Genomic DNA, 111,501 nt, shown 5'->3' on the forward strand with positions numbered 1-111,501 from the left:
AAAACGGGGGTACGATATTTTGGACTCGGGCTATCTGATCCCACGGACACTTTTTCTAAGAAATGAGTTGCATAAGCTGCCAAAGAGTGAGTGTGGAATGGATCGAAGGGGTTATGGGGGTCTAAAGGGTGGGACGGAAGATTGGGGTGAGGGGTTTAGGTGTCTATCTGTCTGTGCGTTTACCTAAAATCATCTAGATTGTAAGCAAGTCCTGGAATTCTTTCAAACTGTGAAGTCTGAGGATCATTTTCCACCAAAATGTCTGTTAAAATACAACAATATTTGACCTAACTGCTTTAAATATCCAGTCTGTATGAGACAGAATAAGTTTGCATTGCTAAAAAATTGCTTGTATAGCATAAGTATAACTAATATTTAACTGACAAAATCTGTTGAAACGCCAATCGGTTAAAAGTGTCTTTGTATTTTAAATTAAATTCATTATCACAACTAATCAAATATGATACTGACAGTCTGTCTACCCTGCAAATGGCAAGATGGACTTGCTGTTGGAGACGTAAAAAACAATATGCAGATTTCTATAAATCTGTCTAGAAATAGAAACACTGGTCACTTGCAAAAAAATATCATTGCGAACACAGATGCTCATTCTCATATGTATTTCTCAGATGGAAAACCATATTTCTCTCCCAGAATGCTCAATGAAACTGAAAACTTAAAAGAGCCTTTTTTGCTTGTCACAAAATGTCTTTGGTTTTGAGCAAGGCATGAAAACTCATTTTATAATCCAAGTTGACACGCAGTACAGGAAAATTACATATTTTAATGAAACCAAAAACAATTTTATTGAGTTTTTAGTTTTCTTACTGCAAAAATTCAGGACAATCAAATGAATGTTATTGGTTGGGGGAACAATTCTTTTTTCTTCAATTCTTTCGTTTTAATTTCACTTTATAGATTTCAACCACAATAAAACCTTTAGCAATGCAGAGATCATAAAGGATCTCATTTTTTATGTGGTGGAAACTTGCTGAAGAAAGTGTTGCTCATGAATGCATTGCAATTACAAAAAAAAAAGCTGGCAAAATAAAAGCGTTTAATCTCCTTTCAATGTCTAATAAAGTTATTAAAATATAGTCTTGTGGCAAGTTCATAGTTTATAATTTCAGAATCATTTTTTGCAACTCTTATCCATGATTAGCTGTACATTTAATTAAAAATAAAAGCCCTTGGAATTCTTCAGTCGATAAAAAAATATTATTTTTATCCCAGGTTTATTGAATCCAGAACTCACTTCGACTGGTAATTTAGCACTTTTATTATTGGTGCAGCTCAGCTGGTGTAAAAATATAAGAATAAATCAAATAAAGCGTAATTGTAGACTTTCCACCGAGCTGCAAATGCCAAACTAATTTTACACAACAGTATTTTACACAATTAGCACCCCGAGCTTTGCGATTCAATGTGCATTTCAGAAATATTGACTGCTGTCGGTCTTGTCCAGACGTCCTTAACATTCAGCACTATCTCTGCATTTAGATGACTGTGGTGAACCAAACACGCACATGAGCCTAAACCCAGAGAGGAAATTAGGTTCATTTTGAGGGGAAATGACTTTAGCAGACCACCAAAATCCGATGTGGGTGTTGCTGCTCGGTTCAGAGTGACTGCTATGTCCAGTGGTCCTGTATTAAGCTTCAAAAGAAAATATAGTGTTTATTTAACAAATTAGGCCAATTAGTCGTTATGTAAAGTAATCTCCGAGAACGGCCCCCGGGTGCGTATTAATGTTCATATGGTTTCGGTTTTGCCTCAGACCCTGCGCCATGTCATTGCCCCCAGGCCTCTGAGCGGTTATGCGAGTCTCCTTCCTCATTCTCTCCCTCTCTACGGGTCTAAGGCTTAAGCCTCAGTAATAGCTAACTGCTAATTTGACAGGTCCCTGTGGAGAAGGGATTTTCTGCAGGTGAGTCCTCTCACCTGGTGGCCAATTTTTGAATGTGTGTGTGACACAAGGTAGAGCTTGTCTGACAGGCTAATGCTTATTAGATTTTGTTGGATTTTGAAGAGCTTGTCGGAGTCAATCAAACATGTATGAGAGTAAAACCAGATAGATGATGGTTAAAATAGAGCGCCGATGCTTTCCGGGATTTTATTTTTGCTGTTTTGGAAGATAATTAGGAGTTTGAGTGATATTATATGAAACTTTTAGTGATTTAGTGTCATGCATTTCATTTCGTTACTTGTAGTTTTTTAAGATTGTTTCAATTTGTCATTCTATACATTGTAATTTTAGTGTCACTCTGTTTCGGTTCATATTAAAACACATTCTATTTTTAAAAGGCCTCGTGACGTTCATTAGCTGAGTGGAAAAGAAGCTCAGAGACGAAACCACTAACTCTGGTATCTGTTAATGCCAGACCTCAGACAGACATTTCCAATAGGATATCTAAGCGGGTTTAGTGTAATGTGCGCTGCTTTGTAATGAGAGGATGAAAGGAGTCGAAGGAGAAGGAAGTGATGCGTTTCATATTAACACACAAAGACTGAGAAAATATAGAGTCCTTAGAAATCTCTGCTATGCTTGAGTCAATTTATAGGAGACTATGCGTAGGAACTATAAAGTCCATTCTTGAACACTTTGATGCTCTTTCAAGTTATTGTTGTACTTAATCAACATTTTTGAATGACAATCATTTAATATCTAAATTAAATGCATAATATACACTGTTTCTACACACTTTTTCTTTAGTCAAATCAACTTTACAAATTTAATGTGGTTCAGATAACATAATATCTTGAGTTTCTGTTGATCAAACCAATCGCCTTCATTTTATTAACTCAAATGTTTAATTTTAACAAACTCAAAAGTTTAAGGCAACCAGGTAACTTATTTTTTTAAGTTAAACCTACAATTATTTTTTACAGTGTAGAAAGATCATTCAAATCAAATACACAAACCTTCCATTCGCAGACGCAGAATTGATCAATTGCCAAAAAATTATGAAGTATTCTCAGATATCAAATACACATGTAACTGAAAATTATTTTCAAAAACGCACACATTAATTGAATACTTTAAATAAATAAAAATTGTATTTATCTGTATTTATATGATTTTTTTTAATAAGAAATCTATTGAAATTGCTACATTTTCCAGTGGGAAAGACAAACTTGGGAAGAAAAAATATTTTTTCATGCACCCTTATATAATATTTTGACATTTTTTTATACTTTTAAAATATCAGTAAGATTCACTTTTGTGCAAGATTTTTTCCCCCTGACATTTATGCTATGTATCAGTTTTTTTATTTACTATTCCATCTAATACTTCCACCGACTCATTTATTAAATCATTAGTTGTGATGTACAGTTTAGTTTCCAAACTTGTTGCTGATCCATTTGCAATGCACTACAAAAATTGCGATCTGAAATGAAACTGAAACATGGAAAACTCCTTTTCACAAAGTAAGTAATCAGAGTTGATCTTAAACACGGTGTTATAAAGATCCTGAAATGCACATAACAACTTAGAGTATGTGTTTTCCTCAGCCAGAGTATCTGATTGAGCCTGTAGAGTAAATCCGTCTGCGCTCATGACATGAGCTGAGACTAATGTATTCCATGCAGAGCCTACACTTCGTCAATGCCTTTTAAAACCGAATTTGTTTCTGGTGGCTGCAAAAAAAAAAAAGGAATACTGGCATATGTTAGAGACTGAAAATGAAAAAATGTTCCCAGGCTATTCCAACTTTGCTCTCTACCTCCAGTGCGACATGTTGTTCTAATATTAGAAATAATTCTGAAAAGTAAAGATGACATCTTATGATTTAATGGCTTCCCTTCTCCTATTAAATTCTTCATGCAATGGCCCAGATCTTAAACTAGATTTAACTTTGCCTATGGGTTTTGTATTACTACAACATTTTTTTTTTCTTTTTCATCTCCAAACGTTTTAGCCACAGAACTGATGCTAATGATTTTCATTCATATGATTTTAACAGACAATCATAGAATATGCTGTGATTCAGCTGCCACGGCATCAATCTCAATTCAAGGTTATTTGCCTTGATCATTCTTGTTCATTACTAAAATATAGCCACCAGGACTCGCATACCAAACCATGAAGGACACATTACCTCACTGCCTGTCTATGGAGGAGTTTTCCTTAGAGGTTACAGATTTAGGATTTGCTGGTAAAATATACTGCTAACTGTGAAGGACTAACACTGTCAAATGGCTGCACACTGTCAAAAATTAAAAGATATTTTAAGGGACCTTTTTAGGTTCCTCAGACCACCAGAGTGGAGAACTTCTAGGCAGCCTTTAAAGGTGCTTCAAAAATCCTATTATGAAAAGAACTTCACGCTACCAGTCAAGAGTTTGAGGTTGATAAGATTTTCTGTTTTTGAAAGAAGTTTCTTATGCTCACTAAGGCTGTATTTATTTGATCAAAAATACAGTAAAACAGCAATATTGTGAAATATTATTACAATTTAAAATAACTGTTTTCTATTTATATTTTAACATTTTATTTATTTTCGTAATGTCAAAAGTGAATTTTCAGCAGTCATTTCAGTCTTGATTAATAATTTTACATTTTTCAGAATTCTTTAATGAATAGAAAGTAAAAAAAAAAATGAAATAATAATCTTCTGTAACAATGTAAAAGTCTTAACTGTCACTTTTGAGCAATTAATGCATCCTTGCTGAATTTTTTTTATTTCTTCTTCTGACCACAAACATTTGAATGATAATGTATTACACTAAGGGTTATTTCACCCAAAAATGAAAATTATCCCATGATTTACTCACCCTCAAGCCAGCATCCTAGGTGTATATGACTGTCTTCTTTCAAACGAACACAATCTGAGATATATTTAAAAATATTCTGGCTCTCCCAAGCATTATAATGGCAGTGAATGGGGGGCCCGATTTTGAAGCCAAAAAAAAGTGCATCCATCCATCTTAAAAGTACTCCACATGGCTCTGGGGGGTTAATAAAAGCCTTCTGAAGCAAAGCATTGGGATTTTGTAAAAAAATAAAAAATAAAATAAAAAAATATTTAAATATTAAATATAAAACATATTTAAAACTTTATTAACTATAATAACTAGCTTCTGACAAAGGTCATACGCATCGATTTCTGGTGGAAGAGTAACCTCTGACCCAATGCATGACGTAATGACGAACATGGAAGCACAGAGGAACAAAACAAAACACTAGTCATGAATTAGAAGTCTAAAACTGGAATTTTTAAAGAGAAATGTCAGAGGATTTCGATATAAGAGGACCTTGAATTTGTTGCACAGCCCTATATTGTTTAAATCACAAGAGGCATCTAAGCTTAAGATACTCCTACATCCTACATCATACATCACGTCTTGGGTTACTCTTGTGCTGCAAGTTGACTTTCACAGTCTTTTGCCGGAAGCTAGTTATTTTAGATTATAAAGTTTTAAATATGGATATTTTTCTTACAAAAACCCATTGTTTCGCTCCAGAAGGCCTTTATTAACCCCCCGAAGCCGTGTGGAGTACTTTTACGATGGATGGATGCACTTTTTTTGGCTTCAAAATCGGGCCCCCCATTCACTGCCATTATAAAGGTTGGAAGAGCCAGGATATATATCTTTGATTGTATTCGTCTGAAAGAAAAAGGTAATATACACCTTGTTTGGCTTGAGGGTGGGTAAATCATTGGGTAATTTTCATTTTTGGGTGAACTAAAACTTTAATGGGGTTCCAAATGGAAAAAAAAAAACTTTTACAGGAACTTATGGGTTCCTCAGAGAACCTCCTTTTTTGAGTAAGAGGAAGCTCAAATGGTGCCTCTACTGTAGTATCTTTTAATTATTTACAGTGTGGACCATGTAAATTAATGGGAAATTATTTTGACCTTTTACAGCCTTAGAAAATCCTTCAGTCTAAAACAAATTTCTAGTCAAACTATGATTTGTAAATATTTAACAAAAACAAACTGTGTTTAAATGTTTAAAACCAGAACAAAATATCTTTCATGGAAATTGCTAATCTATTTGACACATCAACAAAACTGAACATGTATTGCTAGTGAAAGAAAACTAGCAGAAGATAATGACAGATGCTTTCCTCATCCAGCAACAAGTGTTTACACGTTAAAATTTCGCAAATCATGCTTTTTCAAACAGCGCACCAACTTAGGCTGAACGCTTCATTCGTCCAGTTAATGACTGCTTGCATTTTGTTACCACATGTTCAGTTGTTCTGTAATCATGCCGTAATTTACTATTTTAGCCCTCTGAGCACTAATTCTGGTCGAAGATTAAGTGTAAACATTATTTGCGGCTGGCACCATCCTGCTGTACCGATGCAGGGGCCTGTAAATATGTGAGCTCTTAACAGAAAGCCACAATCACATTGCTCTGAATACACCATTTTCTTTGCTAATGAGCCGTGTCACACCACCATGCCATGTTTACGTGGAAAAGGGTTCACCTCTTCTGGGTGCTGATTAATCTGGAAGAAGAAAAAAAAGAGGAAAGAGCAAACCACAAGTGTAACACACACTCTATCTCTGTCTGTTTTAGACTGTATACAAACAGTCTCTATCTGCCAATGCCTTCTCCATACACTCTTTGTAAGAGTCTGTCAACTCAAATACAATCAGTTACAGACACAAACACACATACTTACACAGGATAAAGCTGATGATGTTTACATGGCATAAATCTCAATCATTCAACATGACAAAATTTACATAAGGTTACCTAATATGCTACATCATGCATGTTTTTTTTCTTTTCATTTTTTTTTTACGTCTGTTGTTTTAAAACTTTCATAAACGCTGCACGCAGGTTTCATATGTGAATTGCTGTTTTAGAACAAATCCTAAATAAATTAATCAATGAAAAAAATGTTATATTTGTTATTATTTTCAGAAAGAGCATTTAATCTTCCTGCAGTCTCTTGTTTGATTTTTAACACACACATTTTAATAAGGATATTTATTAAAATAAATAGATATCATGACTTCTTTCAGTCATTAACAAATCAAGTTTTTTTTTTTTTTTTTTTTTTTTTTTTTTTTTACTTAATGGTTGACTGAATGATTCAATGACTTTTGTTTTGTTTTGTTTTCCTGGACTCTTATGCTGCATCCGAAATATAATACTTCCCTAATATACTAGGCAAAAAACAGTATGGCAACATAGTGGTATTTCTGAATACTAGTATTCGAAAAAAGTAGGCAAAAAGTACCTGGATGACCTACTACTTCTGCACAAATTCTGAGTTACACATCTACTGGACACTTTACTATCCCATGAGGCCACGGGAGAGGATTTATGAATGGCAGTGAAGTGTTGCAACGGAGGCTGGTAGGTCACATGACAATGACAACATGGCGGATGTAGTACATCTGAAATTCATTCATGCCACACACATTCATACTATACAGTACCATTTTTTTAATAGTTGCAAAATAAGTTTCAAACCAAATGCTACTATACTATACATTATGAGATTTCGGACAAAGTCATTGTTTGACTGATTTGATTCACCCGTTTCTTGTTTAGCCGTTCAATTACTCTGTAGTTGTTTCCCAAATGATGCACTATCTAACACTATGTACTTATGCACTTTGCACTCAACTGTGTATTGTTTGAATTTAATAAGGTTACTTTGTCATTCAACTTCGGAGTCTGATAGCCCCTCCCCCTCCGATACCTAATTAAAGCTGCGACAGCGAAGTGCATAAAGTGTCCAACGTTCCACATTTTTTTAATTTTATATCATTTTTTTTCATTTATTGAGTGCATCATTCAGGTATTTAAAGATGTAATAAAGTCTAAGGTGTCCCCTGAATGTGTCTGTGAAGTTTCAGCACAAAATGCCCCATAGATTTTTTTTTTAATTAATTTTTTTAACTGCCTATTTTGGGGCATCATTAACTATGCACCGATTCAGGCTGCGGCCCCTTTAAATCGCGCGCTCACTGCCCCCCCGCTACTCACACTATTTATACTAAAAAGACACTTTTTTTCCCAGGAACTTTTTCTCCCCCAGACCTGTTGCTATCTGCGTTTCCATTGCTATCTAAAGTACTGTGAAGATCAAGTCAGGTGACGTAGGACTGTGTGAAACTTTCCAGTTCCAGCTGGATTTCATTCTCTGCATATAAGCTTATTAAAGCCTGAACCTCGCCGTCAGTCATCGGTCATATTTTTAAACTCCATTGTTGATTTGAATAGCAAACAACTCTTACTACACGCACCGCAACAGACTTTTAAAAATGGTGGTTGAAATAAAATGCTGCGTGGAGTCAACCAATAAAAATGCTGCATGAACTCAACCAATCAGCATGTTCAGCGCCCAAGTCCCACCCCCGAAAGTTCTGGAACTTTGGAAAAAGTATTACCTAGCAAGCAGGTATTTTTCTAATTCGATTTACTAATTCGTTCCCTCGATTAACTTATTCGTGAGCATGATTTACTATTTCGTTCCCTCGATTTACTTATTCGTGAGCACGATTTACTATTTCGTTCCCTCGATTTACTTATTCGTGAGCACGATTTACTAATTCGTTCCCTCGATTAACTTATTCGTGAGCATGATTTACTATTTCGTTCCCTCGATTTACTTATTCGTGAGCACGATTTACTAATTCGTTCCCTCGATTAACTTATTCGTGAGCATGATTTACTATTTCGTTCCCTCGATTTACTTATTCGTGAGCACGATTTACTATTTCGTTCCTTCAATTTACTTATTCGTGAGCACGATTTACTATTTCATTCCCTCGATTTACTTATTCGTGAGCACGATTTACTATTTCGTTCCCTCGATTTACTAATTTGTGCACACGATTTACTATTTCGTTCCCTCGATTTACTTATTTGTGAGCACGATTTACTATTTCATTCTCTCGATTTACTTATTCGTGAGCACGGTTTACTATTTCGTTCCTTCAATTTACTTATTCGTGAGCACGATTTACTATTTCATTCCCTCGATTTACTTATTCGTGAGCACGATTTACTATTTCGTTCCCTCGATTTACTAATTCGTGCACACGATTTACTAATTCGTTCCCACAATTTACTAATTCATTCCAACGATTTACTAAAACGTGCGCGCAATTCACTAATTCGTTCCCTCAATTTATAAATCAAGTGCATGTGCATAGCCTACTATTTTTTTCCTGCATGTCATGTCCGGGGCTCCGTCCCTACGGTATGAAATGCAAGAAAAAAATAATAAATCGTGCGAACTATTTACTAATTAGTTCCCACGATTTACTAAATTGTGCGCAAGGTTTACTAAAACGTGCACACAATTTACTGCAAAGTGCGCACAATTTACTATTTCGTGCACACATTTTAGTAAATCGATGGAACAAAATAGTAAATCGTGCGCACGCTTTAGTAAATCGAGGGAACAAATGAATAACTACTATTTTTTTCCTGCATGTCATGTCCAGGGCTCCGTACTTTCTGAGGGGAGAATTTTTACCCGGAAATTCATTTAGACCCTGGTTCCTGCTCGAAACACACCGAGTACCACTCCCCTAGGTCCTGGGGAAAGTTCCTGTGGTGGAAACATGGCTCAGAATTTCACAGAGTAGTGTATAAGTACGCAAATTGGATGTTTATAGGCCTTAGTTGAGTCATTCTTTGTCTGTTCTCATCTTTAAGTTGGTTGTAATTCTGCTTGCTTTCCTGTATCCGCCTGTGCTCCTATTATTTTATATACAATAGCTTTATTTTACATAGTCTGTGAAGAAAAAGAAAAAATAAAGAATTTTATAAATAATTTAAGCATGGAAATTGAATAGAGTTAGCTCTAAAAAAAGGGGGCAGTTTTTTCCATATTATTTTTACACATCCAGTTTAAGCCCTTCTAGATAATTTTGCCAATTGCAACGAAGATACATACAGAAATTGACTTTGGGATAAGCAAATATCATGTTTGATATATGTTTGAACAGTGAAAACGAAACAGCCCAAGCATCTAAATGGAAAATACAGAAATCGTAATTCAGAAAAGAATATCTCAATGATTCAGAAACCCCTCGCTGGCCCCTCCATGTCAGAACATGTTTTTCATGCAGAGACTGAGGGCTAGATTTTATTACACATTTAATGAGACATTTGATTCATGTGCAATGAGGGAAGTACATTTGTCTTGAGCCTTTCTGTCTCAAATATTCCAAAAAATGTGTTTATAATTATGAATAAGGTTTCCTTTAATATAATAATCCAAAACATCATAAATGGTCTGAATTGCTTGAGCTCTAGAATTGCACCCAGACTGCAGCTCTAACTTGCACAGCACCACCAAGGCCATTCATTTTCCCAGAGTGCAATTAAATTCATGAATGACATGATGCCTTAAAAACACAGAACAACAAATCGATTTTGTCATTGATAATGTGTGAGGAGAGCAGGAACAAGGCAATGTGATTTTCCCCATAATTAAGTCTATTTCTACACCTAAATCTGTGTCTGGCTGTATTGTTGAGCAGTTACAAACCGTTTGTAAACCGTTAAATGCAGGACCAACATATAATTTGTTGAACAATTATATACAATTGACCCTTCGCAAAGACTCGTCCCCCTTAGTTACTGTTGCTTTGTCCGACGAGCCGTGGCACTGTCACGCCACACACAGGGATAAATACATTGCGGCACAAAAAGGACATTGACAACACATCAACAGACAAGACAGAGCAGGTTACTTATGAGATTAAACAAAGTCCCAGCTTTCAAATCGTGTAATTTTTTAAGAAATCCGAACAATTAAAACATTTTGTGGCTCTTTAATGTGTCGTGACCATGACCGTGAGAGATCGCTGTTGCTCAAGCGGCTCGTGACCCGATCATCTCTTCCTACTGCTTAATTAATAGCATCAAATAAACATGAGAAGGAATGTTGTTTCAAACGCGGAAAGACATCAGTACACACCATTTTTCAAGTTCAAGTCCACCGAAGTTAATCTTCTAACTCCTGACTGCTTTGTCGGACAAAATGGCAGATTCGGCGTTATGATTGGTTAGATCACTTGTCAATCAAACTCAGGCGAAGGGTCAATTCGCACTGAATTTCATTCCATAGAGATATAATTAAACCCATGAACGATGTGATGAAAAACACTCAAAGCTACAGGATGTGGGTTTAGTCTAACAATCAGCACTGCTTATTTTTTGACATTTACAGCTAGAGCAAATATCACAACACATCAACCTCAGCAGGCCCAATGATATATCCACAGTTCAATCTTACTCCATCTCTCAAACCCTCTTTCTGCTCCATGAAAGCAGTTAAAAAAGACTATACAGCTCTTGCTAAATACTAGTGCTGTTTTTTGCCTCCTAGAAACCTCATATTCAGTACACTTGTCTAAGATAAAACAATGGACTGTCATGATTGAACAACATGTTTAATCATTTAAGATGAATAAACACTACAAAAGAATACTTGAACACTTAATCTGAAGCCTTAAACAAGTGATACTACACAACAACAACAAAAAAACCTTTGAAAACTGACAGCTTTTTTTGAGGAGATGCGTGGGTTTTATTCTGTGAAAGATAAACAGTACAGTGAAACAAATGACACCAAATTTAATGTTGACAATAATGTCAAAGCAATGAATTCTGGCTGCTGAGCGGCATTCATTTGCATGTGCTGTCTTATCAGTCTTTGCACCTGATTCACTGAAGGAATTAAGCAAATCAGACAACAATGCATTCAACACGCAAAATATATGTACTATAAAAGTAACTTTCCTCATAATTCCTCAGTATAGGCACATGATCAGCTCTTTAAAATGTTGAGAGTGCACTCGACTAAATCACATGCTAGATATTTGTCTACTTTTAACCTTGTGCATCATATGATAATCTCTTAAAGAATTAAGAATCGCTAAAAAATGGTACACAAACACTAAGCATTTGTTACCGCATGCTTCTTTTAGTATTGTACACACTTCTTAATTGCCATCAATAATTCCATGAAGAACCTTAAAGGAATAGTTCATCCAAAAATTTTAATTCAGTCATTATTTACTCACCCTCAAGTTGTTCCAATCATGTATGAGTTTCTTTCTTCTGTTGAACACAAAAGAGAATATTCTGAAGAATATTGGTAACCAAACAGTTGACGGTATAGCCATTGACTTCCTACTATGGAAGTCAATGGGGTCCCATCAACTGTTTGGTTGCGCATATTCTTCAAAATATCTTCTTTTGTGTTCAGCAGAAAAAATGAACTCATACAGGTTTGGAACAACACAAAAAAAGATATTTTGAAGAATGTTACTAACCAAATGGTAGCCATTGACTTCCATAGTATTTTTAAAAATGGAAATAAATGGCTACGTCACCTGTTTGGTTACCAACATTCTTCAAAATATGTTCTTACATGTTCAACCGAAGAAATAAACTCATACAGGTTTGAGGGTGAGTAAATAATGACTGAATTTTAATTTTTGGGTGAACTATCCCTTTAAACTTCCATGGAACCTTTCTATTCCATAAAAGGTTCTTTATAGAAGGTTCTTTAGATTATAAAATGTTCTTCACACTAAGAAAAGAAATGAACTAATCACTGAAAAGTTCTTTAGGGAACAAAAACAGGTTCTTCTATGGCATCACTGCTAAAATCTAACTTTGTAAAGGTCAAAAATAATCATTTGCACAGAAAGGAATTGTGTTTGCACTTTGCATTGAAAAGAATTACAGCTTAACCAATACAGACAAGCATCTGGTTAAACTAGGTTTTGGATAGTTAGTGAATAAGATCCAGGTTGTGTACTGAAACACTATCCTGTAAAATTGCACAAATGTTTAGTGAATTTGTCCCTCTATGATTTAAATGCAATTTGCTTTTATATACTCATATTTAAACCATTTGGTTTAGTGGCAGACGTGTTGATTCGATGGTGCTGAATACTGTGACACGATCAGAATAGACACGCACACACTGATACACTCCTTTCCGCCTACATGTCCTTAATTTTCTCCACAGCTTTCCTTCTTGGCTCCCCTCTCTCTCTCTCTCTGTCTATTTCTCACTTTTCTTGCTGTGGTAAATCTGGGAGACCTTAGGCCTACTAGAAGCTTACTTATGTCCCTCAACGGGCCTCTTCACCCAGTCTGTAATTAGAACTGGCCATACACACACACACACACACACACACACACACACACACACACACACACACACACACACACACACACACCACACAGTGAAGCCAACTTCATATATCCAAATGTACCTCAAACCAGGATATGACATCAGTGTCGGTTAGAAAAAAATGCTCCAACCAAACAAAGCATAGGCTGGCATTTCTGTGATGTAGATGAGAACTAATTTTGAGCCTATAGATTTATTGCACACTTCCCATCCCAGACATCTGTGGTAGAGCACACAGCCTTGACCAGTTGCCCATTGGCACCACAAGGTCAACCTACCATTAGTCAACACTGCGGACCAGCAGTTACACATCCGTTACCTATACTGTGGATCAAAATCGAGTAGCTTGGTCAAGGTCAGGTTTGCGGGTATAATTAGTAGTATGATTAATTGTAAATTTGGTTAGAAAGGTGAACATGGACAGCTGAAATTATATAACATGTAATAAAGGTGTTTTACAGCAGATCTATCTAAATTATAACATACAGTGAAATATCTAAGAAACACTGTAATCTGCTGCTGGAATGCCATTTATTTTACTATAGTTGCACCAAAGCCATAAGGATGATGCTTGGATTCACACCATATTTTTATTAAGTGATAAATTACAGTTGTTATGATTATGTTATGATAAAATTCAGTAAATGCCAAATTAAATATAGTTGTCCCATACACCAAACTATATTGTTTAACACATTAATAGTGTTTTAAAGAGTTTTGAATTAATTGAAATGAAACAATTTATTCTGAATTGACAATATGAACTATACACCATTTTAAACATTGGAATTTTACAATTTCATACAATCTTGAGATCTTGAAACTGAAATATGTGTCGTCATAAATAAATAAATATGAATTACCTGGACATTAGATCACTCTGAGCTGGAAAAGACTCTATTGTGTATGTTTAGATTGCCATCTGCTGTTTAAACGGTGCACTGCACAAGGCTGGAATTCATTGCAATAACCAAGTATTACGCCAGGTGTCACCGTTACTATATGTCTGAAATACTTGGGCCACCTTTGCAGACTTGAACTAAAAACACAGTAGAGGAAATTTAAAAATTATACTGAAGATATAAAAAAAAAAACATGGGGACTGACGTTATTAGTTGAAGCTGTGGCAGTGGATCATACAACATGTTAGAACTGTGTCCTCATGGATCTGAATCTGACTTGTGAATGAGCTGATTCCATAAAGATCTAAAAGCCAGTAAATAAAATAAAACATGAGATTAGTCTGCACAATAATACACTATATCTTCCTCAAATCAGTTTAGTAACTATTTTAATATCAAAGTAATTTCCTCTGCGCAAACTGACCTAATAAAAGTCTAAATGGTTAGTTCAACTCAAATACATAATTTTTTCCACAAAGTTTCCCATTTTTAAAAATATGAATTCTTTGAAAACAACATTAATGTGTTAAACAATACAGGTTGGTAAATGGAACAAGAACTATATTTGCTTTGGCATTCACTGAACTCAAGCATATAGTTAAACTTATTTAGCATTAATCTAATGTCTAATTTATTACACTTGTTTTAATATAATTTTTGTCAGGTTTTTTTTTAAATTTTATTTTATTTTTTTATTTAAATTTTATTTTTTCTTGTTTTAAATTGTAAATTAAATTTAGCATATAAGAATTCAATTCCTGACAGTAAAGATATTGACAGTCTTATTTATTCTTATATTTGCCTCCATCAATAAGCCGAGGACTATGAAAAAAATGGATCAAAACATCTCTGATTATACAAGAAACGATTCCCAACTAGGACTTGGGCCCTTACGCAGTTTCCAGAGAGGTTTTTATTTGCTTAAAGGTACAATATGTAAGATTTCTGCCCACTAGAGGCCTATTTAAAACAAAGGCGTAGCTTGATGATGCTAGTTTGAGCGCGAAATCTTGTGAGATGTATCTTCACATCACAGCCGGTGGAAACAATTGGGATAGGATCCAGGAAGAAATCCTGTTCATGGATGCGATTATTAACATTACTGTAGCATGAAGCAGAGCAGGACCGAGTATTGTGGGAGCTGAACGAGGCCGCTGGAGCGATTGATCAACACACACCTCACGAGCAGCTGAACTTTTATTATGCCACAGTCGCTGGCGCCGCTTCCGCTTTTCCGGTCATGAGTATGAGGTAACACAGCTCTGTTTATCATATTAGATACATTTGAGTGTGTTGAAAATGATGTTATAACATTACTCTGTGCACTGACTTGGCGGCTGCTGTGAGACGCTTGTTTGAGACACACTGCAGTAAGCTAGATCGATTTTAGAATATCATATTAAATGCTGGATGGCTTGTGTTGATCAATTTTAAAACGTATTGTATGATGGAGAAAATGCTGTACTGTTACTAAAAATAAAGCTGCATCTGATTATGTTATGTTAGCTACTTGACAAAATAGTGTTTTTCTCTGAGGCACGGTAAAGCACGGTACTCGCAAAAAAATCAAGAAAATTAGATTTAAACAATAAGGCTAAACGTGTTGAGCTATAACAACAATTAGTTTTATGTCTATAAACGTAACCAAAAAGTTGTTCCCTTGTCTATTAAAACTTGCAATATGGGGTTTCCATGGTTTCTACAAAATAAAACCGGAAACGGAGGGTAACGAAGGTATGACACAATTGACAGGGGACTCCTCACACGTCCCGGAGCCTTGGTTAAAATTGCAATTTTCTCACGATTTATAAATAGTTGCAAACATTTGGGATATTGTAAGTACTTAAGTGAACAAAATATATAACACTGGTCTAGTGGTTTTTGGATATTTTACTGCAGAAATCTTACATATTGCACCTTTAATTAAAAAATAAACAACATATTAAAATAATTTCAGTCAGGACAACTCTTGAGATAGTTTCTAAATAAATGTTATTAATGTAAATGGAATGTACATAGGTTTGGTCTTGGTGGACTAGATCCGCTACGGTGCTGCTGGAGCTATGGTTGCTGCTACTGCAGAGCAAGTACAACTTCTACTATAATGCTAAGAAAATAAAATTAAAGCAGAACCAAGAAACTTTTTTTACCTTCATAAATAGTTTTTTTTAAGTTCTTACGATGGTTAATTGACTTGTAGTGGTGTGTTTGAGGTGTGCAATAACCCCCTCTGGCACGTCTACACCAGAAAACAGCACTTGCAAGTTGAGCTGCGCCAACCTGACACAATCTCGCCTCACGTTCACGCGAGAGTGACAAAATGCTTTACGGTAATTCAAAAACAATGTAGTCCAGAGCTGCGCTTGGAGTATTTACGACAGTGTGATTCACTGAAGAACCCTGTAGGGGGAGCTTTGCAAATCTTACCGAGTTCCGGCTTAAAGGTAGTGATCGACCGATGTATCGGTTTACCGATATTTTTCCCGATATTTAAGCATTTTTCTAAACAATTGAGACGAACTCATTGAGTCACGTAGTGTAATTCGTCATGTCCTGCCCCAATAAAGACGTAACTTTACATAATTTAAATAAAACAGACGTGAATGAGTGCATGTTGAAAATAAAAGCGCTGAATTTAATTGTCTATCTGTTGTATTTGCTCACCGTTAGTCTAGAAGAAAAAGTTTGTTCATATTGCTTAGCAACTGACGGATGATCAGGAGGCTTAAGCACGGCCACTGAATGAAACTTTTGACAAGATTATCTTGTTTAAACACCCTAGATTATATTATCATTTACTACATAACAATTATTTCGCTAATACACATATAAATATAGCCTACCGCTTTGTGGAAATTAATTATTTATTATCTCCATACGCGATCGCGGTTGATTAAGTTATAGTCAAACAGCACTTTGTCAGTTGGCATTTCATGATTTAACGTTAGATTAAATTTAGATAATAAAATGCCAACTGGCAAGTGCTGTTTAACTTTATTAGATTATATAATCATTTGATTTACTACATAACCATTATTTAGTTAATACAAATCTAAATAAATGCAGCTCTGTGGAAATTATTTAATATCTCCACACGCGATCGCGGTTGAGTAGCCCAATTTATAGTTTTGTGTAAATGCATATGTTACAGCACTTTGTCAGAAAGCATTTCATGATCTAGACCGACAAAACATAATAATTAATAACACTAGTTGGAAAATGCAATGATGTATGCCGTTTTGTTTGTTACTTTCCTGACAATGTTATATATTCCAGCTAACATTACATTTAACATTATATTTACATTACTTTACTGAATACATATTCAGTAAAGTTTTTTTTTTTTTTTTTTTGTATGCAAGGAGGGAGTGATTGTTATAAATAAAATGGTTTGTTCAGCTCATTTGTGTTGTAATAATTGTCAAAAACAGAAGTATAACAGTTAATAAATATCGGTTCTGCATATTGGTTATCGGGTACATAAACATGCAAATAATCGGTATCGGTTATAAAAAATCAATATCGGTCGATCACTACTTAAAGGTGCCCTAGAATTAAAAATTGAATTTATATTGGCATAGTTAAATAACAAGAGTTCAGTACATGGAAATGACATACAGTGAGTCTCAAACTCCATTGTTTCCTCCTCCTTATATACTTATTTTTTTTAAAAGACCTCCGGAGAACAGGCGAATCTCTACATAACACTGACTGTTACGTAACAGTATGCCCCCAATATATGCATATGCCAGCCCAATGAGCCCATGTTCAAGGCATTACACAAGGGCAGCCAGTAACGTCTGGATCTGTGCACAGCTGAATCATCAGACTAGGTAAGCAAGCAAGGACAACAGCGAAAAATGGCAGATGGAGCAATAATAACTGATCCATGATATCATGATATTTTTAGTGATATTTAGTGATATTTATAAATTGTCTTTCTAAATGTTTCGTTAGCATGTTGATAATGTACTGTGAAATGTGGTTAAAGTTACCATCATTTCTTACTATACTCACGGAGACAAAAGCTGTCGCTATTTTAATTTTTAAACACTTGCAGTCTGTATAATTCATAAACAACTTCATTCTAGTGTTGTCACGATACCAAAATTTTGACTTCGATACGATACCAAACTTCAGTATCACGATACCAATACTTAAACGATACTATGGCAAAAACCTAAAACAGTAGGAAAAGTAAATAAATAACATATGACAGAACTTCTTTCTTCACCAGTGTGCAGGCTGATAATTCTGGATTTGAGCTTCATTGCCATGAAGTTACAGAGTTAGATTTAATATAATTTTTAAAGTTTATTATTTTCATGCTCAATAAAATTGTAAATTATTTGCTATTATGCTTTTTTCCTGTTTTTTTTTTTTTATTTTTTATTTTATACAGGTCTTGACATTAACTTTTTTCACTCACCAGCCACTGTGGCTAGTGGTTTTCCAAAGTAACTAGCCACTCAGCATTTTTATTGGCCACAATTTTGATGTTGGTAAATTACATTTTATATGATTAAAGTTGACTTTCTTATGCTTAAATTACTTTGAGTCATTTTACTTGATTTATAAGATTTAAAACCCTTTCAAACTTTTAAATGTAGACTGACCACCCAAATCAAGATTACATTGTATATCAGCTGGTATGTACAGGTCGGAAAGAGGTGGACAATATGAGCATGAGCTAGTATGAGAACAAGTTATTTGTGTTAGGCTATATAAAAGAACAAAGAAGCAAGTTACAAAAACAATAGTACATTAAAAATAATCTTTTTTTCAGATACACTAGGTTTATTTAACATATAGCCTACATTTATTTAACATCTTTTGTTGTTTGATTAACATTAATGATGGACAGGCCTATTTAATTGGGCTGCTGAATGCATGGACATAATGACGCATATCCAGTTATTACCCACCTTTTTACGTCCACTTAAGCCATAACCGACTGTATTCACGCGAGATACTCTACACGATGGACATTTAGACATCTGTGTGCACGTGTATTTGACTATTCAGGTGCGAGGAGAACTGATCGCGCGCGCGACAGAGAGAGAGAGAGAGAGGGCACGCGAGAGAGCGCTTCTGTTGTGTGTCATTCAGCGCAATTCCGCCTATCCTTCCTTCACTAACTGCACGTAAATAAATTGTGTGATCGTATATATATATATATATATATATATATATATATATATATATATATATATATATATATATATATAATTTTGTGCTACGACGATCTTCGACGACCATTTGGCTGTAAACTTAAATTACATATTCAACCCGCCAAGTGGCTAGTGGGAGTGGCTGTCGTCAAGCCCTGCATATGTGTTTTGACAGTGAGAATATTGTGTAAATTTGATTACTGTAAATAATTAGAGCAATGTTATTAAACCATAAATTGGTTTAATATAACTGTATATTCCCTTCATGTTTTTTTTTATTTATTTTATTTTAGCAACCAGATATCACTTAGACTCAATAATACACCTCTTTGCTGATGTCTACTTGCATGAGTAATATAAATAACACTCATTTAATTTTTGAGAGCATAAACATAACGCTGGTATCACATTCACTAACCTGTCGCTCTTTAAATTATTTGTACAAATCGGGATGTTTGTCGGCAAGATGCTTTGCCAAGTTGGATGCTCCCTTCGCTTGCGTTATTTTGTAACATATTTTGCAGACGGACTTTGTGGTGTCCGTGGGCTTGCCCTGACTGTCGGCAATGTAAGCAAAATAATGCCATATTTTGCTTTGTGCATCTGCCGTTGCGCAGTTGACAGGAATAAACGCATTCAATGTGCCTCATACGGTGGCCGAGAGAGCTCAACGCGCTGCAAATAAAGAAAACATCTTCATCAGTTTGACAACACACGCGCTGCAAACTCCACAACACTTACAAATAGTGAAACGCGCTGCAATTAAAGAAAACATGTGGAGTTTGCAGCACGTGTGTTGTCAAACTGATGAAGATGTTTTCTTTATTTGCAAGGTACCTCTTCAAGGTAGTTAAATAACAAGAGTTCAGTACATGAAAAAGACATACAGTGAGTCTCAAACTCCTTTATTTCCTCCTCCTTATATAAATCTCATTTGTGTAAAAGACCTTCGAAGAACAGGCGAATCTCAACATAACACCGACTGTGATGTAACAGTCGGGGTGTACGCCCCCAATATTTGCATAATGCCAGCCCATGATGTTCTCAATATTATAAAAGGCATTAGACAAGGGCAGCCAGTTAACATCTGGAGCTGCACACAGCCGAATCATCAGACTAGGTAAGCAAGAACAACAGCGAAAAATGGCAGATGGAGCAATAATAACTGACATAATCCATGATATCATGATATTTTTAGTGATATTTGTAAATTGTCTTTCTAAAAGTTTCGTTAGCATGTTGCTAATGTACTGTTAAATGAGGTTAAAGTTACCATCGTTTCTTACTGTATTCACGGAGACAAGAGCCGTTGTTATTTTCATTTAACACTTGCAGTCTGTATAATTCATAAACACAACTTCATTCTTTATAAATCTCTCCAACAGTGTAGCAATAGCCGTTAGCCACGGAGGACAGCCTCAAATTCACACAGAATAAAACTTTTAACATCCAAATAAATACTTTACTCACATAATTCGAAGCATACATGCAGCATGCATGACGACCATCTTGTAAAGATCCATTTGAGGGTTATATTAGCTGTGTGAACTTTGTAAATGCGCTGTAATATAGTCGACAGCTCGTGTGGCAGAAAGCACGCGTCTTAAAGGGGCGGCGCCGAGTGTAAATCAGTGCATTACAGTTTTTTTCAATTGCTAACAAGCGTTTACCAATACTTAAAGTACTTTTTCTAATCTCTTAACACAGCAACGCACCTACATCACACAATTAGCCAAATAGTTAATTTTCTGCTCAGAATCATATTTTGTTATATAAACACAAACTCTACATTTCAAAATGCTAAAAACCTTTTTCTACACATACAAACTCTATCAAAACACAGCAAACCTGATTCAAAATCGAGTCGTTCTGTCAAACACTAGCACTAGTTTTCTATCCAACATGAACATATTGTCAATCAAAGTTCAATGACTGTCAAAATACTAACAGCTGATGGCATTATGAAAACTGCATTACTGTCATGTTTCAGTTCTACCTGCAGAAAATATGAAATTCATAGTTTTTAAAATTCAGTTTCCTTTTACTGCAGTAAAAGTATAATGCATGTAAGCCGTTCTACATGTTTGGTTGAGTGTTGAATGTGTGCATTCTTGGCAACAGAAGAGAGTCATTATTTTATTGAATGTGCAGTAGAAAAAGAGAAGAAGAAGAAGAAGAAGAAAGTAACAGAATTGCTCAGGGCAACTACTGGTCAATTGAGTCCCTTATGCAGAACTATAGTGTCCCTGTTGGTTGAAATCTCTTTCTGGGGGTGGGTGTGTGGTGTTGATGGTGCACTCATGAGGGTAGGATTAGGGCTGTACTAGAATAATCGAATATTCGAATATTCGTTCGGTGGGGTGGCATTCGATTTTCAGTTTTGAGATTCGAATATTCTTTTTTTTTTTTCAACACGTGACTTCCGTCTCGGACTCATTCTCACTCATGCTTGAACCGCCCGTTGGCGAACGTAGTGATTTAGTTCATCTCATACTGAATAGGTACAAAATGCCCAAGACCTCAGCTGTTTGGGAGCACTTTAAATTAAGTGAGGATGACAAGACAAAGGCAGTGTGTCAAATATGCGATTTGAAACTGGCCTACCACAACAGCACCACAAGTTTGAAAAATCACCTGAGTTCTGTAAGTAGCACGCGGCAAAAAAAAAAAAAAAAAAAAACTGCTTTTATGCGCTCAATTTGCTATGATAAATAGGCTAATTGCAAATACGACACTATTTAAAAACATACAGCAGCACAGGCTAATAATAATTTGTTTATAGGTACATCCACAGGTATCGCAGCCATCAACATGCTCAACAAAACCCAAAACTTCACAGCAGATCCTTTATATCTCAGGAGTGGGAACTCTGCCTTCGTTTTGGAAACCAAAGCATTTGAGTCGAGCTGTCTAGCTAGGCTAACATTACCTTGTTCTATTTAACCTATTACAGTTTATTCTATATAAGGGAGTGAATAAAATTTATTACAATTACTTTAAATTTAAATAGCCAACCCGTTACGGTGTCAGTAATTATTACATTTACGAATAATAAATGAATGTAGTTCAACAAACTGCAGGCTAATAATAATAAATTAAAAAAACACCGCAACATGCTTTCAATAAAAGCATCGCGCATTTTAAAGATTTAAATTAACAAAAAGTCAGAATAAGAATAAATCCCTTATATAGAATAAAACTAATTGTAATAGATATTACATTTTGTGTCATTTTAAAAACAATTCATTTATTATTCAACTGTTATAAGCGTATAAGCATGCTACCGTGTTCTTTATTTATTACAGTTCGTTGTAATCACTGTGTTACTAATTTAATTTCTGTTTTGGGATTCATTTGTTTTAAAGAAATGTTCGTTATTAATACCTTATTAAAGTTCATGCTCTCAACAGACTTTGTGTTTTGTATCACTTGTGCACTGTCCGTTTTCGGAGCATAAACCTGCCCGTGTAATGCGTACCGGAAACTGTTCTATTTAAAAGATTATTAAATGTTTATTAATATTTAAAGAATGTGTGCCACCTAATCATATTGCACCAAATACAACACTGCACTCCACTGGGTCTGCCGCAACACATTTACGATGCCGAAGAGTGAAACGTGAAGTCGTGAAAGATGATACAAATGCAAACCGACACTATTATTATATATTTAGCCCAACCCACCGAAGCTTCGAATATTCGATATTGATTGCCACCTAAGCTTCGAAGCTCAAAAAATGGCATTCGAAACAGCCCTAGGTAGGATGGTGTCCACTTGGTAGCTAGGGCCCTGTGCAGACCACATATTGTGTAAATATGAAACAATGGTTGTGGAATCATTGTAGTATAAAGCTTTTACTGAAATGAAAACATGAAATTGCTGCCATTGATCAACAACAAATCCAACATACATGGTCTTTGGTTATTATGGAAGCTTTTTTTCCACCACAGAATAAAAAAGCATAAAAGGTAATTGTGACTTTTTATCAAAAATATTTTTTATTTTGCAATTCTGAGTTAATGTCTCACAATTATGACTTTTATTATTCTCAGAATTGTGAAAAAAGTCACAATTACCTTTTTTTTATTTTCTATTTATGGCAGAAATAAGCTTTCCTAGGTTCATCATGTGTAAGGGGGAAAACCATAGAGATGCACAATCCAGCACACATTCTTCCTCCTCTCCTCTACCTCTTCTTCCCACTTGTCCTGATCAAACTTCTCCTCTCCTCCTTCATCAATTCCTCTCCCTCACCCAGATATTATTTTCTCTCTGCTCGTCTGTGTTGTTCTTCATACACACTGAACAAATCCAATTCAAAGAGTCCTATTTTACTGAGACTGGAATCTGCCAAATATTTAAGTGATATGCTAATTAAAAATATTTATCAATTGTTTCAGTATGTGTTATATGTATATTTTCAATACTTATGAGCTGCTGTTGTTGCAGAAGTATAGGTTTTATCCTATATTTAATGATTGGAACATTAGGTCTTCATTTCTGACTTGCTGTGTTTAAGCATTGGCAAATAAGATGAGAAAGATCCATGATTTTGGTATGAGGTGTGCTTATATGAAAAGAAAATTTAAGCATTTTAGAAAAGTGTTAATTGACTGCATTTTGTATGAAAACGACAAGAATTGTGTTAATGGTATGGCCACAACAGACAGATGTTCTGCTAAATGTGTTTAGAGTTTTGAAAATGTGACTACAGATTGGACAAAAGTATGTTAGCAATTGAAAAAAACTGTAATAGAGTGCCCCAGGGATGACGCGTTTTTGTAGGCCAACCCGGAAGTTAGCGTCGCACGGGTTCCCTCGACTGAAAGCCTATTCATTTTTCCCATAGACTTTTGGAAAATCGCAGAAAATAAGCTCTTTGTTTAACAAAGGGTTATGACACTTACACGTTTTGTCTATCAAGATAATCTTTACAAGTTAACACAACATTTATAGATTTTGAAGCCTAAATAAAGTCGTCAGATATAAAAGGCTAACAGTAGGCTATAAACGGACTACAGCACACCATGGTCGCGGATCAACGTCGTCACCACCAAGCTTCCTCAAACTTTATTTAGAAAACAACTCTATTTAAAAACATGCTCACTGATTATGATCTGCGCTGTCTGTGTATGAATACTTATCCACGTTTTCATGAGAAATGCTGTCCAAATGTCTCGTTTTTAATGATGACGTCTAAAGTCCCCGCCAAAGGAAGTAGTCCCTTTTAGCAATTAGTTGGCAACCGCTGATTTGAAGACACAGTAAAAGTTTAAAAAATCACAAGTGGGTTATAACTGGTGTGTTTTATGTCATAGATCAAAACGTGAAAGTATTTAGAGGCTTTGTTAACCACAGACCATATTTCAGGCGATTTACCAAAAACCCATAAAAAAAACCCATAGACTTTACGGCGTTGGAACCGGAAGTCCTAAAATGCTAACTCGCTTCCGGGTTTTGCCTGCAAAAACGCGTCATCCCTGGGGCACTCTATGGTGCCCCAAAATAGGCAGTTAAAAAAATTAATTTAAAAAAATCTATGGGGTATTTTGAGCTGAAACTTCACAGACACGTTCAGGGGACCTTAGACTTATATTACATCTTTTAAAAAAAAGTTGTAGGGCACCTTTAAATATGGATATTTTTCTCACACAAAGGCTTCACTTTGCTTCAGAATTCCTTGTGGTTATCGTTTATGATGGATGGATGCACTTTTTTGGGGCTACAAAATCTCATCCTCTATTCACTACCATTATAAAGCTTGGAAGAGCCAGGATATTATTTATATAACTCTGATTGTATTTGCCTGAGAGAAGAAAGTCATATACATCTAGGATGGCTTGAGGGTGAGTAAATCATGGGGTATTTTTAATTTTTTTGTGAACAATATCCTACTTTGTCAGTCTGTTTTGCATCTGTATTGTTTTTTTGTTTTGTTTTAATTGTTTTTTCCCCCTAATAACATTAGTGACTTTAATAACATTGATGATAATGTAGAATAATATCCAGAATTATATTAATTAAAATGAACACATTTCTGGTTCGGTGTTTATGATCACTTGATCCTTATTGATGGGACTGTGAGGAAACACAGCACTAATGGATTGTATTATTCAGTTATTATCACAGATCATCACCTGTTTGGCTCATTAAACAAACCCACTGTTCCAGGGAATTTAAATAGCCCTGGTAAACAACACTAAAACACATCCAATGTCTGCAGAAACACCCAGTGCGCTCACCTGTTATTGCTCGCGCTAGTGAAATTATTCCAAATGTTTGTGCAAAATGGTCTTTAGTTGCTAGGAAACATGTATACCTAATTACATTAATTACATAGCAACGAAGAATCTTTCCGCAGTTCTGCTTTGATATGACGGATGGCACATATGAACATATCAGCACGGAGCAGAGATATCAAACATATCATTTGTATGGCAATTAGATATGGCTTCCATTTATGTGCAAATTTCAAATGGATGGGAAACTTGCATGTATTTATATGCTTTTCATCCATCTTTGACCTTTCAGAAAACTTAAAAACTCGCCAGGGCCTAAGTACAATCTAGTATAATACAATTAGTATTATTAATACAACTAATAAGGATTAAATAGTGATATAATCATTGGCTTCAGGGAGCAGTTAGGGCCGTGCAACATGTTCATGCTGCTGGAAATGTACAGGAATGTTTATTAAATTGCTACATCACACTTGAGGTGTTGACAGTAACCATGACGGTGTTAATGGCATGAAATATACAGTCTGTCTGGCAATGATAACATTGCCTTCTCATTTTATATAGCCTAACATATAAGGATTGGAAGTGGATCTGCGTCTGACACGACCTTTGATATTAGTCACTGAGGTTGGTCTGAGTTGGCATACTTTGTGTCTTTACACAGAATTTGGAGAAGGCGCAGCCTTAACCCGACTGTTTAAAGATGCCTTGAGGAATAAACAAAGTGGGACAACCACACACAAATATGCTTGGGTACATAGGCACAGTGCAATACGAGTATGTGTATTAACTTTGCTAGAATATTTTACCTATTTATTTTGGAAAGAGAGTGTATGCATTTCTTTTCAGCAAAACAATGGAAAACACAATCAACAACAATCAGCTGATTGGATTAGATAAACAGAATTTAGCAATACATACACAAAATGTTTCACGCTATGAATACAGAAATGGACCTCACAAAACAGCAACAAGCTCTGACCAAGTCTAGCAATTAATAAACAACACACATCACTATCTTTATTCTGGCATCAGGACTGAGCATGCTCAGAAAGCACTGGTGTAATCAATGGCTTTGAACTTTAAGCACACCATGAAGATCTAAAAGACAGATAATTATAATGCTCTGAAAGGTAGGTTCTTAAATGTCAGAGATTTATTTCTTTTCCACTAACTGTATCCGAAAAGACACATACATGCTTGTTTTGATTATGAGGTGTTTTTATAGTCAATTTGATTGGTTGCTCTGAGCAATAAAAAAAATCATTTGAAAAAGGCTGGTTTGTAAAGGACTACCCTAATTCTTGTATTAAATAGAAAATCTGACCTTAGCCTTGTGAAAAAGAAAACACTTTAGCATACTTTTTAAAAGAAATAATAATAATATACTATAAAATAATATACTTCTGTTTTCTTTTTACTTTGTCTCTCTAATGGTCTCCACATCAATAGCTTGTAAATATGAGATAAAAAAAAAAAAAAAATTACATAACGCCTTTTTGAGTAGCTAACAGCATGGTTGGCAAACTTTATTAAGCACTTCTGGAATTAATGCTTTTTTGACATTTGAAAATGATCAATATGATTTACATTTTTTTTAGCGCAAAGTGATTTAATGTTCTCAAAGAGACAGAGAAAAGAGATCATTGACACATCATGAAAATAAAATGAAAAAAGATCAGCCAACGTGTCCTCGCCAATCTCTTCTCATCTGCTTCCAGGAGAGCAGTGGACCAAGACACAGAAATCCTATCCATGACCTCTGTGGGTGGCCTCAGCGCTTGACAAGACGAGATACAGCCAGGTGATCACATGGTGGTCACAAAGTGTGTACCAAACACACACAAACACAATCCCCACAAAATCAAACACATATTTACAGACCTTTCAGTTAAAGATTTGTTTTCAAAATTATCCAAAATGCTTTCCCATGATTTCCCAATTGTAAAGTTTGGAAATCATTCACCTCCCAGCCCATGACATGTGCTGAGAAAATGTAAAAAAAAAAAAAAAAAAAAAAAAGTTATATATAAAAACATATATATAGTACTGTGACAATTAAATTATTTTATGTTTAATTAATTCAAATAATGTACAGGACAGATCTGATTATAGGCCAATATCAGGTTTGGCTTTGAAAAAGCTAAATGAAAAACATACTGTGAATCTTTAAATCCATTCCCACAAAACACTCTAATGAAGTGTTAGGGTTCACAACCACAGTAGAGGTCACTGGGGGCAGCTTTAGTCTCTTTTCATGAATATCACTATGGATAGCAAGGTTGGGTGAGTTGACCTCAGATCCATCTGTAACCAGAGACTCTTCTAACAGATCAGGTTTGAGGTGTTTTATCTTAACCGTTTGACCAGCTGGAAGTGTCGGGCATGTAAACATCACAGCTTTTCTCTTCATGGTTCAACAAGTTCAATAACTCTTCAAAAAGGCTTTGTTTACACCTGGTATATAGATTTGTGGTCAGCCAAGACACATCACTGTTTACACCTGGTAGTAACATGCATTTTAAATGCGTGTCCTGTTACCACTTGTGATCAGATTTCTAGAGGACTGTCTCTGGTTTAGACTACATCACTCACTGTCTCACTCGCTATATCACTATACCTTGCACTTTAAAGTAAAGAAAGCAAGCATGAAAAAAATCAATGCAGAATTTGTGCCATATACTTGAAGCAAGGTGTTCTAGCTTAATTGTTGAGTATTTCAATGGAGTATCTAACAGAAATTTAACAGAAACCCCCTCTTAGGACCAAAAGCTCTACTTTTCAAGAAATTGAAAACTGTACTTTTTTATTTTAAATAATTAAACACTGTTGTCAAAGTTGATATTGTAGCTTTTTATATGATCATATACTTGCATGTGCCATTATATTATTAACATTTGACCAAAATCAAGGTCAATGGAGTTAAGAAGTTTTTGACCTGCGAATGTGGGACATACATGTTTTATACATCATTGATCTGAGGCAGTAAGTGCATCACATTACATTTCAATCAACTTACAGGTTATAAAGCTTATTGTAGCTATGTGGGCGATCAGGTTTTTCTGTCATTTGTTTTTCACACCTGGATTTGGGGATCCTCTGCCATTCCTCCTTGCAGATCCTTTTCAGTTCTGTCAGGTTGGATGGTAAACGTTGGTGGACAGCCATTTTTAGGTCTCTCCAGAGATGCTCAATTGGGTTTAAGTCAGGGCTCTGGCTGGGCCATTCAAGAACAGTCATGGAGTTGTTGTGAAGCCAGTCTGAGGTCCTGAGCACTCTGGGGAAGGTTTTCGTCCAGGATATCCCTGTACTTGGCCACATTCATCTTTCCCTTGATTGCAACCAGTCGTCCTGTCCCTGCAGCTGAAAAACACCCCCACAGCATGATGCTGCCACCACCATGCTTCACTGTTGGGACTGTATTGGACAGGTGATGAGCAGTGCCTGGTTTTCTCCACATAAACCGCTTAGAATTAAGGCCAAAAAGTTCTATCTTGGTCTCATCAGACCAGAGAATCTCATTTCTCACCATCTTGGAGTCCTTCAGGCGGGCTTTCATGTGTCTTGCACTGAGGAGAGACTTCCGTTGGGCCACTCTGCCATAAAGCCCCCACTGGTGGAGGGCTGCAGTGATGGTTGACTTTCTTCAACTTTCTCCCATCTTCCGACTGCATCTCTGGAGCTCAGCCACAGTGATCTTTGGGTTCCACCCCTGGAAGTCAGCCGACATTGGCTTAATGTAGCACCATCTTGTATATGTTACATATTACCACGCTTGTTTGTACAGTTTTAACCACTTCCCTTTTTTTTTCTGTGCTTCTAATATGTAAAGCTGCTTTGAAACAATTACCAATTGTAAAAGCGCTATATAAATAAATTTGACTTGACTTGACTTGACTTCTTCTTTACCTCTCTCACCAAGGCTCTTCTCCCCCAATAGCTCAGTTTGTCCAGATGGTCAGCTCTAGGAAGGGTTCTGTTCATCCCAAACGTCTTCCATTTAAGGATTATGGAGGCCACTGTGCTCTTAAGAACCTTAAGTGCAGCAGATTTTTTTTGTAGCCTTGGCCAGATCTGTGCCTTACCACAATTCTGTCTCTGAGCTCTTCAAGCAGTTCCTTTGACCTCATGATTCTCATTTGCTCTGACATGCACTGTGAGCTGTAAGGTCTTATATAGATAGGTGTGTGGCTTTCCTAATCAAGTCCAATCAGTATAATCAAACACAGCTGAACTCAAATGAAGGTGTAGAAGCATCTCAAGGATGATCAAAAGAAATGGACAGCACCTGAGTTAAATATATGAGTGTCACAGCAAAGGGTCTGAATACTTAGGACCATGTGATATTTCAGTTTTTCTTTTTTAATAAATCTGCAAAAATATCAACAATTCTGTTTTTTTCTGTCAATATGGGGTGCTGTGTGTACATTAATGAGGGGGAAAAATGAACTTGGAATGGCTGCAATATAACAAAGAGTGAAACATTTAAGGGGGGCTGAATATTTTCCGTACCCACTGTATATAGGCCTAGGGCCTATTGTGTTTCTTTAGTAAAGAAAATGCTATACTTATTCAAACAAACAAAGTTTTTTTTTTTTATTTACCCTTGTATTGCAAAGAGGCAGAGATACTCCAAACTGCAAGCAGCACTTCATTCATAATAGAAGCGGAAGTTATTAGGTTTGACTGACAGTTTGAGAATCCAATGGAAATACAAGGTTTAGTCACAAGCTCTTTTTAATACTTCTCATTAGTTAAATATTTGCAAAACCCACAGACAATTATTATATGGAGATAAGATGGTCTGTATCTCTTACCATTGGAGAAAGCGTAACGGCTAACTTAATCACGTGCGGCACCTCTCAGCCTATCATGTAATGGCAGTGACATTCCCTAGTCTGCCTTCTCTTAAAAAAATACATTTTTATCAAGCTAAAATCTACATATAGTTCCCAACGAAAGTATTGTTTAGTGTAAAACATGCTGAAGATTAGCAAACAGGCTGTCGATTAATTAAATGATTAGCTATTTCCCCACAAAAGCTGTTTAATCAGCATAGTGAAGCCTCTCATCCATTGACATCCATTCAAAAAACAGCCTCTGGTCTCCTTCCCTGCGTACCGCCAGGGGCAGGGCTTTAGCATTAGCCGTTACGCTTTTTTGGCTAAAGGTTGAAGGCTTGCCTTCCAGTATCTTTGGTAATTGGGTCCCCCTGGACCTGCATGTATAGGCACGTGCATACAATGCCTATGCATAAATCCGGCCCTGCCTTTGTCAGTTTAGAGCATATGATATTTAAAAATAGAAAATTGTTTAGAAAAACAATGAAATAGTTGTGCAGGGGAATGTAAAAAAAAAAACACTGTATGCGTGGACAGGCTCTAAGTCAGACTTGTTTAAACTGAAGTAATCCCACTATAAGCAATCAGCAAACAACAAGACTCACAGAAAAGCCATCTTTTCTGTGTTTAATACATTCACCTAAACACAGTCATGAAGAAAATCTCTTGTGCTGTTCATGCTCCAATTGCTGTATGTGTTTACGCATTTATATTATGCAACGCGAGAAGGCTTCGGCAAAGATTTCACCCTCTAGGTACAAAATTCTGATTAATCTGACATTTTATCTTAATCATTCACCAAGGAATACATTTTGATTGGATAAACTTTTCTCCAATACTAACTTGTAAACAGATAAAGTGTGCTAATTTAAGATACATTCTAAAACATAAGAAAGAGAAGAATTTATTGATTTAATCTGTGACCTGTAACACCAGGCATTGAGAATTCATCACTGAAATGGTAATTTACATTTTATTATTTTGCAAAAACAATTCCTTACATTCAAGGAATGTTTCAGTTTTATTTAATATAGCTAACTTTCACAGAAATTCCCCCAAGTAGCTGAAAGATAACAATAAAAAAAGATAGAACTTCAAAATAAATCATATAATTTAATAACACTTTAAATAGTGAATATGTAAAAGAAAGAAAGAAATAATTATCCAATACTTTCTGATCTCTCCCCAGTCTCATTTGCGTATATTAAAACTGAATCTGCTTTGGGGGTTCGTAGCCTATAAAGACAACAGTAGCCTATAGTAGATTCAAAAGATGTGTGTAAAAGGATATTCAACTTCCAGTGACTCTGTTGCCAAAACCCCAGGATGGATTAGCATGTACAATACAAATGCAATGTGGTCGTGTGCATTTTTAACCTTTTCCAACTGTAGGCTAGTTAGTGTGAGATCAGATAAAACAAAACATTTTGGACCATGTAAACATTTCTTAATGTCAGGTGTTAAAGGGGTGACTGACCGCCTGCCAAAATCCTGTCACCATTACTACCAAAGACTAAAATCACAACTGTCAAGCCCCAATATGTCTACTTTACTAACAGGAGGATGTTAGTTTTTATCATTTTTACCAAAAAAGAAGAAAGTGAGAAAGGATCCACAGTCTCATTGTGCAGTGATCCCATTCAGGCAGGTTTCAGAGTGTGATGCAATACAGATAACTAAAGAAAGGCATTGCTCCAAACATGAGGTCACAGGGCGAGGAACAGTGGTATCATGTGGTTCCATACACAGCGCTGACACATAATACTGAGGAACAAATAGTGCTGTTTTTTTTAACTGCATTTCCTCTCTTTCTGGATCAAATGTCCCCACCAACAAAAACAGTCTCGTGTATTTGCCGTGATGAGTAGTCTCATCATTACCCAAGATACAGAGGATCAGTGGATTCGCAGCACTTAAAAGCGCTCCCACAAAGCAGCCTATATACTTCAGCAATGACTGTGGGGCACTGTGACTTTACTATGGGAAGAGTGCAGATGTGCTACATAATGCCTATGTTTTAGCTTTCCTTTTCCACTATATCTTTTTTGATTTTGTGTAAAAATGAATGAATATTAACTCAATGTGTCTTAAATTACAGGATTATCATTAGAGGGGTTTCAGGATTCAGGATTTTTTTTTTTTTTTTTACACGTTTTTAATTTTGTGACATCATTACATCACATCTGTGCTCATATTTGATATGAGAGCTGCAATGGAGGTAAAAAACTTATGCATCAATATTTCCTCACAGATTTGAAGTACAATAAGGGTCAATAATTGTGAAGGGTCAATAAATTAAATTATTTATTTTTGGGTAAACTATATTCCTACGGAAGAGGATTAGGGCCAAGCAATAATAAAAAAAATAAAACCATCTCGAGACTAAAGTCATTAAATTTCGAGAAAAAGCTCGTTAAATTTCGAGAAAAAAGTCTAAATAAAATGTTGAGAATAAATTCATTAGATTACAAGAAAAAAACCATTAAATTTCAAGAAAAAAGTTGAGACAAAATGTTGAGAATAAAGTCATTAATTTATGAGAAAAAACTCGTTAAATTACAAGAAAAAAGTCGGGATAAAATGTTGAGAATAAACTCATTAAATTATGAGAATAAAGTCATTAAATTACGAGAAAAAAGTCGAGATAAAATGTTGAGAATAAAGTCATTAAATTATGAGAATAAAGTCATTAAATTACGAGAAAAAAAGTCGTTAAATTATGAGAACAAATTCGTAATTTAACGACTTTTCTATATGAATTCATGTTAAGTTACAGTGAATATTCTGAATGAGGTGGATAAGGTGGGAAATTTGGATTAATACAGTCATATGCCATGTCTTTAGATTTCTAGAAAATATTTCCTTATGGCAAGGTTAATCTGTTTTACATGATGCTTACTTGTATTAAAACATGTTAATGCATGTTTTATAACATAACATGGGCATGTTACTGCAGTCATTGTCACAAGAAGCTTTAAAGGTGCCATCGAATGTTTTTTTACAAGATGTAATATAAGTCTAAGGTGTCCCCTGAATGTGTCTGTGAAGTTTCAGCTCAAAATACCCCATAGATTTTTTTTAATTAATTTTTTTAACTGCCTATTTTGGGGCATAATTAGAAATGCGCCGATTCAGGTTGTGGTCCCTTTAATTCGTGCGCTCTCCACCCCCGGAGCTCGCGCTTGCCTTAAACAGTGCATAAACAAAGTTAACACTGCTAAAAACCCTCAAAATGGATCTTTACAAAGTGTTCGTCATGCATACTGCATGCATGCATCAGATTATGTGAGTTTTGTATACTGTTATATTGTTTACATTTGATTCTGAATGAATTTGAGGCTATGCTCCGTGGCTAACGGCTAATGCTACACTGTTGGAGAGATTTATAAAGAATGAAGTTGTGTTTATGAATTATACAGACCGCAGGTGTTTAAAAATGAAAATAGCGACGGCTCTTGTCTCCGTGAATACAGTAAGAAACGATAATAACTTTAACCACATTTAACAGTACATTAGCAACATGCTAATGAAACATTTAGAAGGACAGTTTACAAATATCACTAAAAATATCATGATATCATGGATCATGTCAGTTATTATTGCTCCATCTGCCATTTTTCGCTGTTTTCCTTGCTTGCTTACCTAGTCTGATGATTCAGCTGTGCACAGATCCAGACGTTCTGCCCTTGTGTAATGCCTCTATCATGGGCTGGCATTTGCAAATATTGGGGGCGTACACCCTGACTGTTACGTAATACTCGGTGTTATGTTGAGATTTGCCTGTTCGGAGGTCTTTTAAACAAATGAGATTTATATAAGAAGGAGGAAACAATGGAGTTTGAGACTCACTGTATGTCATTTCCACGTACTGAACTCTTGTTATTTGACTATGCCAAGATAAATTCAGTTTTTAATTCTAGGGCACCTTTAAATAGATCTTATTTGCCTTTTAATGGAATCTGTTTTCAATTGATTACACCAACCGATTACACAAAACCAAGTAAACAAATTGTAACCGAGGAAACCATCAGACATTTTCATGCCATATATGAAATGCTGAGGACATAAAAAAGATATGAACATTAGATTTTAAGGAAAGGAAACTATATAGAACAAGTAAGAGTGAAAATTAAGAGAAATAGACAGAAAGAGGGAATAGGACAGAGAAGAAAGATGAAAAGAGTCCTGGAAGCTCTCAGTCTGCAGATGTTGGCCTTGTCCGGCCCACCCACGTTGGCCCCAGTGATCTCTGATGGTGATGAATGATGATGTCACAAGAGCTCAGGCCAGAAGACAAGAAAAGGAAAAAGCTTATCATCACTGATACAACAAAGCGTAAAGTGAACACACACTCATACTGTATATGTGTGCATTTACACAAACAAACATGTGCCCACACTCATCACCAACCAATAAAGCTTTTTGGGCAAAACTAGGAAATCCATGAATTTTAAATTAAGAGAGCATTACATTTTAAGATGAAGGTCTCCAATGAAACTGTTATCTGAAGCAGTATGAGGATGGAATAATTATGCAAATATAAAAATTAACATCAAATGCATAGTATACAAAAGGTAAATGTATATCCTAAATATACAATACAAATATAATAAAAACAAACTATGTTACTAGTATACAATGAAACTCTAAAAAATGCTGGGTTAAAAACAACCCAAGTTGGGTTGAAAATGGACAAACCCAGCGATTGGGTTGTTTTAACCCAGCAGTTGGGTTAAATGTTTGCCTAACCTGCTGGGTAGTTTTACTTAACTCAACTATTGTTTAAAAATTACAGTATTGCTTGCTTAAAATGAACCCAAAATATCTTGAAAATTAACATTAATATGTTTAATAAATGAACATTTTAATTTCATTTTAGATTAATTTTAAGTCAGCCATATAGTCATTTTCAAACAATAGTTGGGTTAAATGAAACTACCCAGCAGGTTGGGCAAACATTAACCCAACTGCTGGGTTAAAACATCCCAACCGCTGGGTTTGTCCATTTTCAACCCAACTTGGGTTTTTTTTAACCCAGCATTTTTTAGAGTGTAATAATAACGAAAAAGCTTCAATATGAGGATCTCACTGCTTAAGGAGAAATGCTGAAACCGTATTGCATTCTTAGCAAAATAATCTTTTCCAGACTGTTTTCCATATTTACATGGGTGGTCAAGTTTACCAGTTTATTTATCCATTTTCTCTGTCTCAACCAAAATGTTTGCTGTATGTTGTTGTATTTAAAAAAATAAAAAAATAAAAATGTCTGGATATCCTGTTTTGTCATTCTATCCCAAATTTGTCATTTCCAAAATATAACAATATTTGAATTTTACTCTCTGGTGGAAATTACCACTGGAATGATTACACAATCAAAGCTATATACAAACAAATATGGCACATATCTAATAATAGAGTTGTCCTCACCGGACGATTTGCGTTGTTTACTTCTTCAGTGATATTTGAAAATAATAATAATAATTTTAACAACAATAAATAAATAATTATCTGATCTATGATGCAGGGTTATTTTGTCCAACAAACCCAACAACCACAGCAGAGTCTGATATTCATTTATTAACAGCTTTGAGCAGCTTATAAACCCTTCTCTGGTGCCTTGCTTGGATTTTCCCAAATGTTCCAAGGACTGCTTTTCACTGCCAGTTGAAAGAAATACACAGCACCACCTCAAAATAGTCTCAAAGGAAAGCAATATATTAATGTGTCATATCTTTTCCCTCAAAATTACTGCCAACTGCCATACAACATTGCATTCTGTGTGTCCCTCAATACTACTGCCAGCTGCCATACCAAACTCCAAGTCATATTTCTCAAATGAAGTGACAGAACCAACACGTCTTTTAATGATGGAAAAATACACCATTGTGCCAGAAGACCCTAAATCTAGGCATCGAAGGGACTGATCATCAACTCTGCATTAATAACAAGGATTAAGTATGTGCACAGTCTCTGCTGTCACGAAGCTGATGAATGAAAAAGAAATAGCAGTTAGGCAGACAGTACAGTGATTATAGTGCCAGGTAGTACTAATATAAGAATTAAAAGGCTTAAGACATAAGAAACCTTCATTGCAGGTACAGAAATTATAAAGGATTTCTCTTAGTGCATGTGTCAACACAGAAGAAGAAATTAGGCCTACACCTGGAGCATCTTGTCCTAGGAGACTGTAACATCAAATAATACACAATATGCTTTTTAACTGTTGTATTATTTGATATATATGATGTGGTTTTCATAATTAGCAGACTAAACTATTATATATTTTCATTTGGCTTGCTTGTTGATGGTTGAATTGAGGTAAAATGGTGTTTTACAAGTCTTTAACCCAAAAGCTGTGTAAAGAGTACCTGCAAAACATACCTTACAGCGAAAATGACTCCCAATTCCAATATCATTTGAGTAAAAGTAGTTAGCCTAAGTACTGAATGTAAAGCCTCAAATGACTAGTGCAAAGATGCACTAGTCCTCAACACTTAAGAGGCATGCCAGTGAAAAACAAGACTTCTAAAAAAAATTTTGAAAGCAAAATAAAACTGTACAACTATCCAATATTGAAATAAATCAAGGTCAACACAACATCCTATTAAAAGTCAACAAACAAGTCTCAGTTAAGCTCAAGTGCCTTAAAAGGGCATAAGTGAACCAATATCCTTCAAAAAGGTCTTTTCCATAATAAAGGAAAAATAACATAATTTTAAGTAAAACTAAATCATCAAATACATGCACCAGATGTGCAGGTTTCGGCCTCATTACCGGCTGCAGGCAGCCATGTCCTCATCTCAAATTTACGTAAAGTAGCCTCGTTGACAAGTTTGGGTGAGTAACGGAAAAACTCACAGGATATACACCTTACCGTATGAAATGTAATGAGTAATAGCATTACAAATGTATTGGAGTAAAGAGTACATACTCAAAAAAATGTAGTCGAGCAGAGTGTAAAAGTTGCTAATATCTTTGACTCTGCCAAACTACAAAAAGATAATCAAGTAGCAAATTACATTAGCTACTCCTACTTTACACCAATGCCGTGTAAACATTAAAGGTAACATGAATCTCACTAAAAGAATCCAAAACCAGAAAGGGAACTTTGCCTCCACATGTTCACCACTTGCCTAAATGAAGAGAGTGAAAGAAGTGCCCTTTTGGCTACTCAACAAACAAATAGTTCACGTGAAACATTGGTTGAAATAATTGTGCAGTCTTAACTTACCTGTATATTATATTAAAGCTTCTGTTTAGAAAATGTCCACTATACGGAAGAGGATTAGGGCCAAGCAATAATAAAAAATGAAACCATCTCGAGATTAAAGTTGTTAAATTTCGAGAAAAAACTAATTAAATTTCGAGAAAAAAGTCGAAATAAAATGTTGAGAATAAACTCATTAAATTATGAGAAAAAAACTTGTTAAATTTCAAGAAAAAAGTCGAAATAAAAATGTTGAGAATAAACTCGTTAAATTACGAGAAAAAAGTTGTTAGATTACGAGAATAAAGTCGTTAAATTATGAGAAAAATGTAATTAATTTCGAGAAAAAAGTCGAGATAAAATGTTGACAAACTCAGAATTTAATGAGTTTATTCTCAACATTTTATCTTGACTTTTTTCTCAAAATTTAACACGTTTTTTTCTCGTAATTTAACGACTTTTTTCTCGTAATTTAATGACTTTATTCTCAACATTTTATCTCAGCTTTTTTCTCGAAATGTAACAACTTTAATCTCGAGATGGTTTTATTTTTTTATTATTGCTTGGCCGTAATCCTCTTCCGTACTACTACAACGTATAAATGAAACAAACAAAAAAACTAAATATTACAGTATTCCTCTGAGTGGAGTTCCACTGAGGTCAATTTCACTATAATCGATAAATGAGACACAAGATGGCGCCAGTTTGCGCCGGTTTCTGTTACCCGGATGGAGCGGCCTCCTCTAGAATAACACAATACGTGTCACTTGAATTGTTTTGAATGGGAGAAAGTGCAATAGAGTACCTCAGGGATGATGTGTTTTTGTAGGACAACCCGGAAGTTAGCGGCGCACGGGTTCCCTCGCTCAAAAGCCTTTTTCCCATAGACTTTTGGAAAATCGCAAAAAATAAGCTCTGTGTTTAACAAAGGGTTATGACACTTACACGTTTTGTCTGTCAAGATAATCTTTACAAGTGAACACAACATTTATAGATTTTGAAGCCTAAATAAAGCCATCAGATATGAAAAGCTAACAGTAGGCTATACCATGGTCGCGGATCAATGCCACCACCGCCAAGCTTCCTCAAACATTATTTAAAAACATGCTCGCTGATTATGATCTGCGCTGTGTATGAATACTTATCCACTTTTTCATGAGAAATGCTGTCCAAATGTCCTGTTTGTCATGATGATGTCTAAAGTCCCCGCCAAAGGAAGTAGTCCCTTTTAGCAACTTGTTAGCAACCGCCGTTTTTAAGACACAATAAAGGTTTAAAAAGTCAAAGTGGGTTATAACTGTTGTGTTTTATGTCATAGATCAAAACGTGAAAATATTAAGAGGCTTTGTTAAAGCGGAACTCAGTAAGATTTGCGAAGCTCCCCCTACAGGTTCCTTCAGTGAATCACACTGTCGTAAATACTCCAAGCGCAGCTCTGGACTACAACGACTACAACGCTCACCAGCGCAGTAGTTTTGCAAATACAGTAATTTTCGAAATTGTCTTATAAATTGAGGTCGCTATGTGTATACTGAATTTCCGTAAAGCATTTTGTCACTCTCGCGTGAACGTAAATATGAGGCGCCATTGTGTCGGGTCGGCGCAGCTCAACTTGCAAGTGCTGTTTTATGGCGTAGACGTGCCAGAGGGGGTTATTGCACGCCTCAAACACACCACTACAAGTCAATTAACCATCGTAAGAACTTAGAAAACTATTTATGAAGGTAAAAAAGTTACTTAGTTCTGCTTTAATCACAGACTTTATTTCAGGCGGTTTAGCAAAAACCCATTCAAAAAACCCATAGACTTTAGGGCGATGGAACCGGAAGTCCTAAAATGCTAACTCGCTTCCGGCTTTTGCATACAAAAACACGTCATCTCTGAGGTACTCTATATGGCGTAATAAGTCCCGCCTTCTAAATAAGAGCCAATCGCATGTGCATTAGCTTGATCCAGCCTGAAAGATGCAGGGTTTTTTTGTCATGATTCGAGCGTTTAGAAACAAAATTTATGAGACAGTTGTCAGATTTCATTGGTGATTTCAAATATGAAATTTAATCAAAAGCTTGGCAAACAGCTTTGGAAAATTTTATGTTTCCCCATTCAAAGAGATAGGAGCTGCACTTGAATGCCCGAGAGGCGTTTCAAAGGTGGCCGCAGAGTGAAATGACTTGTCTTAAAAGGGACTTTGAAATACAGTGTTGCTAAGAGCGACAGCAAATATTAGGAAATATCAGACCACCGAATGGCGCGAATGACCAATCAGAATCAAATATTCCAGAGCGCTGTAATAAAGTTGATTAGTCCCGTCTGAAAATAGGCACAAGCCAGTTACAGCAGGTTTTCCAAGAGCCATTTAATTCATCTTAACTAATTGTGATTAATCTGATTAATCAGTATATCTGTAATTAATTTGATTAAAATGTTTAAGCTTAATTGATTTATAGGCCTATAAATTACTAAATAATCAGAAAATTTGAGTATTGGTCTGGTCTGTTGTATGAAGAGGCTGTTTCAAAAAGCCATATCAAGCACAACCTTAAAGATTAATTGTTTATTTAACATGTCACACAGATAAGACATTAGCGCTCAGCAGGTTTGTGCCTATCCTCTTGCTGCACTTGGCTGAGACATGCCTGAAATAATATAAACAGATCAATGTCAATAACATCATGAAAAGGGCAGAAACACATTGTGGAATGTGGCATCGTTGCTTGCCAAATGAAACAAAATCACTGTACTAAACTAAATCTTTAGTTCATGTTGTTCTTTCCTTAACAAGCTTACCTGCCTTGGCCATCTTCATGCACGACATTCATTACAAACTGCATGCCTATATCTAAGACCATTTCAGTTTCCAGCTCATTGTTTACTCAGATTTCGCATCTTGGTGCTTAACATTCCAACTGTCATTTTTACTTTATTCTGTTTCTGTTTCCTACGAAGCCCGAACTCAAATAACAGTAACAGTTTCATAATTAGATGTATTAACATAGGAATGGGGGCCCCAGAAACACTGAGGGTCTTTGTTTTACACAAGATGAGCTGTAGCTGGAGGATGAAACCATCTCTCCAGAGCATCTTGGTTGAATGAGAAACAGGTGTGATGACAATTGGACGCATTTTCTCTCATGTCTGTGAGTGGATGGGTTAAGCTGCATCAGCTGGATAAGTACTGGATTCTACTTTAACCGCCATATGAAAAGCTTCGCCGAGAAGTGTGATGTTACGTGGTTGCTATGGTAACAATAAAGTGGGAAGCATCCGTATTAAACACTTATAAGAACAAATTCCTGACAATGGCCTTGAGGCATCTCAGAAATCTTTGTTTTGTGCTCTATGAGGCAAAATCATCAAAATGCGCCAACAGGTGCAAAGACCTCAGGGTTGCCAGGTCTGCACAAGAAAACCAGCTTAATTGCTTATCAAAACCTGCCCAATCAAGGCCAAAATAAGCCCATTCGTGTTCACTTCAACCCACAGACTAGAAAAACAACCTGCGGCAACAGTGTAGTAGCCCAATTCTGGGGGAAAACTGCAGACTTGGCAACACTGAAAGACCTGTCATTGCAATGCATAGTCGGAGGTTATGCTGTAGCTTTGTGTATTGTTATGTTAAATGAAGCAAATGTGTTTGTCTTAGTCAGTCCATTTCTAATCTTTCTCACATTCACACACAGTACAATCGACACTTTATTGGACCTCTTGTCTGGATCTTACTGGGCTTGTTAAAGGAAGGATTACTATCATAGATGAACTTTCCTAGCCTGACATCCTGGCTCTCTTCCTGGTTATAACTAGAGACTATATCATGATTAATTGTGCATCATTACTGTGAGAATTGTTACCACATGCATAGAGCCGGCAGACTCTAACCCACACTTTCAGAGCTGAGAAGAAGAGTCAAAAATACCCTCATTAGCCATTTCACAGGTGCTCTGTGAGTTTTGTAATCTCACCAACTATTTTGAAGAATGTGACATTATGTCACATTATGTCATGTCGTTCCAAACCTGTCAGACTTTTGTTCATCATCGGAACACAAATGAAGATGTTTTTGATGAAATCTGAGAGCTTTCTGACCCTCCCTACGCAACTGAAACTTTGATGCTTCAGAAAGTTCATAAAGAGATCATAAAACGGATCCATTATATGTGAATAAAATTTGAAAATGGCCAATTGTTTTACTAGATAAGATCCCTTTGTAGCTGCATCGAAACTGCAATTTGGACCTTCAAAGCATTGGTACCCATTGAAATCAACTATATGGAGAAAAATCCTGGAATGTTTTCCTCAAAAAATTTTTTATTCTTTTCGACTGAAGAAGAAATTAAGGTGACGTAATACGGAAGAGGATTAGGGCCAAGCAAAAAAAATAAATAAAACCATCTCGAGATTAAAGTTGTTAAATTTCGAGAAAAAACTCGTTAAATTTAGAGAAAAAAGTCGAGATAAAATGTTGAGAATAAACTCGTTAAATTACGAGAAAAAACTCGTTAAATTTCGAGAGAAAAGTCGAGATAAAATGTTGAGAATAAACTCGTTAAATTACGAGAAAAAACTCGTTAAATTTCAAGAAAAAAGTCGAGATAAAATGTTGAGAATAAACTCGTTAAATTACAAGAAAAAACTCGTTAAATTTCGAGAAAAAAGTCGAGATAAAATGTTGAGAATAAAGTCATTAAATTACAAGAGAAAACTCGTTAAATTTCGAGAAAAAAGTCGAGATAAAATGTTGAGAAAAAAGTCGAGATAAAATGTTGAGAATAAACTCGTTAAATTACGAGAAAAAACGTGTTAAATTTCAAGAAAAAAGTCGAGATAAAATGTTGAGAATAAAGTCATTAAATTACGAGGAAAAAGTCGTTAAATTATGAGAACAAATTTGTTAAATTATGAGTAAAATGTTGGTAAATTTCGCGAAAAAAGTCGAGAAAAAAATTTGGAGAATAAAGTCATTAAATTACTGTCACGATCACCTGTGAGAGTGCCCTTCAGCCTCTAGAGGGCACTCCTTCCCGGACTCTCTGTTTCACCCATTTCATGAACTACATTTCCCATACATACTCCTCGGACTAATCACCATTCGTCATTGCACTCAGCTGTTTGTTATTTTGTCATTAGTGTCTGTGTATTTAATCTGAGTTGTTTCTGTCTGTTCTTGTGGTTCATTGTTGAATGTCACCCTGGAGTCTGTTCCCTGATTTTCATGTTTCCCAGTTTTGGTTTGTAGTTTCGTGTTTCTTGTTTTATGTTTGGACTGTTATTTTGGATTATGACCCCTGCCTGTACTCTGGATTACGCCTTATGGAATTGCCCTCAATAAACACCTTTGCTGCACTTGGATCTTCCCTTTGCCTTTCCGTTCCGTGACAGAATGAACCATCACTTAAGATCCAGCAGCACAAGGACTATTTTATCAGGCACATGCAGGGAGCGTGTGGCTCTGCTTGGGGCAGTGATGGCTTTACGCCAGGAGGGTGAAGAGGTAGGATGCTTTGCCAAGGTCTTTTGGACGATGGCGGTGGGGCTGAGGTACAACGATGCGGCGCTGAAGGATATCTTTAATGGCTGCATTGATGATCCTCTACCTCGGTGTGAGATGGAGGGATTACAGAACTTGGATTTCTGGAGATTCGCCGCCTATCTTCGCTACCGGGTAGATGGGGCCGCACCAAGTCAACCAGGTAGTGTGCATGCCCCTGACCATGAATCCGTCCCTGAAGTCACCGGGGAGGTGGGCACTGAACCTCAGCGTCACCCCGGTAAAGCGAGGAGGAGGAGAAGGAAGAAGGTTTCCTTTGGACGTCAGGGTCCAGAGCCCGCTCCAGTCAGTGAGTCCACTCCAGAGCCCGCTCCAGTTAGTGAGTCCACTCCAGAGCCCGCTTCAGTCAGTGAGTCCGCTCCAGTCAGTGAGTCCACTCCAGAGCACGCTCCAGTCAGTGAGTCCAATCCAGAGCCTGCTCCAGTCAGTGAGTCCACTCCAGAGTCTGCTCCAGTCAGTAAGTCCGCTCCAGCCAGTGAGGCCATTTTGGGTAAGCCACCGCCTCACCCTCATAAGTGGAGGAGAAGGAGTAAGAGGGCTTCCTCCATCCTACAAGACCTGGAGACCACTCTAGTGGTTGATCGTGGGTTCTCCAAGCGCCTTGCCCTGCCGGCGCCAACGAAGCGCCTTGCCCTGCCGGCGCCAACGAAGCGCCTTGCCCTGCCGGCGCCAACGAAGCGCCTTGCCCTGCCGGCGTTGCCAGAGCAGCCCGAGCCCGCTGCCGCCCCGGAGCAGCCCGAGCCCGCTGCCGCCCCGGAGCAGCCCGAGCCCGCTGCCGCCCCGGAGCAGCCCGAGCCCGCTGCCGCCCCGGAGCAGCCCGAGCCCGCTGCCGCCCCGGAGCAGCCCGAGCCCGCAGCCGCACCGGAGCAGCCCGAGCCCGCTGCCGCCCCGGGAGCAGCCCGAGCCCGCTGCCGCCCCGGAGCAGCCCGCGCCCGCTGCCGCCCCCGAGCAGCCCGAGCCCGCTGCCGCCCCGGAGCAGCCCGAGCCCGCTGCCGCCCCGGAGCAGCCCGAGCCCGCTGCCGCCCCGGAGCAGCCCGAGCCCGCTGCCGCCCCGGAGCAGCCCGAGCCCGCTGCCGCCCCGAGCTGCCCGCTCTCCCTGATACGACCACGGAGCAACCTTGGTCTGACCTGCCGCCGCCGCCCAGACCCTCTGCCCTGCCGCCGCCGCCCAGACCCTCTGCCCTGCCGCCGCCGCCCAGACCTTCTGCCCTGCCGCCGCCCAGACCCTCAGCCCTGCCGCCGTCATCCAAGCCTTCTGTCTTGCCGCCACTGCCCGGGCCATCCGAGCCGCTGGAGCCAGTATCCCCCTGGTCAGTTCCTCCGGCACCACCCTGGCAATCAGCCAGGACTCCAGACCCACTGGAACCAGCCTGGTCAGTTCCTCCAGCACCACCCTGACAATCAGCCAGGACTCCAAGCCTGCCAGCGCCCGCCTGGTCAGTTCCTCCAGCACCGCCCTGGTGTTCAGTGAGGTACCCGGGATCTGGCCCACCATCCCTTCCCCTGATCCTCCTCCGGTCCACCTCCCTCCTGAGTTTTTTTGTGTTTTTGTTTGTTGTCTGGTGGAGCGTCTGGTAGCCGCTCCTTTGAGGGGGGGTAATGTCACGATCACCTGTGAGAGTGCCCTTCAGCCTCTAGAGGGCACTCCTTCCCGGACTCTCTGTTTCACCCATTTCATGAACTACATTTCCCATACATACTCCTCGGACTAATCACCATTCGTCATTGCACTCAGCTGTTTGTTATTTTGTCATTAGTGTCTGTATTTAATCTGAGTTGTTTCTGTCTGTTCTTGTGGTTCATTGTTGAATGTCACCCTGGAGTCTGTTCCCTGATTTTCATGTTTCCCAGTTTTGGTTTGTAGTTTCTTGTTTCGTGTTTCTTGTTTTATGTTTGGACTGTTATTTTGGATTATGACCCCTGCCTGTACTCTGGATTACGCCTTATGGAATTGCCCTCAATAAACACCTTTGCTGCACTTGGATCTTCCCTTTGCCTTTCCGTTCCGTGACAATTACGAGAAAACTTGTTAAATTTCGAGAAAAAAAAGTTTTTTTTCTCGAAATTTAACAACTTTAATCTCGAGATGGTTTTATTTTTTTATTATTGCTTGGCCCTGATCCTCTTCCGTAGACATAGGGGTGAGTAAATTGTCAGGAAATTTTAATTCTGGAGTGAACTAATCCTTTAAAGAGTGTGGATTGTAGGGTGATAGAAGATCGGTTAAATACACAAATCGTTACTGAACTTAATTGGTAACTAGTGTAGAGATGATAAAATTGGTGTTATATGATCAAATTTTCTTGACCTGGTAAGAACTCTAGCAACTGCATTTTTGGACTAATTGTAGCTTGTTTATTGAGGAATGAGGATACATAATGATGTGCAAGGGATAAATCATTTCTAATAACTTAAAAAAAAAGAAGAAGAAGAAGGAGAATTGTCAATTTTGATTTCATTGTGACTTAAAGTCAAACTGTATGTTCGGTTAAACAACTTACATCTCAAGTTGATCTCAACAAAATTTTAAGATGTCACTGACACTTTTTTTTTTTTTTTTTAAAGCTTTTTTGCACCAGCTGTGTTGTTTATGGTAATGGTCCAAACCATAGGTGAGTTGGAGTTACGGTACAGCAGTCTATTTTGGCACAATGTACTGTGTTGACAGAGTGAGTTATACATCACTTGCTGCAGGAATTAACTGGAGTTAAGCGCTGCCTGGGGCTGTATGGTATATGATTATAAATGTATGGTTTAAACAATGACAGTTTGTTGAGAATTGACAGTTGTTGTGAAATGATGCACAGCAACATAAAACTGTATGGAGTGATGAAAACATGTGAGGAGAAATAAATGAAATGGTGAGTAAATTACCATAAGAGGATTTAATGTTTTTTTTCTTACTTTGAGTAAAGTAAACTGTTGAATTTCATGAACCAATGAGACATAAGAACAATGTGTACGTCAGTATGTCATTCATCATGTATGGGATTTCCGTGGTCCACTGCTCACAGCATAAGGTTAAATGTTAATGTGAAATAACGTAGTGTTATCTGAAACACCAGGGTTTCTTAAACTGGGGTTTGTGAGTTGATGAAAAACTACTATTTAATTAATTATTTAATTCAATCAATCAGTCAATCAATCAATCAATCACACAACCATTTAAAATAAAACACTTACTAAAAATGAAATATTTTGTTTGTTTACCTTCATGTCACATGACCATTAAGAGAGAACCATGAACAAGAAAATGTGCTGTTAAAGGCACAATATGTAATTCTTCGCCACTAGAGGTCGCCTATTCAAAACAAAGGCGTAGCTTGATGATGCTGAGATTGAGCATGGAATTATGGGAGATTCCACCTCACAGCCGGTGGAAAAGAATCAGGATGGGGCTCGTGCAGAAATCATGTTCATGGATGAGATTACTAACATTAATCTGAAGTAGAGCAGGGCCGAGTGTGCAAGCTGAACGAGGCCGCTGGAGCAATTGCTAATGAGAGACGAGCGCGACACACGCCTGGAGAGCAGCGGAACTTTTATTATGCCACAGATGAATGCTTCCACGGTGTGTTGAAAATGATTGGTTACTCCGTGTGTTCGCTGGGCGGCTTCTATGAGACACTAGTAAGCTAGATTCATATTAGAATATCATATTAATAAATGCTAGATGGCTTGTGTTGGCATGCAATTAATTTTTAAAACATATTGTACGACGGAGAGAATCCTGTATTACTGTTATTAAAAATAAAGCTGCATCTGATTATGCTTTGTTAGCCACTTGACAAAATAGTGTTGTTTCCGACTCAACATGGTACTCGCGGAAAATCAAGAAAACGAGATTTAAACAATATTACTATATTGAACTATATAACAATTAGTTTTCTGTCTATATATGTATCCAGACAGTTGTTCCCTTGTCTAATAAACAATCCCCCAGTTTCACAGACAAGGCTTAAGCTTAAAATAAGTCATTGTCATTGTTTTGTCTCGAGATGCACAGCAGTAATGTTTTTTTTTTCTAATGAAAAAGACTAAAAAGAATTTATAAAAGCTACTTAAATGCCCTAATTAAACTAAGGCCTAATCCTGGCTTTGGCTAAGCCCTGAAACCAGGCCTACATTTTAAAGCATCTTTGGTGTTTGTCATTGATTGACGACACACGGACCTGGTCCATGTCCTGGTTAAAATTGCTTATTTCTCTGGATTTAAAGGGTTAGTTCACCCCTCATGCCGTTTCACACCCGTAAGACCTTCCTTAATCTTCGGAACGCAAATTGATATATTTTTGTTGAAATCTGATGGCTCAGTGAGGCCTGCATAGGGAGCAATGACATTTTCTCAATTCTCAAGATCCATAAAAGGTACTAAAAACATATTTAAATCAGTTCATTTGAGTACAGTGGTTCAATATTAATATTATAAAGTGACGAGAATATTTTTGTTGCGCCAAAAAAACAAAATAACGACTTATTTAGTGATGGCCGATTTCAAAACACTGCTTCAGGAAGCTTCGGAGCATATAATGAATAAATGTGTCAAATCCGCAGTTCGGAGAGCCAAAGTCACGTGATTTCAGCAGTTTGGCTGTTTGACACGCGATCCGAATCATGATTCGATACACCGATTCATTTGTGCTCCGAAGCAGTGTTTTGAAATCGGCCATCACTAAATAACTCGTTATTTTGTTTTTTGTCACTTTATAATATTAATATTGAACCACTGTACTCACATGAACTGATTTAAATATGTTTTTAGTAGCTTTATGGATCTTGAGAGAGGAAATGTCATTGTTGGCTATGGAGGCCTCACTGAGTCATCGGATTTCAACAAAAATATCTTAATTTGTGTTCCGAAGATCAACGAAGGTCTTACGGGTGTAAAACAGCACAAGGGTGAGTAATTACTGACAGAATTTTCACTTTTGGGTGAACTAACCCTTTAAACATTCTTGGAAACATCTGGGATAATGTAAGTACACAAGTAAACAAAAGATATAACACTGTTCTAGTGGTTTTGGATATTTTAATCCAAAAATATTACATATTGTGCTTTTAAATTATTGAAATATTAAATGAAACCTCACAGGGTACTTCACAGGTACCCCCCCCCCCCCCCCCCAAGACCCTGCTTAAGATTATTAAAATGTTCTTCACACAAAGAGAAATTTTTTTTAAGAACTGTTCACAGAATGAGTTACTTGTGGAACCGAAAATGGTTCTATGGCATCACTGCACAAACTCCCTTTTGGAACTTTTATTTGTGTAGAACCAAATCCCCAACACTAATTTTTTTCTTACATCACAATACAGAAGAAAAGATCTATCGCTACTTCAGTTTCATCGCAATTTGATGCCGCTAACCTTATAAACTTTGGGAAAACCAATGACGTGTTCTCAGTTCAGAATCTTGAGTCAACAAATAAAACATTACCAAGGAAAAGCCTGTGTTTGATGCCATAGTAAGTGGGAGTATGCCGAGTTTTGTAGATCAGAGCAACCCGTTCTTTAGGGAATGTATTTGGTAATTGAGCTTATAAATAACAGCAGGTGGTCCTTGCATCTCAAACTCTCTAGAGGCAAATCTGTTGTCAGGGATAATTATAGAGATGGAGAATCAGTACTTGCTGTGACAAAAGCACCCGTTACTGACTGCACCTGTCAACACTCTAGAGACACCAGACATCCTTTAAAGACGTCTTCCGTTAGACTCATGATATTACCTGCCTTTAGTCTCGGCACACCCATGGACCGCACAGTCTGTTCGCTGACGTTCTGATGCATCTTACATCCAAAACTGAAAAGCATTATCTTGATTTGGAGAGCTGACATTACATAAAGTTTGCTTTATGCTTCTTTATTATTGTTTTCACAGGACCCACAAAGTTTCTCATCCTCCAGTGACTTGCAGTGTTACCTGTGCAGTGTCACCTTCCTCTGGATTCACAACACAAGGAATCCGATTCACAACTTGGGAATATAACCTCAGGCACGGCAACATGACTTTCAGAATGGCAGAGTGAAAGGATACGGAATACAATGAAGCAGCTTTAACATGTTGCCGCCAAAAAGTAGCTGATGTGCCTGCAGGTGAGGGCAGCCCTTCACAACAATGCAGCGTAGAGTTACGAACACAGTGAGAAAGAACTCGCTTCTTGAACTAATTCCTCATTTGTTAGAGTTTCTGACTGTCCGTGTAATTCTACAACCTTGCCTTGAGCTACAATCAGTGGTCTCCACTTATAAATGATACAAACCAGCATATGTAAGCTACTTAATTTATTGTATTAATGTGAATTTAACTGTGTAAATGTCAACTTGAAATATTCATAAAACAGGTATTATATAAAAATAGATGTAATTCTATTCAAAAACTACTACATACATGAAATGCAAATATTTACATAGCTATAGTTATCATTTTTCCCCCTCAACTTTTGTCTGTCAAATGTAGTCGTATACATAATTGCTTCATGTAATCAAGTTATTTGTACAAAACATTAACGATATTACACTCAAAAAGTGCATATACACACACATATGCATACATTTATGCATGGTCATCAAAGAATCTGTAAGAAAAACAGCTGTACATCATTGCGATCCAAGTCAGTGTCATAGTAGTTCATACTATAGTCCCATTCCTTCCATGAGCAGGGTTGTGTTGGTCAAATCTGCATCAGTATGGCTCATTCTCAATCAATGAGAAGCTCTATTCATTTTTAGAATTAACCCTTAAATTTTTATTTTTGCTTTTTTTCTTCTTGGGGTTCTGCAGTGGATGTTCCTTTGAAGGACTCTGAGGTGCATGAGAGGACTCGTTGTGTTGGCGCGTGTATTTTTTGCACGTGCAGGATGTGACAGCGGTGATCTTGTATGTGCGCGTGCTGCCGTCCTGGCACTGGAGTTTAATGCGCTGGGTGCGTGTGCGGTCAGTGACGCAGCGCCACTCCTGGGCATCCCGTCTGCTCCAGTAGTGACCTCCACCGATCCAATTGGGCAGCAAGTGGGTGGGTAGGCATTCTCCGGCACACACTAACTCCTTTACGGGATTGAGGCTTGTGCACTGGCCATCAGATATGTATTTAGTGGACCTCAGCTCTCTGCAACCGACCTGGTGCTGTTCTGCAAAGGACATTTCGTGCTTTAAAAATCAGTGGATGGATAAGGAATTATGATAACATTGTACATACATAATACTTTAAATGCATAGTTCACCCAAAAATGAAAATTCTCAAATTCCTCATCCTCATGTCATTTCAAAAGACTTTTTTTGTTCATCTTTGGAACACAAATGAAGACATTTTTGATGAAATCTGAGAGCTTTCTGTCCTTCCATAGACAGCTACGCAACTAACACTTTGATGTTTCAGAACGTTCATAAAGAGATCATAAAACTAATCCGTATGAATTGAGACTTGATCGCTTTATCTGATGAACATATTTAATTTAAGATTTTATCCACATATAAACATTGATCGGCGAACAAAAACAGAAGCTCACTTAACCGAACCTGCTTGATGCGCGAGAACAAACCTTGTGGAAGTTCAAGGTGCTTCGTGCTTATATGTGAATAAAAGCCTAAATTAGTTCATCATATAAAGCGATCTTGTTTCTTCAGAAAATTTGGAGTAAACCACTCACTTCATATGGATTAGTTTTATGATCTCTTTATGAAAGTGTCAAAAAGTGTCAGTTGCGAAGCTGTCAGAAAGCTCTCAGATTTCATCAAAAAGATCTTCATTTGTGCTCTGATAACAAACGAAAGTCTTACGGGTTTGGAACGACATGAGGGTAAGTAATTAATGACAGCATTTTCATTTTTGGGTGAACTATCCCTTTAAATATCTACTACAGTAATATAATAGCCTTATCTGAAAGTTTAAAATAGTTTTAAAAGCTTTAAGTTTTAAGGTTAAACAGACAGACAGAGAGACAGACAGACAGACAGACAGACAGACAGACAGACAGACAGATAGACAGACAGATAGACAGACAGATAGATAGATAGATAGATAGATAGATAGATAGATAGATAGATAGATAGATAGATAGATAGATAGATAGATAGATAGATAGATAGATAGATAGATAGATAGATAGATAGATAGATAGATAGATATGGATTCTACAAGAGGAAACACTTAATGGTAAATACGTACCGTTTTGGTCTCGGCTCTCCGTTCGTCTTCCTCCGTTGCGTGCTCGATTTAAAGAGGCGTTGTTCGGAGTCTCGTGAGGTGATGCGACCGTGTGCCCATAAAACTCTTCAGTGGCATCATTTTTGAAAGCATGACAGCTTTTCATCAGAAAACAGAGCAGAAACAGCAGCTGGTATTCGCATGTGTTCAGGGACATTGCAAAGGAGTTCGGTTCTGTCTCTTTGAAAATTCAAGGAATGATAATACCTACCTGTTTACTCGTGCATGTTTATATACCCGCCCATTCTTTGAACAGCAGCAGAGAGTGGAATATTGAAGTGTGCTGAAAATAGGCGTGTCCTCGCGCTGCAGGCAGCACGCCCACCTACAGCAACATTATTCTTCATTATCCACATGAAAAAATAGCTTAATGTGAGCCAATTGTCGTGGAAACCTGACACGAAATAATTTTATTAAATAAATCTAGAAAAGGGAGAACATTTTAGAACAATCCAGACGATTTTATTTATGTTATTTTCTGTTTATTTATTAATACTTAAATGAATGGTTAAGAAATACCATTAAAAATACATTTATACGTTACATTTGGTCTAAACTCGCCAAACTAAATGAAAGCAACACTACAAACCAAAACCCCCTTACTGTGAAGAATGTGCAGTTTTTACTCTGACGATCTTTACAGTCTGACTGACTTTTAAATATTACTTTCAACTTAATATTTTTATTTATTTTTTTTAAATATAACCTAGGTAAAACAAAATACAGTTTACACATTTGTCTATGACGGCATTTTTTGAAAAACAATTCATTGTTTTCAACATTAAGACACTTGAACAATTCAATCCACACACTGGGAACAGAATGAAATTTTTTTTTAAAGGGATAGTTCACCCAAAAAGGAAAATTCTGTCATCATTTACTCACCCTCAAGTTGTTCCAAACCTGTATAAATTTCTTTGTCCTGCTGAACACAAAGGAAGATATTTTGGAAGAATGTTTATAACTAAGCAGATATCGCCCTCCATTGACCACCACAGTATTTCTTTTCCTACTATGGAAGTCAATAGGCGCTTTCGCACTGGAGGAACCTTTTTATAGTTCCTAGAACTTTTGGCTGAAGTATCCGGATTTTGCCATTTTCACACCACAGGAACTAGGAACAATTTTAGTTCCAGGAACTCCTTTTGGGTGAACCAAATTAGCTCCTGCTATCTAAACCAGCACTATAGGAACTATCAGTGACGTAAGTGTACATTGATTGGTTAAACGCATGTCAAACACCGGCATTTTTAATAAGCCGTGTAAACATTTACTTCACAAACATGGAAAATAGCGATAACGGCATTTACCTGTTGTCTGCAAAGTTGTGTTCTTTTCTCTGCCTCGATGATATGTAATTCTGAAAGTTGTCATAGGAGATTTCGTCTCTTAGTCCCACATTTTTGTTCTTTCAGTCGTGTAAATTGCGTTTACATTCCATCTCCGTTATCATGATACCCAAAACAAACACAGCTCCGATCACGGCATCCTCCATCCACCGTTTTTTAGTGTTTGCAAATGCCGCGCTTAAAGACGCCACTGTCGGCCGCTTCAGAGTTCCTATTCCCGGTGCGAATGCAACCAGGAACATGGCGAAAGCGGCGAGATCTGCTTGAATACAAGCATTCTTCCAAATATCTTCCTTTGTATACAGCAGAACAAAGAAATGTATACATGTTTGAAACAACTTGAGGGTGAGTGAATGATGACAAAATTTTCATTTTTGACTGAACTATCCCTTTAAAACAAAGATCAATTTTGGATAACATTTTCTTGATTTCCCGTGACCCCACACAGGACAAGTGAATTGGATGGGTGGATTTTCTTGAACTACAATTTGTTGAATTTCCATATTTTGCAGGTGGATTTATTTTATTATTTATTATTTAATTAGCAGTATGCAAAAAAAAAGTCACTTCATGCAAACAATCTTTTAGTCTTATTCTATTAATGCTGGTTTTAGAAAATAGGAAACGTCCATTGTGTACCTCAGAAGATACATTCCTTCCATGTAAATGAATGCAAGCTTAACAGAGCAAACTCTATACCGCAACACTCTCAAACAGAGATACTGTGCTGAGGATGTTGCTCTCTTTAAAAGAGAGGTGTGAGTTTTCAAGCATATTTAGATCCTCTACATGTGAACCTGATGCATTCAGCTTCAGTGAGTGCTGTAAAGTATGGGCATGCATGACAAAACCCATGAAACAGGATAGCCCTGGATTATTTTACCCCAAAATTATCCAAACAGGTGCCTCCGATGAGCTCACCAAATGAATGTGCATAACACAAATGACATGGAGGAAACACAAAAGCCCAATGCTCACTTTCTTCCACCGAAAATGTGTGGCTCCCCCAAAAGTGTCTAGTTTCAGTCTCTCCTCAGGCATTTACGATTAATTCATTGCACTTGCCCACAGGTACACGTCTTTGATTTGAATGAAAAACACTTTAATATTATGCAGGATTTTTTTTTTTTGAAGAAAAAATGTATTTCAAAAGCCACTGCTGTCAAAATGATCTCTTATTACCTATAAAGCACTGTTAGTCATATTGGTGAGGGGGGGGTTTATTGGGGATCACTGAATATGCAACCTCGGGGCTTGAAAGAGGAATATCAAAGTCATGCGATACGATGCGGCATTCGCTAATTTCTGCATCTGAAAACCGGATATTTGAGATAGTCCTTTCATGCACCTGTAATGACCGTGACATGCTCATAGATGGAGACAGGAGAGGGATGAATCTCAGGGGAAACAGAGAGGTTACGGCACTGAGTTATGGGTATATTGACATGCGACGTGACAAGCGTGTGCTAAATAGACCCTCGTTTGGCCCACAGGGTGAGATAGTCCCTTGGGATGAGGGGATGTGGAGACTGGGAACAAAGCGCTCAGGAACAGACAGAGCCGTCTATAGAATTCTGAGCGAGTGCCTTAGGATGTGTGCAACAGGACCAAGTGTGGGAAAGTCCATGGAGGAGATCCCTGCTTGCACAAAACTCACTGTACTACAGCTATAGCTTAAACTGGAAGTTTTCCAAACATTTTTCTGAGAATATGCTGGTATATACTGATTAATGATGAAAAATGTTGATGCATATATAATTTGTACATACAAAAAAACTTTTTTTAACAAAAACAGTTGACCTATTAATTTGGTGATCATTATTGTGATCAAAATTTCACCTAAAAGAGGTTTGTGTTTGTAATAAACAATGTAAATCTGCTAGTTTAAAGCATGTATGATATTATATTGCACTTTTTAAGTAAATAGTAAACTGATGCTTAATTTGAGATCACACTTGATCTTCAGAGGTTGGACGCTGCACTCTAGTGGCAAAACCACTGAATTATGAATGTAATACATCCATTTCTTTATTTAATAATGGAAAAAAGCTCTGTAATTTTTAGATAAAATTAGGCTTTCAGAACTATATGAACTACTTATGTGAGAAATAAAAAGCAGAGTAAAAAACTCATGTTATGAAACCAGCAAAAATAGGAAAGATATACTACAAACGACCAAAAACTTGTTACTTGCTGATTTTTTGTAACTGTAAATTTACAAGCAATTTCTGAGTAAAAATTGTTTCTATGCCAATTTTTTTTCAGTGTATAAGAAATAAGGGTAAAAAGGTTCCGACTTAAAGTTATACTATGTAACTTTTTTTTTTTTTTAAATTAACACATTTAAATAATGAGTCAATACATCATCAACCCTTCTTCCAAATGTTGTGTTTTTGTCTTACCCTTTGTATATATTTTAGACCAGGCAGGATGTACATACATACGTCACTCGCTATACGTGTCTCGTCATATCCGTAAATAGAGAAAAGTTTCTCCGGCTACTTTGATGTGTGTATAGTGTGGGAGTGGCATAGGATAGTTGTCACAATGCGTGTGAGGAAAAACTCTGGGGAATCACTTGTTAAAAAAAGCAACACAGAAGAGAAAAAAAAGCTCATTTACTTGGCTTTTCAGAGATGGCGAGAACGGAGGGATTTAAAATGCTGTAAAAGTGATGCAGAGATGGTGTTTTTATTACTCAACAGGTGAGTAAGATATTTTATTGAACAGATAAATTGTCATGTAATCTATTGCGAAGGGACATATTCATCTGCAAAGTCACGCAGAGCCAAAGCACAACCTAAACAATGTTCTTCCCAAAAATGCATGCAGTTTTGTATTTCACCACTAGAAATGTTACATAGCACTTCATGTGGTGGAGAAAACCCTCAAAGCTTTTCTATTTGTGTCTTGAGAACAGATGTCCAAATAGGACGTCCTTTTGCCAGTAGTTTTCACGTGCTTTACATGTGCAGTTGTCTGTGTGGTACTTACACAGCTCAGAATGAGTATACAGTCCAACACTTCTGTATCATGGTTTAAGTGTCCTATAGAATGCAGAGCTCCAATCACAGCACAGCATGCAGAGCCTGAACTCGATGCTCAAGGGAGTTGACCTGGTCAAAGAAACGACAGCCAACATCTTTCTGTTCCTTAGTCCTGTCCAGCACGAGGATCATCTTCAGAGGTTTCATGGTGGTCATCAGAAGGACTGTGCTGAAGTACACACTCTGAAAACCCCAAACAAAGAGCCAGCATCGAGCTGGCAGCCTTCTCTGCATCACTGTCATCAGCTGGGATGAATCAAAAAAACACAAAATAAGCTTAATTTAAAAAAAAAAAAAAACATTTAGAAAAAGAACAACACTACCATAGTTTAGGCCTTTGTTTCATTAATTACCCACCCTCATGTCATTCCAAACCCATAAGACTTGAGTCCATCATTGGAACACAAATGAAGATCTTTTTGATGAAATCTGAGAGCTTTCTCACCCTCCATAGACTGCAACTTTGACACTTCTAAAAGTTCATAAAACTAATCCATATGAATTGAGTGGTTTAGTCCAAATTTTATGAAGAGACTCGACTGCTTTAGATGATGAACAGATTTAATTTAGGCTTTTATTCACATATAAATTTTGATCAGTAAACATAAACAGAAGCTCAACCGAACATGAATGACACACAAAAGCAAAACTCTTGTGTAAAAAAGATCTTCATTTGCATTCCGAAGACATTAATATAGTTATTGTAAAGCTGAAAGTATACTTCACTTTTTACACGTAGGCGAGGGTGAGCGTACAGTGCACGTGATGCAAATTTCGTCATCAGAAGAATATGTGCACCCACAGATTTTTGTAACCGCACATACTTGTCGCACATCCACATTTAATTTTTTTGCAGTAATTATTTTATCCACAAGGTGGCAACCGTGCCCTGGGGGCATCAATTCACAAGGTAGCTGCATAAACAGAACAGACCGGAACACATGCAAGCTACAGATACGATGGAGGCCTACATAGACGAGAGATTGTGCGAAGAGGTTAGAAAGTACCCTCACTTGAACAACTCTAGTATGAAGGAATACAAATGTGATTATATGGGTTGTAACTCGTGGTGAGAGATTGCTCAAAACTGTGCATGCATCGAAGGCCTGCGCATATGTATAAGTGAAATGAAGTATACTTTGCAAGGCTGTGCGTTTGGCTGTGCGTTTGACTGTGCGTACACTAGCGTACGCGTAAAAAAAAGAAGTATACCCTTTGGGAGCTGTCCACAGAGAACACATTTTTGTATTCTACTGTGCTAAGTGTATATAGATAGACATGTTTGACCACGTGTTTTGTGTCTTGTGTAGCATCTCATGCATGACATGGCTTTCTAGAAAAGCGGAGCTCAAGTTAAAACAGAGATTCAGTAAGATCTAACTCAAGCAAATCAAACAATTCTTACTTACTAACCACTGGTGTGCTAATATGCTAACATTGCTAAACATACCATTGCTAGAGAGTTCTCTCAGTTTTGGCTGGCTGTTGAACTGAGCATCTCTTTGTTGCACAGGGGATTTGCACTGCCTCTTATGGGTGAACCAGTGCAGCCTCTGACACGTCTGCCCACAGTAGACCACCTGTAAAGAGATATCATTATTGGAAAACAGAGTGTTTCAGCAACACTCATTATATTGACAAGAGAGTTTCCATAAGAATCCTAAAGAATGGGCTGTTCATTGAAAAGCTATAGGTTCAATCCAAGGTAATGGTGACACAGGATGTGGAACATTATCTTTGCCTCAACAGAAACTACATGCTTAATAGAATTATTACTAGGCCTATACTTTGCGGATGATCATTATGTAAGATTAACTGTACAATAAATTGTTGTTAACATTTTAACAGTTTATTATTTAGCTGCAAAATGATAAAAATTTGATTATTATTAAAGGTGCCCTAGATTCAAAAATTGAATTTACTTTGGCATAGTTGAATAACAAGAGTTCAGTACATGGAAATGACATACAGTGAGTCTCAAACTCCATTATTTCCTCCTTCTTATCTCATTTGTTTAAAAGACCTCAGAGGAACAGGTGAATCTCAACATAACACCAACTGTTACGTAACAGTCGGGGTATACGCCCCCAATATTTGCATATGCCAGCCCATGTTCCCAACATTATGAAAGGCATTAGACAAGGGCAGAACGTCTGGATGTGCACAGCTGAATCAACAGACTAGGTAAGCAAGCAAGAACAATAGCGAAAAATGGCAGATGGAGCAATAATAACTGACATGATCCATGATAACATGATATTTTTAGTGATATTTGTGAATTGTCTTGCTAAATGTTTCGTTAGCATGTTGCTAATGTACTGTTAAATGTGGTTAAAGTTACCATCGTTTCTTACTGTATTCACGGAGACAAGAGACGTCGCTATTTTCATTTTTAAACACTTGCAGTCTGTATAATTCATAAACACAACTTCATTCTTTATAAATCTCTCCAACAGTGTAGCATTAGCCGTTAGCCAAGGAGCATAGCCTCAAACTCATTCAGAATCAATGTAAACATCAAAATAAACACTGTACTTACGCGATTAGACATTCTGCATGACGAACACTTTGTAAAGATCCATTTTGAGGGTTATATTAGCTGTTTGAACTTTTTTTTATGTTGTTTAAGGCAAGCGCGAGCTTTTGGGGCATGGAGCAACAGATTTAAAGGGCCACACACCCTGGATTGGCTCATTTATAATGATGCCCCAAAATAGGCAGTTAAAAAAAATGAATAAAAAAAAAAAAAAATCTATAGGGTATTTTGAGCTGAAACTTCACAGACACATCCAAGGGCCACCTTAGATCTTTAAAAAAAAAGAGTCCTAGGGCACCTTTAATGTGATTATTGAATAAATGTTGATGATATGTCTTGATTACTCAAGAGGAAATATATAATATATAATACCATTTTACAGAAGGAGCACTTCTTGTTGGCACCCCTTTCCCCACAAGTAGCACAGTACTCAGTGTCCATAAGCACCATCTGGCCCGTCAATGCCTGGGTCAGAACCGAGATGGCTGTGGGGTCGTTCCCCTGGAAACAAGAGTGAGGTTGTGAAACATAATGTTGACACATTTTTATAATTTGGCATCAGTCAGCAAGTTATGTACATCTATACTACAGTTAAAAAGTTTGGGGTTAGTAAGATTCTAAAAAAGAAGTCTCACCAAGGCTGCATTAATCTGATCAAAAATCCAGCAAAAACAGTAATATTCTAAAATATTATTACATAATTATAATAAATTATTATAATATAATTGAATTAAATTTCTGTCATTAATTATTCACCCTCCTGTCATTCCAAACCCGTAAGACCTTCGTTTAACTTCGGAACACAAATTAAGATATTTTTGATGAAATCCGAGAGGTTTATTTATCTCCCATAGAAAGCAACGTAATTATCATCTTTCAAGGTCCAGAAAAGTAATAAAGACATTGTTAAAATAGTCAACGTACATGACTACAGTGGTTCAATAATTTTTGTGCGCAAAAACAAAACAAAAATAATGACTTTATTCAATAATTTCTTCTCTACCCTGTCAGCCTCATACGCAGTTGACGCAGTGAACACAGTTCAGCACTTCCGTGTTTATGTCCGAACGCTAATTGGCTGGCTCCTGCGTCAGCATCACACGCATGAACAGCGTCAGAAAACAACGAAATTTAATTTTTGGGTGAACTAACCCTTTAAAAAGTGATTCTACATTATATGACCCCTTTGTTAAATTAAAAGATGTTGGTTTGTTATTATTGAAAAGTGTACTGACAATTTCCACAGGTGCTATGCTTCGGACCAGCTGCTGCAGAAGGGTTGCCTCACAATAGGGAAACTTCCGGATACAATCACGGATGAATTTCTCCTGGTACTGAGGAAAGCCATCACCATCCCTTCCTTTCAAAAGTCTTGGGCAGAAGAAAAATATATCATTTTGTGACTCCATTTGCAAGACCATTTAAGATTCAAAGATCATAATGATGACCTCACCTCTTCAAAAGGGCATCCAGTTTGTCGTCACATTCCTGCAGGAAGGCCAGACACTTCTGCAGTACGCAGCTGATGTAGTGCAGTTTCATGGCCAAAATCTCATTCATGTCCTCCTGTTTCACGCACTGCTCGCAGAGCAGATCCATCACACGGTAGCACTTCTCCAGGGCCACCACGTCCACCAATAAGGGGTTCTCCTTCACCAGCATCACCATCTAAAAAAGCATGATGGAAAAATGTGCCCCAAAATATGGGAAGTGAATATGGCAGAGAGACACTAGCCTTACTTACAATGCAAGTTTCATGGAGGAAACATGTTCTCACGCTACATGATTCTGTTAACTGATCCCTGCTGAGTGTGTCGCTGAGACACCTTACTCATCAGAAATCACTGGATGTGAGACAGATGAGATATCGCACACAGATCTGCCATCTGAGATCTGCAAAGCACACACGCAAGTCTATACTAGATCAACTGTGTTTTAAACTACTCTCTGTGCCCATTACAGTTGGAAGGACCCTCAATACCTGGGTCACTTTATCAAAACTCTTCACACAATTCTTCTTACCATCTTTCAGCTTGGCATAGCAGTTAATAAGTAGTGGTCTAATGGTTAAAGATTCAGACTAGTAACCCAAAGGTTACGGGTTTGAATCTCAATACTGGCAGGAAATGACTGAGGTGCACCTAACCCCCGATCGCTCCCCGGGCGCCACAGAAAAAAAAGGAAAAAAAGCTGGCCACTACTCCAGGTGTGTGTGTGTGTGTTCACTACTCCTAATGCGTGTGCACTAACTTGGATGGGTTAAATGCAGAGGATAAATTCTGAGTATGGCTTCACATGTCACTTAAAGGTTTAGTTCAGAATCAGAATCCACATTATTGCCAAGTACAACATGTACAAGGAATTTGCTTTGGTATGCAGGTGATTTAAGAAGAATTAAGAAATAAAAAGAAGAGTAACAATTTAGATAATAACATAAATAATATTGAAATATGCCTATGATAAAAATACACAATTTAAAAAGTTAGTGTAAGCGCAGCTTGCAGTCTGATTAATGTGTGTTTAGTGTAATATGTATGAAGCAGTATTAATAAGGCCAGTAGCAACTTTTGTGGCGTGAGGTTTCGGCCACAATCTTAACTGCCCTCCTTAGAGTCCTTGAAGTATACAGGTCATGGAGAGATGGCAAACTACAGCCAATCACCTTCTCCGCAGAGTGAATAACACGCTGCAGTCTGCCTTTATCCTTAGCAGTGGCAGCAGCATACCAGATGGTGATAGAGGAGGTTAATATTGACTCAATGATGGACGTATAAAAGTGCACCATCATTGTCCTCGGCCTCATAAATCAATGACCTAAAAACAGGTAGCATTACACAATGTTTTCTTATGTAACATTTCTTTACAAAACAAGAATGAGAGCTCTCTACTGGTTAGAATTCACTGCAGTATACCTGCTGAAAAATCCAGCATTGCTGGTCATGCAAGGTATATTTTGCATACTGGGACCAACATGGGATGCTGGTTCCAGCTCAGTTTTGCTTGATAACAGCATGACTATGCTGGTCCACCAGCTAGACCAGCACTATACTAGCTCTAACCAACATAAACCAGCCTGGACAAACATGGAATTCATGCTGGTTTATGCTGAATTTTTCAGCAGGGATGTTACATGGTACATTGTATATTTCAGTACTAAGTTGTCCCTGTTTGTATACATGTTAATGAAACTGAAAGATTAACAGCTGTGTAGTTATTTAGCTACACCTAACTGTTTTGATAGGATTTAATTTTTTAAAATTTAGAATAGATTAATATGGTATTACAGTTGAAATTTAGCAAATTGCTGTCTTATTCCGTTTTATATTATGTTGGGGTTTGAACTTAAGTTTAACAGTTTTGAAAATAGTATGTAAATGTGCAAATTGGCCTGTAGGTACACAGAGTTTTGATGATGGTTGTGTCTGAGTGAGAAAAGAATTCAAGTAATTTGAAAGAAGTAATCATTAAATGTATTTTGTGCCAAAGCAATGGACAGTGATCCACAGTTTAGCCCACATAGACTGCGCTTATGTTTATGTGTACCCATTTTAAGAAATGGGTCCTAGCAGTTTGTAAAAAAAAAACGTAACCTCACCTGTGATTATTTTAGCATTTCAGTCATGTCATTTTCTATATAATATGCAGTGAAGATTGTTTATCAGAGATAAGAGATATGCAGAATTCCAGGCCTGTGTTGAAATGGCCTGTTGTTGCTCTGTGATATCACAAGGATATATTTAGACGGAATAAAACAGGAGGGGTGTTGGTTAGTGCAAACTGATGCTTCCCTCAGTCATGTGACCTTGTATGGCATTCTTATGGGTCAGTGTTATGAAAGCATAGATTGCCGTTTTCCACTTACATTGTTTGGTTTGTGTGAGCGTGGCAGTTTACCGATGCTTGAAATCTGAGTTATATAAATGCACTTGGCATTTTCTACCTTGACAGGATTGAGGTTAGTAGTCATGATGATTTTGTGTAGGGGTCCTGCTAGTTTGGGGGGTAGTTTAGGTTCTCTCTCTGAGCCTTGGGGTCTGGTGTAGTATTCCAACCTCGCACGAGAAAAAAAATTGTTGATCACTGTCACACAGTCATGCTGACCTGCACAGGGTGGAAAAGAAAGCAAGTCTTCAAGTGATTTATTTATTAATAAGTAGTAGGCATGCATATGTATATGAATCTCTCACCCACAAAGGCGGCCATCTGAGCAGCAGTCCGTCCCACTGAGTTGACCAGATCTGTCTCTGCTCCAGCATCTAATATCATCTCTGTAATTTCAGCATTACCTGTGGGATTATTTTAGATGAGCTGGGAAAATTTGATAAATTGTAGTTCTCTATACGCTAATTGCTTAGAACCAACAAGGGACTCATGAACAACCATCACAATACAAAAAAAGATCATCCAGGTAACCACACACAGTATTAAGAACCAATGGTTTGCAAACTTTTGACCGGGGTTATTTTAATAAATTTAGCTGTAATGTAAAATATCTTTCTCAGGACAGTACTAAATAAAAAAAAAATAACATGCATTTTTTATGATCTCTCTTATTTTGTTAAAATTATTCACATTTTCACAGATTCTGCAAGTGGTTCCCATACTTTTTCATGCAACTGTAATATATATATATATATATATATATATATATATATATATGTAATACACACACACTGTTTTCACACCTAGGCTGGGCTTGTTTGTTTGTTTTTTAAAAACAAACAAACAAAAAGTTCTATTTTTGGCAAATTTAAAGGCCCTTTCACACCAAAAGTGAATAAGCCTCAGGCTAAAGGAAATGCAAATTCACGCCTGTAGAGTAGAGGGTGAAGTTAAATATGCTTAATTCAGCAATATAAAGAAAAAAATAAAACACAAATACGATGTTTATCCAAAGTAACTGTTGCTTATTTGTATGGTTAAATACGGTTGGACACGATACTACAATAACCATTATGTTCACACAGTGCATTTAACGCCTCTGCCCCTTACTCATAATTTCTCTCAACATGGGGACAGGAGAGGTGTCAGTAAATTAATGGAAAAACAAAATAACTTGCGTTACTGATCCAAATAAGTAACAGATATTTTGTTGTAAAAGTAAAAGTAATGCTTTACTTTACTCGTTACTTGAAAAAAGTAATCTAATTGCATAACTTGTGTAACTTGTAATGCGTTACCCCAAGATTGTGTGTGTATGTATATACAGTATATATATATACAGTATATATATATATATATATATATATATATATATAGAGTATATATATATATATATATATATATATATATATATATATATATATATTATATATGGCACATTTTACCAATTCCAAACCACATTAATCTTAATAACTACTATTAATTTTGTATTTAATAATTTATAAATTATTAAATGCACATGAGAAGGATACATTACTAATGCAATACTAGAAATTGCAGTTAAGGAATGACCATTGGACAGTGAAATGTTCATTAGGTCAGCAGGGTCAGACAAAAACAGGTGGAAAAGAATAGACACATGTTAAGAATTAAGGTGAAGAATTAAGTGTGAAACCATCAAAAACCCTTTAGTCTCCAGCGCCACCATTTTCCAGAACTGCAACCTACCTGGAGTCTCAAGAGGTGCAAGGTGTCAAGATCTCAGAGACTTAGGTTAGGAAAAGAATCCTAAAAAAATACACCCTCTTAATCCTCTTAATCAGAATCATAAGCTGAAGTGTTGTGAAATACATGACTGTTTTTTATAGGCTTTATAGAGAGACAGTTTGAGAGTGACTATTGAAGGTCCAGCACCACATCCTCTTGTACCACTGTTTGAAGAATTTTTCTTCCAGAATCTGGCAGTAAGTTCTGGGAGTTCATTTTTAGTCCATCTCCTACCCTGAAGTCTGTTTTGCAGAGATGGACTAAAAATGAACTTCCAAAACTTGCTGCCAAGTAAGGATTCCTGATGGTTTCACACTTAATTCTTCACCTTAATTCTTCATTATTTTGCAGTTAACATGTGTCTTTTCTTTTCCACCTGTTTTTGTCTGACCCTGCTGACCCAGTGAGCATTTCACTGTCCAATGGTCATTCCTTAACTGCAATTTCTAGTATTGCATTATTATTGCATCCTTCTCGTGAGCATTTAATAATTTTTTACTTTTCAGTCTGAGTTAAGTGTCTTTTTTGGCTCATTTTATCTGTAAAAGAAAATGTGCCTAATAATTATGCACACCTGAATATAAGGCATTTTCATTTCCAGCCTTCATGAACAATTATATATCACTTATAAATGATTAAATACAAAATTGTAGTTATTAAGATTAATGTGGGTTGGAATTGGTAAGATGTGACTGGAAAAAAAATACAATCAGAAAATCAACGTACCTAATAATTCTGCACTTCTGCACGCACTGTATATATTATATATATAAGCTATAAAACCATGACATTCATCTAATGCTTAAACACATTTCTTACTTCTGTGGTTTATTCATGACTGCTATCTGTGCAACCTAATGCCAGGCCTACTTTAAAAATTCATTAATAGATGACCTTGCTGGTTAAAGAAACATTAGATAAAATGAAGCTTGTTAGCATTACTAGAGCAAGTTTACCTGAGAGGCCAGCGAACATGAGGGCAGTATAACCATACTCATGCTCATTACAGTTGACATCAGCTCCGTGCTGCAGCAGCAGTCTGCACATGTCTGCTTTACCCTTATAGGCCGCATGCATGAGAGGGGTCATGCCATACTGAAACGATATGAGGGAAAAGACTTTAAAAAATAATTTTTTACCAATCTTTTCATCTGCATGACTCAAAAGCAAATGACATTTAGCCTTGTTCATTCCCATCACAAATTGTGAATATCCAGGAAATGTGTCTGCAGTATGGTGATTCTGACAAAACGCTGGCACTTGTTGAGAGTGACATGAGCAGAGTGAGTCATAATCTTTGTTGCTCCTTGGATGAAGTTGAAAGGCTGCGTTGGTGGCAAAGTGAACATGCAGCACATATGATTTTGACAGGTGGGAAACACTTATCAACTGCTGTTTCTAATCATTCTGGCCCCAAAAGGACCACAAGTTGTCTGTAGGTTACATCTAGTGGCACGTCTCCATTATCGCACCTCTTTAAGTACCTTCTTACATCTTTAAGTACCACATCCGGCACTCAAGAGTCCCTGCCATATGCCTGAATTACAATGCAGAACATATGCCGTCACCTCACCAGCCCACCAGCCACTGCACTTGTTTACATAACGGCTGATCATCAGAAAACAACTACATAATACCACTATTTACAGTGTACAGTCTGTGTTTAAGAAAGAAGGCTACAGTAAAATAACAAACATGAATATAAGTAACATTAAGTTTGGGTTGTGTTTGGCCAGCAACCCTGTTTGATTTTATGTTTTGTTGTGTTCCAGTTGGTGAATCCCAATGAGCCATAAATGGTGCTTAATGGCCTGTAAATTACTACCCATATTTGTCATCTTTATGTTCTTACCTCATCCAGACAGTTAACACGCACATTTGGATTGCTGAGAAGCTGGGTGGCCTCTTGCACATCACCTTTTGAGAGAACACAGTCTAGAGTTTAAAAACTAAACATTTTTGAGAGAACACAGTCTAGAGTTTAAAACCTAAACATTAGGCTTCATGGACATTTTATGATGATCCACCATTTTATTCCCTTAGACAGTCTACATACCCAACTGTAGTCATAGTGTCTAGGAAGACACTATACAACAGCTTTATTATCTGCCCTTTCCTAATTATGCTAGGATTCAGTAAAATACAGCTTAAAGGCCAGCAGAAAGTTTAACTAAACTGGTTAAATTATAGATGAAGTGGATTATGTGAATAAATCTTGCATCTTTCTCTTTACAATATCAAAGTGTGTTTAGCATGAAACTGGCACTTTAACACTACTGTTCAAGTTTGAGGCCAATAAGATTTTTGAAATGTTTTTGAAAGAATATACACAGTACATATACATACATAGCCTACATATATTAGAGTGATTCAGAAATCATTCTAATATTCTAAATTGCCACTTCTGGCAATTTCTTATCATTATTAGTGTTGAAAACAGTTCTGCTGAACAAATGGGCTTAAATAAACACCCAACCAAATAAACAGATTCAATGAATGACCTGTATAAAGTTTTATAAAAAGTTTGTTCCTATTTTAGAGCATTAAGATACACTGAATGTAAAAAAGAACAACAAAAACAGAAGAAAACTAGTGTTTTTCCAGTACCTGTAGCAGCTACCTGTAGCATTACTCTCTCTTCAGGTGTCAAATCACCTTTCCTTGCAGGGGTCATACTTGTCATATTGGATTATTATTCAATTATTAGTCAATTATTAGTCAATTATTATTCATTTTAAGGATAAACACTAGGCTGTATATCGATGTGAACGTTTCTTTCTTTGGACACAGACCTTATTATACAGTACCCAAATGTAAAAAAAGAGAAAACATCCTCGGATCATACCACAATGAGGGAAGGGGGGGCTAGATATCCGAGTGACACGATGCGAACGAGTCATGGTAATATTTTAGCATATAACCATCTATATTATTCAAAAATTAATTAAAAATTAATGTCTTTACTTTTTAATTAAAAATATTTTGATTATTAATTGCATTAGTATTTCATTTCGTCGTGCTATCTACCCCTGTGGAGGAATAGATCAGTCCAGCTGTACTTAACTTGCTTGCTCAAACTGTCGCGTGAGATACTGCGCGAAGCGGTGCTCGATATCATCCCAGCAGGCAGAATCACAGACAGGTAAATACAATCACATGATGGAATGTCACGATGCAAAATGTTTCAATTAGCCTAAATATAATAAGTCTAATTCGTGTCTCCTTCGAGCTTCGTCTAAACAGCGAGCTTCTGAGATTTGGGTTTTAAAGGGGAACCTGGTCTTGAAAAACTAGATAATTGTTAAGTACGTGTGCAAAATGCTACATTTGTAAACAGACGGAGGCATAACTACTGATGAAGTCGAATTACTTCTTAAGAACTTGCCTGTATTATCCGAGGATGTATATCTTCATTGGTAAATCTGTTGTACTGTATGTAATGTTTCATTTAAGTAGCAGTGAAACAAGTGCACTGAATATTGTGTGTGTGTATATAAGTGCACTTATATTGTGCTTGACACGAGCGCACAACAAAACACTTCTATCATTTCAGTGCATCAAACATGTATAAGTATTTCTGCCATTGTCTCAGACAGTGATGTATATTTTTGAAGGGGTTACCTGCTTTATAATAACTATAATAAAGTAATTATAGCCTATATAACACAGCTTTCTGGAATACTTGACTCTAATCTCGGTTGTCTAGTTTTATATATATGTATGTATAATATTTATTTGATATTTAAATAAAAATTAAATATTATTATTATTAAGAAAAAATATTTAATATACAAAATATCTTTTCATCTTTTAAAATGCGAATGCCCATGAATCAATTCATGGTCTGATTGGTATTGCGCAATATTTATAGTAATATTTACAGTGTATATAATATTTCTATACTATCAAAGCTTCCATCCTGTGCTTTGTCCTAGCACCTCATTCCAACTTTGAAACCAGGTTGCATTCTCTTCCAGGAATGCCATAGCCTGAGTTATTCCTGGCACTGGAGCACTTATAACTTGGGACCGGCGACACTAGCTAAAGAGTGTGTGTCATGGAACATAAACATTCAGATACATGTCAACACACACAAGTCTGCTAGAACATATTTTTGTGTTTGCCTTAGTTTAATTTGTTTTATAGGAATGTCACTTGCTATACAGAAAACTAGCGAAATAACAAAAAACAACAAAGAGCTGGGTTGAATGAATCTGATACATCAACTGGAGAGTGATTCTGAAGTCCCACTCACTTCTCAGGAACTGTAATCTGATTAAGACTAGACTCTGACTTCTGACTCTCCTTCTCCAGAGTTTCTCATTGTTTTAGTTTTCCGATGACACCGGTACTAACTGGTCCTGTGAGGAGTTCCTTGAGCTGATAGGTGCGGTTTAACTGCGTTGTCTCTTGAAATGGATTAAGGTTGGGTGACAATCAGCTAAATCACTCCCTTTGTGGGCTCATCCCTGGTGAGCGTGGTTGTTGATATCATTTATAAATCACACGGGACTTGCACATGAGTACATATTGTTCAGAGCTGCGTGAAAGGACTCAGTGTTAGAAAAAAGTGAGCTGTGGTGCACAATGCTGTTTAAAAACAATTGTTCTGATTTAAATGAGAAATCACGGTGAGTTCATGCAGCTGCAGCTGTGAGAACAAATCAAGGGTATTCTTTATGCAGTATGAATTTGGCACAACCTTTCATATCTACAAAATCTATTATTTAAATGTATTTTCATAGATTATAAAATACACATTGTTCAAAAGCAGCAACTTTGGTGTGAAGACTCATTTCTGGCTGCCTTTTTTTATTTAGTGTAAGACACTAATACATTTACACCACCATTCAAAAGTTTGGGGTCGGTAAAAAAAAAAAATTTTTTTTTTTTTTTTTTAAGTGTATTTTACTACCAATGGCTGTATTTTATTTTCATATTTATTTAATATGCTGATTTGGTGCTCAAGAAATATATCTTAGTATCAATAAATACAGTTGTGCTGCTTAATATTTTTGTGGAAACAATGATAGATTTATTTTTAGGATTTTTTGATGAATATAAAGTTCAAACAAACAGCATTTATTTGAAATATTGTAACATTTTTGTAATTAGTCTTTACTGTCACCTGTAATCAATTTAATGCATCCTTGCTGAATAAGTATTCATTTCTTTCTTTCTTTCAAAAAAAAAAAAAAAACTGACCCCAAACTTTTGAATGGTAGTTTATGAAAAGATCTTTTTTTTTTGTTTTGTTTTAAACTGAATATCAAAATTTAACCTAATTACTCTAATGTGTTTACAATTAGATTTATTTAACTAATACTAAGTTAAATCAGTTTAATAATTATTAGGGCTGTGAATCTTTGGGTAGACAGCGATTCAATTCGATTCACGATTCAAAGGCGTTCGATTTGATTCAAAAATGATTTTTGCAAATTCAGAACGATTCGATTCGAGACGATTCACATTAAAATTCAATGCGATTCGATTCTGCATTTTAATATGCATTTATAGGGATATTGAAATACTTCCCTCAACGTGTTTTAGTCAGGGTGCGAATTACACAGCGGCCTTCAGGAGGTCAGCGAGTAAGGGCAAAAACAAACAAACAAACAAAAACACCTTTTGTCCATTGTTAATATAATATTATATTATATTATATCCATCACAAATAATTTTTTCACAATTCTAAACGTGGTACCTTGGTAACTATACCATGGTGAAATATTCATATCAGCAGAATTTGCTAATTGCAATAACAATGTTCAATACATCAAAAAACAAAATAAATGCAGGTTATACGTATACGTACAATTCATCCATGCACGTTTTTATTTATTTTTAGTTTTACATTTTAATCAAATGTTTAATTAAAATGTCATAACTGGCTCTTCCAGTTGGATCTAATGGACATCAAATAATTTTTTTTTGTTTGGTTTTGCTGGTAATGCAGTGGTGATTCAGAGCTAATAGCCCACATTGTTTTGCAGACCTGCATAGTTTGAATGTCATTAAGTTGTTGAGACAGCTGATGGAAAATGATGGTTTTTGTTTGTGTATATGTTTGCTTGTGTACACACACACACACACACACACACACACACACACACACACACACACACACACACACACACACACACACACACACACACACACACACACACACACACACACACACACACACACACACACACACACACAGGGCTGTAAGCTGTGATCAGACATGTCCTTGCTGTAATACGACACGTGTCCCACGCCTGGGTGACTGAAGTTTACACTGTCGGGGATGAGCCCCTCTATATTTAGAACAGGGCAGCGAAAAGCTTGCCGGAGCACTCGCTTTCTGCTGGAGCACTCGGTGCGCGCTGGAGAGGTCCTCTCAGCTGATGAGCTTTTAGATCACTACCTTTTTTTCCCTCCTAGTACGGTGCACTATTATAAACAAGGTGTGTGATGATAGTAGTGTAGGAAGATTGGATAAAGCACAGATTACTGTGTTAGGTGTTGTTTCATTGTTTTGTCTTGTGGGGCATCTGGCTTTTTCAATAATGGATTTGTCATAGCACACAAAATGGGTCATCTGTGTTTTTGTTGTTGATTTGTATGTATTTTATGTCTTCCTGTTTTTGAAGGACTTTTATGAATACCGGTAAGCAACAGAAGCCAGTGCTTACAGGCCAGCGGTTTAAGACCAGGAAAAGGGGTGAGTCACTTTATCCCAATATTTCATATTCTATCTCATAGAAATTAATTGTGGGTATTATAAAAGATCTTCTTTATCTATCTTATACAAAGCCCTTTTTTACCATTATTTCACTTTATTTGTAGTATTCCAGGTCAAATACAAGTGGAATGATGTTGATTACCACAGAAAATAATTGGAACTTATTATAACAAACAAAAACATGTTGTCAGTTATGTGCTTACAATACAAGTCTGTGGGACAGGTGTACTATGATTTTTTTTTTAAATATTCGTACACATATATAGAAACACACACCCCCCCACACACACACACACTGTAGAAATGCACACACATGTTGCAGACACTCACTCAGCAATGCAGTGGTGAGGGTCTCAATTCATGTTCCATTAATAGCTTGTTTGTGTGCTACTGTTTATTTCGTGTCTTGCACAATACTGGGACCAGTGCAGACCCTCTGCCATTTTGCTCTTTTCACACTTGAGTCCTTTTTAAAAGGACTCGTGTAAAAATATCTTTATTTTAGTCCTGCAATTTCGGTCACACAAATTAACAAATTGCCATTCACAAAATCATAGGAATATTTTTATTATTATTAGCATTTTTTATTGTTGTGGTGTACTGTTCATTTTGTTTTTATTGTGGCAAAAAGGCTATATAAAACAATAAAAATTGGTTCATATCGGTTTCAGACATTTACAGTTTTTTACAGACGCTAGGACACATTTCTCAATACTTAGGTCACTTTTGCAAAACTCTTCACACAGTTCTCCTAACCAACTTTCAGCTTGGCAAAGCAGTTCATTTCACACTCAAAATGCACTACAACTACCAAAACACTTTATTCAGGTCTCAAATCAACTCATTCTTCCAGAACACTAGCAAAGGTTGACAGCCGACAAACACACTTTGTCACCCACAAAACAATGACCTAAAAAACACTAACAACATGTAGCATTATACAATGTTTTCTTGTGTAAAACAAGGACACATCTCTGTTTATAATTCACTGCAATATATGTTACTGGAATGAATCAGACATGATGCAGAATTCATCAATATTTTATGTCGTTTATTTATTTTTTATAATTTTTTATAATTCCAAAATACAAGAATTTGTATACACACCATCCACTGATACAGATACAATTCAATTGTTTTTATAGCATTTCATTTTCAGATTTAAAATATATTTCATTAAAATATTACTGTAGGAATGTAGCAAATTGCTGTCTTATTCAGTTTTGTATTATGTTATTGTTTTGAACATAAGTTTAACAGTTTTGAAAACAGTATGTAAGCATGTGCAAATTGGCCTGTACGTACAAAGAGTTTTGGCAGTTGTTGTGTCTGAGTGAGAAAAGAATTCATGAAATTTGAGAGATGTAGTCATTGAATGCATTTTGTGCCAAAGCAATGATAATTGATCCTCAGTTTAGCCCACATAGACTTCTGTTGTGCTCACTGTGTGAAGAGTTTTGCAAAAGTGACCTAAGTATTGAGAAATGTGTCCTAGCGTCTGTAAAAAACTGTAAACTTAAAATACATTACTGTTTAAAAGTTTGGGGTTGGTAAGATATTCTTTTTTTTTTTTTTTTTTTTTTTTTTTTTAAAGGATAAGTCCACTTTTCCTGATAATTTACTCACCACCATGCCATCCAAGATGTCCATGTCTTTTTTATTCACTCAAAAAGAAATTAAAGTTCTTGATGAAAACATTCCAGGATTTTTTTCCATATTGTGGACTTCAATGGGCACCAAACAGTTGAAGGTCAAAATTAGTTTCAGTGCAGCTTCAAATTGTTATACACATCCCAGATGAGAAATAAGGGTCTTATCTAGTGAAACCATCGCTCATTTTCTGAAAAAATAGAAAATTATATTAGTTTTAACCATAAATGCTCATCTTGAACTAGCTCTCTTCTTCTTTTATTAGAATTCTGTCAGTGTAGACACTGCTAAGTGTATTACTGCCCTTCACAGGTCAAAGTTTTGAACTAATTTTTATATGCAATATGCTAGTATATAACAATTAGTTCAAACTTTTATATATATATATATATATATATATATATATATATATAATATATTAATATATATATATATATATATATATATATATAATATATTAATATATATATATATATATATATATATATATATATATATATATATATATATATATATATATATATATATATATATATATATATATATATATATATATATATATATATATATATATATATATATATATATATATATATATATATATATATATATATATATATATATATATATATATATATATATATATATATATATATATATATATATATATATATATATATATATATATATATATATATATATATATATATATATATATATTATGTTAGATGCAAATTAATTTTGATCGATTTGACAGCATTAAAAGTTAAAAACAAAATTTATTTGAAATAGAAATATTTTGTAACATTATAAAGGTCTTTACTGTTATTTTGATCAATTTAATGCATCCATGCTGAATAAAAGTATTGGGTTAATTAAAAAAAAAAAAAAATCTTACTGACCCCAAACTTTTGAATGGTAGTGTATGATTAAAACAAATTTTTTCCGTTTTTAAATCTTAAATAAATAAAAAAAATCATAGAAAGAAATAGTACCATTTTTGCCATACGATTCTAAATTGAATCTTCCTGTAGGTGTATGATTTGGGTTAAAGGTGAACACCGTTAGACATTACAGACAGCTTAGGAACATTAGCTTTTGACTGTGACAAATGTGAGGGCGTTTTCAACAGGGCATTAGTGTTATGCTTCACTCGCTTGCGTTGTAGGTGTGACTAGCTCTTCAAATGTGAGATCTCACAGGAAGACACTCAACATGTTCTTTAGTGTGTGCTATAATCAGAATTCCTAGCCAGCAGCGAGGCGAGGGAACTCATTTACATAATGGTAGGTATAACTGCGGCTTGCATATTTCTGTGTGACCACCTGCTTCGCTATCAAGTATTCTATAATGACGGATACAAATGAAGGATCAACTCAAAATCATTTAAAGCATTATATTCTATATCTCTAAGTGGCTACTGTGAATTCTGAATCTCTGCTGTGCTCTGGAAAACCTGACTTTCTTGTGTTTTCTCTTTTCCAGATGAAAAGGAGAAGTTTGAGCCTACGGTTTTCCGAGACACAATTGTTCAAGGCCTCAACGAAGCAGGTGGTGATCTTGATGCTGTAGCCAAGTTTCTGGATGTCAATGGGTCGAGACTAGACTACCGCCGCTATGCCGACACCCTTTTTGACATCCTCATCGCTGGGAGCATGCTTGGTGAGAAGGTCCAAAAGCTTGTGCATCATATTGTTTCACTCAGCCATACGTCACAATAGGGAAGAAAAGACTATCACTGAACTGAACTGTCAAGAACTGTTTCATGCCGACTTTAATATTGCATGGATATTTTGTAGATCCAATTTGACTTTGGTGATGCCTCCTTACAGATGCTTTCTCATGATTTTAAGAATACTATTTTATTTTCTCTTAGTACAGAGATGCATTTAATAATCTCCTAAACTGTCATGATTACACATAAAATTACACAATAAAATCTGGCAATCATTTGTTTCTTTAGTTCATATCATGCTAAAGAGCAGACTTTTTCAGGCTGGTCTAGCTTAATGCACTTCAGAGTATTTTAAAGTTGGCATGAAATTAAAGTTTTCTAAATGATTTATCTGTGTGTATATTATAAAAAAATATGTAATCAAAATGTCTCAATCTTCCACTGAAACATCAAGTCCCCATCCTACGCTTTTTCTTTTTTGAAACTCCGTTTCACTTGGATGTATCACAGTACGACAGTGTTGTAGTACTTGAGACCAGACAAAGGCCATATTTTTAGGAGCATTAGGATTCTGATTTGAAAGAGCTTGTCTTCACTAGTTATATGATCTTGGACAAAAATATGGTCTTGAACTCGTCTGGTCTTGTGTAATACAACACTGCAACATGGAAGAAAAGATCTGTTTCTGCTTCCACTTTATCATGACTTTAAACTACATCATGACTTTTAGGCTCTTTTTACTAAGGCCACGTTCACACAGCAGCAGAATACAGTTGTCAGTCCTTAATACGGTTATGTTCACTCACAGTAAGGTTAATTATGGGAGTGACAACCGCATTCTATAACCGAATTCACACCCATGAATTTTCAGGACTCGCAACCGCATTCTCTGAAAATTTGCACTGTGTGAACAGAACCAGAATGGACAACTAGTTGTCTGTCACATCATACAGTGCGAGAGAGCAGCTATGCTAAGTGGTTGTGTGTGTGTGTGGTTTCAGTTTTTGTAGCTTTCAGCGAGGGAGATATGAGCTGTGTGTCATCCGAAGGCTTTAGATCCAGTCACTATTCTCCACCGGAGCCACTCCCATCAGTTTTGTGTTCTATGCATGACTCAAATGCCGTGTCATGTGCGAGGCGGTGCAAAAGATGTGTGATGCAAGTGCACTGGTTAAAGGTGTCCAGCTAGCGCATATTTACATTGAAGCTGCTGTCGGTTAATGAAGATTTTGGCTCAATTGGACATATTATGCTCCATTTATTTCTATTGATTTTTCTTCAAATGGTCCATCTCTTACTGTTTAATGTCTCTGATAATACCCAGGGCCCATTGAAACATCCTTATGATATAATTCTATGATGTATTTCTACAAAGAATGGCCAATAAAAATAAAAATCCAATTGAATTACACCTGTTATACCAAGTCTTGGAAGCTCATTACTCATCATACAGATTCTGAGAATATCCATTAGCCTGTTGTTGTTGTCCGATGTACACAGTTTTTTTCCCTATTATGTACGCAATTGTGCATATTGTACGCATTGACATAACTTATGTGTTACATTTGACATAAAAGACCATTGATGCCTTGTCTTTTACCCAAGATGGCACTGGTGTAGTATTTTATAATTTGAAAAGCAGCAGTCGTAAAGGACAGAACATTGCACTTGTAGAGTCTAGGTCCGACTGAGCCTTCCTTTGTGCTGTTAGCTCATGCAAAGACACAGCTGTCTTTAGCGGATTACCAGAATAAGAGGTCATTAGCTCACTCCCCTGTGACAGCAGGCTGTTGCTTCAACACTTGCAGCAGCTCTTCTTTGGATCAAAGTGTTTAGTGAAGTACCTCCAGCCCATCAACTTACAAATCCCATTGATGGTTAAAGATGAGGACAGCAGGGAATACACAACATGATTTTACCCTGTCTTAGTTGTCTCCTTGGAGCTGTCAGAGCCAGTTGGAAATCTTCAGATCTTTTGCACATAAGCAGGCTGAGAGAGTGAGTGGGCGGCTTCTCTGTGGGACAGAAGCAGAGTGTTGAATTTGGTTCGAGCAGATATGGGAAGTCAGTGTAGAGAACAGCATGAAGGCATATTATAGGATTTTTTTCGAGGTTGAATATGTGTTAGAATTGAATGCATGTAAGGGGTTGTGAAGCACATATACTGGCAGATCAGACAGCACATAATTAGGTTATAGCAATTTAACTTTAAAGTGCCCCTATTATGCCATTTTAAAGGTTCTTAATTTTGTTTTGGAGGTCTCCTACAATAGGTTTACATGCATCCAAGGTCAAAAAACACTTTAATTTTCTCATAATATACATTGTACATCACCACATTTCTCAAAGAGTCCATTTGTTTGAAGATTTGTTCTCTTTGAACCTCTCCTTTCTGAGAGCCTACTGTGCTCTTACTGACAGCTAGTTAAGTATAAATGTAATTTTATTTCCATTAACGTTTATTTTATTTAATATCATGGAAATGGTCATATCATGAAAATCTGACTTTTCCCGTGTTTAAGTGCTATAATCGTGTCTCTGGTGCAACTACCAGCACAGAAAATGTGAAAAAGGACAACCCAGTAACTTTGTTTTGGGAAGCCTTTTTCTATAAGCATGTAAAAAATCGATCCGTTCTAATTTCACTCTCCTTGTGACGTAGGAAGGGGATCTTATTATAATATTACCGCCCCCTGAATCTGTATGTTTCCACCCAAGGCTCCACCATTGTTTTCGCATTGTGTCCCCGAGCTTGTGATATGTCTCCGCTATGTAAACATTATCACTGATCTGTTAACAGCTATAATAGCAAACATACTACTGAGCATCTGAGCCACTAAGGATGCAGTGGTGTAATTTTATTTATGAAGGGAATGTGTCCAGATAAATTCATATACCAGTATGTGTAACTTAAGTCATTAACACTTGAATGCTTCATACGATCATTGGTAAAACACAGGATTTGCACAGAAATTGAGTCGCAAAGATGGATCACATCTGATCCAATTTCATATATATTTATTTCGTGATTTTTGCAAATTGTCTTCCTGAATGTGTTTAGTTAGCACGTTGCTAATTTATTGTTAAATGTGGCTAAAGTTACCATTGTTTCTTTTTCGGAGACCAGAGCCATTTCTTTATTTTAATTTTTAACCCAAAAACATGTGTAGTCTGTATAATTCATAAATGCATCTTCATTATTATTGAGTCTCTCCAACAGTGTGTAGCTTTAACCACGTTAGCTGTGCATCACCCTATCAAAAACATTCAGAATCGCATTTTAGCAAACATCCACAAAATACATGCCGATACCTATGTGCATCAAGAACAGTTTAATGATCCATTTTGCGAGTTATATTTTCCGTGTTAGCTTCTGTATTATGTATGCCTCAGTGTATTGGAATGACGAACAAGCTTTGGGGCGGGGGAGCACAAGCTCATTTGCATTTAAAGCAACATACCCACAAAAACAGCTTGATTTTGCTCACACCCTAATTGGGGCAAATTTGCCAAGCTATAATAAATGATCTGTGGGGTATTTTGAGCTGAAACTTCACAGATACATTCTGGGGACACCAGAGAATTATATTATGTCTTGTCAAAAGGGGCATAATAGGTCACCTTTTAAAGCAACAAAAATTTTAGTTTAAAGGTGCCCTAGAATCAAAAATTGGCATTTACCTTGGCATAGTTGAATAACTCCATTGCTTCCTCCTCCTTATGTAAATCTCATTTGTCTAAAAGACCTACGAAGAACAGTCGGGATCATTAATATGCACAAGATTTAAAGGGGCCACAGCCTGAATCGGTGCATAGTTAATGATGCCCCAAAATAGGCAGTTAAAAAAAAAATATTAAAAAAAATCTATGTGGTATTTTGAGCTGAAACTTCACAGACACATTCAGGGGACACCTTAGAGTTATTTTACATCTTGTGAAAGAATGTTCTAGGGCACCTTTAAGTTTCAGTTAATTATAATAACCCTTCTATATGTACAGTACAGCTTGACGTAGCTGTAGCCTTGAACTGCTGAACATTAGCTAGGGAAATCCTCTTTGCGAGAAGAGCTTCATTTCAGCGCGTTTACTTTCTTCCTCTTACACACTACATATATTCCATTCAGTCCTTGTAGAATTACTTCAGTTTCAGATGCTGACATGGATGTCTCCAGGAAGGGACTGTCTCTGTCAACCCAATTACAGCTAAAAGGTTTACTCTGGCTCTATATAGGCCCACAGAGCAGTGAGAGCGCATGAGAGAGGAAGGAGAACAGCCTGGTCAGGTGTCCAGTCAGCAGTCAGATTCGGTACAGTATAGAGCCCTGATGAGCAGAAGGCTGCCTTTAACTCTGGTAAAATAGAGATTAAGACCAAATCCTCTGTTAAGCATCACTGGACTTCCTTAAGGTGATCTTTGCCCTTATAAGTCCATAACAAAGACTGATTTCCCTGAACCCTGTGAAAATAGAGTGGGATATATTATGCATGTGTGATAATATGTGTCATAATTGTACTACTTTCAAGTTGACATGAAATGAAAATTGACTGTTTACTTTACTTTCTTAATGCATGTTTCTGGTCTCATCATGAATAACAGTTCATTTGTGCACATTATTCATTCATTTTTCAACCACTCCTCTTAAACCTCTGTCCTAAAGAACTTTTTACATATTCCAGTCAATTCCTGAAGAATGAAATGATGAACTTTACACCAACCAACTTTTTTTAATGTCCTGTCTACTCAGAAATGTCTCATCACTTGCGTCACAAACTACCTGGTAACCAATCATGACAACATGCCGGCAGGCTTTAGCATGTCATTAACTATGACCGCTATGAAGCAAGGGAGTCGTGTAACATTAGCAACATATATTAATTACCGTTATGTGTCTGACGTTGTAAAAAGCGATACCATAGTGCAGCGTTTACCTCAGTAAGTTGACCGAGTGGATCTCTGAGCTTGTGCGAGTGAGTGGAGGCGGGACTAATCAGTATATTCATAGATTTACTTTCAAGCTATTTTAAGGCATGAAGAAATTTTTTTCACAGGAAAAAAACATGTAAATATGTCATTTTGGTGATCAAAGATGAGTTTTAAAATAAAATTGACTACAGGGGAACCTGACAAGGACTATGGATGAAAATTAGCCAGTGTTGGCTGAATCTGGCATCAAATAAAATAATAAGAAAAAAAGAAAACATTATTGTACTTTGATTTCATATGAATATTTAATCCTTAATCCTTTCATTTGAATAATTAATCACTTGCAAAGCTTTTGCGTTTTTCAGAGAACTTTTCATTTGCAAGACAGGACGCAAAAGGAAAAATATAATTTCAGTGCTTTTAAAAGCCAAGTTTCTTGGGAGAAGGCAAAAGTTTTGCGAGCGAACACAAAACGGTTTATTTTCCATCATGTCCCATTTGTTGCTCTAGAGAAGAACCTGTTTAGTGTACTTTTTAATATGGTAAGATATATGGTACATTGAACAATCAGTGGATCAACACTGTAATCCGTAGCAAATCTCTCAAGGGGATCTGAAGTTGACTATTGTGTGGTATTAACCCGGACACCTGAGGATTAGACCATAAGGCATTGCATTGTTTTGTGTGCAGAACACATTGAGAAACCATGTCCTATTTTGGAGTGGAAGCAATGTTGTGATTCAATTTCTTTCCTAATTCGATTAAATGATTTTAAATGCATCCAACTCTGTATTACAGAGGCTAATGCTTCTTGAACTTGATCTTCAATACATCACTCCCTTTTATAAATAAATCTGTACAGTATAATGTACATTATACATAATGAAAAAAAACTGTAAACATTGCAAATGTAGCATGATACAGGTTGAATGATGCATTCTGGCATTTTTGTTGCATAACTGTTTGCTATCTCAATTATAAGTGTGCAGTTGGCAGTGATATTTTCTCAGTAGGGGTTAACAATGATAGCACAGTGCTCTCAAAGGATTTACAGCATTAACCTGTAACCTCACTTTCCCTCTCTCAGCTCCCGGGGGAACGCGCATTGATGACGTGGACAAGACCAAGGTGACGGAGCACTGTGTGTTCAAGACAGAGGAAAACCACACTGCTGTACGCAGCTATGCTCAGGTGAACACCTCTCTTCACTGTTTGCATTTAGATGCTTTTTTCCCCATATTTGTATATGAAAAATGAGCAGCTGAAACCAAGGCGGCAGGGAGATGGGGGAATCCTGTTTCAAAATTGCATTAGATGTACTTAGTCTCCAAATCCCCTTGGTAGAACCAGTATGCCACTTAAACTGTGTCATTTCAAAATAATCCGTTGGATTACAATGTCTCTCCATCATCAGCCACTGTGAGTTTGAAAGTATGTTCTTGTTTTCAGCATCCAGCCCCTAATAGTTGATTAACCATTAGTCGACAAGAAGAGGCTTAGTTGACCAAAATTGTATTAGTCGGTTAGTTGCAGAAAAAAAAAATCTGAATAGTAGTGCGCTTACTGCATGACATGGAGGCGTCGGTGCAATCATTTGCATTTAACTTGAAATACAGATAAGAGTAATCCATCATTCGAAACGTAAAGGGACTAATTTTATTTGTGTGCACTCACAATAACAACAAAACGTAAAATGAGAACAAACAGGATGCGCTTTCTGCTGTCTGTCTCTGTGAACTTGAGCCTTTCAAAACAGAAACCAAATCTTATACATACCTCACAGTCAGCATCGTCAACTATATCTCTGCAGCTGAAAAAGCAAAAAAAAAAATAGTTTATCAATAAATTATTAAAGGATTGCCCTAGAATTAAAAATGTAATTTACCTTGGCATAGTTGAATATCAAGAGTTTAGTACATGGAAATGACATACATTGAGTTTCGAACTCCATTGTTTCCTCCTTCTTATATAAATGTCATTTGTTTAAAAGACCGCCGAAGAACAGGCGAATCTCAACATAACACTGACTGTTACGTAACGACTGTCACGGGGTGTACGCCCCCAATATTTGCATATGCCAGCTCATGTTCAAGCATTAGACAAGGGCAGGACGTCTGGATCTGTGCACAGCTGAATCATCAGACTAGGTAAGCAAGCAATAACAACAGCAAAAAATGGCAGATGGAGCAATAATAACTGACATGATCCATGATATCATAATATTTTTAGTGATATTTGTAAATTGTCTTTCTAAATGGTTCGTTAGCATGTTGCTAATGTAGGCCACTGTTGGTTAAAGTTACCATAGTTTATTACTGTATTCACGGAGACAAGAGCTGTCGCTATTTTCATTTTTAAACACTTGCAGTCTGTATAATTTATAAACACAAATTCATTCTTTATAAATCTCTCCAACAGTGTGTAATGTTAGCTTTAGCCACGGAGTACTATCAAACTCGTTCAAATAAATACTATACTCACATGACCCAAAGCGTGCATGCAGCATACATGACGAACATCTTGTAAAGATCCATTTAAGGGTTATATTAGCTGTGTGAACTTTGTAAATGCACTGTATTCTAGAGTCGCGAGCTCGATGGGCAGGGAGCACGCAATTTAAAGGGGCCGCAGCCTGAATCGGTGCATAGTTAATGATGCCCCAAAATAGGCAGTTAAAAAAATTAATAAAAAAAAATCTAGGGGGTATTTTGAGCTGAAACTTCACAGACACATTCAGGGGACACCTTAGACTTATATTACATCTTGTAAAAAAACATTCAATGGCACCTTTAAAATGTTTAGACTGTCTCCTTACTGTTTTTTTTACGACCCATTCATAATCATTTTGTTTCAGTCGACTAATCGCTTAAATGTACGATTTAGTTGAGGGCAGCCCTAAAAAATGTTTTAAATGAATGCTTCAAATACAGTTATTACTAATGGATGGTTATGTCTATATACAGGTGTTCAATAAACTTATCAGAAGGTACAAATATCTGGAGAAGACCTTTGAAGAGGAAATCAAAAAGGTAACTATTGTCAATAATGCGTTTTACTGTTGAGGATGTCTCGCATGTGAAAAATGTACCACTGCAGGACAAACAAACATGATGCCAGTGTAATTTAATATTAATTAAATGGTGTTGCTGCAGGCCAAATAAGCTGATCCATATTTCTTATCCCTGCATAGCTTCTTCTCTTCCTGAAGGCGTTTACTGAGTCTGAGCAGACCAAACTAGCCATGCTAACAGGCATCTTGTTGGCCAACGGCACACTGCCACCACCTATCCTCACCAGCCTCTTCAGCGATAACCTTGTCAAAGAAGGTTTGTTTCTTTTGTTTTGTCTTCTTCCTCTTAAAGAGAATTGGGAATTGATTTGCATAAGTAGTGAATTCATGTGACTATTTAAGAAATTGATGTGCTTTTCCCCCACTCTCTGCTTTGTAGGAATATCAGCCTCTTTTGCGGTGAAGATGTTTAAAGCTTGGATAGCAGAGAAGGATGCCAATGCTGTGACATCTGCCCTTAGAAAAGCCAACCTGGATAAGAAACTTCTGGTATGATGCTTGCTGCTCATCTTTGTTTTCTCTCATTAGTTTTGATACTGAATTCATTAACCTCTGAAAATTATGAGGAGATAATGAACCATTATGCAGATAAATTGTTTCCATGGAGATGTTCATCACTTGTGTCTTAACACCTCTAAACTCACTCATGACCTTGATGCCCACAGTATAACAAAAAAATCCATGCAGATTTCTGTAAAACAAAGGTTTTGATATTCAATCACAGGTAGTAAACACACACACACACTCTCACACACAAACACACACTAACTACCTTTCAAAAGTTTGGGGGCATTAAGATTTTTTTTTTATGTTTTTGACAGAAGTGTTTTATGTTCACCAAGGCTGCATTTATTTGATCCGAATTATAGTAAACGGTAATATTCCGAAATATTATCACAGTTTAAAATCATTTTTGTTTCCCAAAGTGCTGATGCTTAAAGGTGGAGTGTGTAATTTCTGTGTCACCAAACAGAATATTAAAAACAACAACGGTTTTCAAACGTGTTTTCTTGATCACTAACCTCAAGCTGGAAAATGAGAAAGTATTTTAACATTGGAATAATGACACGCTTCACCTTTGAGTCTTAGAAAGTTAAAGGTTCCCTCTAGTTCCTCCTGTAATTAATTTGATTGTGTAATCTGCTCTGACTCCAGGAACTCTTCCCTGCCAATAAGCAGAATGTGGAGCACTTCACAAAGTACTTTACCGAGGCAGGTTTGAAAGAGCTGTCAGACTTCCTGCGCGTCCAGCAGTCTCTGGGCACACGCAAGGAACTTCAGAAAGAGCTGCAGGAGCGCCTGTCGCAACAGTGTCCCATCAGAGAGGTGTCCTGCTCCTCACATTCACACACATTAAACATTAAAGATCAGTGCTTCTCAACTGCATTGGCTTCAGGACCCAGATATTAATTGCACATCAAGGGGCAACCAAAATCTCTTATCGTCCAAAAAAAAAATAATAATAATTAATAGGCTATATTATGCCCTTTTACAAAGTCCTGATTTTAGTTTTTTGGTCGGAGTTCACGATACGATGCGTATCACGATATTTTGAACAAAATGAAACTGAAATTCAATCAAGATTTATTCAAAAAACATTAACAAATTTTAATAATTTTCCTTGTACATACAAGATCACATTTCAAGGTTTAATAAAAACCTTCTGTATTCAAATTAACAGCTGAATAGGTCTGTCTGTCTCTGAAAAAGAATGTTAAATTTAACATGAACTTATGAATAGGGGCTTTTCACACATCGTGTCTAAAAACATGTGGAAAGTGCAGCCGCATCGCTTCTTCTTTCCAAAGCGCTTGCGCTCCCGTGGCGTCGGTCGTTGCTATGCAACCATGAACTGAGCCCTCCGAGAGGATCAGGAAGTTTCTGCAAAGGATAAATGATTTCTAACCCTTGCATTAGCTTTACTATGCGATATACGATATAAAAAAACACCCTGTACAGCTATGATCAGCTGTTTGGCTGAGCTTTTGATGTTTTGTTATGGAAAGGCCATAGCTGATCGGTTGATTCTTGTCACATGACCTGCGGTGCGCTTGCAGCATTCTGAAAATTTGAGAATTGTTCATCTCGATGCGCCTGGAAAACGCACCGCATAATGATCCCATTATGAGCACGCCTGCCGCGTGGTTACATTTGAAATAACTGCCTTGCACGCGGAAAAGACGCAATATGTGAACGGCCCCACAGAACTTCTTAAAGCAAAGCATCGCAAGCGTCTTTTGCTTTTCTGTGAGCACAGCTGTTGCTGTGGCACTGCGGTAAAGGAAAGCCACGACTTTTCTCACGCGCCCAAGCAAGAGACTGACGCCAGAAACGTTTAAACCTGCTTGCAAGATTCAATGTGTGCCCGAAACAATTGGGACACACCATTTATACGTGGTGACAACCGGCTTCTCTCACTGCCACCTTGCACAGTAGGTCACGTCGGCAGCTCAACCAATAAGATTAGACTGCCGTCATATCGTAAAAGCATCGCCATCACTCTACAATGCATATCGTAACATTTTTGCATCGCGAAATATCGTACTGCGATAAATCGTTACACCCCTATTTTTTTTACAAATTTTACATTGTTGCAGCACCTCTCTTCCCAGTCTGTCAGTAACGCTCTAGGGTGCGTTTTCCAAATTCATCATTAGCTAACTATGGTCCCAAGTTCTGTCATTGCCAGCATAGTTCAACAATTCAGTGTTTCCCGAAACCATAGTTCCAGCAAACATTTATGTAGTTCAAGCTACAGCTCTCAACCTGTGGTTAGAAGCATAATTTCTTGTTAGTATCACATGTGGACTTTAATAGATCTTGGGCACAAGAGCATTACAGCAGCATCTCGGAGATCTAAAATAGATTAATTTGAAGAAGTTACTACTCCTCCACCTGTGCGTGGGATCATAAACTACTGTCCTATATTGTTGAACCAATGCAAACGACTCTGGTGCGACCATGTTACTACATTTTTGGGAAACAGTCATGACTAGTTGAGTAGTTGGTTAGTTTATTCAAAGATGCATCATACTATGATAGTTAATCAGCGAGCTACGTCATTGTATGGGAAATGCACCCCTGTTTAGTTCTTGTCTCTATGAAGCCCCTTTAAAAAAGCACAATGTGCTCTGATTGGTCAGCTGGACCTGTGTGTTGTGATTGGTCAACCGCTTGGAGCATATTTTGGAAATATCATGCACCTTAGCATAACTTTGAGTTCCAACATATTACTAAAAAAACTCAACCAGGCCTCACCCCTTTTTTTGTAAATGCCTATAATTATTTCAATGAGGAACATTGTGATGCATATGTTCCCAGAAGAAAACTCCACTGAAAAAAATATACAAAAATCTACAATCGAAGCATTTGGGGAAGCTCCGAAACGGGGCTTACTGATATAGAGAATAACTCCCTTTGGAGTGGACTTTGTGCTTTGTAACTCTGCAAAACTTTTTCATGCTCAAACGGCAACATTACACATTAAAGAAAGTTGGAAATGTAAAAAAAAGTGTAATAGGTCTTCTTTAAAAAGTTCTATTTGTTCTGTTGTGAATTGTGTTCAGATCGTGGTGTATGTGAAAGAGGAAATGAAAAAGAATGATCTTCAGGAACAGGCTGTGATTGGCTTACTCTGGACCTGCCTCATGAATGATGTTGAATGGAACAAGAAAGAGGAGCTGGTCACCGAGCAGGCCCTCAAACACCTGAAGGCACAGTATCAGCACACAGACTTTCTAATGCCACACTGCTATTTGTAATGCTCATATCTATACACATATTGCAATTAAATTATCATTTAAATATGAGTATGAGTTTTGTAGCTATACTCTACCTTTTTAGTAATTGCATCAAGAAATATGTCAACTTAAGTTTGTGCAGACATAGAATTCATTCAGTGTAGAGCTACTCCAGTCACTTTGTCTGTCTGAATTCAATGGGTCTCATTCGCTAATAATTGTGTGAGTTATTCATATTTATATGCGGAGGAGAAATTTCTGCGTAATTCATAGCATGTGCATATGCCCATGCATTTGTTCTTAACCTCATTTTTAATGAGCTACCGCATGGCAAAAGTTTTTTTTTTAAATAATTTGCATAAAAAACACCCAAATCATCTCCATATAAACATGTGGTTTAAGTTTTTCATATATATATATATATATTTTTTTTTTTTTTTTAATTTTTTTTTTATATTTTTTGTAAATTGAGAATAAAATTTTTTTTAACAAAAGTTGATTTACTGAATCATGATTTATTCGTGAATAATATCATTTGTATTCAAATTTGCGTACGCAAGGTTAGTGATTGACACCAACTGTTTTTATTTACAAACATCGTGTATATATTTTTTTTATGAATTTTATTTGTTATACATTTAATTTCTGATCACTACATCGAAGACAGGTTATGATTATTATTATTTATTGTGTAAAATTAGTGTAATATTTTAAAATGACCCATGCAAAAAAGTCAAATTCAAGTAAAGGCAAATTTGTTTGTATAGCACATTTCACAATATACATAGTTTGAAAAAAATATATGATGTTCATGTTTATAATATCATTAACAGTGAAAATAATATGCTACAATAATAATTGAGATATGCTATATATTGTCCTATGCAAGTATACTGTAGGATATACAGATAAAGCTTATATGTGTATATATAATATATCAGTAAAGCAGTTGAGATTTGCTATATAGTGTGTGTGTATATGTGTGTGTGTGTGTGTGTGTGTGTATATATATATATATATATATATATTTATATATATATATATATATATATATATATATATATATATATATATTTATTATTATTATTATTATTATTATTATTATTATTATTATTAATAATATGATTACTGCATGTATGTGGACTACTTTTAAATACAGAGCTGTATTATAATAATATAATATTAACATATTCATTATTGTTTCTCCTATAGCACTATGCACCTCTCCTGGCTGTGTTCAGTACTCAGGGCCAATCAGAGCTGGTCTTACTGCTCAAGATTCAGGAGTACTGCTATGACAACATCCACTTCATGAAATCCTTCTCCAAAATAGTGGTGCTCTTCTACAAAGGTACCCATGTCCTACGTGATCAGTGATTCAATGATATATTATTGGCATGTAATGTAAGATATGGTGTCTCTTTCTCATTCCATAGCTGATGTCCTTAGTGAGGAGGCCATTTTGAAATGGTACAAAGACGCCCATGCTGCCAAAGGAAAGAGTGTATTTTTGGAGCAAATGAAGAAATTTGTGGAGTGGCTTCAGAATGCGGAGGAAGGTGAGGAATTATATTAGATAAAAAAATAAGCTCTGCCATACAAAATGTAAATCTCAATCACATTATTTCTTAATTCTCTCCCACAGAGTCTGAGTCAGAGGGGGAAGAAGACTAATAATCTCGAGGATCCTGAAGATTGTATGGTTTTACACGGTCAACTCTCTGTGACCAGCTTTTTAGTGCATATTTAGGCTCCATATCATTACATTTGTGTCCAGAGAAAGAAAGTCACATACACTGCCCAATCCAGGGAAAAGCTTCTGAGCACTAGGAAAAGAGTGCAGGGAGCTACATATAGACAGCCTTTAATAACAAACACGTTTTATATATTTCCGTTCAGGTACTGCACACATCAGTTTCCTGCAGTTGATTTTTGTTTGAAAAGACACGTGTATATGTCGTATGGGACTGCTTTTAATCTTTTTATGAATAAAAGGTGTTTTATATGTACTCTATTTCAAATATTTGCCTATTTTAATTGGTCTGATTTCTCTTTATCTTCTCATTTGTAAGTCGCTTTGGATAAAAAAATAAAAAAAAAAACATCTGCCAAAATGAATAAACGTGAATGTCTTTACAAACTTGCATGTTGATTAGGACTTTATTAATTATTTCCCTAATTCCTGCTAATGATGTCATGTATAATTTGTTTTCAACATTAACATGGAGAGAAGGATTATAAATTTGATTTTTCTTTATAGACTCACATGCATTAGAAAACTAAAATCAACTCCTAGAAGATGACATTTTAATTGCCTTAAAATTAATTGCTTTTTAAAATGAGTAATCCTCAATAAAAAATAAATAAATAAATAAATTAATTCTAAAGAAATATTTTAATTTTCATAAAGAAACTGAATCCTGTTTTAGGGCTAATATGATTTTGGACATTTGTTTTTAATAAATTCCCCAAATGGTTTAATTACTGTAATTTGATGGTTTGTTTCACTTTATTTTTTTGTATTATTCTCTTTTATTATTCTAATTTGAGTATCAATACTGTTAAACAGTAAAAATGCATACTGTTATAAAAACACTACTGTAAATATTTGTTATATTCATTTAAGTCTCAATACTGTAACATGGTAATATACAGTTTAATGAGAGCAAATGGTACTATATTTGCTTTACAGTAATGACAACTGTCTGTGAGGGGATCCTGTCATGGAAATGATTTTTCATGTTGTCGCGTGGTATCAACAGAGGGCAGTATAGTGGTTGCAGTGTGCGATCACCCTCCTCTGCAGAAGAAGCCGCTCTTCTCCTCTCCGCTCATTGGTGGCGCGTGCTCTGCTGTGTCTGTCCGAGTTGGCGCGAACGTGCACGCCGGCGCGAGACAAAGAGCATCCTGCACTCCAGTGGAAACTACACCGGTATCTTGTTATCGGTTAAGTTTACGAGTGATAGCTGTCTGTCGAGTCGCTATGGCTGATAAAGAAGGTTAGTATGGTTTGGTGTATTCGGTGTACTCTCTCTTTTAGCGGCGGCTGGTTAAATGAAGCCGGTAGCGGCAGCTGAGGTGTTTGTTGGTGTGATTTCTGCGCAGGCCAAATCCCGCCATAACGACAGTCTTTGCTGCATCAGTACAGTTTACACTCTAGAGCTTTTTATGAGCGCTCATGACCTGTTATTCGGCCTAAATTCATTCTTTTATGATGGGAACATGTTGGAAAGTAACTAGATAGTTTAATAGTTTAGGTAAATTAGCGCAGCATTAGCTGCGGCTAGTTTGTTTGGTTTTTAAGTTGAGGTGTGTAAATTCAAGGAATTCGTTGCTACATTACTGGAAGCTTTCAGCATTGTTTTTGGATTTGTGTTTATTATTATTATTTGCGCTTCTAACTTATGCTTATTGCAAAATAATGGGCTATGTTATTAATTTAAGTAGTTTCCCATAGAGTTCGTCTATAACAAATTGGACAATATTAATTGCATCATCTTACAATGTTAGTAGATTGTCGGGCGACTTTATGAACTTATATATTCAAGATGCTCTTAAAGAGCTACACATTCAAGATTCTTATAAAGAGTTCCTCTATTGAAGGCATTTTGACAGATCTTATCTTGTTTTCCCGCCCCTTTCTGTTACAGCTGCCTTTGATGACGCGGTGGAGGAGAGAGTGATAAATGAAGAATATAAAATATGGAAGAAAAACACTCCGTTTCTTTATGATCTGGTTATGACTCACGCGCTGGAGTGGCCCAGTCTTACTGCTCAGTGGTTGCCAGATGTCACCAGGTAACACATTCACACCTACTGTCATCAGCTGAAACTAGTCACTATTTTGATAAGCGATTAATCTGTCGATTATTTCTTGATTTAATCTTTTTTTACATTCTGCCCAAACTTGTCCTGCTAACAATGTGAAATTTGAAGGCAATGAATGCAAATCTGTGCAATTTGAAGACGATGAATACAAATATAGTGAATGCATTTATGTAGGCTATGTACAATTAATTTAAATTCTCCCTGAAATTAAAATGTACGTTTTTTTTTGTTTGTTTGTTTGTTTGGTTTTTTTTTTTTTTAGCTTTTAGTATGAATATGTTAGCCTTAAAGGAGGTTATACATTTTTATAAAACAAAACATCCTCTATAGCACCTTTTAAGGTTATGAATAGGCTCGTGTGTTCCAAAACGGTGACAAAATTCGCATTTAGGAGAATTATATATTCAAAACTTAGTCTCTCATTTCCGCTAAAATGGATCATGGATTTTCATGACATCACATTGCACTTCAGCTTCTCGTCAGATCTGCTGTCCAATCAAATGCTCTCTAGAATCCGAAGTGTCCCGTCCCCTCCTACACTATCAACAGACACTGAAGACGCTGAAATCGGTCATTTGTTCACATTTACTAGTTTCTACATGGTGAATGACACATAATGCACAATATAGAGAATAGGGAACGATTCAGACAGTAAATATGCTTTCGAATGAAGTCCATTTTCACGTTAGTGTCATGTGAACTGCCCGAGTGCAAGCTGCTTTGGTCCAGAGACACAAGAGCACAGAGCAGATCATATGTGTGGGCCGCGAGTTGACACAGACCACAAAAGGTATCAGACCTGTTTGAATTCTGCATATAATGCTGTATTTTAAAGTGATATAGAGGGCATTAGGGGGAGAAACAGTTAGAGATTAAAAGGAAATGGAGGTTTTGCTGAGTTTAACGGCTCTGGCCAAGCTGTGGTATAAATGTAACACTATTGGCTATTTTTTTTAAAAGAGGCAGGGCTGTTTATGTCCTGCCCTGTCTTCCTGTTTCAGTTGAAATTACATCAACACATTGAATAATGCTGAGCGTTCCAAGACACTTCAGCGGGCCTTTAAGCTGATTGCTACAATTTTAAAGTTAAAATCACGAAATTACAAATTCTAATTAAGAATAACAAAAGTACAGACTAAATATTTACTGGTACGGGATAGGAGGAAAACATTCACTCATCTGAACATTACATTTATTACTCCTTTACAATAGTCCCTTTACGCTTACTGCTCTCAAAAAATACAATTGTTACCTGTAGAATTTTAAACTTTTATTTAATGTCTAACAAGAATTGTTGCGCTCTGTTTGGCGCTCTGTTTGACGTCTGAAGTTTAATAGACTCCCTTTGTCATGGCAAGCCTTTATGCAAAATGGAAGTACTCGCATGGCTTTCTAACATTTAAAGATAAAGATCTTGTCGGCCACAAAAAAAAAAAAGAAATATATGCTGATGAAAACCGCACAGGCATCTGTCAAAGCAAATGACAAGGCGAGCTATGTTAAAGTCGGCATGAGATCAAAATTGACCCTGTTTCCTTCACCTATGACATCAGTTCAACTGAACATCCCCTCCAACTGTCAGCCTGCAGCAGCTCTTTTCTAGATCCAATTAATTCCCAGCAGAAAAAAAGACATGCTCCCTTTTTCCTCATTTAATATTCTGTTTCACTTGCAAAATACATCACAATACCTAAGTAAAGTTGTTCACAACATCCAGTTCACACAGACTTTGCTTTTGTTTAATGACACATCCTCATGTTTAGGACAACTTGGGTCAAGCACTTTTCCTGCAGCAGCTCACTCTGCATCCTCTGTTTTCCAATTGCGTTTTGTCCATAGAAATGTAATCACTGGCAGATGTTTTCCATGTGCTTATTAATCAATGAAACTCGTCGATTATCTTCATTATCGATTTTGATTAGTTGTCGCAACCCTACTGTGGAACATTCTCAACTGGTTGTGTAGGTAGGGCTCCAAATTATCTTTTTAATGTGTTTGGTGGACTTTTTTTTTTTTTCTGTGATGTTCATGATGATATTGATCTTCCTTGCAAAGTCCATAGCTTTAGGAATAGCAGATTATGAATATAGTGTAGGTAGAGATTGTTTAATTTTTTTATAAAGGTCAGTGTAAATAACATTCATACTTGTCATGTTTCACAGACCTGAAGGGAAGGATTTTAGTGTGCACCGCCTGGTTCTTGGCACACATACCTCTGATGAGCAGAATCACCTGGTTATTGCCAGCGTCCAACTGCCCAATGATGATGCCCAGTTTGATGCCTCGCATTATGACAGTGAAAAAGGAGGCGAGTGGCTTATCATATATGTGTAGATCATAAACTGTGAACCTATGTACTTATGACAAGTTATCACATTTGTTTCTGTTTACAGAATTTGGTGGTTTTGGCTCAGTGAGTGGGAAGATAGAGATTGAGATCAAGATTAATCATGAGGGAGAGGTGAACAGGGCTCGCTACATGCCACAGAACCCCTGCATAATTGCCACCAAGACTCCCACTAGTGATGTGCTGGTCTTTGACTACACCAAACACCCCTCCAAACCTGGTATGAGATGGAAACATTTTGTTCACCTTTTAATTTAGAAAAACAGTGCATGGTGTGACACAAAGACGTCCAACTGAATGTATCTAGGGGCAATGCTTCAAATGGATTGGTCTGATGACGCCATGCCAAAATGCAAACTGTTTAACAGCTTGTTTATTAGCCATTGGACATCATGTTCATAATGCCTTAATTTTTTATTTATTTTTTTTAAATGGGAGACTCTTAATCCTAATCTCCAAGCTATTAATCGAGTCCGTTGTGTGAAGGCATCAGATGTCAATATTGATTTTTATTGAAGTTTTTCCTCTAAATTTGTTCTCCTCTTGTGCTCCTGAAGATCCCTCTGGCGAGTGCACTCCTGACCTGCGTCTGAGGGGGCATCAGAAAGAAGGTTATGGTCTGTCCTGGAATCCCAACCTGAGTGGCTGTCTGCTGAGTGCGTCTGATGATCACGTAAGACATTTCACTTCGCCGGCGTGCATTTCACACATACTATCACTATAACTGACTTACCGTGCGTTCACACCGCCGCCGGCGAGAGCGTCAACATTCGCCTTGGCCGCCCTGCCAACAACGCTGTACTGTTCGTTCAAACCGCCGCCGACGGAAGGGTCAAAGCAGAGCCAAAGTAACTGTGACAAGTCGCGTCAACCAATCAGAAGCATCTCAAGCGAGGACCTCTACATTTCTAATTGGTTGCCGCCGAACCGCGTCATAACTCATTACCATAAAGTTAACCTGATTTCAACTCTCCTCGCCGCTCACCGTCCAAGACGCGCCACTCTCGCCGGAGCTCGCCGCCGGCTCTTATTGAAAATGAATGACTAGCGTCACTTTGACGCTCTCGCCGCCGGCAGTGTGAACACACAGTTAAGCTGTATATTTGCAAACACTTGAGGGTTCAGGTATTACTCTGTGCTTTTATATGTACCCTAAATTCATCCAATGCTAAATTAAATTGAAAAAAATAATGTATAATAAAGTAAAATTAAGACTAAATGGATAAGATAAATTTCTCAAAAGGTTACTCAATCTTTAAGTAAATATTTTAGGTCATAAGGGTTTGACTGACAAGGAAGGTTGGTAACCTGATGTTGAAGATCATGCTTTGTGTGCATGTTCCTATGAGTTCTTCTGTTTCTGTGTAGACCATCTGTCTGTGGGACATCAGCACAGTGCCAAAGGAGGGGAAAATAGTGGATGCTAAGACCATTTTCACTGGTCACACTGCTGTAGTGGAGGACGTGTCCTGGCACCTGCTGCACGAGTCTCTCTTTGGGTCTGTTGCAGATGACCAGAAGCTTATGATGTAAGTCTTTTGTCTTCCTGTTTGTTTCTGTAATCTCAATGTCTTTTAGCACAAAATGTTATTTTAAAAGCCTATGTAACTGTTCAGTCTGTGTTTACTTAATGTGGGCAGTATTTTAATCTATTTCGTCTTCCTTTAGCTGGGACACACGGTCCAATAACACATCCAAACCCAGTCATGCGGTAGATGCCCACACTGCAGAGGTCAACTGTTTGTCCTTCAACCCATACAGCGAGTTCATTCTGGCTACCGGTTCAGCTGACAAAGTGAGAGTGACATTCAGTGTTTGGTTCTGTTGCTCTTGTGAATACTCTGTAAATGTGCTTCTCTATTTAGTCTTAAGTTGTGCTTTTATTTGTGTCTCAGACTGTTGCATTGTGGGATCTGCGAAACCTCAAGCTGAAACTTCACTCATTTGAGTCGCACAAAGATGAAATCTTCCAGGTATCATGTTCCGTTCTGCCTTGATTACAGATAGGATTGTTAGATGTAAACTGAGGGTGATAACATGAACTCTTTAAATGTTACCACAGGTTCAGTGGTCACCTCATAATGAGACCATCCTGGCCTCCAGTGGAACAGACCGGAGACTCAATGTTTGGGATCTCAGGTAGGTTGTCTCCCCTTCCTTTTACTTGTGACTACCATAGAACTATTTTATCATAAGTCTTTTCACACTGTTAATATGATTTCCTTGTTTTTTTGTTTGTTCTGCAGTAAAATTGGTGAGGAACAGTCACCAGAAGATGCGGAGGATGGACCTCCAGAGCTGCTGGTGAGTAGTAATGCTGTTCAGTTTTTATTTTGTGTGTGTGTGTGTTTTGATAATATCAGTATGCTGCTCTTTGAGGTCATGTTATTAACGTATTGATACTCTTTTTTTCTTTTTCTTTCTTTTTTTTTTTCTTTTCATTATTCAGTTTATCCATGGAGGCCATACAGCCAAGATCTCAGACTTCTCCTGGAATCCAAATGAACCATGGGTGATTTGCTCAGTGTCTGAGGACAACATCATGCAAGTCTGGCAGATGGTGAGGGCACTACTAGCTTTTAAGCCCATTTCTTACAACTATTTATTTATTGCATCAGCACCTCTGCAATAAATAAATAGTTCCCTCATAATACAGCCTGTGCCACCTCTTAATGTGGATTGTATAGAAAGAGTTGTCTGTAATTTTTTAGCATAACCTTTTATAGTATTGTAGTTCAGTTATTTGTGCATTTATTTATTTATTTAGGCGGAGAACATCTATAATGACGAGGACCCAGAGGGGGCAGCAGACACTGAGGTTCAGGGATAAAACAGCTCTTTACACCACCCCACTGTCAGCATAAGACAAAACTTCTAAAAACTCTCTACACACAAGTGAAGAACTCTCACCTAAGTAATGGAAAAGGAATAATTGACACTTTCCCCACCAGGCATTTTCTACTATGTTAATAGAGTATTTTTCTAAGAAAAAATGTCAGTTGATCATTGGTCAATATCAGAATGTGAGACATGACCCATCTCATCCTTTCCCACCAGTGTCTTGTGGACTTCCTTGCAGTTAAGTATACTTAAAGTATTACTTGATATCAGAGTGTATACAGGTGTGTAGTAAATTGTGGCCAGAGTGCAGTGGTACAATGGTGATGTTCTGTAGATTATTTTTTAACTTGGCCTACAAATTCATTTTTCATTTAAGCATCCATTTAATTACATGGCTAGATGTATTGATAAATTAAGCTCTTGTGTACTTTTTTTTTTCCCCTTTTTTTTTTCCCCCCTTTGAGCTTCATGTATCAGTCAGGTGGTTTAATGTCTTTAATATTGTGACTTTTCAGTGTCTTTCTCCTGTATGTCCATACCTTTGTACAGAACATTATGAATAAACCGTTTTGTTGATACAATTTATTTTAAATGTTGGTGCATAGCTTTTGCAAAATTTTCTGTTTTAAACACACGTGTTTTAGGTAAATTGTGAATTCCCAATTCCACTTGAACTAGGCTGCTTGTTTGTTTCAAAACTGATTTCGACTGGTCCACGTGTGTTATCAAATGAAAAAGTTGGAGTCGACTGCCTGCCATTGGCGTAAGTTTGGGGCGGGGCTACCTGTTTGGCTGTGGCCTTATCTGCTTTGCTTTCGCGCTTCACTACAGCAGCTCGTCCACAGACTGACAGGAATGGTGCGGTTTTTTTTGAGGTAAGGTTAGTCACAGAAATTGACATAAGTTAATTTTTTGGGTAAACTGGTCCTTTTACCAATAGGTCGTTAATAGCGATAATGTAGTATTAAGTCATTGCTGTAAACTGCAAGTTGCCTTTAGAAAAAAAAAAAGGTTTCTAAGTAATTTGTTTTCGGCTGGTACAGGAATGTAAAAAATACTCTGAAATTTAACTTGTAGTAAAAGTACCGTCATATTTTTACTTATTTAAAAGTTGTATACAAACAATAGCAAAATATTTGCCACAATTAATTGTATTTAGGTATGTAAAGTGCAAGTCATTTGAATATGAGATTTAGACTGGGTAAACAGCCTGATCTGGCGGCGATTTTATTTCGCCCAGCAACTCGGTCTGGAAACCGGTACATTCATTTCTACTGCTTCTGTTACACTTTTGCGGGAATCAATCACAGACTGGCTTATCCACCTTGAGAAGCGACGGCAAGCACGACCGTCAATCCAATTCCTTTTAAAGGTGCTACAGTTTTGTTTTATACATTTTTGCAATATTACTTGAAACTGTCTTTACTAAATGATAAAAGACTATTTATTTGGTGCACTGAAATTAATAATAATCAATATACATCACGAGGTAGGGCCTTAAAAACATCAGCCCTCTGGGTTGTCAATCGCTGCCATTACGTTCCTTGTGAGAGAAGTGCGCGCTCCAGGAACTTTCCACACTCCACAGGTGCTGCATGCAATGTTTTTGTCAGGAGACAGGAGTAACAACTGCAGGTTATGAGTTACCTGCGGTGAGTCCGACATAATGAATCCACTAACACGACAAAGCAAATGCCGGTGGTAAACAAACACTTGTGTTCCAATACTGGTGCAGGAGTTTTGGGAGGCGTTCCCTCGAAATGATCTGTGAAGGAGGGGGGTGGCTGTTACGCATGCGCTCATTTCAAAAACTCTTTGGTTTCTCAGTCGATAAAAAGATCCTCTGTATCACCTTTAACCTCTCAACGATGCTGAAAGACTTCTTAGTTTAGCAAACAAATCGCTCGAGTGGGTGTAAATACCACTCAATGTCATGTTTGTTTTTTTTGCACAACCTGCCAAAATCGCTCGATGCCATTGCTGCTTCTGCAAACCGCTGATCAATGCTACAAACCAATACAAACTAAACCTGTCTGGAGTTTTTGTGTCGCTCTGCAAAGTACGTCACCCGGATCGTTGATCTGATTGGATGAAGGACTATCCAATTGCGTGAATAATGCTCGTTGGTAGAAAATACATACAGAATCCCCAGACCAATGATCAATTTTAAATTGAGCTTGGTCCAGTGATAGCCAGACATATATGAGATTGCTTTTAGACTGATAATCAAATGAAGTTAGTCTGCCTTCAGCAATAGTTATAATTAAAATTAAAATATTAAAGTTAATCAGGCTTGAAAATTAAAGCAGATAATCACAGGATAGAAGATTGCAGGGACTTCACGACAGGCCTATTGCTGTTCCCTCTTTTAAGTGACCTTAAGAAGATTTATTTGTGGTGCATTTCTTGGAGTAGGCTAAGTCAACAAAAAAGACTGAACAAAAGCCAGTGTTCAACAAAATACCTTTTATTTTTGTCATTGTCAGATTGTATGGTTCATATTTTCTGCGTTTTATCAAAATTTCCTAAAATAGCCACTTATTCAATCTTATTAAAAAAAAAAAAAAACATGCCCCCTGTCACTATGACAGAGTTTGTATCTTTATAGGCTACTCTATCCGCGACTAGGTACGAGACGAGCCATATAAACACAATTTCTACTTCGTACATGTTTATCTCAGATCTTATTAACAAGACACTTTAAATCAACAAAGCACTTAATTCATCATCTCGTAGTAGTCCTTTATCTACACGTTCTCACCATCATGCTGTCGGTTTGTTTAGAGAGCTCTCTTACATGCCCAAATAAGTCCTTGTTTTGCCAACTTCACTTACTCATAAGAGAAAGCACTTAGTTCACAGGCACCACTCGATATAAGAGCTTTATTCCTTCTTATACACAACAAAAACACTGTTTTAAGAACATTCTGAGCTTGTCAGATAAAGATCTAGATCTGACATTGGTCCTGGTGTTCAGAGAGCTTCTTAAAATTGGTTTGCAGAGAACATTGACTTGTGTCTTCGGTAAATAGTGCTTATTGTTTTGGTGATTGGCATGTCTTCTCTATCATAAACATTCAGGTTAAACTATGACAAGATATCAAAAGCATTTAACAACTAATGAGAAAATAACACAAACATTAGTTCATTAGGTTTTTTCCACCACCACACTGTTCTCTTGCTTGCGAGGACCCTCTACACTCTCTGTAAAACAAAGGATATATAAAATATAAATATAAAATAGGCTATAGATATGCCATTTAACACAAAGTCCTAACCAGGTGCAATGCAACACATTTCCAGAAATAAGTAAAAGTAATTTTTCTGTCCACATTGAAAGTAGGAATGTAATACAAATACAGCAATTACAACCAGTAAGAACACATATGATTTTTAATATATAGTAGAGTATGCATTTGGACCAATAATTTATCTCTGCTGTCCAGAAAAGTGCAACAGAGCTAGAAACCTAGCATCTGGTTAGGACAAAAATGCATTAACATGGAAGATATAGTTTTTGTCACTTGATTTGTGCATGGTATAATATTAATTTCTCAAATTACTTTGCAGTGTGCAATGAGAAACGGTCCTTTGAAAAGTGCCTGTACTTGCCTGTAAAAGATCAGCTCTTTGGCCATGCTTTTCTTCAGAATCTCTAATTCTTCACTCTTCTTTATCTGGATCTTGAGCTGAATTTTCAGTTCTCTGATGTTCTCCTCTAAGACGTCAACCGTCTCCTGAATGAAGAACATTAAACTGTTAGTTTGCAATCTGAGATGACATGTAAAATCAATGAAAATTACGCACCCGATATTGTTCTACATTTTCCCTCCTCTGTTTCTCCATTAGTCGGATCCTCTCCTCCAGACAAGTTCTCTGGAGTCTCAGCATCTGCTCTTCTTCTCTCAGTGGTTCTAACTGGGCTTTCATCTCTTGGCATTGCTCTTTAGCCTTACTGAGAGCATCCGTGGTAGCCTCCCGTCTCTTTAACAGGGACACTAACCGAGGTTCGTAAAATTCCTCCAGAGCTTTTATTCCACCCTGTAGGTACTGCTGTAGGTCACAAGAGGCCCGTCGTCCTTGAGTCACATAAGAGCGGGTCTTCCTCTTGCTGGATTCTTGAGTGATTTTCTGCTGCTTCTGCACTTCCTGCAGGTGGCTTTGGTGATCTGAATGAATCTTGGTAATCTCCTCAGTCAGCTTAACAGCAAGGGACTTCAGCTCCTCCTGATTTTATGAATGCAGGATTGAACACCTTAACTTAATTTTTATTTTTTTTTCAAATAAATATTATTACAAAATAATTATATATATATATATATATATATAATATATATATTATATCTCAAGGCCGTAACCATGTCTTGAACATTGAGGGGGAACTAAAGTTTTTTTGAAGTGAAGTGGGGGATGTAAATTAAAGAATTCAAATGGATTTAAGGGAATTAAGAAAAAGAAAAAGAAATGACAGTTCTAAAAAAGTCTATTATTGTTATGAAGTAATCAGTTGAAACTATTTGCAAATATTCACTCTTATTTGTATGTCTAATGTAAAAAATGTAAAATGTTTCTTTTCATATGCAGTTATGAATTACACAAATCATGCAAATAATAGCATATTCTCAATATTCAAAATGGTGACATTCCATTTAAAAAGTTGAGTAGTTTTTGAGGAAAACATTCCAGGATCTTTCTATATATAGTGAACCACAAATGCTCGTTTTGCACTAGCTCTGTGATGCGCCACACATTTCGTGATCATGTTGGAAAGGTCATGCGTGACGTAGGTGGAAGTACCGTGGTAGGGCGAAAAATTCTCCTTTTCTCCAACTTCAAAATCGTTCGACATTGTTGTTTTATCTTTTTTTTTTTTTTTTTGGTAAAGGCCGTTTACAAAAGTCTTTGCATGTTCGCTTTGTAAACACTTGCTCCGTACTTCTGCCTACGTCACGCGTGACCTTTCCAACGTGATTACGTAATGTAATATTTTTTTTTTTTTAGAAAATGATCATTTCACCAGAAAAGACCCTTATTCCTTGGCTGGGATTGAGTTGAGTCCTTTGAAGCTGCACTGAAACTGCACTTTGGACCTTCAACCTGTTGAAGTCCACTATATGTAGAAAAATCCGGGTATGTTTTCCTCATCCTTAATTTCTTTTCAATTGAAGAAAGAAAGACATTAACATCTTGGATGGCATGGGGTCGAGTCAATTGAGGAAATTTTAATTTTATAGTGAACTAATCCTTTAAAAACTTTTTGCGATCCTAACAACAATGTCCACCTCCATTGTCCACCTCAATGTCTATGATGGTTATGGCCCTGATAATAATTATTATAATTAATTAATACCTGGCTACCGTGTCTGGTGTCCTTTTGCTACAAAGATTTAAACTACATTTGTAAGTCCTCTTTGTAGTTGATGTAAAAATCATTTGGTGGAATAAAATAATCTACAACTTTTCTGGAGCAGTTTCAATGCATTCGCACCAGTCTGGTTTATTGAACACTACCTGAGCTTGGTTGAGCTGCTCCACCTCTTTCTGTTGTAATTCAAGCTCTGCTTGTCTCTGTGCACAGCCTCGAGCCGCTATGAACAGGCGTCTCTTAGTCATTAGAGTCTCTTCTTGCAGGCTTTGTCTCTCCAGCCTGACTTTGGACAGGAGGCCTTTTTCCTCCCCCAGAGCTTCCCTTACAGTCTGCAGCTCTTGGGCCATGGGCTCCTCCAGCTCCAGAAGCTCCTGAACCAACTCATCCCTTCTGCGTTCCAACTGGCCCACCTCCTCAATACAGCTCTCAAATGCTGCTCTGAGCTTTTGTAATTCCATGGTGGCAGACAACTCAGGCCTTGCCTCGACAGGGATGTCTGCAGCATCAACTTCTCCCTCCAACACAGTTTCCTCTTTCTCTGGAATGCACGTTTCTCCAAACTTTATTGTTTTTGTTATTCCATTCTTGTCCATTTTGTTCTCTGTTTCTGAAAATAACTCTAGTGGTGCAGATGTGGTTGGGTGAGCTCCATCAAAAACATCTAACTGTGCCAACATCTGTTGCATAAGTCCATTAAACTCAGCTTGCAAAGCATCTTTGCATTTTTGTGAATAAGGCATGGACTCTCCGGGAAGAGTTAGAGCAGCCTCGATCTCTTCCAAGCAATCTTCAAAGTAGTCTTCATCTTCCTCTTCAATAAATAAGGGTTCGAATGTTCTGTCTGTCTCTGATAGAGATCCATAAGTTTGCTCAAAGTTCATTTCTTGATCCTCCATTTTATATGTTGACCTCTGTAAATGTATGGAGTGAACAATCTTGTGGTTAGCCAAGTTCATTTTTTAGATTTTAAAGGGTTAATTCACCCAAAAATAAAATTTCTGTCATTCTGTCATGTTGTTCCAAACCTATAAGACCTTTGTTTATCTTCGTAGTGAATGCAGTGCAGCGCTTCCGTGTTTACGTCCAAATGCTGGGTCAGTATTGGCCAACTCTGTACACATGAGCAGCACGACACATACGTGCGATGCTAACGTGGGAGCCCGACCAATAATGAACACGGAAGCCCTTTATTGCGTACACTACATCAACTGCGTATGACAACAATTGTTAAATAAAGTTGTGTTTTTGTTTTGTTTTTGCACACAAAAAGTATTCTTGTCATTTCCTTAAAAAAAAGGTTAGTTCTTGAGGAAAACATTCCAGGATCTTTCTATATATATAGTGAACCACAAATTTTCATTTTGCACTAGCTCTGTGATGCGCCACGCATTTTGTAATCACGTTGGAAATGTCATGCATGACGTAGGCGGAAGTACCGCGGCAGGGCGAAAAAATCTAATTTCAAAATTGTCCGACATTATTGTTTTATCTTTTTTTGGTAAAGGCCGTTTACAAAAGTCTTTGCACGTTCGCTTTGTAAACACTTGCTCGGTACTTCTGCCTACGCCACGCATGACCGTTCCAACGTGATTACGTAATGCATGGCGCATCACAGAGCTAGTGCAAGATGAGCATTTGTGGGTAAAAAGTATATAATTATTATTATTTTTTTAGAAAATGGCCGATCGTTTAACCAGAATAGACCCTTATTCCTCGGCTGGGTTTGCGTAGAGCCCTTTGAAGCTGCAAAAAGTATTCTTGTCGCTTCATAACATTATTCCATTAGTCCACTTTTAAATAAACTTTTCCTGATAATTTACTCACCCCCGTGTCATTCAAGATGTTCATGTCTTTATTACGTCAGTCGAAAAGGTTTTTGAGGAAAACATTCCAGGATTTTTCTCCATATAGTGGATTTCAACTGCTACCAACAGGTTGAAGGTCCAAATTGCAGTTTCAGCGCAGCTGAATGTCCTACACCTTTCCTATTCTACTTACGGAAAAAATGCGGAATGCAGAAACGGAAAGTACGCTCAAGGCGATACTTTGTGTTTATAAAGCATAAACGGTTATATTTTTTTTTGAAAATGACTGATCTTTTTGCTAGATAAGACCCTTATTCCTCGTCTGGTATCGTTTAAAACCCTGTGAAGCTGCACTGAAACTGCAATTTGGACCTTCATCCTGTTGGTAGCCATTGAAATCCACTATATTGAGAAAAATCCTGGAAAGTTTTCCTCAAAAACCTTAAATTTCTTTTCGACTGACGAAAGAAAGACATGAACATCTTGGATGACATGGGGGTGAGTAAATTATCAGGAAAAGTTTATTTAAAAGTGGACTAATCCTTTAAGGTTGAACCACTGTAGTCACATGGACTATTTTAACAATGTCTTTACTACCTTTCTGGACCTCAAAAGGTGCAATGAATTTGCTGCCTATGTGTGGTTTGGAAACCCTCGGATTTCAACAAAAATATCTTTATTTGTCTTCCAAAGATGAATGAAGGTCTTACGAGTTTGGAACAACATGATGGTGAGTAATTAATGACAGAAATTTCATTTTGGGGTGAACTATCCCTTTAAGTGTATGTACAATGTACTTTGTGAACTGTGATTCTTGAGAGATGCTAAGGATGGTGACAGGAAATCTGAAGCTAATGCGTCATTGAGGGACAGCTGCATAAACTTGTCGAACAGCTGACTGATCATGAATACACTTATAGATAGTGTTCATTTAGATTAACATCTGTTAGTGGACCTTTGATCAGTTGTAAAGAACATGTACACATTGTTACATACATAGTACCCTTGCATCTGGCAGACATGTGATAATCAGGAAGTGAGTAAAATGTAAATATTTCTACAAATACACATCTTTATCAAAATGCTGTCAATCAACTAAAAGAGGAAACTATTTTTTTTCACATTAGCTTTGCCCAGACTGTAATTTTTTTTTTTTTTTTTAATAATACAAAGATTATTGGATTATGTTTACAAGAATTATATTACAGAATTTAATGTATAATTCAATACGTTACTACTTTGTAATTAATTGTGAAATTGTGAGTTTCTTCACCAAATGTTTTTCAGTGTATGATTTTAGTATCTAGAAATGCCCATCCATCATTACACAGGGCTGGTATTTCTTATGCCAGTCTCTGTGGGACACAGAGAGCAGCTGCTGCTGAAACTGGCAGCAAGAACAGACAGAGAACATTCCACCAGTGCCAATGATCTCAAAATCCCCATCACGAACAACTGCTCATTCCTTTAACATGTTTACTTAGGCATGCTATATGACATATTAGCATTTTACATGTTGTTTTGAGGAGACTAATAACTAATCAAGGAAAAGTAGATGTGCATTTTTCTTCAATAATACCTTTCCTGCAGTTTACCAGACTTTTGAAACCATCGCCAAGAATAGAAACAAAGTGTGAAAGAAAAACACGAAGGCACTGTGCAGTGAGTAGGTAGTGATATGACAAGTCTAAAGATGTAGCTAGATCTATGATACTGTGCCAATGTAAATATTCGAACATCAAAAGCCTTTGAGAAAACTGTTATATATATAAATTCATCAACTCACCTCAACTCAGATTAACAAAATTCCAGGACAGTAACCATGAAGTGAACCCCAACTGAAGAGCTGGTAGCCAACTGAATATGAAAATAGGACAGAGATAGTCTGGCCTCTCTCTGACCGAGTTTAAACATATGCCGCAGGTCTCCCAGGCAACATTTAATCTGTTTACATTTATTAATAAAACAGAAGGGGGAAGAAATATGAGCACATACAGCGCGGGCACCAACTCGAGCTAATCAGGAATCATGAGGTCCTCTGGGAGGTGACCTGCTCACTGCAACCAATAGAACAGCAAAGAGCCAATTTTATGCAAATAAATAGGATCAGTGTCCAATGGGTGGCAAGTGTAGTATCTGCACATGGACATGACACAGCAAAAGAATTCAAGAGGAGTGGGCGCACAAGAGTGACATGCTGCAGTCACCAATAGGGAACACGAGGAGATGCTTATGAAAAGTTTTCATCACTTTTGTAGTTTCCTAAATGGCAATGACCTACATTTAGTAATGACCTGAAAGCCAGGCTCTCATCAAGCATGGACAGGGTTGAAATCAAGTGGGAACTGAAAGCTCCAAGTGAGTCGTTTAAGACAGTGAGATATAAGGAGTGAGTGTTTGTTTAGAAGGTCCAACGGCGCCAAATTCCCTCCATGCCTGCTCATTTTCCCAGCTGCTTTAAATAGATGTCACAGATCTAAATGGACATTTCGCAGATCAGTAAAGTTAGTAAAGGTTAGATATTTTGAGGCAGCTATAGTTTAAACTAATCGATAAATTGGTACTGATAACAAGGCTAAACTAAATATTTAAACCCAGATAAGTTGCAATGTGATGCCAAAATACAATGTGTAATAAAAATGAGAACGACATACTGGAAGCATTTTTTAAATACATGAGAAATCCGTGCCTATTTCTAAATCTATCTTTAGCAGCAATAATTTATCTGCCAGATTAACCTACTGGAGTTTTTAAAAACAACACATTCACTGATTTTCAACCAGCTATTGCTACAAAGTGTTCACGACACGAGAATCCAAACACTTCTTTATTGATCCACAGTTACACACAGCAGATCGCAGGATAAATCTAACATACAACTGCATGAATAAGGACAGCGAACTAATAAAACTAACTTAAATACACAAAGAGACATAATGATTGACAGGTGAATGTAATCAATAACCAAGGAAACAAACTTGGGGCTAATCGGGACTAAACTGAACCACCAGAAACAAAAACACTGGAACAAAGGCTATGTTTAGACTGTCAGTCCAAATCTGATTATTTGTTTATCTGATTGGAATCTGATCTAAAATTATTGACTGTCCACATTGTGTATCACAACTGTTCAAATCTGTTTTGTGTGTCCATGCCGCAATATCTGCATTGGTTTCTATGGAAGTGACATTTCGTTGCTAGGCATACACCAAAAACAACAACAACCACATCACGGAGGGGTTTGCAATACAGATATTATCTTTTTTTACAACATGACAAAGTGTACAGGTGCTTGTCATATAATTAGAAATTCATCAAAAAGTTTATTTATTTCACTAATTCCATTCAAAAAGTGAAACTTGTATGTTATATTCATTCATTACACACAGACTGATATATTTCAAATTTTTATTTCTTTTCATTTTGATGATTATAACTGACAACTAAGGAAAATACCAAATTCAGTATCTCAGAAAATTTGGATATTGTGAAAAGGTTCAATATTGAAGACACCTGGTGCCACACTCTAATCAGCTAATTAACTCAAAACACCTGCAAAGGCCTTTAAATGGTCTCTCAGTCTAGTTCTGTAGGCTACACAATCATGGGGAAGACTGCTGACTTGACAGTTGTCCAAAAGACGACCGTTGACACCTTGCAAAAGGAGGGCAAGACACAAAAGATCATTGCAAAAAGAGGCTGGCTGTTCACAGAGCTCTGTGTCCAAGCACATTAATAGAGAGGTGAAGGGAAGGAAAAGATGTGGTAGAAAAAAGTGTACAAGCAATAGGGATAACCGCACCCTGGAGTGGATTGTGAAACAAAACCCATTCAAAAATGTGGGGGAGATTCACAAAGAGTGGACTGCAGCTGGAGTCAGTGCTTCAAGAACCACTACACACAGATGTATGCAAGACATGGGTTTCAGCTGTTGCATTCCTTGTGTCAAGCCACTCTTGAACCACAGACATCGTCAGAAGCGTCTAATGACAAAAAGGATTGGACTGCTGCTGAGTGATCCAAAGTTATGTTCTCTGATGAAAGTAAATTTTGCATTTCCTTTGGAAATCAGGGTCCCAGAGTCTGGAGGAAGAGAGGCACACAATCCACGTTGCTTGAGGTCCAGTGTAAAGTTTCCACAGTCAGTGATGGTTTGGGGTGCCATGTCATCTGCTAGTGTTGGTCCACTGTGTTTTCTGAGGTCCAAGGTCAACGCAGCCGTATACCAGGAAGTTTTAGAGCACTTCCTGCTTCCTGCTGCTGAGTAACTTTATGGAGATGCAGATTTCATTTTCCAACAGGACTTGGCACCTGCACACAGTGCCAAAGCTACCAGTACCTGGTTTAAGGACCATGGTATCCCTGTTCTTAATAGGTCAGCAAACTCGCCTGACCTTAACCCCATAGAAAATCTATGGGGTATTGTGAAGAGGAAGATGCGATATGCTAGACCCAACAATGCAGAAGATCTGAAGGCCACTATCAGAGCAACCTGGGCTCTCAGAACACCGGAGCAGTGCCACAGACTGATCGACTCCATGCCACGCCGCATTGCTGCAGTAATTCAGGCAAAAGGAGCCCCAACTAAGTATTGAGTGCTGTACATGCTCATACTTTTCATGTTCATACTTTTCAGTTGGCCGAGATTTCTAAAAATCCTTTCTTTGTATTGGTCTTAAGTAATATTCTAATTTTCTGAGATACTGAATTTGGGATTTTCCTTAGTTGTCAGTTATAATCATCAAAATTAAAAGAAATAAACATTTGAAATGTATCACTCTGTGTGTAATGAATGAATATAATATACAAGTTTCACTTTTTGAATGGAATTAGTGAAATAAATAAACTTTTTGGTGATATTCTAATTATATGACCAGCACCTGTAATCCAATCAGAGCAGTCAGAAACAGATTTCCAGAAATGCGATTTGAATAAGATTTCAAACCACATATGAATTTAGCTAAACACGGATTTGTGAAAATCGCATTTAATGTGATTTTTAGCCATTCACACTTGCTAAATTTGATCGGAATTCAATCAGATATGCAAAAACATCAGACTCGGACTGACATTCTGAACGTAGTCATAAAGACAACTAAACTACACATAATACAGACACCAGTGGTGAATTCCTCCTTTAACTGACTCTCCATCTTTGGAAATGACCAATGACCAAAGTTCTCAAGTCTTCTGAAACATTATAAAACAACCAAAAAAAGTCAAATGTATAAATGTTTTGCTTTTTTACAATTGCTGTTTTTAACTTGTGAAAGTTTGTGATTATAAAAGCTTTAGTTTATGACTGGTTATGTGTGATTGAAAAAGATAACCCAGGGTTAAGTGTGAAAGCCCCTATACATTTTCATGTAGTGACTGCAATCATTGTGGGGTCAACACGTTTGGGGCTTTCCTGTAATTGAACTCCTACATTTGCTCAGCTGTCTTTCTTCTAGAACCACATGGAGGCGCTATACAACCACTTTACCTAGCTATGGTGCCAGATACATAGTGTATTTGGTTTCTCTTGATATGAATGTAATCTTTATTGAATTGGTCATCTAATGGGTTCCTTAAAGAAACATTTCTTATGAGCATTACATCTACACTATAGAAGGTCTATAGTGTGGATGTAATTTTCTTATTATTGTGATGTACATCTGCCTAAGGCTTTGTCTCTTACAGAAAGACAGAGTAATAATAAAAAGCCCTCGCTCTGGAATGCGTATTAAAGCAGTGCTGAGTGATGCCTGAGCTGACTGAACTTGGTAATGACCAGTTGAAACAGTGTCCAACAGCTTCGTTCACTCTGATTATATCAGCTTGTTAAGTTTATTGGTAACAACAAATGCCCTCTAACAATACAGTCTTATTTTAAACAAGCTGTTTCACAACACAAATCAGACTTGTTTTGTTGTTGTAGTGGGGTCTGCCTCTATATTTTATCATAATTATCTATTCATAATAGCTTTTTGATAATCTGCCTAGGTTTCTACAGTGTATAACTGTAATTGCAAAATAGTTAATAATCATAATAATGATGCTAACCTTAGCAAACACTAATGATTCCAAATAGTGTAATAATAATCCCAAGATTTTCCTCATGTGGCCTTCAATTACAGGTTAGCTCAGTAAATAAGTGGACAGATTAAACACTGTTGACACTAACATAGATCCTATTGAATGGATTCTGCCATTCTCATAGATAAACACTCACACAGAGAGTAATGAAAAAGACTTAACTCATTATTTCCCTAAACTATATGTATGGTTTTAATTGTACTATATAGGCGACTGTGACTCCTCACCTGTTTTCCATCAATAATTTTCTTCCCTCTATTTCTGTATAACCGGAAAGGATGGCTGTAAGCCTCTGGTCTAAGGGTGCGGAAAGTTAAATATTTTGGTATGCCGCTCCATGTCCAGTGTTTGACTAAAAGGTCACTATTGCTCTACGGGGCTTTGTGTCAATATGTGTAACCAAGTACATACAGAGAGGTTCAAAAGTTTCAGCCCAAACAGTAGTACAAATACAAAAAAGTTCACGTGGTCAGTGTCACCAGTTTGGATGATTAATTAGTGTCCTAGACATAATGCAGGATCTTTGTTCGTTTTATATCATTATAATCTTAAAATGTAAAGCCCATATTTTCTGTCTGGTCTAAGACCTTTGAACTCCTCTGTATGCTCCTAGGTCAGAGGTTGCAGTGTTGTTTCACACAGCTATTTTTTATTTACTGGCAAAAGAAAAAGACAATCTCAAAGAAAATCTTTGCTTATCTCAAACATTTTAAGATTGACTGACACTGTATGGCAAAGCATGCTTTTCACAAGCACACATATCACTCTGCAGTTCAATGTTGAGGCAAAAGTATCACATGAAAAGGAAAGATGGCTGATAAACAACCTTTCCAGTCTGAAAATAACAGCCTGAACTGACATGACAACATTCTCAAACATCAGATAACTCTCCCATGATGTTGTTCGTGTAGGATACAATTGAAGCAAATCAACCTGCCAAGTATATGACACTCCATAGTGTTTCTTTTAAGCTTCACATATCATGTTTGATCTAAACAAATCCACAAATTTCTCACAAAAACACCTGCAAGTGCACTGGGTGATATGATATTGATTTCTGAAGTGACAAACTGTAGTACTTTACCTGCAGGCATAAAATTTAAGCTGGAATACTTGGGTTGGTAAGTTATCCATAAATGGACATAGAGTTCTTGGACGTCAAAGAATGTTGGAGATGAACAGATCAATGCGATCTGGAGAGAATTATGTTCTCTATCTCTCCTCAATTTATTTCAGTGGACATGGATGAGGTCAACAACTATCTGATCAAAAACTATCTGCTGGGATTTTAGCGCAGCCATTTTCACTGCAGTAATAAAATGACTCATGACAGCTGATGTTTGATGGTGATTGTGTAAGAGGGAATTCTAGAGGATGGGTCAGTCGGATCAGCCCCCTGACACCTGAATCAGAGAAAGGAGTACAAGATGAGATTGAAGATTTAAACTTAAAATGAAAAGAGAGATTAGAGTTGATAGGATTTTCAAAACAGCAGACACTTAACGTTCCACACATTAAATGAAAGATGTCATGTATATAATGGTTTGTTTTTTAACTTTAAATTACTTGAACAGGACTATATAACACATTTACACTATCTATGTATATGTAGCAATGTTTAAGTTCAGGGAAGAAGGAGGTGTGAACTGGCGAACATTCAACATAACTTTATTAATAAATCAAACAAACAACAACTCACGTCACCGGCCCTGCTTGCCACAATATATATACATATAGACACACAAACATAAACAGTGGGTACGGAAAGTATTCAGACCCCCTTAAATTTTTCACTCTTTGTTATATTGCAGCCATTTGCTAAAATCATTTAAGTTCATTTTTTATCCTCATTAATGTACACACAGTACCCCATATTGACAGGAAAACACAGAATTGTTGACATTTTTGCAGATTTATTAAAAAAGAAAAACTGAAATATCACATGGTCCTAAGTATTCAGACCCTTTGCTGTGACACTCATATATTTAACTCAGGTGCTGTCCATTTCTTCTGATCATCCTTGAGATGGTTCTACACCTTCATTTGAGTCCAGCTGTGTTTGATTATACTGACTGGACTTGATTAGGAAAGCCACACACCTGTCTATACAAGACCTTACAGCTCACAGTGCATGTCAGAGCAAATGAGAATCATGAGGTCAAAGGAACTGCTTGAAGAGCTCAGAGAGAGAATTGTGGCAAGGCACAGATCTGGCCAAGGTTACAAAAAAAACTTCTGCTGCACTTAAGGTTAGGGCTGGGTATCGTTCAAAAATTTTCGATACCGAGACGATACCGATACCTTGACTTCGATACCGATACCTAAACGATACCTTTTTCGATACCAAATTTATAAAATCTGTTTAAACAAGATTACATAACCTCAAAAAAAAAAATATTTGGTTTTATATTTTAATTTTGTTGACTTTTTTTCACTCAAAGACTCATCTCCTGAGCCACTGCAGGGAATAAAAAAAGCACAAATTAACTAAATTTACCCAACACAATAAATCAGTGCAAATAGTTTTAATAAAGTTTAGTTTTCAATGCAAAAATTCAGTATGTGAGGCTCTTTTTAAATCACTCAGCAATTGTTCTTCAATTATTATTAACAAGATCAAAGCGGAAGTAAGAGTGACGCAAGTTCGTTGAAATAAGAGTTCCGTGTCTTTATTAAAATCAACACATTAATGATTCATCTCTCATCCACCCGCAATTAATTTGAATGTTATTTTTTTATTACTTGGCCCGACCCGCAGATTATCCGCAGTATCAGGAGGACGCTGATACCCCTTTTTCAGCAGAATTGTTCGCGTTCTGGAGCCAGAGGCAGAGCCTGTGCTCGTGCAGGTGAACAAGCCTGTCACGAACCGGTCGCGTGTTTCCATAGACTTGAGGGACGAACGCTGATGTAAAGCTGCTGTGTGTTGTACCTGTCCATAACTAGTCTAAAAAACATTGTGCATTCCACTGTTTCTGCAGGCAGTGCGACACTTTTGTTTTCTGTTAACAGTATTATCTGTTCGTGAACCGGCTGCTCACATAAACAGCCGTTTCTCACCCGTCAATTCGGAGATAAACTGAAAACGAAACCGTTGATTCACTCGCCCTCTCGCACATAGGGTCTCTCTCGCGCGTATAGTTTTATATAGTTAGATATAAATAATAATGTAGCGCAACGTTACTTGCTCCTCAACGAGACAGCGAAAGCATTTCTCCGCCCCTCTACTCGGCTCCATTCTGAGGTACCGAAATTTGGTACCGAATGACAAGACACTTTTCGATACTCGATAGTATCGAGGCAGTTCGATCGGTACCTAAAAAGTATCGAGTTCGGTACCCAGCCCTACTTAAGGTTCCTAAGAGCACAGTGGCCTCCATAATCCTTAAATGGAAGACGTTTGGGATGACCAGAACTCTTCCTAGAGCTTCCTAGAGGTAAAGAAGAACCCAAAGATCACTGTGGCTGAGCTCCAGAGATGCAGTCGGGAGATGGGAGAAAGTTGTAGAAAGTCAACCATCACTGCAGCCCTCCACCAGTCGGGGCTTTATGGCAGAGTGGCCCGACGGAAGCCTCTCCTCAGTGCAAGACACATGAAAGCCCGCCTGAAGGACTCTAGT

General features: G+C 37.0%; 5 protein-coding genes across 5 annotated transcripts; 2 read left to right on the plus strand and 3 right to left on the minus strand.

Annotated features, from left to right (window-relative positions):
* Window positions 1–49,316: 49,316 nt before the first annotated feature.
* On the minus strand, window positions 49,317–51,404 carry sostdc1b (sclerostin domain containing 1b). Its single transcript, XM_067361449.1, has 2 exons — window positions 51,209–51,404; window positions 49,317–50,171 (listed from the first exon to the last, which is right to left on the minus strand). The coding sequence occupies exons 1-2, from the start codon at window positions 51,402–51,404 to the stop codon at window positions 49,759–49,761; spliced, it is 609 nt and encodes a 202-aa protein (XP_067217550.1). The 3' UTR covers window positions 49,317–49,758.
* A 3,875-nt stretch (window positions 51,405–55,279) lies between these two features.
* On the minus strand, window positions 55,280–66,583 carry LOC137037934 (ankyrin repeat and MYND domain-containing protein 2-like). Its single transcript, XM_067412352.1, has 10 exons — window positions 66,436–66,583; window positions 65,681–65,745; window positions 64,785–64,923; window positions 62,367–62,465; window positions 62,120–62,280; window positions 59,633–59,847; window positions 59,415–59,550; window positions 58,552–58,680; window positions 57,094–57,223; window positions 55,280–55,889 (listed from the first exon to the last, which is right to left on the minus strand). The coding sequence occupies exons 1-10, from the start codon at window positions 66,509–66,511 to the stop codon at window positions 55,750–55,752; spliced, it is 1,290 nt and encodes a 429-aa protein (XP_067268453.1). The 5' UTR covers window positions 66,512–66,583; the 3' UTR covers window positions 55,280–55,749.
* Window positions 66,584–66,920: 337 nt separating this feature from the next.
* Window positions 66,921–88,023, plus strand: bzw2 (basic leucine zipper and W2 domains 2). The gene is made up of 12 exons (XM_067410873.1): window positions 66,921–66,970; window positions 70,464–70,534; window positions 73,691–73,867; window positions 79,892–79,995; window positions 81,768–81,833; window positions 81,995–82,130; window positions 82,254–82,363; window positions 83,030–83,200; window positions 85,441–85,587; window positions 86,827–86,965; window positions 87,051–87,173; window positions 87,260–88,023. Exons 2-12 carry the CDS (start codon window positions 70,471–70,473, stop codon window positions 87,286–87,288), a joined length of 1,266 nt encoding a protein of 421 aa, XP_067266974.1. The 5' UTR covers window positions 66,921–66,970; window positions 70,464–70,470; the 3' UTR covers window positions 87,289–88,023.
* Window positions 88,024–88,276: 253 nt separating this feature from the next.
* Window positions 88,277–95,203, plus strand: rbbp4 (retinoblastoma binding protein 4). Its single transcript, XM_067410872.1, has 12 exons — window positions 88,277–88,613; window positions 89,265–89,412; window positions 91,605–91,750; window positions 91,836–92,009; window positions 92,347–92,462; window positions 93,158–93,318; window positions 93,458–93,584; window positions 93,685–93,762; window positions 93,852–93,928; window positions 94,036–94,093; window positions 94,239–94,349; window positions 94,557–95,203. The coding sequence occupies exons 1-12, from the start codon at window positions 88,598–88,600 to the stop codon at window positions 94,617–94,619; spliced, it is 1,275 nt and encodes a 424-aa protein (XP_067266973.1). The 5' UTR covers window positions 88,277–88,597; the 3' UTR covers window positions 94,620–95,203.
* Window positions 95,204–97,141: 1,938 nt separating this feature from the next.
* sync (syncoilin, intermediate filament protein) lies at window positions 97,142–103,775 on the minus strand. Its single transcript, XM_067412179.1, has 5 exons — window positions 103,590–103,775; window positions 100,142–100,909; window positions 98,438–98,857; window positions 98,243–98,367; window positions 97,142–97,834 (listed from the first exon to the last, which is right to left on the minus strand). Exons 2-5 carry the CDS (start codon window positions 100,892–100,894, stop codon window positions 97,771–97,773), a joined length of 1,362 nt encoding a protein of 453 aa, XP_067268280.1. The 5' UTR covers window positions 100,895–100,909; window positions 103,590–103,775; the 3' UTR covers window positions 97,142–97,770.
* Window positions 103,776–111,501: the final 7,726 nt, after the last annotated feature.

This window comes from Chanodichthys erythropterus, chromosome 15, assembly GCF_024489055.1.
Source record: "Chanodichthys erythropterus isolate Z2021 chromosome 15, ASM2448905v1, whole genome shotgun sequence".
Taxonomy (NCBI): domain Eukaryota; kingdom Metazoa; phylum Chordata; class Actinopteri; order Cypriniformes; family Xenocyprididae; genus Chanodichthys; species Chanodichthys erythropterus.

What these genes read in the sequence shown, in the direction of transcription:
- sostdc1b (XM_067361449.1), bottom strand. Translation starts at nt 51,404, where the DNA reads ATGTCCCTGAACACATGCGAATACCAGCTGCTGTTTCTGCTCTGTTTT. An exon ending in GGAGAGCCGAGACCAAAACG is followed by an intron (nt 50,172 to 51,208) that starts GTACGTATTTAC and finishes TGTCCTTTGCAG; the next exon opens with AACAGCACCAGGTCGGTTGC.
- LOC137037934 (XM_067412352.1), bottom strand. Translation starts at nt 66,511, where the DNA reads ATGACAAGTATGACCCCTGCAAGGAAAGGTGATTTGACACCTGAAGAG. An exon ending in CTAACCTCAATCCTGTCAAG is followed by an intron (nt 59,848 to 62,119) that starts GTAGAAAATGCC and finishes ATGCTTTTTTAG; the next exon opens with ATGGTGATGCTGGTGAAGGA. An exon ending in CTGGATGCCCTTTTGAAGAG is followed by an intron (nt 59,551 to 59,632) that starts GTGAGGTCATCA and finishes CTTCTGCCCAAG; the next exon opens with ACTTTTGAAAGGAAGGGATG.
- bzw2 (XM_067410873.1), top strand. Translation starts at nt 70,471, where the DNA reads ATGAATACCGGTAAGCAACAGAAGCCAGTGCTTACAGGCCAGCGGTTT. An exon ending in AGGCCCTCAAACACCTGAAG is followed by an intron (nt 85,588 to 86,826) that starts GCACAGTATCAG and finishes TTTCTCCTATAG; the next exon opens with CACTATGCACCTCTCCTGGC. An exon ending in AGTGGTGCTCTTCTACAAAG is followed by an intron (nt 86,966 to 87,050) that starts GTACCCATGTCC and finishes CTCATTCCATAG; the next exon opens with CTGATGTCCTTAGTGAGGAG.
- rbbp4 (XM_067410872.1), top strand. An exon ending in CTCAATGTTTGGGATCTCAG is followed by an intron (nt 93,929 to 94,035) that starts GTAGGTTGTCTC and finishes TTTGTTCTGCAG; the next exon opens with TAAAATTGGTGAGGAACAGT. An exon ending in TCATGCAAGTCTGGCAGATG is followed by an intron (nt 94,350 to 94,556) that starts GTGAGGGCACTA and finishes TTATTTATTTAG; the next exon opens with GCGGAGAACATCTATAATGA.
- sync (XM_067412179.1), bottom strand. Translation starts at nt 100,894, where the DNA reads ATGGAGGATCAAGAAATGAACTTTGAGCAAACTTATGGATCTCTATCA. An exon ending in AAAATGTAGAACAATATCGG is followed by an intron (nt 98,368 to 98,437) that starts GTGCGTAATTTT and finishes TTCTTCATTCAG; the next exon opens with GAGACGGTTGACGTCTTAGA. An exon ending in AAAGAGCTGATCTTTTACAG is followed by an intron (nt 97,835 to 98,242) that starts GCAAGTACAGGC and finishes TTTGTTTTACAG; the next exon opens with AGAGTGTAGAGGGTCCTCGC.